We start from the raw sequence: 118555 nt of genomic DNA, 5'->3' as shown, positions 1-118555 counted from the left end.
AATATCGAAAATTCTTATTAAGAAAAGTTGTTTAGAATTAAAAACTAAGATCAAATAAGCAATTATATGCTTCTAATTGAAAAAAAAATAGTTTCCAAACTTCTCTCATGGATACTTCGTTTTTATTTATTCCTACACATAAGATAACTCTTTTATTATTACTTTTACGAAAAAACTTTATTAAAATCTTTGTATGTCCTAAGCCGTAAGATGCAACCATCAGATATCACATTTTATTAATTTTATACGAGGTATGTCAAAAAAAATGAATTTCACTCAGGAGTAAAGTACCTTTATTTTTCGCAATATTGAAAATTCTTATTACTAAAAGTTGTTTAGAACTAAAAACAATGTTTCATTATGCAATTAAATCCTTCTAATTGAAATATTGCGAAATTCATATTTTTTTACTCACCTCGTATAAAATTACAAAAAGTTGATATATCATGGCTGTATCTTTGTTTTTAGACCATACAGAGCTTTTTATGAGGAATAATTTTTTTTCGCAAAATGAACAATAAAAGAGTTACCATATTTGTAATAAATAAAAACGATGTTGAGTGTTCATAAATTTGAGAAAAATTTGTAAAATATTTTTTTTTCAATTAGAAGCATGTAATTGCATATTTGATCTTAGTTTTTAATTCCAAACAACTTTCCATAATAAGAATTTTCGATATTCAGAGAAATAAAGGTACTTTACCCTTGAAAGAAATCCATATTTTTTGACATACCTCGTATAATATTGATAAAATTTGATATCTAATGATTGAATCTTAGGTTTTAGAGCATGCAGAACTTTTTATGAAGAATAACTTTTTTCCTTAAAATTAACAATAAAAAAGTTTCTCATATGTTTCCAACTTAAGTAGACACGCTGTACATATATGATAGGATAGACTGTAAGACAGATATAAAGACTTTGCTTGAAGGTGTTCAGTGTAAGTGCATTCTTTGATCAGAATAAATTAATGAAGAATTTAGTATGCTTGTAACGTAAAATCTGCATGGGTAAAGGGAAGAAAACCAATCCCCACGTTGGACGCCAAATATAGTCTAAAGTAAATTAAACAGGATGGGTAAAGAGGATGCCCAGAATTTGGGTATTATTTTGAGTGATATAAAAATTAGGCCAAGGTAAAGGTTTGTCTGGAAATATAAGTTAAACGAAGAATTCCAGATTAAAAGACGTTCACAGCGCGAACCGATTCTCCGGTGTTTTGAAGTGAGTCTACAGATCTCAATGTGGATTACTGAAGTCGGAAATAGGGTAAAAAAGGGAATCATACTAACTAGGTGGGAAGTAGATAAAAAATTTAATAAGCAAATGGAAAAAAGGACGCCAACTTATCTGTTCTCTAGTGACAAGGAAAACTCAAGGAAAACAATGTTGGAGGATTCGTACACAAATACAATTCGTACAAAATATACAAAACAGTAAAACAAATTAGGGGAGTGCATATAGATTTTCACTTCGGAAAAAATCAAACAAGATAGAACTTTTTGTAATTTCATTAAAAAATGTTTAATAAACAACATATCAAAAAGTTCTGCTCGAGAAGTGGGTGCTTCATGTTTTATTAAACAAATGAACTGCGAAATTCGATGTTTTTTTAAATAACTCCGAAAATATAAATTTTAGAAAAAACTGACTTGACCATTAAAAAATTCAAAAAACTTTACAAAAAAAACCTTTTATAAAGAATTTTCTAAAATTAAATCTGTATCTTCTATAATTTTTTATTTATAACGCTAAAGTTACCCTTCTCACAAACATTGGCGCACTGTAAACTGGAGTAGAGCGAAGTGCACGGTTGAGTTATTTTAATGTGATTCTTTAACTAATGGATCAAAAGAAATTTTACAAATTGAACATGAAAGAAGAGTAATTAAGCTATCTTATGATTATAATAGAATGAAATAAAATATATGGTTATAAGTGCGGTGTGAGCGGAAAATGAGCCTTACATGAATTTTGTTTAAAAATGATTTAAAAATGTGTAACTAATACAATTTTTCTTATCAAACTCTAATTTTTGCACAACTTACCTTTTAAGCACCGTACTAAATGATGCTTCATTCAAAAAAAAAACTCAAAAATTTAATGCAATTGATATGACGTTTCAAAAAAAGTAATTTTTGAAATATTCGTAGTTTTATAGAATTACCACCACTTTAAGACGGTATTACTCAAGTTTAAACAGATTGCAGTTTTATAAGCGATTTTTTAAAGCTTAAGATGTAATCTTTAAAATGAGAGATATTTCTTTTTGAGAAAATTAAGAAAGATAACAAAAATGTAATACAAAAACTGAAAATTACCAGCTAAAAAAATGTTTATACAAAGTGATCAAAACTTTTATCTGCAAAACTTACCTAAAATACATTTAATACTAAGCTTCAACAATAATGAATGTTCAGCAAAAAAAAATTTTAACTTTATACAGTATGTCTGCGTAACTTGGAACCTACTGATAACTTTTTTATTATCAGTTTTACGAAAAAAAGTTATTCTTAATAAAATACTCTGCATCGTACATAATCTAAAAGGCAATCATCAAGTATCAAATTTAATTAATTTTATACGAGGTATATCAAAAAATATAAATTTCACTCAAGAGTAGAGCGGACTGGGACGTTTCGCCGTCGCCGTTTCGCCGTCGCCATTTCGCCGTCGCCGTTTCGCCGTCGAGCCACTTCGCCGTCGGCCGTTTCGCCGTCGAGCCAGTTCGCCGTCGGCCGTCGGCCGTTTCGCCGTCGCCATCCCGGCATTGGTTAAGTTTACAAGATCGTGATAACATACTAACTTTTTTTATACTAATTGTCGCAAGAACGTGATAACATACTAACTTTTTTTTATACTAAATGTCAGTGTAAATAAAATGCTGATGTTGCTAGTAAAAACAAGTTATATTTTCGTATTCAACTATACATTGTTTTCGTCTGAAAAATAAAATATTTACAGTATTAAAAATATTTAAAAAGTTACATTTCATAATTATGGGCATGTCCTCTAAGATATTCTAAAATATCTCCATCGGCATTGAAGTTTCATCGGCAAGAGTATAATTAGATCATTAAATAGATAAATATGACTATTATCAGATTCCCGGAAATAAACAATATTGAGAAAAGGGATTTCAATTTCAATTGTTTTTACTGTATCAAAAATAAAAAACTTCATTATGCAAAAGTAACTACAATAATCGTTCGAAAACCATTCAAAACTTATATACAAGTAATGATCATCCCGAAATTATAAGTATGAATGCTAACAACGAAATGGCGACGGCGAAATGGCTCGACGGCGAAACGGCGACGGCGAAATGGCGACGGCGAAACGGCGACGGCGAAATGTCCTAGACCCGAGTAGAGTACCTTTAAATTTCACAATATCGAAAATTGTTATTAAGAAAAGTTGTTTGGAATTAAAAAATTTGTTTTAGTGTTCAATTACATCCTTCTAATTAAAATATTGTGAATAATAAAGGCACTTAACTCTTAAGAAAGATTAATATTTTTTACATACCTCGTATAAAATTAAAAAAGTTTGATATCTGATGGTTGTATCTTAGATTTTAGACCAGGGAGAGCATTTTATGAAGAATAACTTTTTTTCGTAAAAGTGATAATAAAATAGTTATCATAATATTGTAATAAAATGATGATGAGTATCCGTAATTTAAGAAAAAATTGATTTTTTTTTTTCGATTAGAATTATGTAATTATATATTTAAACATAGATTTTAATTTCAAGCAACTTTTCATAATATCATTTTTTTAAATACTGGAATATAAAGGTACTTTACTCTTTAACGAAATTCATATTTTTGACATAACTCGTATAAAATTGATAAAATTTGATATCTGATGGTTGAGTTTTAGATTTTTGACTATCCAGAGCATTTTATGAAGAAAAACATTTTTTCATAAAATTTATAATAAAAAAGTTTTCCATGTGGTTCCTAGCTAGGCAGACATACTGTATAAGAGCTTCTGTATAAGAATTTTCAAATTGCAATGCCATATTCGGATTCAGCATAATCAAAAACAAAATAGAAACATATTTGATCAAAGTAAAATGATGAATTTAACGATATTTTTAAAATTATTTATACAAAACAATTGTTATTGTTTAAACAATTAACAAACAATTAGCGGCCAAATCTGCGAGCAGAACTTTTTACTTTAGCATGTATATAAACTAACAAAAAAAGTTTGAGAAAAATATAAGCTTGTTTGAATTTTTCCGAAACAATGCATGTTTTCGTTCTAATTGCACTCCCCTAAATAGGTTAAATATTTTCCTAAGGTGTCCAAATCAAAAAAGAAACATCGCACTTACCGTCTGTGGTCTTAAAAGTAATTAGAACTTATTTGTTCTCTAAGAGAAGGTAAATTTAGTTGAGAGATAAAAAATAATACAAACTGGATATCTCTCTATGACCTGGTAAAATAATTGTTAAAATAATAATAAAAAGATAAAATGAATTACAAAAATTCGAAATTTACCTTGGTCGTACAAGACACATTGATTACATGCATTTATTTTTACATTACTAGACAAAATATTTAAAAAAATATTCAGAAAATTTCAGCTATTGCAATTTTTTATAATTTTATTTAGCAGAAATACCAGAAATAAAATAAAAGCTTACGGTAAATTTTGAGTTTTTCTATTAACTAAACTCTTTTAACTGCAATGTGACTGTAGTCTCTCTAACACAGCGATCATGGATAAAAGTATCTGAGATCTTCAATTCCTTATAGATCGAGTCACTAGAGAATGCTCCAATAACGGACTAAGCATAAATACAACAAAAACAAAGTTACTTCTTCTTTTGTTTTTTCAATGTGCCTCTAGTAAGTTGTCGTTCCATCGTTTTCATGGTCTTCCCACTGATCGTCTTCCTATTGGGGAACCGTCTTTCGCTGTCCCGACTACCCTATTTGTTGTCATTCAGCTTATGTGGTCATTCCATTCTATTCTTATGTTTCTTACCCAGTTATTAATGTCCCATCGAGTCTTACCATCGATTTTTAGAAGGGTTTTCATCTCCGCTGTTTCGAGCAATCTTTTTGTCCTCTATATGTCGGGTCGTGTTTCTGCCGCGTACGTCATTATTGGTCTGATGACTGTTTTGTAAATTCTGGCTTTCATTTCTTTTCCGATATTTTTATTTCTCCATATTGCGTCATTCAGGCAACCTGCGGCTCTGTTTGCTCTATTCACTAGATCTTCCACTTCTGTTTCGAGCCTTCCTTAGCTAGATAGTGTGATGCCTAGGTATTTAAACTCCATCACTTGTTCTATTATCTGACTTTCCAGCTCAAATTTACATCTCATTGGATCTGCTATTATAACCATGCATTTTGTCTTTTGTGAGGAAATTAACATGTTAAATTTTCTGGCGATTATGTTAAATTGGTGCAGCATACGTTGTAAATCATCTTCATTTTGAGAGATTAGTATTGCACCGTCCGCATCGCAGATTATTTTAAGTTGTTTTTCTCCCATTTGGTATCCTTTTTTAGTTCTTACTTTTTTATTATTTCGTCCATGAGCAGGTTGAACAATAAAGGACTCAAGTAATCCCATGTCTTATCCCTTTGCCGGCTTCAATTGGGTAAGTTAGTTCATCTTCCACTTTTACTTTTATTGTGTTATTCTGGTAGATGTTTTCGATTTTTTTAATTATTCCTAGAGGTACCTCTCTCGAGTATAACAAATGGATAACGTTCTTTAATGTGACCCTGTCAAATGCTTTCTTAAGGTCCACGAAACCTAAATATGCCGGTTTGTTGTATTCCAACGATTTCTCTTGAACTTGCCTCATTATAAATATAGCGTCAGTGCATGACCTTCCCGACCTAAAACCTTGTTGTTCTTCGGCTAATGTTATAATTTCATTAAATTTGTTTGTTATCATTGTGGTTGTTAATTTTAATGTTGTGTTTAGTAAGTTAAATCCTCTGTAATTCTCCGGGTCCGGTTTGTCTCCTTTTTTGAAGAGAGGTATTAGGATGCTTTATCTCCATTCTTGTGGTATTCTGTTTTGTTCTATAATTTTTTTATTAGTTTTAATAGTTGTTGTACAAAGTTACTTGTGGTTAGTAAACAAGACGTCGGCCCTATGCAACTAATTGTCAGGAAGGAACCGATAACAAAAGTTAATCATTTTATATACCTATAGAAATCGTATAGAAATTGCAATAGAAGCATTTATGAAACTTAAGTATATTTTATGCTAAACAATTATTATCAGCGAACTTATAACTAACAATCAAGTTCCTAAAATGTTATGTGTATCCTGTATTACTATATGAATGTGAAACTTCATTATCATGAAGGTTATTAATATGATGAACAAATTGGAAGCCTTGGACAAATAGCATGGGTTCAACGCATTTCAAATAGAGAAGTCTTAAACAGAGTAGGTCAAGGCAAAGATGACGTGATGAACTTGATAAAAAAGAGAAAACTTGAATGTCTGGGGCTTATAATGAGATGTAGTAGATACTGGATACTGCAGTTAATACTCAACGGAAAGATTGACGGAAAAAGAGGAATTGGTGGAAAGAAATATTCATGGCTCCGAAACCTTCGTCAATGGACTGGCTTATCAGCAGATGAATTGTTACATGCCGTACAAGATAGGGGGTATTCCCATCTCCGCTCACTATAATCCTTTATTACTTATGATACCCCAGGTACATTTAAAAAAAACCCAGGTCGGCTCGAAGATTAACAGGTAGGTATTAGTATCCCCAATAGTAGGTACAATTATAATTTTATCTTGGAATTATAGATTTATTAGGGAAAATTCCTTATTAACATAGAAAAACATCCTACCCTCAATACCCCTAACCCAACCTATTAGGCCTCTTAGCGCTGCAATCCCGAACGTACCCAGAGGGAGAACGCCTGCGCGTTACAAAATTGGACGTTCAATAAGGTCGAATTTTTCCCTCCGAAAACCTAATGCGCAGGCGATCTCCCTCTGGGTAAGTTCAGGATACGTTCAGGGAATGCAGCGCGAATAGGCCTAATATTGTACAGAAATTTTGGGTTCTTTGCGAATGGAAGAAACAGTTTTTCTTGGTTGGAGATGTTGGTCGTGGAATCGATTTTGCTACTGATACATAGGATAAATTTTGGTTAGATGTTTGAGACATATTGACTGTTTGGGTATCTGCTACGCCACTGCTCCTGTAGTCAAAAACAATTATCTCTAGTTGAAAGTACACTAATACTATTTTTGCACTATGGTTAACAAAGCACAACAAAATATAGAACCCCAAAAACGAAAACTAGCTTTAGGTGAAACAAAGTGGAAATGTGTAAAGGATAATTGCAAAGCTTTCATCAAAACAATTGGAGAAAATAAGAATCGAATTACAACTAGTATAAACAATAATTATAATCATGATCCAGAATCAGAAAACCTATTAGAAAGACAAGTCTTCAGTCACGGGATAAAACGAAAGGCTGAAGATGACTTATTTGAAAAACCTTCCAAATTAATTAGAAAAGAACTAAATAATAATTTTTATGGGAATCGAAAATTATTTATATGGATGGTACATTTTCGTACTGTACAAAATTTTTTAAACAAATGTTTACAGTTCACGGCTATTTGTTATTAACAATATCCCATGAGCCGAGCTGGTATATTTTATATCGGGCAGTTTTAATCTTTGCGCCGACATGGGACATTTTTAAAAGATCTACCTTTTTCTTGGGCCGAGATAGGCACTGTCCCAAGATAGAGAATGATATCGGAAAATTAGCTTGGGAGCTATCCAGGCCTAAAATTTGGGCACGGTACTCAAAGAAGAAGAACTGTAATCTATGCGGATCCCTCATCTACGAAGAAGAAACATGAACGTTAAAAGCGCAAATCAAATGGAGGCCAACAAATTCGTCGTCAACAACAACGTCATTTAAACCCATAATAGACTTTTTTTAGAAAGGCTGGGCTGAAGGAACAACTTTAACCTAGGGGTGAGCCATAATAGACCTCTCAGGTCGAGTGGAAGATATAGAACCTAACCCTAACCTATCACCTCCCCTCTCGAAATCCCTAATTCAAACAATTTAAACCATATGTTTACAACCAACTTTTTGGCCAACAGCTAGAAATAAAGAACCTGATCTGTTATACTTCAGCATTACAAAGGAAATTGGTAATAAAAATGCACAGCAGAATCATGTTTCGATCTATCCTCAGATCATTCGCAAGTAATAATTACCATAAACACTAAGATCATACAAAAATGATACTAATCTTCACTATTCAATATGAAAACTGACTGAAATATATTGAAAAAAAATACATGAATTATGAATTAATAACATTAAACTGTTTAACAACAGATAAGGACGTAGAAAAAGCATCAGATAACTAAAAAGCTGACTAGGTAGGTATATGCAAGACGCTGCATGCTTCTCAATCAGAGAAAAGATTTTCCATCTTACACAACAAACAAGATCCCATCATATTCTGTTCACAGCAGCTCGAAATAGATCAGTTGACGTTAGTACGTTAGACCAGTCCATTTAGTAAGATTGACCACCCAGGATATACATATGTCTACGTCCAGGGCCTCTCTTGCCCTCAATTTTGTCTTGTAGAATCAACTGTAAAAGTCGGTAGTGATTTTTACGCATAATGTGGCCGAAATAAGCCAATTTTCTGTTCTTTATGGTGTTAATAATTGCTTTGTCTGTTCTTGGCCTCTGAAGAATAGTTAGGTATGTTAGTTGTGTGAACATACGTAGGTAGCATCACATTTCAAATGCCTCTAATCTAATCTAGTTATCTACTAGCAAAATAAATAACCAATATGGAAAACTCTTTATGGTCAAATATTTAGGTAAGTAATACTTTTTTGGGGTGTAAATCTAAATTGTAAATATCTTACCGTATCATCCCTTTTCAATAATTCGCAGATACAATGTAGAGAATGTAAAGATGATACAAATTGCATCTACCTACATATTTTACAAACTATCCCTAGGACTATCCTCATTTGAAAAAACTTTGTTCAAGTAAGCAATACCGAAAGAAATGATGCGAGATTATTTCATTCTTCAGGAATGCATTTCAGACCAGATTAATTAATCTCAATGGATTTTGAAACTATACAATCCTTATTTGCTCTACTTTTTGACAATTTTATCGGCAGCTAGATCTAAACATAATTTTATTGATCACAGCATCTACAAAATAAATATAGGCTAATAAGCTAATAAAATCGTTTATGTTATAATTTATAATAATATATTAAACCAAATATTCCTCGACTTTTTATCGTGACCATAAAAGTAATACGCAACCCACGTATAGATGTTACCGCATGTTACAATTTTAGTCATAGAGATGATAAAAAAATACCTGTTATTTTTCCTTCTGGTAAATTTTTCTTTGTGAAAATGGTTGTTTGCTTCTTCTTTTTCTTATACTTGTTGTAGATCTGTCGATCTGTTAATCACGACGTTGAAGTATTTCTTGAGATATAGACAGCCAGCTATCTCTCCATCTTTTTGGTGGTCTCCCCGGTGAACGCTTGCCTGCTGGTTTTCCTTCTAGCGCAATTCTTGGTAGTCTGTGATCCCGCATTCTTTTTACATGACTGAACCATTCTCTCCGTCTTTGCCTACCCCATCTTACTACATCTTGAACGCCACATTGTTCCCCGATGATGTTGTTTCTTATTTTATCCCTTCTTGTCTTCCCTGCAATTGCTCTTAGTGTTTTCATTTCGGCTGTTCGTAGCATGCTTTTGGTTTTATTGGTTTCTTCTCTTGATTCAATAACATAGGTCATAGATAGATAGATACGTTTATTGACAATTTTTACATAGTAAACACTAGATGTCATGTCACAATATAAATAAGTCACTTTTGTATACATAGGAAATAACTAAGAAATAATACAAGAACACATAATATAACGTGAAAAATAGAAATATAAAAATATAAAAAAAAAGAATTCAATTAGGTGTAATATAGTTTTCATAAAAACAACCACACTAGGAGATCAAACAAACAAATTCCTGTATACTATAGAAACAGTGTTCCAGTAGGAAGTGTTTTGCTAATTTATAAAATTGTTTAGAATTCATTGCCTTAATATCAATATTTTTGTTTAGGTTTAAAAAACAATTATACAGATTATAATCTATTGTATTAAGTTGTGTAACACACAATCTGGAATATGGTATAATGATATGACTTTTGTTTCTTGTATTAGGTATACTGATATTGATGAGCATTTGTTTTTACATCTGATATGGTCTATCACCAGTTAACAGTTTATCATAACAGGTCTGATGCAAGTTTTATAAATTCTAACTTTGCTGTCCAGTCTCATATATGGCTTATTCCAGACCACATCGCTCAAACATCCGAACATGACTGCGGCCTTGTTTATTTGTCCTCTTAGGTATCTTGCTGGGTCATGATAACTTGATAAGTCTACACCTAGATATTTTAATTGGTTTAGCTGTTCTATGGGTTAATGGGTTTGCCATCTACCACGACCTTGCATCTAATTGGATCTTTCGCAATGGTAATGCATTTTGTTTTCTGCGTGGATATGTTCATGTTTAGTCATCGATATGCTTGGTAGAATCGATAAAGTTGTCTTTTTAGGTCATCCTCATCTTCTACAATCAGGGCTGCATCATCCGCATTGCACACTACACTGATTCTACTGTGACCGAGTCTATATCCTAGTTGTAGCGATTCCACATGTTCTATTATTAATTTCATCCATTAGCATATTGAATAGAAATATGCTGAGGATGTCTCCTTGCCTGATTCCTCCTGGTGTTGGTATGTTGGTCGTAGTGGTGTCGTTTGTTTTAATTTTTGTCGTGTTGTTATTGTTCATTTGGTTTATCACTTCAACAATGTTTGCCGATATCCTTTTTTGTTCCATTTTCTGTAATATATCGCTAAGTCTGAGTCTGTCAAATACTTTTGTTAGGTCTACGAAGCAAATATATGCGGGATTGTTATATTCTATCTACTTCTCTTTGGCTTGTTCCATGACAAATATTGCGTCAGTCGTCGACCTGTCTTTTCTGAAAGCTTGCTGTGCTTCTCTGTTCTTTATTCGTGATTCCAATTTATCCTTGAGTATGCCTGTGAATAATGTCATTGTCGTATTTAACAGAGTTATTCCTCTGTAGTTGTCCGGGCTACCACAAACGACTTGACCGTCTCTTGAGAGAGTTATTCCTCTGTGGTTGTTTGTGATTGTGAGAATTATTGTCTTGTACAACGAGAGCACAAGCTAAAAAACAGAAAGATATACACAATTCGAAAAACGAAGGGACTGATTAACCTAATGTTGTCGAACTGTTGAAATTCCCTAAAAATGCAATAGAAGCGAGACTAGTAATAAATATTAATGAATACGAAGATTATCGTAAGATACTGCTACTGCTAATAATTAGTGTTGCCAAATGCAAGACCAAGACGAGACTTAGTGAAGCGTCTAATGTCTTCTGATTGATGAGTAATGTCGCTGGGTTTAATTAGTTAGATAGTAGAGACAATGGACTGTTTAGATTTGTAGAGGTAAAATATATATGTGCGTTTAGTATAGCAAAAATGAATAAATGTGTGTGTTTGTACGCAAATGTGAAAAAGTTGACCTGGCTATATGTTCATATTCAGATTCAGGGACTCAACTGTACATAATATTCTTCTGTAAGTGTCTTTATTTCTATTAATAATATCACTAAAAAAAAGAATTATTATATAAAAGTAACGAAGTAGCGTATAATGGAGTGAAGTGTTAAGTGTAACGTAGCAATCAAAACTGCACTATTAGAAGATACCCAACTCTACCAGGTACATATCTATAACCAATAAATTGGGAGTAATTATTATTGTGTATGTGCGCACACCCAATTAATAGAAATAGATGTATATAAAATTTACGCGATAGTTGCGTATAAACGTCCGAGTGCGGTCCTAATTAGATTCTCATAAAAGTTTTATGTAACTGCAGGGAATTGCTTAACTCATGTATACACTTACAGTACCGTATTATCCATTTAATTCCAATATAAGTATAAGATTATAGATTAGATCTTAATTAAAAGATTGGCGGAATGATTATTTTTACCGTACCACTTTGTAAATTATGGCAAGTCCTGGAAAAATCCATTATTAATATAACTTGAATAAAAGCAGTGCAAAAATTCTATAACAACATCCAAGCCAACAAAAAAATCAACAACAGATTATCCGATAGCTTCATGGTGAATAAAGGGACTACGACAGGGATGCAGCTTATCGCCAACACTGTTAAAATCTATATAAACGAGGTCTTAAATAAGTGACGGAAATCATGTTCTGGAATGGGGATACAGCTAAACGACGACTCAACACTATACACACAGCATTTTGCTGACGATCAGGTGGTGATTGCCCAGGATAAATATGATCTAATATTTATGACATACCGGCTGTTTCGAGAATACAAAAAATGGGGCCTATACGTTAATATAGAGAAAACCAAATATATGTGTTTAGGAGGACAGAAAAATTAATTGCAACTAGATATGGTTATCGAGCCAAGTTCTGATTATATAATATATACGTTTGAACGAGAATCCAACAAATTGGAAGGACAGAATTCGAAATAGAGGAAATAATTATGAAAAGAAAGAACGTAATAGAAGCTTTGAATTCACTTCTTCTTCTTTTACGGCACTACATGCCAGATTGAGTCTTGGCCTCCTTTATTTTTTGCCTCCACCCTTGTTGGTCTGTGGCTGCTCTTCTCCATACACGGACTCCTAAAAGGGTTTGTCCGTCGCTGTTTACTGTATCTTCTTAGCGCTTTCTTGGCTTTCCAACTTGATTTTCCGTTTGATGTTCATTGTTAGACTGTATTCTTGATCATATACCGCTATTCTGTTCACCAGTCTCTGAAGATCTTCAATATTTTCAGCTAAGATGACAGTGTAATCTGCATATCTAATGTTGTTAATGGGAACTCAATTTACCCTTATTCCAGGTATGTCACCCTCAAGAGCTTTTATTAGGGTCTCTTCTGAAGAGACATGAAAAGGAATTGGCGACGATACGCATCCCTGTCTCAAACTCGTCTAATTTTAATTTCCTCATCTGACAGCTGTTTGTTTAACACGTACTTTTGCTCGCTGCTGAGGTCATTGTATTCTATTTTCTTTGATTTCAGGACATTCATTAATAGTTTATCCCATACTTTGTCGAATGCTTTATTATAGTCAATAAAACACACATACCTATATATTTTGATTTATGTTCAGGCATCTTGTATTAGTATATTAAGCAAAAAAGGAGCTTCACGAATTTCTAGGCCTTATGGCGACGAATCTTGGAGCAGGCCCGAATCCACAAAGGATTGTCGAGCCAAAGATGATGATTAACTATTTAGATGGGAAATAAGCCACAAAACACCTTACGTCTTTAGTAACACGTTTTTGTTGCGAAAGTAATGACATTTTTTTCATCTTCAGTAAGAATCCTCCACAAAACTGAGTTACAATATTATACTGTCGTATATTATGATACATCATCATATCATCATCTTTGTTCTGAAGCTATTTCCTTGTGGCATTTTTATGATTAACTATTTATATGGGAAATAAGCCACAATTAAATTGAAAAAAAATACTTTTATTAACGTTTCGACGCCCAAATCGGGTGTCGTTGTCAAAATACAAAATACTACTAAATTAAACAAAAATGTTGTTGCTAAGTAAAAAAATCCTTCTAATAATTTATTTAATCTGACTCATTTATATTGGCAATTCAGACGTACATTATACATTTTGAAATAGAAGACTTTAAAATGATATCGCCAATATTTATGAGTTGCGTTCCTGGGACGACTTTACTAAAAGATAGTTCATTCGATTACATGAAATCAATCCCAACTCAAGAATATCCATCACAAAAAAAATCATAGCATGTGATCTGTATTTAAAAAGACAACCAAATGCAACGATGGCAGTAAAATTCTCACGTTAGAGATTCCATAGTAAATCACGAGGGAAAATCAGGAAAAAACCTCGTGATACTATCCTGACATCGTAAGTATTTGGTCTTACATTTAATTTACTCTCAAAACCTAATACCAAATTTTGACTTTAATATAATTAAATTATAAATAATATTAATAGTACATAGATATACAATAAGTAATACTAAAATATAAAATATGTACTAACTCGATATGTTATTGACTTACTAATCGTGGTATTTTCTTTCTATTGACTTTCTCTTTCAGTATGGGTAACTACCTATTATTAATAGATATTAACAGTATCTATTATTATTTATAATTTAAACATAATAAAGTCAGAATTTGGTATTAGTTTTTGAGAGTAAATTAAATGTAAGGCCAAATACTTACGATGTCGGGATAGTATCACGAGGTTTTTTTTCCTGGTTTTCCCTCGTGATTGACTATGGAATCTTTAACGCGAGAATTTTACTGTCATCGTTGCATTTGGTTGTCTTTTTAAAGACAGATCACATGCTATGATTTTTTGTGACGGATATTCTTGAGTTGGGATTGATTTCATGTAATCGAATGAACTATCTTTTAGTAAAGTCGTCCCAGGAACGCAACTCATAAATATTGGAGATATCATTTTAAAGTCTTCTACTTTAAAATGTATAATATACGTCTGAATTGCCAATATAAATGAGTCAGATTAAATAAATTAATAGAAGAATTTTTTTACTTAGCAACAACATTTTTGTTTAATTTAGTAGTATTTTGTATTTTGACAACGACACCCGATTTGGGCGTCGAAACGTTAATAAAATTATTTTTTCAATTTAATTGTGGCTTATTTCCCATCTAAATAGTTAATCATAAAAATGCCACAAGGAAATGGCTTCAGAACAACATAAAGATGATGATATGATGATGTATCATAATATACGACAGTATAATATTGTAACTAAGTTTTGTGGAGGATTCTTACTGAAGATGAAAAAAATGTCATTACTTTCGCAACAAAAACATGTTACTAAAGACGTAAGGTGTTTTTACTAATTGAAATTTCCGGAAACGTTAAATTATAGTTAAAAATCTAGATCCATTCCTGCACTATGTATACGAATACAAATCGTAACTTTAACTCCGATCTGCGAAATGTTCGGAGTCTCAGCAAACCCCAAACTATCATTAAAAAAATACCCAAGGTACTCGAAATCTAGTTTATTGCTTATAGTACGTTACAGATCGAAAAGCGATTAGTACTTTCTCTTTTTATTTTTCTGTCTCCCAAATCGGGATAGACTGATAGTCCGATGCAAGTCGTCAGTTGTGGTCAGAAGTAAGTTGAAGTGAGGTGCGATTTTTATTGTAGAAAAAGTAACGACTACGTAAGTGATCTACTTTCAATAAGGCAATACTTAAATAATTTAGGGATTTATTTGTTTTTAATATTATTAATGTTTTAAAAAATTGATATATCATTAAAGCTTAGTTGAAAGCTCTTTCTACCTTGTAATCACCCCAATCTAAATAATCCTTCATGATTTATTATGTATTTTCTATAATTTTTTCCAGTCCCTTTATTCCGCATTTTTTTCTAGCTTTTGTTTTCTACTCAATATATCTTGTAATTAACATCTTATATTATCCTATGTACTTTTATTACCCTGAATATTTTAAACGACCGGTCGGCAAGCTTTTTCTATAAGGGCCACAAATATTATGAGGATGTTGGTGCCGGCGACATTTTACCTAAATTTACTACATTTTAAAGATAAAACTATTTTTTGGCCTTTTAGTAAATTAATTTGGGTGGGTATAAAATTAAGTGAGGCTTATAAACCTAATGCGATTTTTAAGGTTGTACTTAACTTGAATGATTTTTAATGCCTGCTTCAATTTTGCAAAGATTGAAAAAATCCACTCACACAGATATGTACTTATGTTTCTTATCTTTTTCTGTATATTTGTTTGTCCCTTTAATATTTATGGTCAATAAACTACATTTTAAGTTCTATTATTGCGCACAGTTACCCGACATATGCGCACCATTAGCCGAATAGTTCGTGTAATTGTGCGCGTTACACTAATTGGAAATATCGCCCCTCACTGTTCTACTGTTCAACCATTCATTGAATAAGGTCCGACCAATATACCAATTTGAAGTATATCTTCAAAAAAGTTGGAAACTGAAATTTGCAAAATATCCTGACTTAGCCTTAGCTGCGCACCAATAACCGAATCTCCCCTACATCATTTCTATAAACTACAAATGGGTTTTTGGAAAATCTCCTTGTTAAGTAAAATATTTTTAAAATTAGCAAAGGTTTTTAAACTGAGTTTGGAGTTGTATGAACACATTTTTCATTTTAGTATTTTGCCATACAAAATTCCCCTTGCTCCTTCAACGACTTTCTTGCAGTTCGGGAAATGGTCGAGCTTTCTTTTACCAATATGTTTGATAAATTGTTTCAGTTTTTTATACAATGAATTCTTCTTCTTCTGAATACATCTCATATCTCATCTTTGATTTACTTTAGTTTGTCGGTTAAATCAGTCAGAAAGATCTATCTACTGGTTATTGAATAGATCTTCCAGAGGATTTTATTTAATCTCCTTTAAAACCTATTTAGAATGTCACCCCAACTCACAACTGAGCCACCTCACTTCACTGTAATAAATGACGTCACCATAGTCAAATTCCAGATCTTCCAGGAACTTTTCGAAGGTCTATGATGTGATTTTTTCTTATAGAATTGACAGTAGATACAACCTTGGCCATTTTTTATTTCTAAAATAATAAGTTGTCCCACAGCGTCTATTGATGACTATTACAATTAAATATCAAGGGAGCAGCTGAAGCTAAATCTTTCTGTTTGGTAATGACTCTTCCTATACCTACACCTGTGTTTTGACAGCTCATTTTCTTGCCTTCGTCAGTAGTAACACTTATTTGTTAACTTAATCGTAATAACTCTAAGGCTTGTTTCAAATAACGGAATAACCCGTCCCCTAGAGACGTACTCTTCTGGTCAGAAGTGCACATTTTTATAGGCTCTTTCAAACAGCTCTTACTTGCGAGGGCCGCACCGTAGTGGTTTACCGGTCGCATGCGGCCCGCAGGCCGGTGGTTGCGGATCCCTGTTTTAAATTAATTTTTTTCATGTGTTCTGTAATTAATCAATGTTATTTCCTCCAAATATTACCGATAACCTTATCATTGTCTTGTAAGTTGTTTCTGTCATTTTATTTTCGTTTGTTCTCTTATTATTTTATTACTATATTGAGATAGTCTTCTCTTTTCTGTCAATTTTATTTATTTTTATTTGGCGTTAATTTGTCCTGTGAATAACGGCAGAACACCTAGTAGAACGATTAGCGGAACTAAGGTGGGACTTCGGCCAGTAGTAAGACTAAAGAAGAGCTGGATAGACGAAGTGAGAACTGATGCAAAAGAGATATTGAAGATGGACAACTGGAGGAGAGCAGCCACAGACAGAGATATTTGGAGACGGATGCTGGAGGAGGCCAGGGCCCTACTTGCGCTGTAGCGCCACAGGAGAGAGAAAACATGTCGTGCGTTTCTGTTACTTCTTTTTTAAAATTACTTTGATTCCTAGTAATTTCCCCTCTCTCTTCTTATGTTATAAACCTACCTTCTTTCAGGTCACATTTAATTAAATTATTTGTTCATATATTTGTTTGGTGCTTCAGTTTTCAAGTTGAAAGCCGAATTTAAATACTATCTATTACAGTTCCATATCGTACTTATTTTGGACATAAGCCTCATCTTATCTATTTAAGTATATATACTCTCGGTCTACAACTTTCTCCGTCTTCCGATACCCATTCGCCACTCCTCTCTGTCCGCATATTGACCTACTTGCAGACCTCTTTCATCCATGGCTTTATTTATTCTTGCCTGCCACCTTTTCCTCAGTCTACCTCTTCTTCTTCTACCTTGCAGTTTCCCATTGTCTATTTTCCTGGTTTATATACAGTTTTGTTAGTATCCATCTTATTCCAGCATCTCTCTTAATAACATGTTTTAGCTCATCTTTGAGATGAGCCTCTTTTTGGTGCTTCTAAGCTATTTATGTGCTACATTTGTTACCTACAATTTCTAAAAATAACTGTTCCAGATATTTATGGCATTGGCGAAGAATTGCTGTGCAATTGCAGACAATGATGTTTAACTATTTTTTTTTTTCATTTCTGCGAGACCAATGTGTTGCTTTGTCTACTTTGTCAAGTTTATAGAAATAATATCTGAGTGAGCGATGTCCAATGAGAACACCTGTAGTACCTCCAATTCAGTTTTCTAAGGTCCTAAAAATATTTTTAAGTAGTTAACAAAACAATATGTAGCATTAAGCTATTTTTTCCCATTTTCGGACATCTTCCATGGTGCGGATTTTTGAGGTATCCCAGAGAGGCTCTGGTCCTATAAAAGGTGTACTATCTACTTCTTTAGCCAGTCTGGCAGCAATCTCGTTATCAGCAATCCATTATATTGTTATAATATTATATAATATAATCTTATAATATTATATAATATAATGTTATAATATTATATAAGTTACTTTGTTGTGCCTCGACTGTTACTTAAGGATTCTATTTGTAGTTTCAAACTGTTACAAACTCAACAAGTTGTGGATATTAGAGTCTTAAGTTCAACTTGGCTATCATTAATAAACATTTTGGCAGAATTAAGGCTTATGTTAGGTTAGGTTCATCTCTAGGTTAAATTTGTCGGTAGGTGACACTTCTACGAAGTCGTAGAACTCGAATTGATAATGGTCAAATGTATTGAGCTTTATCCTATCGATCCCTGGCAGTTGCTTAAAACGAGTTCCGCCATCTCGTTATCAGTCTGGCAGAATCTGCAATTCACACTTTCTGTCAGTTCGATTTTCTGTGTTTCCTATTCATATCTAGTAGATCTTATGATCTCTTCTTCGAAGGCTTATATATAAAAGCCTTCGAATGTGTTGGACCCATTTGTTCATACCTACGTTTACATTTCATCCTTTCCACACAGTCCGATATTCTTCTTTTGACTGTACTCTTTGCTATGCCAACAACAGATTCTAACCCTATGGATGTTTCTTTTGCCCCTCCCCTGACACGTAGGTTCGCTTTTTCGTTCTCTTCAATACCAGTATGTCCTCGCACCCAGAGTAAACTTACTTTGTTACTTTTCCGATCCTAATTAGATTCTGAAGACAGTTCCAAACTAACTTGGAATCAATCCGATTCGATTACAGAGCCTTGAATGCCACCTGGCTAACAGATATAATCCTTATAGATCTGTCCCAGTAGTTCCTTTTTATTATTTCTTGTAGGCACATCTCTATAGCAGTAATGCTCACCTGGAAAATGGTAGAGTGATTACATAGGTTTTCACTCAGGCTTAGCCTTGGTTTCGCTCCGTTTAGCCCAGCTCCAACTTCTTCATCGGCTTTTAAGCCATCTGTAGCAGACCCAGCATTAATCTGCCATTATGAGATTCATTTTATTAGATTCCCATTCGTCCCGTAGGACGAGTTTTAAAACTTGGAACGTATTATACGGTAGGTATGTATTTTAGAGAAACCCTCACGTACAAGTCTTAACTTCTGTACATTATTTTTAAATGTTGTATGGCATTTCTTATAAACAATTGGAATTTATGATTTTACCAAAAATTTAAGTTCGATAAGCTGCAATAAATTAATTTGTTATTGCAATGAGTTTAACAACCAGACTACTTTGGTATTAGAACGTTTGAGATCAAATAGGAAAAATATTCCGATTCGGATTTTTTGCACATTCTTACTAAAAAAGGACCCCTTTTAACAAATTTGCAGGTTGCCAGGACCAAAAGTGGGTCAAAAATATTTTAAACGTTTTTTTTTTGTTTTTTTCCTAAAATTATTTTTTTTTTGCATGGAACAAAGTTTTTTTAGGTATCTTGGATCATTCCAAACAGAAAAGGTCTGTAGTGACTTTTCTCTAAATTTGATAGTTTTTGACATATAAGTGAATAAAAATTGAAAAATTGCGAGATCGGCCATTTTTAACCTTCAAAAAGTATGTGAAAAACTTAAAATTTGAATGTTGCCAAGGTAGGTACATATTCTTTAATAGTGTAGGAAACAGAGGTTGAACCTTGCAAAATGGACACAAGTCCGGTTTTATTTTTTTTCTGGCATATCAAGGGGTGCTTATTATAAGACTAACTTTTTCTGAAAAAATTTCGCCCCGGAACCCCCCTTTTCACCCCTTTAAAGGGGGTAATTTATGGTTTTTGCAGAACGTAGCCCTTCCTGTACCTTTTACAAAGAATTTCTTTTATAGAAATATGAAGAGGACTATATTTTCTACGATTTATTTGCGACAGCATCTCTCTATCATCCACCGTTTAGCAAGGGTGGCGCCCCAAAGTTGACAAATTTTTAAAAAAGATGTTTTTAGAAAAATATATTTTTCGCTAACTGTAACGGAAATTAAAAAGAAATGCTACGGAGATTATTCACAAATATATGATTGATTTTTTCGTATAGGTTTCACTTAAGGGTAATTGTCCTTTTTTTAATGACAGGGTGTTACATTTTAAAAAACCCCTTTTTATACCATCTGAACCGTTTATGCTAGAGTAAAAAGACTTTCAGCGATTACCCATGTACTGGTGTCATTTACAAATTTGTATAATGCACCCCCATTTTTTCCCCGGAACCACCCAAAAAAGAAGAAGAATTAATAAATAAAGTGATTTTCTTGGAATCCTTCACACACAATGCCCTTTATTAATATGCTTCATATATCATTTTGTGCAAGTTATTATTACCCATGCATGGACACTAAACGCGATTTCCTAGTGTAACCCTTGTAGCCAAAAACAATAAATAAAATGGGGGGTTAAAATTTTTTTTGTTTTTTGCTTTTTGATCCATATGGGCATATGCTTCATCAATAGTGCTTTTCAAAAATATATATGGTTATTGCAACATCCCTGCGCAAACAAACCCTATCCTTGAAAATATACTGCAGAAACTACCCCTATACCTTATCCAGCATGTTTTTACGATTTTCTCATTACCTATTCATTTTTTTAAACAAAACTTATACAAGGTTAAAGACCACTATTTACTCTAAAAATTAGGTCCTATTCATTTTTTTCGTTTAAGCAACCGTTACGGCACAGTGGCGCCGTAAACCTCATATATGCTTTGACGGGCTCCAGTTTTTGTTTATTTTTTCGTCATCTGTTTGTTTTATTGATAAAGTACTTATGTAAAATAAAACAACACAGTGTAACCTACAAATCATGACCTATGCATATTTTACATTCTTTGCTCCCCAAAGCTACAGTGGTGGCCCAAAATAAATTTTTTCATATTTTCGCCACCTACACGCATTTTATTGCGTTAATGCTACCTTAATAGCACAATATTCACCCCTAAGTGGTCGCTAAGCAGTGGCGGATCCAGGGAGGGGTGATGGGGGCGATCACCCCCACCCCTCTCAAACCAAGTGATATTATATTTAAAGATTATAAAAATATTCATTTATTTTTATAGAAATACTTATATAATATTAATATTATTTTTATAAGAATGACTTTTTATGCTTTAGCGACAGTGGCGGATCCAGCATCGTTAAGAGGGGGTGCCAATTGGTTAAATTTCTATAAAAATAAATGAATATTTTTATAATCTTTGAATATAATATGACTTGGTTTGAGAGGGGGGGAGGTGTTCACCCCCATCACCCCTCCCTGGATCCGCCACTGCGTAGCGACCACCTAAGGGTAAATATTGTGCTGTTAAGGTAGCATTAATGCAATAAAATGCATGTAGGTGGCGAAAATATGCAAAAATTTATTTTGGGCCACCACTGTGGCTTTGGGGAGCAAAGAATGTAAAATGTGCATAAGTCATAATTTGTAGGTTACACTGTGTTGTTTTATTTTGCACAAGTACTTTATCAATAAAACGAACAGATGACGAAAAAAAAAACAAAAACTGGAGCCCGCCAAAGCATATATGAGGTTTACGGCGCCATTGTGCCGTAACCGTTGCTTATACGAAAAAATGAATAGGACATAATTTTTAGAGTAAGTAGTGGTCTTTAACCTTGTATAAGTTTTGTTTAAAAATAATACATAGGTAATGAGAAAATCGTAAAAACATGCTCGCCAAGGGATAGGGGTAGTTTCTGCAGTACATTTTCAAGGATAGGGGTGGTTTTCGCAGAGATGTTGCAATAACCATATATATTTTTGAAAAGCACTATTGATGAAGCATATGCCCATATGGATCAAAAAGCAAAAAACAAAAAAAAATTTTCAACCCCCCATTTTATTTATTTTTTTTTTGCTTAAGGGGTTGCACTAGGAAATTGCTTTTGGTGTCCATGCATGGGTAATAATAACGTCCACAAAATAATGTATGAAGCATATTAATAAAGGGCATTGTGTGTGAAGGATTCCAAGAAAATCAATTTATTTATTAATTCTTCTTTTTTTTTGGGTGGTTCCGGGGAAAAAATGGGGATGCATTATACAAATTTGTAAATAGCACCAGTACATGGGTAATCGCTGAAAGTCTTTTTACTCTAGCATAAACGGTTCAGATGGTATAAAAAGAGGTTTTTTAAAATGTAACACCCTGTAATTAAAAAAAGGGCAATTATCCTTAAGTAAAACCTATACAAAAAAATCAGTCAATTATTTGTGAATAATTGCCGCAGGATTTCTTCTTAATTTCCGTTACAGTTAGGGAAAAATATATTTTTTTTAAAACATCTTTTTTAAAAACTTGTCAACTTTAGGGCGCCACCCCCGCTAAACGGTGGATGATAGAGAGATGGTGTTGGAAATAAATCGTAGAAAATATAGTCCTCTTCATATTTCTATAAAAGAATTTTTTTGTAAAAGTTACAGGAAGGGCTACGTTCCGCAAAAACCACAAATTACCCCCTTTAAAGGGGTGAAAAGGGAGGTTCCGGGGCGAAATTTTTTCAGAAAAAGTTAGTCTTATAATAAGCACCCCTTGATATACCAGAAAAAAAATAAAACCGGACTTGTGTCCATTTTGCAAGGTTCAACCTTTGTTTCCTACACTATAAACATCGATTGATGAAATCCCGAAGAGTTTTTTGCAATACAGTATTCAAAACTCCTTTTTTTCTAATTTCTAATCACGCGTGCGCGACACTATTTTCCACCGTTGCATGTGTATAGAGTACCTATGGTGCAAATGAAAGGAATAAAGTTGTTATTTCGTAAACCTGCGACTTTAAGGAAAAACCCCGAAACAGGTCGATTTTTATTTTTAAGTTATGGTATTGTGGCATATACGGTATACTCGTGACGTCATCCGTCTGGGTGTGATGACGTAATCGATGATTTTTTAAATGAGAATAGGGGTCGTGTGGTAGCTCAATTGAAAGGTTCTTCAATTCTCTATTCAGTAATGTAAACATTTACATAATTATTTATACAGGGTGTCCAAAAAATTGTTATTAAATTAAATTATTTGACAAAAAAGAAGTGGAAGGACACCCTACATAAATAATTATATAAATGTTTATATTACTGAATAGAGAATTGAAGAGCCTTTCAAATGAGCTAGTACACGACACATATTCTCATTTAAAAAAATCATCGATTACGTCATCACGCCCAGATGGATGACGTCACTAGTATACCATATATGCCACAATATCATAACTTAAAAATAAAAATCGACCTGTTTCGGGATTTTTCCTTAAAGTTGCCGGTTTACGAAATAACGAATTTATTCCTTTCATTTGCACCATACTGTCGGTGGAAAATAGTGTCGCGCACGCTTGGTTAGCAATTAAAAAACAAAGGAGTTTTGAATATTGTACTGCAAAAACTCTTCGGGATTTCATCAATGGATGTTTAAAGAATATCTATCTACCTTGGCAACATTCAAATTTTCGGTTTTTCACATAGTTTTTGAGGGTTAAAAATGGCCAATTTCGCAATTTTTCAGTTTTTAATCGCTTATATATCAAAAACTATCAACTTTAGAGAAATGTCACTACAGATCTTTTCTGTTTGGAATGATCCAAAAAAATCTAAAAAAAACTTTGTTCCATGAAAAAAAATTATTTTAGGAAAAAACAAAAAAAACGTTTAAAAAATTTTTGACCCACTTTAAAAGTAAGATCTGACCTTTCTGAGTAAGATTGTGCAAAAAATCCGAATCGGAATATTTTTCCTAGCGGATGCGCAGTGGCTTTCTGGACTAAAAAGGATATTATAGCTCTTGGACCCACACTTAAAAAGATCATTATTACCTACCTCCCTCATGAGACTTCGTTTATTCAGTTATTCATGTTGAGTCGGACAACTTTTCTAATACGGAAAATGTGTCGTTTCGTAAATATAGAGGTTTCTAAAATTTGGTGCGTCCGACAACAACTGGAGTAACCTTAAAAATCTGTCGGACTATGTTACCAAGTAATTGTAAATATTGTTATCAAACAATCCTGAAAAAATCAGCCGTGAGGGTATCATTTTTATTAAAGTTATGGACTCATAAAATGAGTACCCCCACAGCTAATTTTTGCAGTATTGTTTGATAGAAATACTTACAATTTACCATTACTACCGCCCCATAGCTCTACTCAGCATGGTATATAAACTATTAGAAAAGCTTCTCCTCAACAGAATTAGTCACAGGATACTAGAAAACGTTCCCATTGAACAAGCTGGCTTCCGCCCTTATCCAAGCTGTACTGACCAAGTGCTGTCATTAACAACTTTTATAGAAGCTAGTTTTCCAAAGAAACAAAAGACATAAATAGATCTAACAGTAGCATATGATACTGTTTGGAGACAGGGATTAATATATAAACGGGCCCGTATTATCCCCTGCAGAAATATAATTAACCTCATTGACAACATGCTGACCCACAGAGCCTTCCAGGTTATAATGGGAAAGGAGACGAGTAGACAGATGAAACTTAACAATGGCCTTCCACAGGGTTCTGTCCTTGCCCCCTTACTTTTCAGCCTCTATATTGCTGACATGCCTGAAACCGAATCTCGGAAGTTTGGATATGCTGACGACTGGACCCTTGCAACAAGCCACCGATCTTTAGAAACTACAGAAATCACTCTTACGAATGACCTATCCATCCTCAGCGAATACCTTAAGAAATGGAGACTACAACCAAGTAGTACAAAAACTGAAGTATCAGCTTTTCATCTCAACTGGCAAACAAGAAGCTGGCAAACAAGAAGCTGGCAAACAGAGAATTGCGAGTGTATTTTAATAACAAGCTGTTGAAACACAATAAATACCCGAAATACCTTGGGGTTACTCTAGATAGAACGCTCACATTCAGAGAACATCTGACGAAAACAGCAGCAAAATTGAAAACACGCAACAATATAATACAGAAATTCTGCGGCACTACATGGGGGTCCACAGCATCAACTTTAAGATCCTCTGCTCTTGGCCTGATATATCCGGTGGCAAAATACTGTGCACCAGTGTGACTAAATAGCAGGCATACCTACCTGGTCGACACTCAACTAAACCGTGCTATGCGTATGATAACAAGCGCAATTAAGCCCACCCCTACGATGTGGCTATCCACCCTTAGTAATATAGCACAACAAAACCTACGCCGCGAACATGCATTGGTTAAAGAATACAACAAAATAATGGAAAGTCGCCAGCTTCTAGTCCACAACGACATCCCCGATATTCTTGGAAACCGTGTCCGATCCAGCCCAAGTAGCACAATCAAAACATTTTAGTTTCATTTAAGGTTTATAAAGGTTTTATTGTGGTAAATAAGAAGATAATGGTTTTAAGGTTACCTTGTAGATATACTGCCAGAACTTTAAAACTGTTAAGCATTTGTCACTAATTTTAAAGTATCTAGTAAGTGTACCAAATAAGACTAATTAATCTTAATAGATAATTTGTCTTATTGTAGTTTTAAAATGGTTTATTCTTAGTTCACTTTAAAACTAAACAGTTTTATGAAGAACTTCCGGACTGTTTGGTTTTATTAGATTCTCGTTTGTGACCTTTTAGTTTTATTGCAGTTTTGAAGATTCTCCTAATATGATTAATAAAACCTATTATTAAAACTACTTGATCTCAAGACTATTATGTCAGTAAAACATATGCATTCAAACTATTTTTTAGTTTTCTTTAAAGTTGCTTTCTTAAATGCAATTAGTAGGCTATATTAAAACAAAACGCTCTTAACTTAATCAATTTGATTATCGTAAAGACCAAACTATGCTTCTTGTTAGAAACTCTTCTTTCATGTCCAAAATGGTCGGCCCTTTATTTTAGAGCGAAACAGTGGTGTAGTGTGTTGTAAAAAGTGAAAGTACAGTTAGTATGGAAGAAATAAGTAGCGAGTACTTAGAATATAAACGAACTGGTCATTTTAAAAGAAAAATACAACACACACAGCACTACGACGTCTCGATTTTAGGTTAGATTCACATTAAAACCGAGTGGCATTATTGACAGCTTGATAGCTTTTATGTAGGATATATGCTCTTGGAAAGGTATAAAATAAAACCATTTGATCTTAACAATTCTCTGTCGATAGACCAAATAGTATTATTTGGATTTCGGCCATATTGCTTTCTGGAGATGCTGAAAACCATGATAGATTACAATATAAGGCTTACATAAAACTTATAAATAAGCGCCTTAAAGTCATAAATTCTATTTATTTTAACATTAAAACATTAAAATTGTAGATAAAATATTATTTTTCTTTTAAATTAATATTTTTCCGATTTAAATTTTTTTATTATTTTTATTTTTTAATCGTCAAAATTCAGAAATTTTAGGGCGCGTGAATTATTTAGACCTATTTTTGTTAACATTATCAATAAAGTTGGATGTGCAAGTGTTTTTCTACCTTGACAGTCCGAAATAACCAAGTACTTTTTATTATTTTATGGTTACAAATACGTATTTATATACCTATCAAAACACATGGGAAAATATGTTGGCTTATATGGAGTATATGGGTTTTAAAAATCATTTAATATGGTAAATTGTCTTAAAAAGTCTTCATTTAAAAAACCTTTTTACGTTGGCTATAAAACTGCCTGCACTTAACGTGTCTTTTAACATGGTTTTAAAAGTACCTTCACAGCAGCTTTAAAACCAGTTGCTTAAGAAAACAAAGTTTTAAGAAGGTTTTTATTTTTGGTTTTATTGACCTCTTTCAGAGTGGGCCCTTTTATGCTGAAAGCGGTTTTATTACAACCTTAAGGTTTACTTAAAAACCAAATGGTTTTAATTTTAGTTTTATGCTACAGTTTTAAAGCATCCTTAAAATACTTAATAAACCCGTTCGGTGCTACTTGGGAGGTTACCCCCTCTATAAGCTGCTCAAGCGCTGCAGCAATCCAACTTTGACTTAAATACCCGATGGAGAGAAGATTGGGAAAGTAAGACAAATCCGCATTACCATAGTCTACCAGACATCATAAAAAAACCTGGCGAATTGGAACGTCCCCGTAAGATTTGGTCAGCCCTTAATCGAATTCGAACAAACTGTGGAAGATGCGCCGACTCCCTCTACAGATGGGGTAAACCTCCCTCGCCTTCTTGTGACTGCGGCGCTGCAAGACAGACGATCAGACACATTGTTCAGGACTGCCCACGCAGAGCATACACAGGCGACCCTATAGACTTTTTTATGGCAACCGAAGGGTCAATCGAATATATAAAAAAACTGAACATCTGTTTGTGATGCATTGTATAATGCATAAATCTGAATATATTCTGTGATGTACTTAAGCCATACGCTAAATAAAAATAAAATAAACTTACAATTTACTGGTAATATTGTCAGACAAGTCTTTAAGGGTACTCTAGTTGTCGGACGCACCAGAGTTTAGAAACCTCTATAAGAGGCCTCCAGAAAAGTTTATAAGATGCCTCCCTCCCGAAAAGTTTCCGTATCAGAAAAGTTATCCAACTCGCAACTCAACATAAATAACTGAATAAACTAAGTCTCATGAGGGAGGTTGGGAGGTAAGCATGATTTTTTTAAGTGTGGGTAAAAGGTTTATTAACACCAACGGATAATGCAAAAGCCGTAGATTTAGTGTAAGATGGTCGTAGCCAACATTAGGAGGTCCAGATACTAGATGTAAACCGTTGTGCTGTTCAAAGAGCCATTTAGCGGTTCAACTAAAACGGCAACTGCACTAGGTCAGGGTCAGGCTGCAGATTTGATCATCTGCACGTGATGATCAAAATTTTTGGTTTCTTCATGTTTAAGAAATAGTCATCTAACTTCAATTGAACTCGCAAATCGCCTGAACGAATTCCGTTAATGGACTGGCTTATCATCAGATGAATTATTGTTGCATATTCCGCGCAAGTTCGAGAACGATATCGCCAAATTATCATGGAAGCTACCATCCACGCCTAATATTTGGGCACGGTACTCAAAGAAGAAGAAGAAGTCCTAAATGTGAATGTAAGTAGGTAAACAGTTCATCGACAACTTTAGGAAGCAAATTTATTATCCAGAAAACCAGCATTATGAAAATTAGAATTATGCAAATTGAAATAATGTCTCGAATGAGTCCAGGTTTGGCTTGAGATTACCAGTAAGTCAGTAAAAAATCTGGAGAAAACAATAACAATTTGGCCAATATAACATTGCTGACAGAATAACCTATCGAGCAGGCGATATCAGCTTCAATGACTTAGTCCTTGTGGATGGAGGTTCATGAAAGGAACAAGGTATATAGAATTATCTTGCTAGAATCCTTGCTAGAATCGTCAATGAATACTTAGAAGACATCGGTATTATCCGTATGAATTGGCCAGCTTCTAACTCCGACCTCAATCCAATCGAACATCTATAGCACACATCGGGAAGACGAATGCAAGTTCAGCTATCCCGTTAAAATAGCCCAGTTGGGATAACATTTAACCTTGCATTAGGAGCTGCCCCAAATTTTATTTTTCTAATCTTTAGGGGGGATCAATAGTAGTGTAAATTTAAAATTTCGACTGAATTTCACCGTTGCGTTAGCCGCCATCTTGATTTTAAACGAAAACCGTTTTTGCTCAATATCTCCGCCATTTTCAACTTTTCGACAAAAAATGCAGAAACTAAAATTGTTGAAAATGCGTTTTCTATAATTTCGTTTATCATAATTTGTTTCATGCGGTCGATATTTTCCGAGTTATGGGAGAAAAATAGTGACAGTTAGAACATAATTATTGATTTATTGAATTATATCGTTTATTATTAGTTTTATAACAAATTTGAACCTGTACAAAAATGAAGAGAATTAAATTTTGTACATTTTTGATCTCTTTAAATTTTTTGATAAAATCAATGTTTAAGGTAGTACGTATGCGGTAAAGATGCGAGCGTAAGAGATGATTGATTTTATAGCAATGGTTTTTGTTTAATATCTCCGCCATTTTCAACTTTTCGACAAAAAGTGTAAGGACTGAAATTGTTGCAATTACGATTTACTACAATTTTCTAGAGAACCAGTGGCGGGTCTACGAGGGGGGAATAAGGAAATTCCCCCCAACAGGGTCCAAAATTTCAAAAAATGTTGAAATATTAAAATATGTTAGCTGACATGGAACTTAATTATCGACAAAAAAATTCAACCAATAAAATCCTCTAGTTAATAAAATTAAGTGAATTTAATGCATATTAGTTATTATTTATGTCTTTTATGTACTTAGTTTGGTTAGTGTTTCATTGGAAGTTTCAAAAATTGTATAAAATATAATTTTCTTTATTTTTGTTTATGTACAATTATGTCGTGAAGTTAATAATAAATGAGACAATTTAATAATTATGCTTCCCCTCCGCTTCCAATATTTTTCCCCTTAACTCAGAGAATATTGATCGCACAAAAAAATTGTGGAAAATAAATTGTAGGAAATTGCGTTTCCAACAATTTTAGTTCCTACCGTTTTTGTCGAAAAGTTGAAAATGGCGGAGATATTAAGCAACAACGGTTCTCCTTTAAAATCAATTTGGCGGCTAATGCAACAGCAGAATTCAGTCGAGATTTTAAATTTACACTACTATTGATCTCCCCTAAAGGATAGAATTATAAAATTTGGGGCAGCTAGGAACCCAGATTAAATTCAGTAATTATGCTGCCCCCACCACTTTTTACTATTTTCCCACTTAACTCGGAAAATATCAACCGCATGAAAAAAATTGTTAAAAAGAAATTGTATGAAATCATATTTGGAACAATTTTAGTTGAAAACGGCGTAGATATAGAGCAAAAACAATTGTTACAAAAATCAATCGGGTATTACGCTCGCGCCATTACCGCATACGTACTACCTTAAAAATTAACATTGGCAAAAAATGAAAGAAATTAAAATTGCGTATAATTTAATTCTCTCTATTTTTGTATAGGAACATTTTTGTCGTAAAACTATTAATAAACGAGATAATTCAATAATTATGCTCTAACTGTCACTATTTTCCGCCATAATTCGGAAAATATCGACGGCAGGAAAAAATTGTAACAATAGAAATGATATAAAATCATATTTTCAACAATTTTGGTTGTTATACTATTTGTCGAAAAGTTGAAAATGGCGGAGATATTGAGCACAAACGGTTCTCGTTTAAAATCAAGATGGCGGCAGTCGAGATTTTAAATTTACACTACTATTGACCCCCCCTAAAGATTAGAAAAATAAAATTTGGGGCAGCTCCTAATGCAAGGTTAGGCCTGTTATTCGTCTAACCCGACTGTACTAAAAAAACTTGCTTGAGTTTAGTGCGGCTCCTCAGACAATATAGGGCGAATTGAAGCAACTTTATGTTCCAAGTTTAATTACAACAATGCCAATACGGATGCAGGCTATTATAATGGCCCGAGGAGAAAATACTAGGCATTAATGATAAATGACATAAATATATTTTTTCAAAAAAGCTACCTTTCGTTTTTTTCAATTTTCGAATAATGTCATATGTTTTTAAATAATTTTTTTCGCATAAATTGTGTTTCTTATTTACATTTAATGTTGCTCCTCAAATCTATTCCCGATCTATAAGTGGCATCTATCTCCAAAAATATGTCTTCTTCTCTATAAAATAATTTTTTGTACCTGAGTGTATAATGGACCTTCTAATCATTTATCTGGTATTAGTACATAATATAAATTAAATTCATAACAACTACAGGTTATTATTAATATTAATATATTAATATTTAAAACACAACCACTTTCTCATAAAGTAAATACACCAATATTTGTTAACACTATGTTTATGTAATAGTACCTTTAATTATAGCTTGTTTTGTCAGTTAAATGTTTCTGTACTAATTAGGAAACTCTCACCAAAAATCAACTTGCCTTAAATGTTTAATATTCATAATGTGGTGTGTTCACCTACACAAATTTTAGTTCGTTTTCTATAATGTAACGATCATGTTAATTTCCTGCTCTGCTTATTATATAGAACAAAAATTTAAACAAAAAAATAAATAAAACAATGATATACCTACGAAGATATAAGAAATAAAAACTTTAGATTTTAAAAATTGTAAAAAAAAATAAAATAAAAGTGGGCATTTTTACAGAATAGAAATTAAAACTGTGATCTTCTGACGGACTTCTACAGCACAAATGAAGTGCATACATATTAATAATACTTTCTCCCTCACAAAGAACAACACAAGTATACCTTTGAAAACAGCAGACGACAAAAATATCTATGATCGACTGCATTCTTTCAAATACATTATCTCAAATAGATAGCCCAAATCTTGGATGTAATGATACCAACATCGGCAGAGATAAAAGACTGTCTTCTTCTTCTCGAGCCGTCTCCGCTTTGGAAGTTTGGCAATCATCAGAGCGATTTTTACTTTTGAGACCGCGGCTCTAAATAATTCTACAAACTTTAAGAAGGCAGATCTGAACGAATATGGTATCAATATAAATGGAGAGAAGCTCAGTCATTTGAGATTCGTAGATGACATCGTCCTTATAGCCGATCGTATGGATGATGCAATAATAATGTTGAACAAGTTATATCAGGCTTCCTTAGAGGTCGGACTAAAGATTAATATCAACAAGACGCAAATAATGACTAATCTGATGCTAAATCGTAATATTGTTGTCGATGGAATGGATATTGAGCAGACTGTATCTTATAAGTACTTGGGACATGAAATTCGGTTGGGAAGAGATAACCAGACGTACGAGCTCCCACGTCGCATAGGATTAGCCTGGGCAGCGTTTGGTAAACTGAGCTATGTATTTAAATCGGACTTACCCATATGCCTGCAAAGGAAAATCTTTGACCAGTGTGTATTGCCTGTACTCACTTATGGAGCGGAAACATTAACACTCACAAAAAAGGTAGTGAACAAGATTCGCATAACTCAGAGGGCTATGGAGCGCCAGATGTTGGGTGTCTCACTGAGGGACCGAATCCCAAACGAAGAAATACGTCGTAGAACAAAAACAACGGACGCCGTCGAAAGAATCGCGTCGCTCAAGTGGAATTGGGCAGGACACGCCGCCAGATTGTCAGACAACCGATGGACAAAACGTATTGTCGAGTGAAGACCACGAGAAGAAGCACTACGGAGCAGAGGACGACCACTAATCAGATGCGCTGACGATCTGAAGCGTATTGTAGGCAACTGGATGCAAGCCGCACAAAACAGAGAAAGATGTAAAGAGCTGAGGGAGACCTATGTCGCAGTGGACGAGTACGGGTTGATAATGATGATGACATACAAACCATTTCCTAAGGTTCTTCAGTCATGAGTTACGTCTCCTTCCTATGGATCTTCTTCCCTGGATTTTTCCTTGCATAATGACCTGGAGTATTAGGTATTTATCTCCCCTCATCACATGTCCCATATATCACAGTTTTCTTCTCTTAATTGTTAGAAGTACTTCTCTTTCCTTATCATATGTCTAATTACCTCTACGTTGGTAATTCTATCTACCCATGAGATCTTCAGTATTCTTTGGTACATCCACATGTTGAATGCCTCCAATCTCCTCATGTCAATTTTCTTGAGTATCCATGCTTCTATCCCGGAGTATAATACGGATAGCACATAGCACCTTAACAGTTGTATTTTTAGCTCAAGGTTTAAGTCCCGACAGCAGAGGAGCTGTCATAAGTTAGTATTATGCAAAATTCGAATGAAAATACAGTAGAACGTCGATAATCCGAACCCCGGTAATCCGAAAGTTCGCTAATCCGAGCGCAAAAAAAATTATAAAATTAAAAAAATATGATCGCGGACCGAATTTTTGGATTTAATATAACAATATGGGCAAAATATGACCGCGGATTTTTGTTTTGTTTATGCAGAATACATACAATATACAGGGTGTCCAGAAACTCTACTGACAAACGAAGGCAGGAGATTCCTCAGATAATTTTAAGATAATTTAACCCAATTTACCTAGTCCGAAAATGCTTCCTAAGGGAACTAGAGCTCTTTGAAGATGGCGTCTTGTAATTAGTTTTTTCTTAAATACCTCCAGAACGCTTCTAGTTAGAAAAACGAAAATTGGTACACATATTTATTTTCCAGAGATAAATCGATTCCATCCTAGCACCAGTCATAGGCGTACGTTTTGGGTGGGGCAACGGTTTCTTTGTCGCATAACTTTTTTGTCATTAACTTTTAAGCATTTTTGATACTAGATTATTCAATTGTGAGGTATTCTAGTACTAAAAGGTACTCTTGCTTTAAGTCGGTAGGACACACTGTTTTCTAGAAAAATCGATTTGAAAATTTTTCGTTTCCTGAATTAGAAAAAAAAATTGAAAAAAATTTTCAAAAAAAAACTGTCTATTTTGCCAACTTAAAGCAAGAGTAACTTTGGTTACTAGAATACCTCATGATTTAATAATCTAGTGTCAAAAATTCTTAAAAATTAAAGACAAAAAAGTTATGCGATAAAATAACCGTTGACCTACCCAAAACGGACGCATATGACCGGTATTAGAAATTCGCAATTAATGAAATCGATTCGTCTCTGGAATATAAATAATCGTACCAGTTTTCGTTTTTCTAAATAGTTTTTTTTTTTGAATTTTTTTTTATATTCAAAAAACGAAAAATTTTAAAATCGATTTTTCCGGAAAACAGTGTATCCTATCGTCTTAAAATAAGAGTATCTTTAAGTATTGTGATACCTTACATTTTAATAATACAGACTCAATAATGCTTAAAAATTAAAAGCAAAAAGTTATGCGATAATATAACTGTTGCCCTACCCAAAACGGACGCCTATGACCGGTACTAGAAATTTGCAATAGATGGAATCGATTTATCTCTGGAAGATAAATATGTGTACCAATTTTCGTTTTTCTAAATAGAAGCGTTCTGGAGATATTTAAGAAAAACTAATTACCAGACGCCATCTTCAAATAGCTCTAGCTCCTTTAGGAAGCATTTTCGGACTAGATGAATTGAGTTAAATTGTCTTAAAATTATCTGAGGAATCTCCTGTCTTCGTTTGTCGGTAGAGTTTCTGGACACCCTGTATTTGTTTATTATGCAGGTGTTTTATTCCTTGTAACTAAAACGTATGTACATGTACTTATGTAGTATGTTTATATGTATTTGATAATTCGAACTACCCCTGTACCAATTAGTTCGGATTATCGACGCTCTACTGTACATACATATTATGATATGTAACATATCATAATAATAAAATTGCAGAAAACACCTCAAAGATGAAAGTTTAAAAACTTGCAGGACGACACAACCAGGTATTTATACCAAAAAAGAATAACAGAGAAATGCAGAAATACATAATATTATATCATTCAAAGTCATGAAGCCGAGAAAAGGTGGGCAAAAATTAAGGCAAACATCTTAGACTTGCTAAAGAATCTCAAGTCGAAAGAAAGATAAATAAAGGCAAGTCTCTCTCAAAGCGAACAACTCCGTGGTTCTGTACAGATGTGAAAGAAAAATCCAAGGGAAATAAAATAGCTTACCTGAAGTACATGTCAAACAAGACACAACAAACGTATGAAGAATTTAATGCGACCGCTGGGAACGCTTCTCAAAAATAACTGTAGCACGATTTTTATGGTTCACAAAAAGAAATACTAGTAGGTAGGTATGGCGCTTTATAATAGGTCAAACAGCGAACGTAAAGGAGTTAATAGAATCAAAACAAATCGAAAAGGATGCATGGATTGGCCAACTTATAAAATTATGTACAGAAGAACAACAAATAACGTTGGAACCATAAACACCGAAAATTACCATAAACAAAGGGGTTCGCATAGCAAGCATGAGGAACAAAACACTTTAAAACCTAAAAATAGAGAAGAGCTGCAGGTAAAAATGGGATACCAAATGAATCGTTGAAATGTGGGGGAGCTGCAATGACGGATCAACTGAGAACATGATTATAAGACACAATAAAATACAAGAAGAATGTAGAAGAAACGAGATAACCGGATTATTCAAAAAGGGTGGTATGAAACAACCAGAAAACTATAAAGTATTTACAATTTGCTAAATACTATCCTGAATCTTACCACTAAAATTTTACAAGAACGAATAAATCAGCTCATAAACTAAGCAGATGAGCAAAAAGGTTTTCCTACAGGAAGATCGTGTAAAGATGCAATATTCGTAGACCAGGGCATTTAGCACTAAAAACAACCGAATAAATCGATTTTTAAATACAGCACCTATATTTATATGTAGATATGTACAACTTCTTTAATAATTGCGTTCAGGATAATGTCTGGAAAAATTTCTACGACAGAAAAATGGGTGAAAATGTATAATTGCATTTTAAAGTGCATAAAATGCTTGCGAAAGTTCATAAACAAGGGCGTAACAGAGGCCCCCGCAGCATGAAGCTTGCGGAGCGCCCAATATGTCAGGGGCCCCATCTTGTCATCTTATATAATAATATGTAAAAATGTGTTACTGTCATATTATTTTAAACATACATACGCAACGTTTTTTAAGCAATGCTATATTGAAATTGAAGTTGACCATCAGATAGACATGTATTAAGAAAATTGTACATATAGTCGCTAATAGTTAGTAGTGCACGAAAAAAGTTGTTCATATTTATTCATACTGTGGGTATTTCTGACCACTCACTTATTACTGCTCACATTCAATTTAATCTAACACCACTTTGCAAAAATAATCTCGTAACGTATGCCACTACTGATTTCTTTACTGTTAATTTTGTTTTGTCACAGATAGACTGGCAATCTATTTTTCTTAATCACCCAGATCCATCGTCAATGTGGGACTCTTTTCTTCATACTGCTACTAAAACAATTTCTGATAATACAACTGAACGACAAATATACAAAAATCGATTAAAACCTTGGATTAACCTCTCAGCTATCCGCTTAATTCGACATAAACGAAAGCTTTGGCGAACGTATAAACTTACTGGTTCCCTGTATGATTTTCTCGCTCACCGTAATTTTTCTAACAGAGTCAAACAATCGTTGCTAAAACTAAGAACAGAATATGAAGAATCTATCATATCTAGTGGTAACAGTAAAAAAATTTATCGGTACATTCGCACATCTTTATCTTCTAAAGTCTCCATACCATTACTTCAAAAAGATGATGGGTCCATATGTTCTTCTAATAATGAATCTTCGGAATGTTTATCCTTATTTTTTTTTCAGGTTTTTACAGACGAACCAAATGACACCATTCCTCAAATAATGAGTCCACGTCTCCTTACAACTCTTGATAATATCTCTTTCACTCCAGATGTTATTAAACAACATTTGTCGAAACTACGCAATAATTCATCACCTGGATTAGATGGACTAACTTCTTTTTTCCTTAAACAGTGTGCAGAGTCTGTAGCCATACCTATATCCTTTATAATGAATACTTCTTTTAATCAGGGTTCTCTTCCCTCGTCATGGAAATTGGCTTCGGTTACTCCTATATTCAAGAAAGGAAATAAACTTGACTGCAATAATTATCGTCCAATCAGCCTAGTTCCTATTGTCGGCAAGGTCATGGAATCCATTATTTCTGAAGCTATGTCTGAATTCCTACTTCAAGAAAATGTCATCCCTCACCAGCAGCATGGTTTTATCAAGGGTCGTTCAACGATCACAAACTTACTTCATTGTATAAGTGACTGGTCTTCATCTTTAAACAATCGACATCCTGTTGATGTAGTCTATTTAGATTTCTCCAAAGCTTTCGATCGTGTTCCCAAACGTCGATTACTAGCTAAATTGGATCACTATGGTATCCGCGGAAAGTTAAACTTTTGGATTCAAAATTTTCTATCAGACAGGTACTTCCGAGTTCGTGTTGGGGAAGCTTATTCACTGGACAAACCAGTCTCAAGAGTGGAGTTCCACAAGGATCAGTACTTGGACCACTACTATTTTGTATATACACTAGTGATCTTCCTCTTGTTGTATCCAGTAAGGTTTCCATTTACGCAGATGATACTAAATTATATGTGAATCCAGTTATTGACCAACATGTTCTTCAAACCGACCTTGACGCAATATTCAAATGGTCCTCAGAGTGGTTACTTCCACTGAATATTGAAAAATGCGTCATACTACATATTGGCAAAAATAACCCATTACTACCGTACTTTATTAATGGGCATCCCATAGAGTCAGTAACCTCCCACAAAGATCTTGGAGTGATAGTTAACAGTAACTTAAATTGGTCTGACCATATAGTGTCCGTGTGTAAACGTGCAAATTCTAAACTGTTTCTAATCCGCAAATGTTTTACACGAATATCTCTAACCTCAATGAGTAAACTTTACTCTATATACGTCAGACCTATTCTTGAGTTTGCAGGACCAGTGTGGAGTCCAGATCTTAACCGTGATAAAGTCTTACTTGAAAATGTTCAACGTAAAGCCACAAGACTGGCATTTGGCCGTGTAAGACCTAATTATGAAGACAGACTATCCTTGGCTCATCTAACAACATTTGAACATCGACGTCTTCGAGGTGACCTAATTATATCCTTCCGTATTTTAAAATATAATTTTGGAAACCTTAACACAATATTTACGCTAAATCTAGACGAACGATTAAGAGGTCATCGATATAAATTAAAGAGGGAACAGACGACAACAAGATCCAGAATGAACTTTTTACCAAACAGAATATTTAACATCTGGAATAACTTAGATGAAGACACCATATCGGCAACTAGTGTTAACATTTTTAAAAATAGACTTGATAATTCTTTATTTTCTTTCCAAGACTAAATAATTTTAGGACGGCATTATTTATTGTTTCAAAATTTTGTTTGAAATTGTAATCTTTAAAATTTTTATTAGTTTTATAACGATATTTTTCTTTGTTTTGAACATTATGGGAGCTTTACAGGATTGAATTGTTTTAGGGCGACATTGTTTTATTGTTTCAATATTTTTATTTGATGTTTGTTAATTTTTAACTTTATTCTTAATTTGTATTAGTTGTAAAATGATATTTCTCTTTGTTTTTGGGCATAATAGGAGCTCGCTCCTCTGCCCTTATTTGATTTATAATAATAATAATAATAATAATAATAATATCATACTATGTAATAATGTAATCGTTTATTGATTTTCTTTCTATTTTATTCTATTCCACTAAAGATGAAAACTGTAAGTTATCATAAACCATCATAAACACAGTTCATGAATAATAGCCCAATAAATGACCGTTTTGGAGTTTGATCAGCGTTACGACGTATTTGCTTGACAATTTGCGAAAATTCAAGACCCGAAGGGAAGTAAAATAATGTCAAAGTGTCACGAGGGCCAAACAAATCGGTAATTTTTAAATACTTCAGTGTAATTCGGTAAGATTATTTCATGAATAAAACTGTTTTTTTAAATCATTTTAACTAATATGTTCTTGATATATTCGCCTGAATATTTGCTAAACTTGTTCATGGTGTTCTATTTGACAAGTTGTAAAACATTAATTGTCATTAATGTCACTGAATGTTCATTTTAGCGTAGCAACGAAGGACATCTGACGTAATACTTGACGACGGGAAATTATCGAAAAAAATTTTCGCTGTAATTTTTATTCTTGTAGGTTTCTATTGGTCAGAATCCCTATGAATGAAATAATCGAAAAAATATTTTAGCAAAAATGTAGCTTATAAAAGAAATCGACACAGTAAAAGCAACGTTGTATTCGTAAAAATAGTTTTTATTCGTCCAACTTCAAATCGAATACTTCAACGTGAAATACCCAAAAAAAATGAAGCACTTTTCGAGGAAAACTCATTAAAACTTTTTTGAAATGTTTAAAAACAAGCTTTATTTTTATTTTTTATAGAATCTTTTTGTATAACGTTTCATCGCAAGCTTCTAGCATCAAAACTAAGCGAGCGAGTTCAAAATAAAGTTGGCCCCTTTTTTGCTAAAAAAAAAACCGTGAGAATATCTTCCTATTTCGCACCCCAAATAAAATTAATCGTTAGCGCTTTACTATTTTCACGGTTATTTCACGTTGAAATATTCGATTTGGAATTTGGCTAATAATAACAACTTTTCATGAGCTACAATTTTGCTTTTACTGGTTCAATAGACTTAATTTTTATAATTTTTTATAAGCTACATTTTTCTTAAGAACATTTTTTTTCGATCAAATACATACTTACTTTTTGAGTTATTTACAACCATCTGAAAACATGTTTTTTTTTGTTAAACAATAAACATTTTCACTAGTAGATAACTTAAAAAGTACTGACTTGACTACTTCGGTGGTGACACTGAAAATTACACATATAATCGGTTCGCTAAACTCAGACACAACTGACTAGAGATTTTAGTAGGTAATTTTTTTGTTTTTGGCCAATTTTGCCAAAATTGGCAAAATTACTAACTATTTAGTAATTATTGATTATTTTTTGCCAATTTTTTAAAATTGGCAAAATGACTTACTAAAATCACTAGCCAGTTGTGTCTGAATTTAGCGAACCGACTATATAAGTTTTTGTTACACATGTCGTATTTAGTCATTTTTTAAGGGGGGCCCCATTTCTAATTATGCGGGGGGCCCTAACGGATTTTGTTACGCCACTGTTCCTAAACATGTCAAAGGAAGCATATTAAGGGCCAGATTTTGTTACTCGGGGAGTATTTGGGACCGCTGAACGTATTTTGGGACGACTATGGTATCAGAACCTTCGGAGCACCTGGTACCCAGGGTCACTACTAAGGTACGTCATCTGGAGGTCCGAGGATTGTCGACATTAAATTGATGTAAACAGATTACTTGGAGGTTTTTGGAGTCACTGAATACGAATACGCCATCAAAACCGACCCTCGGAGCACCTGATGCCCAGTGTCACTGTTAAGTCACATCATCTTCTGGAGTTTCGAGGGTTTTCTGCATTAAATTGATGCAAACATATTACTCGCAAGATTTTTGGAGTTGCTGAAAACGAATACGGCATCAGAACCGACACCCGGATCACCTGGTGTCTAGGGTCACGTCATCTTCTAAAGTTTCGAGGGATTTCGACACTAAATGAATGCAAACATATTACACGAGAGGTTTTTGGGGTTACTGAACACAAATACTCCATCAGAATGGACCCCCGGAGCACCTGGTGCCCACGGTCACTAGCTAAAGTTATCTTCTGGGGTGTCGAAGGTTTTCGGCTTGAATGCATGCAAATAGATTACTAGGCGGTGGTTTTTGAGGTCGCTGAATACGAATACCCCATCGAAATCGACCTTCAGACCATCTAGTGCCCAAGGTCACTGCTAAGCCATGTTATCTTCTGGAATTTGGACGGTTTTTGAGCACTAGGTGCACAGGGAGATTGGTTATGGTGGCGTATTCTTGTACAGAGACCCCAAAATAATACAGCGAGTAATCTGTTTTCATCAATTTAGTGCCAAAAACACTCGAAACTTCAGATGACGTTCGTTAGCAGTGAACCTGGCTACCAAGTGCACTTATGGTCGGTTCTGATGGCTTATTCGTCTTCAGCGACTCAAAAAACTCGAGTAATAAAATGTAATAACAAAATACATTTATTTTGACATGTTTATGCAATTTTGGACGCATTTTATGCACTTTAAAATGCAACTATGCATTTTCACCCATTTTTCTATAGTAGACTTTTTTCCTGACATAATCCTGACACAATGCAAAAATTTGGAAGTTTCTAGGTGATGTATTTAAAAATCGATTTATTTTGTGCTAAGTGGCCTGCAGTGGAATTACGAACACTCGATACGAATAATATTCGCCATGTTTTACCATAGGGCCTTACGGTAAAACATGGCGGATACGATTCGTATCGAGTGTTCGTAAAGTGAGTAAAGTAAAAATTCCTTAAAGTTATTGGGTATTATTTTATCAGTGTTGATGGCATGGATGATTCTATTATAACTATTTTAATAATATAAGTAAAAAATACGTTATCTTATAGGTATCTATGTATATTATAATGTAACTGTTTCATAAATACTTAGTTATTATTTTATAATAATAACCTATTTTACAGGTAAATACCTAAAATATATACTTAATTAAAGAATATTTTTTTTAGGTCGAAATGGAGAAAAGGTTATTGCTCCTGTTGGTCAACGTACTGTTTGTAGCAACAGCCCAAGACGGTTTTTTCAAAAACTCGATCTATGAAGATTTGTTCGGTTTCGTTAAGTACCCTGTACTAGCAGGAAATGGGTAAGTTTCTTTATAATTTCTAAAAAATTAAAATGTACATAATAGTACGGGAGCATTGGATGCTAAATTTACAGTTACTAAAGCGTCATGGCGACATATTGGTTTGTAAAGATTATCTCCTAAAGCCATTAGGACATTAGGTCCTAAAACCGAAAAAAGGTAACTTTTCGTAATTCGAAAAAAATCTCTCGAATAAAAGTTACTTATTTTTATGTAAGGAATCCCTATATCCAATAAAAAATGGGGGTCGCCATTTAAGACGTACCCCCACCTCCGTGGGAGTACGTCTTTGGTGTCATTCCATATATTTTTAAAAAATATTAAACACCTATTTTTCAGTTCTTCGAGCTGATGAAATTTCCTGACGCCCCGCTCCAGGGCCGTCTTAACCATACACGGCACTGGGGTGCAAGACTCATCTTTGCGCCCCCTTATGTCAGAAGATTATATCGATGGCCTAGCGTGCAAATGTGCTAAGTGCTAATTTGTTGGTTTTCCAATAATTGAAAATTAAGCTTTTAAATCTTATTAAAATTATAGTTTTTATCATGTACCTATTAATAATTGCTCACATATTTTGTAACATCTGAAGACCTTTTGTAAGTTCTAAATAGCCTTAAAATGTTAGCGGGTCCCGAAATAATAATAATAATAATAATAATAATTGTTGCTGTTACTTAACACCTTTGTAGTACCAAAATTTTTTTTAAGGAAGTTAATACCACATTGAAAAAAAAAATAATTATTTTTATTGACACAAATACAAAAAATAATACTCTATCAAAGGCAAAGTAAAAAATCCTAAACTAATATTTTTACCGGATATTTATAGAGAATTGTCTAATCTGAAATATCAGACTCTTCATTTCGACTTGGAATATTGTTAGTTGACACTGGAATGTCTTTTATAAACTGGGAGTATTCATCGGGAATAACTTTAGAATTTAAACGATATTCCAAATCTTTTTTCTTTTTATGTGAAACTGGTAGTCTTGTCAAATACTTTTGGTTTAGTTCAAGGTTTGTGCTTGTTCTTTTTCTTCCAGCATTTCCCTTACAATTTACTTCTATTTCTTCAAAATTTTCTTGAAATAAACAGTATTTATATTGTATTATATATGCTTTCTCTTTGTCAAATCTCAACCATTTAATATTTAGCCAATTCACTTTTTCTTTTTTTTTTGTGTTCATGGTTGTGTTAAAAACATAATTATTTACCAGGTTTTGTAAATCAAAAAAATCATTAAATTTCATGTTTTCCACAATGTATTGTCTTGGTCTTATTCTAGAGGCCGGAACTAGCAGACACCACTGGCGAGTTGAGTAAATTTTTCTATGGCGCTTAGCTCGTTCAATTGTGGCATGCATTGAGTCGGCCTCCAGATAGGAATGTCCCGACTCCATGAACATCAGGTCAAAAATTTTTAGGTGGTTGATGTGACTTACTGAATATAACATTGCGGCCGCAACATTTTTATTTCTGTTTTGGCCGCTACAGGTATCTGAAAATGATGCAACGTGGCAAACTGTATCAGGTAAGCTTTTGATGTATTTCAAAAGGCAAGTACCTATCTCTGCACTACCTTTATTTCCATGGTTCTCATCCCAGATGAAACAATACCCATCCAACGTAGCGGCATCGTAGATTGTGAAGTTATATACATTAAGTTTATGTTTATAATAAATTTGACTGTCTCCTGCATGTGGTATAGGTAAGATCGCCTGAAGGTCAAAATTAATGGAGCGAAAAGTTTTGCCATGTTCGTTTGCAGCCCTCTTTTTATCTTCGGATTTCATAGTCATCGATTCTTGTTCTCTTTTTTGTGTTTGTTATACTCTTCTGTTAGCGGTTCTTTGTTTGTGGCCTGATGGTATGCATTGCATTGTGAGCACTGATCCTTTTTTGGAACATGAAAAGTTAATGCTGGCTCAAACTCATGAAATATTTTTCTAGGGTTCCACATTGATTTTCAAGAGCATTTTTTAATATGCGAATGGTTCTGGAACTCATTATCACTAATTAAACTGCTAACAATCAAGACCACTATTTTTCTTAACGTTTACCGACAAATTTCACGTAATCTAACCTCACTTTTAATTGTGTTAGGTGTAGCACAAATGTGTTAAGTAATTAACTCTGAAGGTTTCACGAATCTCGATTAGTAGTACAAATGTTCTAAGTGCACTTGACACATAAGTTGTAGAAACCTGCAGGTGCGTAGTACTTATTCCTTTTGAAAGATGGCGCTAGAAAAAAATATGGACATATTTTACTTACCACATGTGTTTGCAAGATAATAATGTCTTAGGCGGTTTAGGTGTGCCAAATAACACGTTTTGACCAAAATTGGTACTTAGCACCTTTGTACACTAGACCATCGATATAGGTTATAGGTACGATAAAATTAAAACTAATTATGTTGGCTTTCTTTATTTATACAGGGTGGGCCAAAGAAAACAGCCCACCTCGATATTTGGCAGTAGCTATTAGATTTTAAGGAAATGCCGGAACAGGTCGATTTTTATTTTTAAATTACAATTTTTTGATATATATTTCATACTAGTGACGTCATCCATCTGGGCGTGATGATGTAATCGATGATTTTTTTAAATGAGAATAGAGGTCGTGTGTGGTAGCTCATATGAAAGGATGTTCAATGCTCTATTCAGAAATATAAACATTAATATCATTATTTATACAGGGTGGACAAAAAAATAATTTTTGAATTAAATTAATTGACAGAAAAAGAAGAATCTATGTAATTTATTTAACTCAAAATACATTTTATTGCTGCAGAAAATAGAAAAACATGTTTATTTGGCAAATAAACATTGCTTTTCGCTTAAATTAAATGTTCAAACTGCTAAGAGGTAGGTGGGAGGCTGTTTGTGATTTCATTTTGTTTTGTCAAAGCGAAATTTGTTTCGCTTCAGAGGAAACAGTAGCGATCAACAGGTAGCAATAAACGCGTTCCAAGATTGCGGCTCTAATTTTGAATATTTTGTCGAGATATTTGGCACACATATTCGTAATATAATAAAGAATGGCGGTACAGAGCCCAATTTCAGAAATATGTTAGTATGTGGAAATTACTCTACAACTAAATAAAATATTGAAAAAAGGAGCCTGTACCGCCATTAAGAAAGACAAAAAAATACACTTTCTTCAAATAAACTTTTTTACCCCATGCCTAGATTTTGTGTAATCTTGGAACTACTAAAAATCGATTTTTTTATAACAAGAAATCGAACGTCACTGACTTGGCAACATTTCGCGTCTATGTGTATAAAAATTATTGTTTTTGATAGTATAAACGTCACTGTCAGTGTCGAATTACCGACGCAGTGTTGCCTCACTTTTGAAAGTTCGCAGAACTTTCGCAATATTGGACCGCGTTTGTTGCCACCTGTTGATCGCTACTGTATCACCTTCATAACAAAAAATGATTATTTATTATTGTTTTTTATTAGATATTTCATGCAAATACCTTTCTAAATACCTATCTTAACATAAAATTTTCACCCATTTTGGTTTATTTTTATAAATATCTATTTATTAATAATAAAATCGTTTTCTATTACTTCCATTTAGCGCGACTATGATATTGTCAAAATATTAATCTTAGATAATGTCAAAGATTACCACTGTTGCCAAAGTTTATGATACTATCTCCCGAAGTTATATTTTGTTGCTACCTGTTGATCGCTAGATACTGTTTACTCTAAAATCAATTAATTTAATTAATATGAAAATACATACACAAATTAATTCTTTGACAAGGTTGTCAAAACCAAACTTTCAATATAATTAGTTAGCATGACGACGATCTTGATTTCCATGACGATGATTCAAAACGACTGTTATTGTCTGCCGATTTGACTTTCGAATATTATGTCAAAATAATTTTATTTCATCGAATTGTCGCGTTAATTTCATTAAAACAGGAACACAATAAGATACATTTGAAATAAAATAGTAAATAATATCTAAATATTAGTTTATTGCATGTATTATAATTATTTTAAGGCCATATTAAAATATCTACACGCGTGCGGAAAAGTAAAACGCGTGCGGAAAAATAAAACGCTTGCTGAAAAGTGAAACTTTCTAAACTAAAACGCGTGCGCGAAAGTAGACATTTTTGCACGCTCGTAGAAAAAAATTATTATGTTCATGTTAAATCAAAACGAAACAAAACAAAATTACACTGTAGGTACCTACCTACAAATAATATACATTAGATCAGTGGTTCTCAATCTGTGGTACATGTACCACTGGTGGTACATTTCATTTTTTGAGGTGGTACACAAAACGTAAAAACAGCCAAAATCAGCACCACTATTATAGTTAATTAGATCACCTAGTTAGATATGTATTTCAGTTAGGTGGTACCAAAAAAAAAATAAAAAGTATTTGGTGGTACATGACACAAAAAGATTGAGAACCGCTGCATTAGATGTTCAACATGCATGTAGGTAAGTATATAGTTTAAATACTTTTGGTAAAAGGTGGTACTTTTCTTTGAAATATCATTAAATCATAGAAATTGTAATAATGGTTGTTAATAGTTTCCTAACTAATATGTCTTATATAAATTGTACACGAGTCTTCGATTTGTTTTTAAGTAGATTTTGCCTTTTTCGGACAATACTTTCACTAGAGTAAACATTAAACACATATCTGTATATTTTCAAATTAAAATAATTAAAAAACATTATGCAAGACCGTGTACTTTTTTCACTTAGTGCTGTTTTATATAATCGTCACAACAGCTTACTATGCTAAGTATCAAAGATAAGTTGGAAAGCAAGAAAACTTAATTAGAAATAAAATCGCCATAATGACGACAAAACTAGCAATCCTTAAAACATACATTAGAGATGATGAAATCAGAATCTTACTAAACTTGCGTTTAAAATACAGGATATTGTTTTGTAGGTGCTACAGTCTTTAGGTAATTACTTACCGTGTAATCCAGTGCCGGTTTATCCACTGGGCGCTTGGGGCGGGCGCCCAGGGGCCCGTTTCTTTTAATTAAAAAAAAGTAAAGTCGCTAAATAATTTACATATTCTCCGAAAAAAGTCTCATACGCAGAGACGCCAATACGCTGCAAACGCCTTTTTGTAGCCTAGCCCCAGAGAGGCCCCGTGTCAGTGTTTGTGGCGGGGCCCTTTTCCAAAAATTACAGAAAGTTGTCAGATTTCGCCATGTCATTGATTAAAAATTACCCAGGTAGTGGGTAAAAAGTGTGTAAGTTATTAATCAATGGCCATGTCTCGAATTGTATCCAAAATAATCGCACAAACGGAGTTTTTTTAGTTTCTAATAATTTCATTTTGAATTTTGGGGCTTAAATAATAATTTATCTCACTTTTCGGCTTTAAAATAAGTTGTTTAAAATAGGAATAAAATAATTCCTTTTAAAATAGTTAAACGAAAGACAAAAATGGATATACATAAATCTAATTTATAGATAAAGAATAGATTATTCTCGAAAATGCCAATACTCAAACAATAGGTACACACTTTTTCAAACATTCAAAAGTAAAGCGATTACAAAAATTGCAATTTGGCATTATACAGCGGCCTCTAAGGATAGCACTTCACTTGCGATTTGTAGTCGCAGCGACAAAAAAATCGCTGTCGCAGAAAATCTAGAGTCTAGAAAATTAGTCGCTGTTTTCAGAATCGCGAATTGAATGTTACAAGGATGTAACATCAGCTTTTAGATGTTTTTTTAATCTAGAGATAAAGGAGAAGTCAAGACGTCAATTAATACTTTATGCGAGAAACATAAAAACGATGTTGATCAAACCAAAGAGAACTTGCATAATGAAATTACCCATTTTGTAACGTTATGCTAAAATTTGAATAAACATCATACAATTTATTTGATTCTTCCAGGATGTAAAAGCAACATTTCCCAATATTTTAACTTTACTGCAAATTTATTTGACGATACTAATTTCTAATGCGTCAGGCGAGCGGCCTTTTTCGGCTTTAAAAAGAATAAAAACCTATTTAAGGTCAAATTTGTGTCAAGAAAACTTAGACGCATTATCACTATTGTAATATAGACAATGAAGAACTCGAGAAACTGAATTGTGATAATATTATATGGCAGTTTGCGAATGCCAAGTCAAGAAAAAAAGTTATCTAATTTTTGTCTTTGTTTTTTTTTATAATGTTTTTTTGCTTGTCATGTGTTGTTTTGTGGAACTTTCTGTTTTTTATTTATGATTTTAAATGTATTTTTGAAGTTATACTTCTTTAGACGCGATTGAGAGTAAAATTTCATAATCTGCGCGCATGCGCACACAGACAGTATGTCGTTTAGTTGCTAAAATCTTTCTAGTTATGTATTAATATATCAGTGCAAGAACAGGTGTGAAAAGAATATATTAGTTTTTTTTTTAGTAAATATATTTATTATAATTTTTGTGTCTTTGGATTTGTCTTCCTCAGGAGTATGATGAGTACCTATTATTAAAACATTTTATTGTATATGTATAATAAATATTTATTCACCTTGTCTGTTTGTTACCGTGAATTGTCATTAGGTATTTACGTCCGAACCGATACAGACACAGTCCTCGTAGCGTATTTGGTATAGCATTTAGTCGATTCATTGAAGGATTGAAGTGTCGATTTTTCGAATGTTTTGTATAAATGTACCTATTTACGAATGTTTCTTCTAAAATTTAGAATATATTAATTTTATAATACATTTAAGTATGTAGTAATTTTCTTTACAATTTTTACTTACCTATTTGTTTTGGCTAGCTATAAGTGTCTGCGTAGGCTAGCGGTATGTGGATCTAGTTACGGACGTGTTAGTACTTGGTTCGATTCCCCATAAGGAAAAATTTTTTGTTTATTATTAATGGTTATTGACATCTTAGACTATTATTATATGGACTTAAAAATGATTAAAATTAATTAAAATAATTAATCGGGATGTTGCCCAACTATTTACCGAGTTGCAAATTTATAATAATTGCCTATTTCAAAATGCACTTTTGAAATGCATTTTTCTTATGCACAAATGCAATTTCAAATTTCTTATTCATTATATTAGTTCACAAAATTTCCTGACATTCTCACGAATCCAACGCATCAAACTGCATTAAAATCCGTCTTACTGCGCCAAAAATCGACAGTAAGGCCTTTTTTTGTGCTTCAATGCCTCGACTAATTCGGCCAGAGATCGAGAGGTCTTGAGTTCGAATCCAGTGCAATCCTATATTTTTTTTATTTTTTTGAAAGCGTTAAGCACAAAATTAGTTTGATGTTTAAAAAAAATTAAAACAAACTGTTTAAAGTATATTTATTTTTAAGAAATCATATAATAGAAGTATAACTTCTTACGTGCGTACAAAGTACACATGCATTCTTTTTTATTTGGATTATTTTTACGTTTGCTATTATTCTTGCTTGTTTAAAAAATATATTTTATGGATTTTACAATAAACCTTTACAGTTAATGCATGTGTTTTCTTGTTAAAAAACTGACAACGAATAGCAATGAAGGGGGCCCCTAAACCTCCAGCGCCCAGGGCCCGAAGTTAGGTTAAACCGGCACTGGTGTAATCCATTCTCTAGCATCATGTTGCTGCCATATTACCTACATGGATTGTGTCCATATCAATAATTTCCGCACACAATTTTTCACTCCGCTCATAGAATTGAAGGTTCGATCTATATTTGGATTGTTGTTTTCCACTTGTAAAAAGTTGAAGCGAAAAAGCTACCGCTGCTCTAAAGATTTCTATTGAACTGCATTTATATGACACAGCACTGAACAATAATCTTCACACTGCCACCGTTTTTTGTGACTACGCCAAAGCTTTTTATTGTGTAAATCACAACATTTTGACAAATAAACTAAATTTCTACGGAATTCGAGGTATTTCTTTAAATTGGTTCCAATCTTACTTGGATGATAGGAATCAATTGGTTAAAGCGAATGATACAGACTCTAGTCTCAAAAACATTGTATGTGGGGTACCTCAAGGTTCAGTATTGGGTTCTCTACTTTTCCTTATCTTTATTAATGACATCACTAGTTTAAAAATCGATAGAAAAGTATTTCTTTTTGCTGATGATAGCAGGAGCAACTCAAATATTGCAACTATTCATGCTACTATAACTTCCGATCTACTTACAATAAAAACCTGGTCTGACTCTAATTTACTCTCGTTTAACGTAGATAAAACAGTAGCATTATCTTATAAAGGAGCTCTTCAACTCTTACCTCTTAATAATAGCCAGATCAGTACCGATGATTCTGTAAAATTTCTTGGTATTCTTTTAGACAGCAACTTTAAATGGTCCCTCCATGTCGATTTAGAGATGATGAAATCAGAATCTTACTAAACTTGCGTTCAAAATACGGGCTATTGTTTTGTAGGTGCTACGGTCTTTAGGTAACTACTTCCTGTGTAATCCATTCTCTAGCATCATGTTGCCATAGTACATGGATTGTGTCGATATCAATAATTTCCGCAAACAAATTTTCACTCTGCTCATAGAATTGAAAGTTCGATCTATATCTGACTAGAATCTGGATTGTTGTTTTTCCACTTGTAAAAAGTTGAAGCTAAAAAGCTACCGCTGCTCTAAAGATTTCTATTAAACTGCATTTGCATTTACATGACACAGCACTGAACAATAATCTTCACAGTGCTACCGTTTTTTGTGACTACGCCAAAGCTTTTGATTGTGTAAATCACAACATTTTGATAGAAAATCTAAATTTCTACGGAATTCGAGGTATTTTTTTAAATTGGTTCCTTACTTGGATGATAGGAAATAACTGGTTAGAGCGAATGATGCAGATTCTAGTCTCAAAAACATTGTATGTGGCCGTGTCTACTTTTCCTTATCTTTATTAATGACATCACTAGTTTAAAAATCGATGGAAAAGTCTTTCTTTTTGCTTATGATACCAGGAGCAACTTAAGTATTGCAACTTTGCATGCTACTATAACTTCCGATCTACTTACAATAAAAACCTGGTCTGACTCTAATCTACTCTCGTTTAACGTAGATAAAACAGTAGCATTATCTTACAAAGGAGCTCTTCAACTCTTACCTCTTAATAATAGCCAGATCAGTACCGTTGATTCTGTAAAACTTCTTGGTATTTTTTAGACAGCAATTTTAAATGGTCTCTCCATATCAATTTGTTAAGGAAGAAACTATCTTCAGCTTGCTATGCTATAAGATCTGTTTCGAATGAACTCAATTTAGCATCTTCCAAATTAACATATTTTTCTTTGTTCGAGTCGCATCTTCGTTATGGTCTTCCTTTTTGGGGTTATGGTACAGCTGCCCAATTCGATGCTATTTTCAAATTACAAAAAAGAGCAATAAGATATCTGTTTGGCCTCAGAAGAACAACACATTGCAGAAGTTACTTCAAAGATCACGGAATTTTAACCCTTCCATCTTTGTATATTTTAGAAACTGTTTGCTTAATTCGTAAACATCTACATGTCTTTCCACCAAAACCTAATCATGACTACTTCACGATAAATTCTGCCTTTGACGTCTATTTACCGACCCCGTCATTTTTAAAGAAACTGGTTGTAAAATACTTTACAACCATCTCCCTCTACAACTTAAATCTCCAGCATCTTTTCCCAAATTCCGTAAACTGACAAAAGCCTACCTATCTGAAAGACCATATTATTCACTAGAGGATTTTCCTAATCAGTAACAAGAAATTACAGTACCCTTTGCACAAGTAGTGTTTTTATTATTTTTTTTTTATCTATATTTGGGTGTCATATGCAGCAACTTAACTTTTTAAACTTATTAATTACTAATATAAGTAGACTATGCAATTTGCAATTTATTTAAATTTTTCAATTGATTCTTTCTGTTTAACTTCATTATTATTAGTTTTTTAATTTATATTGACGATTTATGTAATTTTAGTAAATTGAATTGTTATTGTTTTATTTTCTTGCCTTTTTATAAGCTTTGTCGATAAAATTGTACAATTTTTCATGAGAATAAAGCATATTTCTATTCTATTCTATGACATCTCCATCTTCTTATATTCCTTATCTCTCCATCTTCTTATATTCCTTCCTCCTCTTATCGTTGACTATATTATCAATTTTATCATTTCATATCGCTGTTTACAGGGCCGCCGCTACCATGTGTGCAATGTGTGCATCGCACACGGGCGGCCGATTATAAGGGCGGCCAAAAGCAGGCCACTCTGATGATAAAAATTTTTTTTAAACGAAAATAAATTCAAAAAATTAAATATGTAGTAATGATTCAGATATTTCTATAAACTCTAATATTCCAAACAATCTAAACACAAATGCCAGAAAATGTTATTTATTATATGAACTGCCCTTTTGCAGCTGTAGCCATAAAGTAGTTACGGGAATGCTTTTGAATTCAAAGTGGCTAGCAGCTTTCAGACTTTAAGATATTTTTATCTACTTGGTCCATATGCGATTTTTTCAAATTCTGAACATTTATGATTTGTTAAGAGAGTAGGATACGACAATAGGATACTGTCCAAAAATTTAGATAAGTGCTTGTTAAGTTGCTCTCATTGAGTAATAAAAAAGTCTTTTTTATTACTCGGTGGTTTAAAAAAATCTTTTTTATTACTCGAGTTTGTCCTTTATGCTTATGTATGGTTATAGATGAATTATAGTTCACTCTAAGTTGAGAATTATTTGATGATTTTAGATACGCTTTTGATAAACGATTTTGTTTGTAATATAGTAGTGTGACCGTTTCTTTTGCACACTACTGTATTTCAAATAGGCCTGGATCCCGCGTATCAAAAAAGTTGATAAATAGCAAGCTGAAAATTTGTTAATAGCTTAACAGTGTCTAGTCGGGCAAACTTTAATTTACGGAAACACTGGAACAGGGAATGTTTTAATTCTGGAACAGTTTAAAAATTTGGAAAGTCAGATTACCAAAACGTCCCATGTATTTTGTCGGACAGAACATCCAATTGATTTGTTACCCTTTCATTAAACTCTCATGCAAAAATCAGACTGCTATTACCAACCAACATGATTCCTGTCATTTAACATGTTCTTCGTGTTCCACTCATTAAAATGCTCAGTTGGTGATAAACACCAGTCTGATGAGAGTTTAAGGAAATGGTAACAAATCATTGGAAGTTCCAAATGACGTTCCATTCCATTGACGTTCCAAATTTTTAACCTGTTCCACAAAGTCACAATTAAAACTTCCCCTGTTCCAGTCTTCCCATACATCGAAGTTTGTCCGAATAGACACCGTTATGCTATTAACAAATTTTTAGCTTGCTATTAATCAACTTTTTTGGCACGCGGGATCCAAACCTATATATTTAAATAGATTAGTAAAAAATTAAGCAAGCCGAATGTTGTAAGTACCTAGTCTTGTAAACAAAACTTACACATGTAGGTATTAGTACAAGATTGCATTTCTGTATATTATTATTGACGTAATAATAATAACTTTTTTTAGGGAAGCGGGATCCAGGTTTAGGCTCAAGATCAGAGCAATTATTATTCATATTCGCGTAACGGTCTCCTGTACATTTCTTTAAATACTAGTTCTTATGTTGAAACGACTAAAGTGTTGGAAGGGGGGCGGCAAATATTAAGTTGCACACGGGCGGCCAACATTTTAGCGGCGGCCCTGGCTGTTTACATGGTGGCCACAATGCGTGTAATATACATAATAGCACCAGAGAAATTCTTATCAAGCGAGGTGTGAGACAGGGCGACACTCTCTCACCTAAATTATTTATAACGGTCCTCGAATACGCCTTTAAAAGGCTAAAGTGGGAAAACAGAGGAATAAAAATAGAGGGGGAAATGCTCAATAGTCTGCGTTTTGCCGACGATATAGTACTTATTACCGAAGATCTGGGTGAAGCACAACAAATCTTACAAGAATTAGAAAACATATCCTCAACAATAGGTCTAACAATGAACCTCAGTAAGATCAAATTTATGACAAATTTAGTTCCCGGCGAACACCTAACCATCCAAAATCAAGTGATTGAATTGACAGAAAAGTACATATATATCTCGGTCATGAAATCAGAATAAGCAAGGATAATCAGACCTGTGAATTTTAACGACGAATAACATCCCGATAGCTATTATTAAGAGCAACATCCCGACAGCTATGAAACGGAAGACATTTGACCAATGCGTTCTTCCTATTATGACATACGGAGCAGAAACTCTCACGCTCACAAAAACAACAGCACTAAAAATGAGAGTGACACAAAGGCGCATGGAAAGATTGATTCTTGGCGTGATAAAAATAGACAAAATGAGGACACAAGACCTAAGAAAAGGAACAGTTATAACTGATTTCGTCGAACGTATAGCCAAGCTGAAATGGAATTGTCCAGGTCACGTAGGGAGACTAAAAAACTTAAGATGGGCCAGAAAACTAATTGACTGGCGCCCAAGAGGAGACAAACGCAGCAGAGGAAGACCACCAATATGCTGGATTGACGATATTAAACGAATGTTCAAGAAATGGCAACAAGACGGACAGAACCGTGAAGAGTGGCGAAAAATGGGAGAGACCTACGTCCAGCAGTTGACGGAAGAGGTTGCATGATGACGATGATATAGCTGTCCCCTCAAACTTATCACAACCCCACAACACTAGTAGGTCTGGATCCCGCGTATGAAAAAAAAGTTGATTAATAGCAAGCTGAAAATTTGTTAATAGCTTAAGGGTGTCTAGTCGGATAAACTTTGATACATGGGAACACGGGAACAGGGGCAGTTTTAATTTTGGAACAGGTTAAAAATTTGGAACGGTCAGACCACGAAAACGGCACATTTATTTTGTCCGACAGAATAGACTTAAACTCTCCGAACAGAGATTAAACTCTCATGCAAAAATCAGACTGCTATTTATCAGCTGTCATAATTCCTGTCATTTGCAATATTCTACATGTTCGACTCATTAAAACGCCCATTTGGTGATAAATAGCAGTCTGATTTTTGCATGAGAGTTTAATCTCTGTTCGGTGAGTTTAAGTCTATTCTGTCGGACAAAATAAATGTGCCGTTTTCGTGGTCTGACCGTTCCAAATTTTTAACCTGTTCCACAATTAAAACTGCCCCTGTTCCAGTGTTCCCATATATCAAAGCTTATCCAACTAGACACCGTTAAGCTATTAACAATTTTCAGCTTACTATTAATCAACTTTTTTTTCATACGCTGGATCCAGATCTATAGAATGTTATCGCTGTACAATTTCATGAAAAGCATCACAGTGACCAGCAGTTCTCGCTAGTGGCGCGCAGCACCCCCCTCCCTCACATGCATTTTTGCGTGTGTGCAACACGATATTTTATACAGTATGTCCCTGTAAGTTGTATCCATATGGAAAACTTTTTTATTATTAATTTCTCCTTCAATATAATTGATTCCATGACGTTTCCATGACGACGATTCAAAATCATTGATATTTTCTACTGATTTGACCATGCCCCGCGCACTCTAGTAAAAAAAATGTAATGGTATTTAGTTTCCTTCCAATTTTATAGAGGCGCTGATATCAGCATCGTGATTGGTGGAACATGACTTTGACAAATCTGGCACTGACTAGATTTTGTATTGTACGGGATTTTCGAGAGGACGCGTGTGTTTTGTAGTTTGTCTGTGTCACCATAAAAAGATATTCACTGGTTTTTTTTGATATTTTTGTTATTTTATAATCGAGAACCTTTTTAAAGGTAAGTTTTTATGATTGTAAGGTAGAGATTTTCTGATTGTAGGTCCCTACTGTTTATCCAACAGTTTTAAAATACACATTTTATTTCGCGTTTTGTTGTTGGGTCTAATGGCCGATCAGCTGTTGTGTGCAGACGGTGGAAAAATTCAACAAGTAAGCATATATTTAATCCAAATTAAATACTCATATTTCTATGTAAAATGTCACATTATTGTATAAATAAATAATTAAGAAACAAAAGTTGTTTGTGTTTTACCTTTATTGTCCACTTGTGATGATATGCCGATATGCTGAACACGTCTCGACACTGGGAACCGAGCGATTCTCTCAATTCGCGCAGATGCACCCACTGAGTTCCACCTCTCCGAGACAACACCGGCACACGGATATTTAAGAAGGTCGCAAGCAGAAATCAGTCCTCTGCATTACTGGAATCGACGTTGATTACTCCGAGCAGGAGGTCACCGACTTGCTCACAGAACAGCAATTCCCGGTCGAAAGACTGTGGAGAGTCAAAGCTTATAAAACAGGCAAGGACTCCAAAGTGATCAAGGTGGTGACCAAATCCTTGGAGAGATTCACGTCAGCTTTGAGCCGAGGCATAACTCTAGATGGCGAAATCTACAATGCCGAACTTCCTCATGGCTCCGACCCTACAATCCCCACTCCAAAATATTGCAGCAAATGCTGCATAAACGGACACTCCATCGACGAGTGCCCTCAAAAAGCATTCGTCTGCCCCCACTGCGGCGGTAACCACAAGTCCAGCGCCTGCACCAAACAGCAGGAACCCAAATGCCCGAATTGCGGCGGTGACCACCCCGCATATTCCAACAAGTGTCCACAAAGACACACCATCCCCTCCGCCCAACACGAAATACAGCCACTTACGATCGAAAGATCATTCCCCCCTTTCGAACTCCCTACAGAAACAAAGAACATCTTGTCTATTCAGACTGCTCTGTTGCTCAACTTGTTGCCCGAACTTCGTGAACATATCGCTGCAATCACGGCTAATCTGATTAGCCAAGTCTACGACCACTCCACAGTGGTCCACGGGTACGGGAGCAATGTCACAGTGACATTCCGCCCCAACCACTAAACACCCTCCCTGTATGGATTTCACCCTAGGCACAGTCAACTGTCAGGGTCTCTCCAAAAAGAGACCCCTCATCAAGAATATCCTGTCGAAGCATAACATCCAGATCCTCGCACTCACAGATACTCTGTCGAAAAACGATCCACACTTCGCAGGATATTCGATCATCCATCGAAGCCGCTGTCAGGTTTCACGTGGGAATGGTATTCTCGTGAAACACGGAATACCGCACAACACACACACATTCCCACAAAATTTTCGTCCACCTGATGTGGACTTCCTGGCAATTGACGTGCATATCCCCAATAACGAAACCCTCACGATAGTCTCTTACTACAAACACCCGGATCAACCACTCAACAGGCATTTGCTAGAGTACTTTTCGAGGCTCGGCAAGGCTGTGTTGATGGGCGATCTAAATTGTAGACACACACAGTTTGGTGATCACCGTCAAAACCCAGAAGGCATCCGCCTCACGGATTACCTACTAGACCTTCCTATTTCAAGAATCACCAACACTGAATTCACGTTTTTGAACGCAAATGGGGCCTCTATTGTCGACCACATCCTAGTTACTAGTAACATTCTGGATCGGTTCGGGGATAGATGCCACATAGGCGATTCAATAACGTCAGACCACGTACCTCTTCTTGTCGACACCGACATACTCATTCCAAAACAACCTAGCCCTCCAAGATCTATAAGAGACTATCGTCACGCTAACTGGACTGAATTCCAAAACTTCATCACACAAAATCTCCCTATGTTAGGCGAACTCGATACTAACGATAGTATCGACACCAGTGCAACCGATATCGAGAACCTCATCACTGAGGCGATCACGCACGCAATTCCACTCAAACAAATAACCTATACATCACCGGCACTTCCACAATACATCATTGCCAAAATTCAACAAAAACGACGTCTTCTACGTCAATACAAGGCCAACAGAAACCCACTAATCAAAACAGAGTGCAACCGGATCTGTGCCAGGATAAAGAGGGAGATATCTGTCCTAACGGCTCGCCGATGGGAAGATGCTACCTCAAAACTGGACTACAGAGACGGAGGTAAATTCTGGCAAAAATTCAAAGTCCTAACAAAACAAAAATTATCTCAACCATCTCATCTGTTGGTCAACAATCACATAGTCAATTCCCCAGAAGGGAAAGCCGAAGCATTCAGAAATTCGCTTCAAAACAATTTTCAAACGCCAGATAACCCGAACTTTGATCGCATATTTAAATTCAACACAGAATACATAGTAAATGTTACTCTCAACCACTACATTCCAGTCTATGATCCTATCATGGACCCCCTCACCGACAGGGAAACGGAGAGCTTTTGCCAAATCGGCAAAAACAGCGCTCCCGGACCTGATGGCATCAACCGAAGGTGCCTCAAAAAACTTCCAGAGAGTATCATTCCTCTTCTAACTAAAATATTCAATGCATGTCTCAAAAACAGCCACTTTCCTACTCCTTGGAAAGTGGCCAACACCATCATGCTTTTGAAAAAAGGCAAACCCCCAACCGACGTGGAATCCTATAGACCAATTTCATTAATCAATACTCTGGGTAAGGTTCTTGAGCTAATCCTAAAAGAGAGGCTCAATAACTTTCTCGAAAACCACAATATCATACCAAAATTCCAATACGGATTCCAGTCAGGTAAATCTACTAAACATGCATTAATAGATTTCACTACCAAAGTTACTCAAACCATCAACGATGGTTCAATCGCCATAGCCACATTTCTGGATGTGCAGAAGGCTTTCGACCAGGTCTGGCACGACGGGCTTGTTCGGAAACTTCTGTACATCGGGCTACCATTGCAATTCACCAAAATTGTACACTCCTACCTCCACAACCGTACTGTCAGAGTTAAAATAGGCGATCAAAAGTCCACCCCCTTCACTCCACAAGCTGGAGTTCCCCAGGGTTCAGTCCTAGCGCCGCTGTTGTACATCATCTACAACAGCGACATCACTAACCAAAATATCCCAGGTACTCGGCTGTTTCTCTATGCGGACGACACGACTCTGCTCTCAACTACCTCTCGATACAACCCAAGACTCCTCTTCAGAAGAGCCCAGGCTCTGTTGGACGGCGTCGGCGAATGGTGTTGTAAGTGAAGAGTCACGCTGAATGCGAACAAAACAACAACAATTGTGTTTCGCGCCCCTTCTGTGTCAAATAGAATCATTTGCAATGATGACGACCAACATCCTCTGAGTCTGTTGGGAGAAAGGCTTGTTGTTAGCCCGACTGTGAACTATTTGGGAGTACTGTTTACCAGGACTCTCAATTGGGACGCAGATCTAAAGGCAACTTTAGATAGGGTAAGGAACAGGGCCAGACTTCTCAACGCTCTCTCGGGAAAAATTGGCAAGACACACAAGAAGACTCTCATTCACACTTACAAGACCTTTATTCGACCCGTCATGGAGTACAAATCATGTATCTACTCTCTTTGCTCTAGACAAAAACAAGAGAGGTTGTTGAGGACGGAGCGTAGAGTCTTGCGTAGATGTAACTATGAGCACTGGCGATATCCCTCAAACGAAATCCATAACATCTCGAACACCCCCAAAATCACCGAGAGAATAAACTCTCTGAACAGGAACTTCACAATCAAAGTAATCAACGGCCCCCCTTCCGACACACAAGAATCTCTCAAATGTTCCTGTTCATCTTCCGGCCACGTACTCCACCGAAAGCCCAAACGCAAAAAGATTCATGTTCCGTCCGCTCTAATGCAAACATGCATTGACGAACTCCCGGTGGAGTACGAAAACATCCTTGAGGCTACCCCGTTAGCCTACCGTACCCACCTCTAACATTTCCTCTTCCCTACCCCGAACAAGGAGAAGTTGGTTTTTTGCGGTTTCCCAACTTCATTGCACAATTATACCTGTTCGTCCCAAGAAAATAGCCGCAACTATTTTCTCCACTCGAACGCTCACTGTCCACGCTACGCTCAAAGCCACCTCCTGACCGCCGACGAGGGACGCAGGTTCGCCTGTCGTTGTACAATGGTTTCTAGGGAGACTGGTCGAGAGCAAAGCACGGACAGTACACGTAAATGTCTATGGAACCAACAACAATCCATCAAACTTTCTTCTCTGTTGACTTCTTAGCCTTCTGAACACCACCGTCCGGCATAACCAAGGATCCAAGAACACCAGGACACGGCGCATGCCCCAGTGTGTTTTTCGGACTGTTTGCTTTTGCTGCCAACACTAAACATTCACCTCAAACCCTGAAGAGGACAAAATCCTAAACAGGGAAACACATTGTACGCATTTCTTCTAAAGCATTATTCTAGACAAGCAAATCAAACAATGTAGTAGTAGTAGAAATCAGTCAGTCCTGAACGACCGTTCTGGGCTCCATAACCAGCCAAGCGAAGTGAGCGAGGCAGGCGGACCTGAGTCGCGACGTGCACTGTATTGAGTGATTCGTAAACTTAGGCAGGCCAACTCGAGACGAGACGCAAGGTGTACCGAAGTGAGGTAATTTGCGACTCGTAATTCAACGGAGGCAAGCGTAGTGAGCGAGCCCCGATAAATATATATTTGAATATCGCCGTTAATTTTGTTCTTCTGTTACAGACGCCCATCCGGAGGAGGACTTCGCTGGGACGAAATAGAATATTGAATTATTATTTTGTACATAATTTAGAATTAATAGATTTGCTTTGTTTTCAACCTGTGTTTTACTGAGTCTGTCGTCCTAAAAGAACTACCCGTTACACACTTGAATAAAATAATATTAAATATTGGAAGTACCGTATGGAGGCTAGATTACGCTACCCTTCCTATCCAATCAACAACAAGAACGTTTAAAATTTCACACCTATCATGTCGAAGCTACAGACCACTTATGTGGAGGTCAGATTTGTAGTATCCTTCCAATTAACCAGGTGCTGAAGGCTGAAATACGTGACATATTTTTTGAAGGGTAAGATCGCATTCTACCCAATCACACAACACTTTTTTCTATGGATTTAACCTTTGAATATTATGTCAAAATAATTCTATTTCAACGAACTATCGCGTTAATTTCATTAAAACATAAACAAAATAATCTATTCTAGCGGTGAAAAATCACGCCGTGAGGAAAAGTGCAACTTTCGGAAACGAAATGCGTGCGGGAAAGTGGCTGTTTTAGCACGGCCGTAGGAAAATGTATTATTTTGATAAGAAATAAAATTCTAGCTTTATTTTGAATGATTTTTCCATAATATTTACTAAATTTTAAGTAAAACGCGCCTTAAAAGAGTACTTTTGATAAAGTTTGAGTCTCTTTCAAAGTGAAGACCGAATTTTATTTTCCATCAAAATGAAAATACATTTTTGCGCCACGTAATATTAATATCAAGTCTTTTGTAGCTGGAATATTGTGTGCGCCACTTATTTTTACCGCGTTCAGCGGTTTTTTATTCTTATGTTTCTACTAAAAGTTTTTACAATAAAATTTACCAAAAAAAATTTTATACTTTTGCAGAATTGGTATATCTTCGTCATTTTCGAAAATAAGTAATGGCAAAGCTCCACCTAGAGAAGAAATCATCCAGCCAGGATGTGGAACCGCTCCCGACCATTGTCCTAACACAATTTATCGTTCCTACGATGGTTCATGCAATAATTTGAAAAATCCGACTTGGGGAATACCCAATACCCCATATAATAGATTATTACCAGCGAAATATGCAGATGGTAAGTACTTACAGGTAAACCAGAATAGGAATAGACGTGAACATGCAGTGCGCGCTAGCAAATCTCAAATTACGGCAGAGACCGCTCATTGATCGACAACCGCTTGGCTGTTTATGTGGATAGTTTTACTATAGGTCCTAGGTCCGTATCGCGACGTTGACAAGTTTTGCGTAAAATCTCAATTTTTATTATAATTTTTAATAATAGTGGTTTTGAATTTTATAATTGTTTTAATTTTTTTTACTTAACTTAATGCCTCGACAAAAAATGGCCATTTGCATGGTACAGTTAATTTTGCAATCAGACACCTAGTGTATTGTGTAGTGTGTGTGTGTTGAGTAAATGTATTGTTACTTTGAAAAGTTGACTACATTGTCTTTAGAAAGAGACGCTAATTGTATCAGAACGTCTGAGGTCCCTTGAAAATTGAAAAAAAAAATAAGCGAAATCTAATCGTGAGTTTTAGTAAATACAATAGAATTGTTATAAAATTTCACAGAGTGGTTACCAAGTAAGAATTATTCAAATTGAAATAATTTTATTGCTTTTTGCATTAATTGGCAAATAGTAAAAACATGTCGAGACAGCATAGGTGCCCCACTATATTGTTGTAAGATTTATATTTATTACCTGAAAATTTAAAAAACATTTTAGGACATAAATATTTTAATATTATTCAAATTAGACGAAAATTATCTTGTCAAAGCGTATTGTTGCGATTATTTCTATTAGTGTAGGAAACAAAGGTTGAACCTTGCAAAATGGACACAAGTCCGGTTTTATTTTTTTTCTGGTATATCAAGGGGTGCTTATTATAAGACTAACTTTTTCTGAAAAAATTTCGCCCCGGAACCTCCCTTTTCACCCCTTTAAAAGGGGTAATTTGTGGTTTTTGCGAAACGTAGCCCTTCCTGTAAGTTTTACAAAAAATTTCTTTTATAGAAATATGAAGAGGACTATATTTTCTACGATTAATTTCCAACACCATCTCTCTATCATCCACCGTTTAGCAGGGGTGGCGCCCTAAATTTGACAAGTTTTTAAAAAAGATGTTTTTAAAAAAAATATATTTTTCCCTAACTGTAACGGAAATTAAGAAGAAATCCTGCCGCGATTATTCACAAATAATTGACTGATTTTTTGGTATAGGTTTTACTTAAGGGTAATTGCCCTTTTTTTAATTACAGGGTGTTACATTTTAAAAAACCTCTTTTTATACCATCTGAACCGTTTATGCTAGAGTAAAAAGACTTTCAGCCATTACCCATATACTGGTGCTATTTACAAATTTGTATAATGCACCCCCATTTTTTCCCTGGAACCACCCCAAAAAAAAGAAGAATTAATAAATAAATTGATTTTCTTGGAATCCTTCACACACAATGCCCTCTATTAATATGCTTCATATATCATTTTGTGGACGTTATTATTACCCATGCAAGGACACCAAAAGCAATTTCCTAGTGCAACCCCTGTAGCAAAAAAAAAATAAATAAAATGGGGGGTTGAAAATTTTTTTTTGTTTTTTGCTTTTTGATCCATATGGGCACATGCTTCATCAATAGTGCTTTTCAAAAATATATATGGTTATTGCAACATCTCTGCGAAAACCACCCCTATCCTTGAAAATATAATGCAGAAACTACCCCTATCCCTTGGCGAGCATATTTTTACGATTTTCTCATTACCTATGTGTTCTTTTTAAACAAAACTTATACAGGGTTAAATACCACTATTTACTCTAAAAATTATGTCCTATTCATTTTTTCGTATAAGCAACCGTTACGGCACAGTGGCGCCGTAAACCTCATATATGCTTTGGCGGGCTCCAGTTTTTGTTTCTTCTTTCGTCATCTGTTCGTTTTATTGATAAAGTACTTATGCAAAATAAAACAACACAATGTAACCTACCAATTATGACTTATGCACATTTTACATTATTTGCTCCCCAAAGCCACAGTGGTGGCCCAAAATAAATTTTTGCATATTTTCGCCACCTACATGCATTTTATTGCATTAATGCTACCTTAACAGCACAATATTTACCCTTAGGTGGTCGCTACGCAGTGACGGATCCAGGGAGGGGTGATGGGGTGATCACCTCCCCCCCTCTCAAACCAACTGATATTATATTCAAAAATTATAAAAATATTCATTTATTTTTATAGAAATTTAACCAATTGGCACCCCCCTCTTAACGATGCTGGATCCGCCACTGTCGCTAAAGCATAAAAAGTCATTCTTATAAAAATAATATTAATATAATATAAGTATTTCTATAAAAATAAATGAATATTTTTATAATCTTCAAATATAATATCACTTGGTTTGAGAGCGGTGGGGGTGATCGCCCCCATCACCCCTCCCTGGATCCGCCACTGCTTAGTGACCACTTAGGGGTGAATATTGTGCTATTAAGGTAGCATTAACGCAATAAAATGCGTGTAGGTGGCGAAAATATGAAAAAATTTATTTTGGGCCACCACTGTAGCTTTGGGGAGCAAAGAATGTAAAATGTGCATAGGTCATGATTTGTAGGTTACACTGTGTTGTTTTATTTTACATAAGTACTTTATCAATAAAACAAACAGATGACGAAAAAATAAACAAAAACTGGAGCCCGTCAAAGCATATATGAGGTTTACGGCGCCACTGTGCCGTAACGGTTGCTTAAACGAAAAAAATTGATAGGACCTAATTTTTAGAGTAAATAGTGGTCTTTAACCTTGTATAAGTTTTGTTTAAAAAAAATGAATAGGTAATGAGAAAATCGTAAAAACATGCTGGATAAGGTATAGGGGTAGGTTCTGCAGTATATTTTCAAGGATAGGGGTGGTTTGCGCAGGGATGTTGCAATAACCATATATATTTTTGAAAAGCACTATTTATGAAGCATATGCCCATATGGATCAAAAAGCAAAAAACAAAAAAAAATTTTCAACCCCCCATTTTATTTATTGTTTTTGGCTACAGGGGTTGCACTAGGAAATCGCTTTTAGTGTCCATGCATGGGTAATAATAACTTGCACAAAATGATATATGAAGCATATTAATGAAGGGCATTGTGTGTGAAGGATTCCAAGAAAATTACTTTATTTATTAATTCTTCTTTTTGTTTGGGTGGTTCCGGGGAAAAAATGGGGGTGCATTATACAAATTTGTAAATAACACCAGTACATGGGTAATCTCTGAAAGTCTTTTTACTCTAGCATAAACGGTTCAGATGGTATAAAAAGGGGTTTTTTAAAATGTAACACCCTGTAATTAAAAAAAGGGCAATTACCCTTAAGTGAAACCTATACCAAAAAATCAATCATCTATTTGTGAATAATCTCCGCAGCATTTCTTTTTAATTTCCGTTACAGTTAGGGAAAAATATATTTTTTTTAAAAACATCTTTTTTAAAAACTTGTCAACTTTGGGGCGCCACCCTTGCTAAACGTCGGATGATAGAGAGATGCTGTCGAAAATAAATCGTAGAAAATATAGTCCTCTTCATATTTCTATAAAAGAAATTTTTTGTAAAAGGTACAGGAAGGGCTACGTTCTGCAAAAACCATAAATTACCCCCTTTAAAGGGGTGAAAGGGGGGGTTCCGGGGCGAAATTTTTTCAGAAAAAGTTAGTCTTATAATAAGCACCCCTTGATATGCCAGAAAAAAAATAAAACCGGACTTGTGTCCATTTTGCAAGGTTCAACCTCTGTTTCCTACACTATATAGTATAATATTCTTTTTCTCATGATCATCTTTCAGTGCGTCACAGTTTTTCGATTTCTTTCTAACGCATTAAATTGTATGTAACAGAAAAAAAGGCACGTCGGTGATTACTTCTAGTTCTGTGATTATTCTAGTTGTCGATAGATGGCGCCATAATTAAAAAAAAATAATTTTTTTTAATTAGATAATAATATTACAAATATAATCTTTATAATTTATAAGACTATACAAATCAAAGAAAATACCATTTTATAAATGCAAGAAACACATTTGATTTGTTTTTATTCTAAATTGAAAATAAAATGTGACAACTGTCAGATTTAATTAAAATGTCATGTTAGAATAAATGTCATAAATGTGTATTATCACGGACTTACCCTTTTTCCTATCATTTGTGACGCACTGAAAAATGATCATGAAAAGGACAATAGTTATGTATTATATAAGGGGTAAAAATAGCGGATTTTAGCAGATACATGAAAGTTACGTCCCGACGCGTAGCGGAGGGCGCTAAATCATGAGCGCGCTAAAATCTACATGTTGCCTCGTGTATAATACAATATTTTTTTCTAGGTTGTCCGCGAACAGGATAGAAAGAGATTTTACCCCATGGGATACAATGTGACATTTCAGCAACTGACAAGAGGTGGCAAATTATGACATTTCATATCAGTTATAGAAAAAAAAATTATATTACTTGAACATTTGAAAAACATTTTACGATATAAATATTTTAAGAATATTCAAAGAAGACGAGAATTACAGACTAGTCAAAACAGCTTGTTTAGATTATTTTTATAGTATAAAAACTTTATAGTAACAGAACATTGTTAAATAACCATTTAAAATTTACAAATTGCATGCAACTCCTTATAAACAATGATTCATGTAAACATTTTAAAAGAAATCAGTCAATATTTGTAAGAACCGTGGCAACTCCGTATTAATTTAAGTCCCAAATGAATTCTGCATTCCTGCTCCGCTTGGCGCGCAGCTTACGTCGATTCCTATTCCGGTGGGTGTGTACTCTGTGCTCTTCATAGCTTTGTACTCAGTGGCGTATTTAGATTTATTATTAAAATATTATTAAATTATTCCTAGACATTTGCATTGGCAGGGGAAATTTGTATTAGTGGGGAACTTCTAATAAAACACCAACCAAAAGACATAAAAGGATATACCCAACCTACATAATAAAAGACACAAATAATAACTTATATGCATTAACTCCCTTAATTTTCCTGACTTGTCTGTTTATTGGGTTGAATTTGTCTGTGGTTTAAGTTTCATGTCAGGTAGATAATATATTTTTATATTTCAACAATTTTTTTTCTTTAATTTTGGACCTTGTTAGGGGGGAAATTTTCCCATTTTCCCTCTCCATAGATCCGTCACTGGGTACTACTCTGTATTATTATGCAGTGGCGAAGCGTAGTGGGGGCGGCAGGGGCAGCCCTAACCATTTTATATTTTTATCGCAACTACAAATTCGGACCGATTGAAAGGAACACGGAATTTTTCATTACTTATTTTGTGACGAATTCGGGGAATTCCTTTGCTTTGAATGATATTTTGTAGCGACTGGCAACAACGTCTATATGACTTGTGGGAATTCCCCGTTTATGACTAACAATCAGCACAACTTTTTTCGGCAATTTAGAACGTTGCTATTCTTTTTTTTTTCCTCATCGACACATCGTTGGCAAGTTCTGATAGCAGCTACAGGCAAAAAGGGTTCAAGACACGAGGTGGAGTGCAAGAGGCGATGCCGTAAATGTGGCATGGTATCATTACAAAGACATTCTCGTCACTTTGAAAAAACTAAAGGCCGCGTCTCACCATCAAATAATTTGATCAAACAGTTTGAGCAAACTCCGGAAGTACGTCAAAGTGACGTCACAATTGCAGTTTTTTTGAAATTCTAAAAATCTGTACTCTCACTATCAGTCTTGTTTGATTAAATTTTTTGTATTGAGTTGTCTAACTTGTTTGTACTTTATTTAAAATTAAAATTTTTCATTATTATCCACAATGAACACTCAGGATGTGACGTCACTAACTGTCACTTTCAGTTTGCTCAAACCAGTTTGATCAAATTATTTGATGGTGTCACGCGGCCTTGACAGAGGCAGGTGAAAGCTTAAATACTAGGACAGATGCAGGTGCTTTACTAGTTTCGATGCAGTCATTTTCCTTTCTTTCTTTTTTGGGCATGTGGCAACTGGTGCTACATGAAGTGAATGATGCACAAAAATATTTACAAACAAGGGGACTTGACATATAAGATTGTGCGCTCATATGATATTGACAGAGAAAAGAGAGGAATGGGCAAATGGCGCTGTAGGTTATGCAAAAATATGTGTGAAGAACTTAGAATTTCCACAAAACCTCGGAGGCGCATAACAAGAAAGCATATTTTTGATGACGGAACTAGAGGTGCTAACTTGTCTTGTGAAAATGAGTTGAGACGAAAGCTGTTTTCTTCGTTAGATAGTTATTGTAGAAATTCGTGAGCGTTTTCAACAGCTACAGAATTTAACGGATAAGTTTGTTTATCTAACGTCGGCTATATTATTAGATCCAGACAACAGTGAATGTAGAAATGTAGAATGTAGACTACGCATCTGACGAAATTGACGAGCAGGGTTTCAAGCTATAAAAACTTCGACTGAGGACTTTCGTTGCTGCTACAGGCAACGAAATTGATTAATGCAGACTCACTTGAATTATTTAAATTTATTGTTAAATCCAAGCTGGAAGATACTCTGCCCAATATTTTAATAATATTCCGAATATTTCTCACAGTTGCTATAAGAAATGTCAGCTGTAAGAGCAGGTTTTCAAAATTGAAATTGATTAAAAAATATTTAACATCGACAATGAGTACTCTAAGACTAACTAATTTGGCTATTTTGTCTATTGAGCAAGAGGTGTGTGATGCGATAGACATTGACGGTGCAATAAAAGACTTTGCTCTTAAAAAAAGTAGACGTATAAATTTTTAATTGAAGACGAAAGTTTTTTTTTAATTCTAACAAATACTCATATGACTTTTCAATAAAGATAGAAATATAACATTATAGTATCGTTCTAGTTCTAATTAAAAATTGATTTTGCTTAATTTTGTCCATCGTCAAGGTGTACCTAATCTTAAGTGATAGGTACCTAAGCTATATCAATGTATCTAATTGGTTAAAGTAAAAGAATTTTTGTATTAATAAACGTGATTGTAAAACTTAGATAAACTTTTTTTATTTTAAATCCAACCTGTACCTATAATGCAAAATAATGATGACTTTTCTCGCCGAAATTAATTTCTATATTTAAATTTCTCTATAATTAATGTGTGTAATTTATAGTATACAATAAATTAAAATACCTAAATAAGAGGGCGGCAAAATTGTCTTCCGCCTCGGGCGGCCGACACTCACGCTACGCCACTGGTATTATGTTTAGGCAGATCCGTGTGATACTTTTATTAAAGTGATCCTCATTTCAGTTGTTAATTTTATAGTACCTTTAATATTATTGTTTTTGTTTAGGTATTCAAGAACCTTTACTATCAAAGAGTGGAAGACAATTACCCTTAGCCAGATCGGTGAGTCTACTGCTTTATCCAGATGTTCCGATAGAAGATCCAATCTTCACTTTGAATGCTATGCAATATGGTCAAATTATAACGCACGATCTAAGTATGACAGCAGGAAGTACCCAAACACGTAAGTGGCAAACATTGTATGAAATACTCCTAAACTTATTGTGGCATAATAAATTACCAAAATACTATATCATTAATTATTTAGGAAATGCAGTAGAATCTCATTAATTCGCTACTTTAATGAACGGACAAGTCCAAAAATCCCTCACACTTCTCGCACGTCTCTCATCTCTTTCTACACCTAACACCGCCTATGCATTCCGTCGCGTCAAAGAGTTCTAAGAATTCACCTGCTGTTATAAGTATGTGTTTTAGTTAAAAACGTCAAGTAAACTGAAACAGAAGACTAGCTGTGAAAGAGAAAATGCTCATTTTAAGAAGTGGAGAAAGCCTGTGCAAATTGGCAAAAGAATATGGAGTTGAGCGTGCTACACGATCTTAAGAAAAAAAAACAAAAAATGGTGGATCACGTGAAGATGATGGAATCTGGACCAGGAAAGCGAACTCATACCTGCGTTAATCTATAGTTCAAAGTAGAACCACTCTCCGAAAAATTGGAAGTAAAATCTTTAGTCGCGCATGGCGACCGCGCAATGTTCCCAGTCGCTTTTGTCCCACTCGCGCATTGCTAGTCGCATAGAAACGTACGGGTTTTAACAGGGAAAACCCGCATCCACCACTGGTGAATTACCAATTGCGTACTGCCGGTATTACTTCTTGAGATCAAAGTGCCGACATGGAAGAGGTTTTACTGTCTCTCTTTATACTGTGGTTCAGTTGACTACGGTTCATCCTTGAACGTCGGTTTGTTTGGAAATGCAATTCTCATTGTCAGTTCAAGTTCTACCCAAGTAGCAATTTTTCGACGCATTGGTTGTCAGTAAAAAACAAATGGACTGTATATAACGTTGCCACAGTGGACTTTCAGTTGTTTCGGCCAACGACCCCTACCCCGACTGACATTACGATGTTACAACGTTAAATAATACCTTTAGTTATATGGGCAACTAAGTTATTACTATTGTGACAACTACATATCACAGTTAAGTTTTTTCAACAATCGCAACGACTTAAAAACGTTATAATGCTAAACTAATTTACGCCCATGGGTTTTCTGGCCGACTAGGTAGTTGTCTCTCACGACCCTAGGTATAGTTCTAGACGTGTGACACGTTTGCGGCAACTTCAGGAGCAGAAAAAGAATTTACTTTATAACCTTACTTTTTTCTTATTATTTTATATTTTATTTTGCTGGAAATTTTCGATTAATTTAACAACCTGTTTATTTGTTTTTTATTAGCTGGTTTCTCCATTGTCCATTGTTTTATCAGTAGATTTGATAAGCTTAAATCTTTTTTTCAGCTTTGGTAGACAGGGTTGCCAGGCCAGTTCTTACTCTTTCAGTACTATCCGTTGCAAGATAATTCGACTGGAATTCCGACAAAATATGTAGGTACTTTTTGTACATATTTTGTCTGAATTCCATCCGAATTATCTTGCAATGGATAGTAGTTTTGCTTTCAAAAAATCAATAGAAATTAGTAGATTCTTTTTAGGCCCTGTAATTACAGTAAAACCTGTGTTAACGGTTACCTGTCAAAATCGGCCACTTGTCGGCCGGTTTCATTATCAACTTAAAGTGAACATTAACTAAAGTTCACTTTAAAGTTGACATTTACCCATATATGAATTTTGATAAAGGTAGGTACCAACTTACTTAAAATTTAAAATCCATTTTAACTGATTATGAAACCGAGCGTTACAAGCATTTTGAAAATTCTCCAAACCAATTATATGAAGATTTCCTTATTTAGATCTAGTATTCACCAGTTTTATTTCTCTGTCCATCTACTATCATCATCTACGTCCTGAATCTTATTTTCGGTAATGACATTGGGAAATTGTAACAAAATGTCTGAAAATTAATTTAGAAATTGGGTAAATACTATTAAAAAGCAAATTTTATTTTAGTGATAACAAAATGTTGAAATATACCAAACATCTAATAAAAAACATTGTCTACTAGAATTTTTTAAATAATATCAAAAATATACCAAAACATTAGATATCTACTAAATGTGGCAACGCTGTTAAGGAGAATGATGTACTTCATTGCACTGGTCACATGACCTCTGTCACCCAATAACAGGGTGCGTTCTAAAGTGGTTGGGATAGTCGGTCAGGCCGTGTTTGGTCGGCGATGGGACTTCTCGGTTTTCTCATCCGTCTAGGGTTGGTAATAAGGTATATTTTAAGTAATATTGGTAATATTGTTTAATACACCATTTTGATTTTTTTTAGAATGTAAAGAAAATAAAAACACAAAATATAAAAAATGCAGGCATTTTCTAATACCTTTAAAAGCACCATCAATACATTAAATTTATACAAAACATCTTTAATATAAATTCTGGCTTTTATATTAAAATTAGATTTTCTTAAATTTGAGATGCGTTTATAAATTTCACATCAGGTAATTTTGTTTAAGTCCTTATTTATGTATTTATATAAATTTAAATACCTAATATGATGTCAAAATAGTTTACTTTTTATATAGGTAAAAAAACATAACCAGTCCGACTCTTTGAGCAACCATTGCACGCAGCGCTTCAGTTGTCTTATGCAACGCTTAAGGTTGCCTAGACAACGTCAAGACAACTCAAAAATCGTCCACCAAATTAGTGCAGAATTGGGTCGTCTTCTAGGCAATAACAACGTTGTAACAAAACGTTGCCACGCGGTAGACAACGTTTTCACGTCGACAAATTGCTACTTGGGTACAGCTTTCGAGAAATGCCAATAGATGGAAAACGGTAAAACCATCGCCATTTTGTATGACTTTTTTTATGCTGTTTCTGAATAAAGTTAAATTTAAGTAGGTATGTATTAATAGTATAGTCAAACAGTCATTTTAATAATTATAAATAAATCTAATAAACATAAAAATAATGTTATCGTTATGCTTAATATGCGTCTCATGATAAGTTGCAATAATACAACGCATGCCTAATCAGTGAAATCATCTGAACTGGGTTCTGATTGTTCTGAACGGCCGAATTTCAGCGTTCAAGAAAGGTTCAAGCTGAACGTAGTTAAACTGCCATCGGTTGAAGGTGAATTGAGAAAGGCGATTTTGACTTTAAACTGACGTTCACTAGGAGTTCAGGTTAAACTGGAGTTGAACTCGATATGAGAAATCGGCCCTTAGAGTTGGTAAATTTCTAAAAATGGAAAACGCTCTCTGTATGTGGTTCATGTAAGAGCGTTCTAAACACACTCCTTTACCTGGAGAAATTCTAAAAGTTAAAGCGCTCGAATTTTAGAAAAAAAATACAAAGATAGATGATTTTCATGCCAGTGTTGGGTAGCTGAATAAATTTAAAGGGCGATTTGGTATCCGTCTGTCGTCTGTTAACTGCAGAGGCGTGCGGTCCATGGAAGCGGGAGAAGCACCGCTTCCCTATACTTCCATATAAGAAAATACGTATATTATTAATATTAGTATTTAATTATCAACAATGTTTCCCTAATCTAAGTAATCTACATATTATGTAGGCAATAGGCATTGAAACATTATTAAAAATTGATCGCATACGAACGGACTCAAATATTCACACAATTCAACGATTCAGTCCGCCCCTGACGGAAGCGCATCTCAAAATCGCTGCTTATCATGCATTTGTCCCGTTCAAAAATTGGTCAGGGTTTAATACCCTCACCAGCTAATCATGTTCCTTTCACGCGAATTTTGATACCCCTGGAAGCGATCGTCCGAGCGCCTTACGATTCCGAAAACGAGATGCGGAGACTGTTACTGCTGCTATAAGGGGTAGGTATTTAGGTACAATGGCTTAAAGACAATTTCGATTTCAATTTTTTGCTTAATATTTTTACTAATATTTTATTTGACATTTTGAGATTTTTCCTTTTACTGATATTTTATAATACCTCCGACATTTTACAGACGAAGTCAAGTGACATTGCATTTTGTATAAGACAATTTGATGACTTATGATGATTAAAAAATTGGGTTGTTTAAAAATATTTCGGATAAAGCTGAAAATATGGGCTTCGAACCTTAAAGAAAAATAATGATGACTGATAATGTCGGCGAAAGAGAGACATATCGATGATTATACATCGAATTTTTTGATAATATTCTACAACAAATGAATTATCGCTTTTAAAATTTTCAAAGAAATAAAATATGTAGAATTATGTAATTTTAATATGTCTAATTATAATTAATCAAAATCTCCCACACAGGTATTTAATTCAGTACGATTAAATTTTTTTTGATATCCTAGCTTTGCATTCTCAGTTAAATGTCATTTATAAAACACCTGAAATTAGTGATAAAGAAATACTTAGAAATCGGTTGAATTTTTTGAATACTACTGGTTTAAATAAGTCTCTGTGTGAAGTGGTCAAGCTGTGTGAATTAGTAGGTACTAACTATCCCAGCTACAAGTGCATCAGTTGAACGAAGTTTTTCAGTATTAAAACGCATTAAAAGTTTTACAATAAATTTCACAAGCGAAGACAGACTTTCCAAGTTAGCCCTATTATCCATTGAAAAAGAGTGCATTAAACAATTATCAGAAAATCCAAAATTTTACAACGATGTTATCGACAAAGAATTTGCATTGGTTGATAGGAGGATAGGACTCAAGTATAAGTAAATAAGTGTCATGTTGTTGAAAGTTGTGTGTTGTGGAAGGTGATTCGAAATCGGAATATAAAAACAATTTTCAATAGAACTCTTCTTTTTAAGTTTAAAGAAACCAAGCCTGGAGCAGGGACTCGAGCCTGAGCAAGCAGTACAAATCGATGATAAGTCACTAGATATACGATATAGTAAGTCACTAGAGTCACTAACCTGCATTGATCGGAGTAGGATTTCGTTTGTGAGTCCTTGTATCCAGGACTCCTACATATAATAAGCACTTTGCTGATAGAGAGCCCCTATAGCGCATCAGAGTGCTATCGGAGAGGAAGTGGATAGTATGGAGCATTGGGGCGGGATGGAGTGACGCCCGCTTATGAGAGTAAATTCTCCTTGCCCCAATGAATTTGTATCACCCGAATCTCATTCTCAAGGCGTGTGCATGTCTCTCAGACTGGTTTAAACACTATACTTAATTTTTTGTAGTTTTTTTTAGTCGATATAAGTTAACAGGTAATACATTAGGTATACACCTATTAAGTATAGGTCTGGATCCCGCGTATGAAAAAAAAGTTGATTAATAGCAAGCTGAAAATTGTTAATAGATTAAGGGTGTCTAGTCGGATAAACTTTGATAAATGGGAACACTGGAACAGGGGCAGTTTTAATTGTGGAACAGGTTAAAAATTTGGAACGGTCATACCACGAAAACGGCACATTTATTTTGTCCGACAGAACAGACTTAAACTCTCCGAACAGAGATTAAACTCTCATGCAAAAATTAGACTGCTATTTATCACCTGTCATAATTTCTGTCATTTGACATATTCTACATGTTCCACTCATTAAAACGCCCATTTGGTGATAAATAGCAGTCTGATTTTTGCATGAAAGTTTAATCTCCCTTCGGAAAGTTTAAGTCTGTTCTGTCGGACAAAATACATGTGCCGTTTTCGTGGTCTGACCGTTCCAAATTTTTAACCTGTTCCACAATTAAAACTTCCCCTGTTCCAGTGTTCCCATATATCAAAGTTTTTCCGACTAGACACCCTTAAGCTATTAACAAATTTTCAGCTTGCTATTAATCAACTTTTTTTTCATACGCGGGATCCAGACCTAGTAGGTATATATTTTGATCTCGACCCTCGTAAGAAAATATTTGTTAAACCCTTATTGAATCGCTTCCTCTTCCGAAGATGTCACCGCACGCCACTGGTTAACTGAATCGGGTGAAGAATCTCAAGCAATGAATCTGTAGTGCAGCGATTTATCCAGCATTTTAAAAAAAAAAAGTAGAAAGAAGAACTACGTAAAGCAGACGAGACTGTTGCCCAACAAAGCGTTCTTCTTCTCGTAGCACTACAATTCGGGGTGGGTCTTGGCTGACTGCACAACTTGTTTTCATCTCACATGGTCATTCATAGTTGGGTTGTTATTAAATCTGACCATATTATGTTAAATACCTCTCCAGCCCATTCGTGGAAATTATAGGTTATTTTACATCCATATCCACTACTAAAGAAACGAGCTCACCAGTTAAAAAGATAGAATCACATTTATGTCGTGTTTATGTAACTCACCAATTGGATTTGTTAGTGATTTGTGAAATATAAAAATCCCAGAGCTTTTCAAAACATTTGTCTGTCAGGCTTCTATAGGCATCAATTTAAAAGTTGGTTCACGAGAGAGGTATACAGTGAATGGTTCTATAAAGACTGTCTCATAAGTTAAAAAGTTTATTAAAAGATCTAACTTGTCAATAAAATCTTTACTCGTACTTGGCAATGCAGAATGCTTTAGACTTTAGACAAACCAAATCAATAAAAACTTATATTAAGCGATGGGAACTGTATACCTTTATTGCAGCCGATGGATCAACAGTAGAAGACAGAATCTCAAAGAATATAATTTGGAGGATGTTGTATTCTCTCCCGCTCATGAATGGAGGTATGTTTCACCTTACTTAATCCAATCATGGAAATAGCTTTGGACTACAATCTGTATCAAAAGAAAAATAGAAAAGTGTCATCCTGAAGATAATCTACCTATTGCCGATTGGTTTAAAAAATTATCAGAAAGAAGATTCAAGAACGTTTAAAAGAATTAAATTCTTGGATTGAAGGAACCGAAGAATCAAAGAAAATTGAAACAGATAAAGATATATGTGAAGCAGTAGTAAAAGAAGAATGCCTAGTAGAAATCTTGGAACCACCAATTACTACAACTGTAAAAGTAAAATCAGACACAGCATTCAATTGTTTCAATACAAGCTTAATATGGGCTGAAGAAAATGAAGTATCTGTTAAAAATATTATAATTATTCGAAACCTACGAGAATATTTTTAAACTAGGATTATGGCAGGTTAGGGAGTAGAAGGATGTTTCCGATTGAGTCGCCGAGGAGGAGCGCGTACTGTTGCATGGTCCGGTAGGCGTATTTCCGTTTGCGTGTTCATTTCAAGACATTGCGGTTTTGAAACGGACACCGAAACGGTGATACATATCTAGTTCCAAAAAGGTGTTGATTTGAAAGCGCCAACAACCGAAATGTGCACGGGTTTGTACCGAAACATGTGGCGTTGGAATTCTACAAACAAGTGCATAGAATAGGTCTATTATTCGTTGCACGTGCTGTTTATCAACTTAGCTTTGAGGGTCGTGTTGTGTATTTAAGTTCAAGTCAATTATTTAAGGTGCATTCGTAACTCGTTGGATCCATGGTATTTTCAAAATCCTTCTATTGCACCATATCTCAAATGCTTCCAACTTCTTTATGTTGTCTACTTTCAGTGTCCATCTTTCCATTCCATACAAAAAAGTCGAGAACAGGTAGCATGTTAAGGCTCTTATTCTCATCTCCAGAGAAAGGTCTCGATTAACAAACATTTTTTTCATTTTTATAAATGCTTTTCTTGCAATTTCGATCCGTGTCCTGATTTTTCTACCTTGGTCGTTGTTTTCTGTTACCAAGGTTCCCAGATATTTGTAGTTATTCACTCTTTCTACTTGTTTTCCCTCGATATCTAGCCTTCCTATTGTATGTTGCTTAGAATTAATCATGAACTTGGTTTTCTTAACGTTCATTCGTAGTCCATATTTTATACTGACTTGATGTAATCTATTTAGGTACTACTCGTTGCAGTGCTTCTAAACTGTCTTCAAAAATAGCGGTGTAGTCTGCGAATCTTATGTTTTTCAAGAATTTTTCGTTTATTGATATACCCTGTTCTTCCTCTGATATTGCTTCCTTAAAAATAGCTTTAAAAATAGCTAAAAATATGTTTGCTAAATAATAATTGTTTAGCTGAAACTAAAATATGTTTTTAATATGCATAACACTTTTAGTAGAGGAAAGGATGCAAATATGGGCTACCCATTTTATTTTTCTTTGTAAAAAAAGAATAAAAATTCTATTTTATTTCCAAAGGTATGCAAGAATACCTACATTTAGTTACTTATAACCTGCCCAAAGTGCAAATTGATTAAAAAATATACAACTGTTTGAAATGTATAAATAATGAAAAATTGTACTTTTGCGCCGTTTGAATAATGATCCTAAATATGGGCTACCCCGAAAAATGTGTCTTAAATTTGTGTGAAATGAGATAAATGCGTGACAAATATATTTTAATATCTAAAATACAAAAAATACATTAAATAACTCATAGGCTAAAACTATTTGCAAAAGTCACACACATATTCTTCTTTTTCGGCCCCAGCGCACTCGTTATGTGCCCACAAATGGAACAGAAGCACTTGACCCATATTTCACCAAGATTATCCTCTGAAAAAAGTACTTCGCAAAACATACACGTTACGTCAGCTGCGTCTTGTGGAGGCTGCGTGGAAGGAAACTCATTGTAATCGCTTTCATCATCTGCAGGCACATATTCCTCCTCATCCTCGCTACTAGAAACCGATTTATTTTTTTGGTTCTTTGTGACTTTGGTAAGCTGCTTACGTTTTTCTTTTTTTATTTCTTTTCCTTTTCTTTTTTCTTTGCCTTTTCCTACTTCGTTTTGCCTACATTGCTACATTGTTCTAAATATGGGCCACTAGCCCATAATGAAAACAGAGGCATAGCCCATATTGTAAACACGCTTGCTTTGCACAACAAAAGAAGTTATGTCTAAAAGCAGACAATTTGAAGAAAACTCCTTAGCATATATCGAATACTAATAATAGAGCTTCAACGTGACACAGACTTTTTTTTGAAATTCGTGTTTATTTTTAAATAATGGAATTTATCAACTTACCCGAAAAAGTTTTGACACTCGCACCAACCGACAAACAATTATTATAAACTGGGAAATATCTACCACAGTGGTGCTATCGCTACGGTGATAGTTTAACTTCGTCAAATACCATTTGAAATAGTCAAAATGTAGAGATCTGCAACGAATAGCTGTGAAACCCACCTAGCCCATATTACAAGACCAGCCCATATTTACAGCCTTTCCTCTACCTATATTTTTGTGCATTAGTACAAAATGTATACGTATCGTAATAGCATTTAGTTTATTTTGACAGGATATTTTGGCACTACTTTGAGTATTTTGAAAAATTATAAAGAAAAAAAGAAGGTAACAAAATTGTTCTATTTCCACAGATCCAATGAATGATAATTTGTTATTCTGCAGATAGGAGCTATTTGTGATAAACAGTTCAAATGAAATAAAATAATGTTACAACTTAACACGTATTTGTGATAATTTTAGGAGCGAAGTTCTTGTACAAACCAGTGCGCATTTCAAAATTAAACGTCTTGAAATGCACACGTGTTTGGAAGCTGATATGCTCCGCCGTTTACGTGCCGATTTCAAAACTACCCGGTCTTGAAATGAACACGGAAACGTAAATACGCGTCCGGTAGCGCCAACGTATCCACTATGTAGAGCAGTTGGAGGAGAGTAGTGATGTTGATTATAGTTACTTTCGAGTATTCGTTACAAATCGTTACTTTTGTATAAAGTAATCATTTACAGTATTCGTTACTTTGATAATGATTACTTTTGTTACTTTTGTATTTGAGTACCGGTAATCATATTGAGAATCGTATTTCTCAGTAGGTAGGTCTGTATAGGTATTCCGATATAACAGCGACCTTCACCAATCTGTTTAAGAGATAAAAATAATTTGATTACTATGACTACTTTTGTATTTGAGTACCGGTAATCATATCGAGAATCGTATTTCTCATTAGGTAGGTATTTTGTATAGGTATTCCGATATAATAACGACCTTCACGAAGTACAAAGTAATCAGAGTAATCAAAGTAATCAAAGTAGATACAATAGTCGTTACTCGCACTGATACGATTGGTACGAAGTAATCAGAGTAATCAAAGTAATCAAAATAGATACATAACAATAGTCGTTACTCACTCTAATACGATTGGTATGAAGTAACGAAGTAATCAGAGTAATCAAAGTGATCAAAGTAGATACAATAGTCGTTACTCGCTCTGATACGATTGGTACGAAGTAACGAAGTAATCAGAGTAATCAAAGTAACGATTTGCCTCTCTGTAGAGTAATCGTTACTTTCGGTATTCGTAAGTAACGAGTATTTTGTAACGAATAGTTACTTTTTCAACATTACTACAGGAGAGAGGAGCGCCAACATAGTGAATATGTGCCTTGATAGAGAAAAGTAAGAGAATAGTTCGCTATACAGTGTTTCGAGCAACACCGTCGAGAGTTGAAATTGCCGTGATGATATATAGATAAGTGAATAAGAAGAAGATATTCAATGTCTTACTATACCTAGTTCTTTTCCTGAACCATTTCCAATCGAAGATTTTCATTGCAAATGAATTTTGAAGATTATTCCTTTGTTTTAATCGTCATTAGAATTTGTTCATTGCTAATTAATTATTTTTAGAGCACTATAAGACCAGATGCTGCTCGGAGGATGGTCAACTATTAGAGCTAGCCAATGTACCAGAACACTGTTTCCCGATGATTCTTCCAGATAACGATCCAGCTCACTCCAATGACAACGTTAAATGCATGAGCTTTGATAGAACCATCACGGATAGAGATCGGAGGTGTGTAAAAGGAAATTCCCCTGCCGAACAGGTGTGTACATCTACAGAATATTCTACAATATAAGGTGTTGTTATTCTGCAACTATATAGTTTTTCTTCTCCTTTTTAATATCTTTTGTCTATGTCCCGTGTTTACTGGGTAATATTTAGTCTTATTTATGATTTCTCTTTGGTGGTCTTCTGGGACCTTATTGCGTTTGGTTTCTCATCCCTTCCAATGTTTGCTACCTTCTTCCCTTCTTGTTACATGTTGATTCCATTTTTCCTTAGCTCTCTTTCCCATCTAGCTACATCTTAGTTATCACATTTTCGACTGATATCTTCGTTTCGTGTTTGATATCATTATTATGATCTATAGATTCCCTACTATAGATCTAAATGTCAGCTAAGCTACTCCGAATCAAGGCATATAGGGCAGTGAATGAGGGTATTTGGCTCCGAATTCCATCCTACTACATCGATTTACTTGATATTTTCACAGTAAATAGGGAATAGCTCAAGAAACAAAGTGTACTCTATGCCGATGTGCGCTTTTATCCTGGGGGTGGTTCCCACCCCTTCACGGGGGTAAAAAATGTTTTGGTTAAAATAGCCACGGAAAAGGCTAGGGAACCTAATTTTAAGCAAAAACTATTCTATGATTATTTTTTTAAAACTCGATACTTTTTAAGTTATTCGTCGTTGAAACTTGGCCATTTTCATTGAAAAATGACACCTTTTCGGACAGATTTTTGCGAATATCTTAAAAACTATGCATCTAACAAAAAAACTATATAAAATATTTCTGTAGGTTATAAAAAAACAAAGAGATTCGTTCCTTTATAAATCTTCTAGAGAAAAAACAAAGAGGGATATGGTAGGTAAGAAGAGTTTGTTTTTTTGGTGCATGCTCAAATCGGTGTATTCAACTTGAAATAACAGAGAAACTTTTGTAGTGATTGAAAAGACCTTTAAAATGAGCAATACTAATTGTTATGAATGGTTACATGCAAACTAAGCGAGATATTCTGCAGAAAAGTTAATGACTAATGTATTTTAAGAAGAAATGAGAAGTATATTTAACCCCTCATCCATCAGAATTTAAATACATACATCGTTTTCCTTCTACAATACTTTTTATTATAGTGTTATGCCTATGTTTAAAAAGATGGGCTGGAATCAAATGAATGGTTTTTGAAAAAAATAAGATTAAATTATAGAGCGCATTTTTAAATTTTCTTAAAAATCTTCCTTTTCCTCCATGTAACTCGAAAAAGATAAGAGATACGAAAAAAAGATACCACACAAAAATGTAGGACTTTTTCAGATAAAAATTTCTTTTTTATTTTTCATTACTGTGTCTCTTTCATTTTCAAGTTACATGGCGAAAAAGGAAGATTTTTAAGAAAATTTAAAAATGCGCTCTATAATTTGATATTTTTTTCAAAAACCATTCATTTTAAAGCCGACCAACTTTTTGAACATAGAAATAACACTATAATAAAAGGTATTGTAGAAGGAAAACCATGCATTTAATTTTGGTGGATGGGGCTTAAAATTACTTCTCATTTTTTCTTAAAATAGGTACATTAGTTATTATTTTTGTTTGCAGCATATCTCGCTTAGTTTTAATGTAATGGACCTTTAATATAACTCATTTTAAAGGTCTTTTTAAGCACTACAAAATGTATTAGTAGCATTATACACCTAAAATCGACCGTTTCTCTGTTATTTCAAGTTGAATACACCAATTTGAGAATGTACCAAAAAACAAACTATTTTCACCTACCATATCTCGTTTTGTATTATAACTAGAAGATTTATGAAGGCAAATGTTTTTTGTTTTTTTATAACCTACAAAAATGTTTAATATAGTTTTTTTAGTTAGATGCATAGTTTTTAAGGTATTCGCAAAAAACCGTTCGAAAAGGTATTATGTTTCAATGAAAACGGTCAATTTTCAACCACGAATATCCCAAAAAGTATCGACTTTTCAAAAAAAATTATAATACGGTTTTTGCTTAGAATTAGATTCTCTAGCGAATTCCGTGGTAATTTTAACCAAGAAATTTTCCACCCCTAAGAAGTGGTGGGAACCAACCCCAAGATAAAAGCACACATCGTCATAGGGTAGACTTTGAATTAGGAATTAAGTATATGCTATTCCCAAAATTTCATTAAAATCCATGCAGTAGGATAGAATTCGGAGGTAATATCCTATTCTTGCTCCCATTGACTGGCGTAATAACTTGGTTTATTATTTTCTCTTATATCTATAATTTGCATCTGATTGGTTCTTTGGATACAGTTATACATTCCCTTTTACCTGTTGATACTGTCATCTGGTATTCTTTTTCCGATTTATTAAATGTGTATAGTATCCTCAATCATCTTCGCTATTGGCCAGCGATATTGCATCTGCGTACTGCATAACATATATGATGTTGATAGATCACCCACTTTGTAATCAGTCAGTGGTGTGACACTCTCTAATTATTTGTCCATTACCAAGTTGAACAAGAATGTATATATGTACATATTTACCTACATAAATCGTTGTAGTAATAATATACAGGGTAGCGAAAAAGTATGGCAACAAGGTAATTTCTCGGAAATCGCTAGAACAATTTTTATAGATTTTGGTGGGTAAGGGTATTCTAATGCGGCCGATATTATAATGGTAATTACATTATTGTAAAATCTTCCAATTTTCTAGAAATCTAATTAATTTTCTTAATTTAAATGGAATACCCTGTATATTTTTTGCGTTTTAAAATCCTTAAGAAATACTGATTATTTTTCGTGTTATATTCCCTATACCTAAATGCCATAATTTCGGAGTTATTATTACATTTATTTAAAAAAATTTAAACAAATTATAAAAATCAATTTTTTCGCTCCGCGTAGACATTATTTTAGGTTCTTTGGATCATTGGAAATAAAAAAGGTCTCTTGTAGTTTCCTCTAAAGTTAATCATTTCAGAGTTATAAACAATTTAAAACTGAAAAAAATCGAAAAATGACGATTTGCAAGGTTAAAAAACACAAGTAACAGAAATAATCTTTAAAATTACGAAGTGCCTAAATTCAACCTCAAACCTTCTTCCATGAGCTCCCTATAAGAATTTTTAGCACGTTTTATTCTAAAACATTGTTTTTTAACTGTTAATGAAGCGCATATCACTGGCGATCGGGCTGCATTAACAACTAAAAAACAATGTGTTAGGATGAAATAAGCCTTAATGACTTATCGGTATCTGATACAACAACTTTTGAACTTCAATTTAGGTGAAAAATCGTCATTTTTCGTTTTTTTTTCAGTTTTGAATTGGTTATAACTCGGAAATAATTAACTTTTTGTTCCCAGTAATCCAAAGAACTTAAAATAATGTCTACCCGGGCCGAAAAAAATTGATTTTTATAATTTGTTTAAAAAAATTGATTTTTATAATTATTTGTTTAAAAAAAAATTTTTAGAAATGTAGCAATAACTTCGAAATTATGGCATGTAGGTATAGGGAATATAACATGAAAAGTAATCAGTATTTCTTATAAATTTCAAAACGCAAAAAATATACAGAATGTTCTTATTTAAAATAAAAAAGTTCATTAGATTTCCAGAAAAACGGAAGATTTGACAACAATATAATTACCGCTGTAATATCGGCCGCATTAGAAGACCCTTACCCACGAAAATCTATAAAAATCTTTCTAGCGGTTTCCGAGAAATTACCGTGTTGTCATACTTTTTCGCTACCCTGTACAATTTTTATGCTGTTTTAGCTCACTTCGGTGAACCATTTCATAGATTTATCACTCGTTTATGGTAATGATGATGAAACCAACCATCAACTGAGGGAATTTAAAGGTGGTAGACTACGTTTTGATGCCAGAAATGGCCACCAATGGCCGCCAAGGGCTACCAATGCCTCAGGAACTTGTCGATTGTCAAAGCCAAAAGATGCCTGCTACTTCGCAGGTGATACCAGAATCAACCAAAATCCACAACTAGCCCTTCTACATGTGATACTTCTACGAGAACACAACAGAATCGCTGACATACTTTCTGGGCTTAATCCTCACTGGGATGATGAAAAGTTGTTCCAGGAAGCCAGAAAGATTTGCGTGGCTGAGCACCAGTATATTACTTACTACGAATGGCTACCTTATTTTGTTGGTGTGGACAGAGCGCTGGAGAGTAGGTTGATTTGGAAGGCTGACGGTTTTGTTGATGATTACGATGAGCATGTTAATCCAACTGTCTTAAATGAGCACTCAACAGCTGCCTTGAGAAATTTCCATACATTAATCGCTGGAAAGATTGAGTAAGTATACTACTCTGCTTCTCATAAATAGAGATATTTTACACTGAAATATACTATATCAAAACCGCGTTCATAATGTTCTATGATTACTTCTCTTCCACCTTTTCTCCTTCGTAAGGAAGTAGTGGCGTCATATAATTTATTTAACTAAAGGGCGATTCATTTAGAGGTATTTTTTATAAAAGAAAAACAATGAAAAAAATTTATTTGATTCGAAAATCTTGATTATCATACAAAAGAACTATTCTTTAGAATTACTTTTTAAAGATTATTATTTATTAATTCTTTCAAATGTTCACCGTGACTACAGATAAGATGGTCCATTCTGAAGTTCCATTTCTCCATGACGCGTTCGGGCATTTCGATTGGTATTTGACCAATGTCTCGAGTAATATTGGCCTCCAATGTCTCAGTCGTAGCCGGTTTATTCATGTAGTCTTTAGACTTTAGGTAGCCCCCAAGGAAAAAGTCTACCAGGTGGCGTATTTCCGTTTGCGTGTTCATTTCAAGACATTGCGGTTTTGAAACGGACACCGAAACGGTGATACATATCTAGTTCCAAAAAGGTGTTGATTTGAAAGCGCCAACCCCCGAAATGTACACGGGTTTGTACCGAAACATGTGGCGTTGGAATTCTACAAACAAGTGCATAGAACTAATAGGTCTATTATTCGTTGCACGTGCTGTTTATCAACTTAGCTTTGAGGGTCGTGCTGTGTATTTAAGTTTAAGTCAATTATTTAAGGTGCATTCGTCACTCGTTGGATCCATGGTATTTTCAAAATCCTTCTATTACACCATATCTCAAATGCTTCCAACTTCTTTATGTTGTCTACTTTCAGTGTCCATCTTTCCATTCCATACAACAAAGTCGAGAACACGTATCGTCTTAGGGCTCGTATTTTCAGCTCCAGAGGAAGGTCTCGATTAACAAACATTTTTTTAATTTTTATAAATGCTTTTCTTGCAATTTCGATTCGTGTCCTGATTTTTCTACCTTGGTCGTTGTTTTCTGTTACCCAGGTTCCCAGATATTTGTAGTTATTCACTCTTTCTACTTGTTTTCCCTCGATATCTAGCCTTCCTATTGTATGTTGCTTAGAATTAATCATGAACTTGGTTTTCTTAACGTTCATTCGTAGTCTATATTTTATACTGACTTGATGTAATCTATTTAGGTACTATACTACTACTACTATATACTACTACTCGTTGCAGTGCTTCTAAACTGTCTTCAAAAATAGCGGTGTACTCTGCGAATCTTATGTTTTTTAAGAATTTTCCGTTTATTGATATAAGTACCCTGTTCTTCCTCTGATATTGCTTCCTTAAAAATAGCTTTAAAAATAGCTAAACATATGTTTGCTAAACAATAATTGTTTAGCTGAAAGAAACTAAAATATGTTTTTAATATGCATAACACTTTTAGTACCTATACTGTTGTGCATTACTACAAAATGTATACGTATCGTAATAGTTTATTTTGACAGGATATTTTGGCACTACTTTGAGTTTTTTTGAAAAATTATAAAGAAAAAAAGAAGGTAACAAAATTGTTCTATTTCCACAGATCCAATGAATGATAATTTGTTATTCTGCAGATAGGAGCTATTTGTGATAAACAGTTCAAATGAAATAAAATAATGTTACAACTTAACACGTATTTGTGATAATTTTAGGCGCGAAGTTCTTTTACAAACCAGTGCGAATTTCAAAATTAAACGTCTTGAAATGCACACGTGTTTGGAAGCAGATATGCTCCGCCGTTTACGTGTTGATTTCAAAACTACCCGGTCTTGAAATGAACACGGAAACGTAAATACGCTACCAGGTGTGATGTCACAGGGTATCGGCGGCTAATTCACTGGTCCGAAACGTGAAATAAATTGCTCACCGAATCGTTCTCGTAGTAAAGCTGAAACGGTGATGACTCGGAAGGTAGATCGGTTTCAACTCTTGCACTAATCTAATTTTTAGTAGTAACTCTTCTTCTAGTTATATGTCCAAAATAGCACAGTATATTTTGGTTGCTAGTTGTGGTGAGTCTAGTTTTTACGTTAAGTTCTGCTATAATTGAGTTATTTGTGCGGTGTGCGGTCCATGGTATAGGCAACATCATAATCGTCAACCCGTACGCGTCCACTGCTGGACATAGGTCTCCCTCAGCTCTTTTCATCTATCTCTGTTTTGTGCGGCTTGAATCCAGTTACCGATAACATGCTTCAAAGTATCGGCCCATCTGGTTAGTGGACGTCCTCTGCTCCGTAGTGCTTCTTCTCGCGGCTTCCACCTCCACTCGACAATACGTTTTGTCCATCGGTCGTCTGACAATCTGGCGATGTGTCCTGCCCAATTCCACTTAAGCGACGCTGATTTTTTCGACAGCGTCTGTTGTTTTTGTTCTACGGCATATTTCTTCGTTTGGGACTCGGTCTCTCAGGGAGACACCCAACATCTGGCGCTCCACAGCCCTCTGAGTTACGCGAATCTTGTTCACTACCTTTTTTGTTAGTGTTAATGTTTCGGCTCCATAAGTGAGTAGAGGCAACACACACTGGTCAAAGATTTTCCTTTTGAGGCACATGTGCAAGTCCGATTTAAATACGTAGTTCAGTTTATCAAACGCTGCCCATGCTAATCCTATGCGACGTGGAAGCTCGCACGTCGGGCAGATTTCAATTGCGCGCAGCGGTCAGGGTTCTCAACAGGGTGTCTAAGTTTTATTTACTTCTTATTCGTTTTGAACGGAAAGTTTGTTAATTTTAAAAAATTAATTAATTAAAAAATTAATATATTATATATATTATATATTATACAGTACAATTTTCAAAGGAGGAAGACCTAACCCTTCGGTCCAAACCTAACTTTCGGGTATTAGAGTGTAGAGTACCCCAGGAGGTATTTGACTGATGCGCGCAATTACAATATACCGCGCACGTCTGGTTATCTCTTCCCAACCGAATTTCATACCCCAAGTACTTTTAGATGCAGTCTGCTCAATACCCATTCCATCAACAACAATATTACGATTTAGCACCAGATTAGTCATTATTTGCGTCTTGTTGATGTTAATCTTTAGTCCGACCTCAAAGAAAGCGTGATATAATTTGTTCAACATTATTATTGCATCATCCATACGATCGGCTATAAGGACGATGTCAAATGACTGAGCTTCTCTCCATTTATTTTGATACCATATTCGTTTAGATCTGCCTTCTTAAAAGTGTGTTCTAAAAGGGTTGTGAATAGCTTGGGTGAGATGGTGTCTCCCTGCCGTACTCCTCGCTGTTACAGAATGTATTTGTTTGTTGTTCAGACAGTCTTACATTTTAACGCAACATTTTACGGTTAACCCACATTTCAAATACGCTACGAAGCATTATACGCTTCGAATCGGCTTTTTTGATTGTCCCAGTTTCTGAAGCATCTTAGATAGATAGAATTTTATTGTTTATAAAAACTTTACAGTTTCATAACAAGAAATTTAGTTCGCTACATGTACATAAATAACTTAGATATAAATAGCATTAAAAAAGTATAAAAATGCAAGTAAGTTCTAGAATACAACCTTATAAATATATAGACATACCTATATTACATATTATATAAACATACACACCTATACCCACCTACCCGCATACACATACATATACATAATTACATATCTAGTAAGAACAAGATAAATATATAATGAGATTAAGGGAACACGTAACTGCAATATTACTTACATTATAAATTTTAAAATAAATAAATAAATAAAAAAGAAACAAACTTGTGAACTTATTCGGATACTTTTTTTGTAAGTGCTACTAATAATTTTTTAAGGTACGCTAATAATACATTGAGAAATTAGAGTTTGCGTTATTAATTTTTTTTTATTCGTTAATTACGAAAGCTCGTAGCTTCAGAATATTCCATATATGATTTGAAATTGTTTTCGCGGTAGAGGGTGTAATATTATTCAGGGTGTTTGCTAAATGTTCTGGATTTAACAGATTGGTAATATTCTGTGGTCTCATTGCTGTGTAAATAGGACAGTGCCGGTTTAACCTAACTTCGGGCCCTGGGCGCTGAATATTTGGGGGCCCCTTAATTGCTATTCGTTGTCAGATTTTTTTACAAGAAAACACATTCATGTATTTATACCCATAAAATCCATACACAATTTTTAGCAAACGTAAAGATATTCCAGAAAATACATTTAAAAATGTATAAAAAAAATAGAAAGTTACACAAAACAACACATGGCAAACAAAAAAATATTTTCTAAAAAATACATATGACAAAAATTAGATCACTTTTTTGCTTAATTAGGCATTAGCAATCTGTCAGATGATACTATCACAATTCAGTTGCTCTAGGTCTTCATTTACTATAATACAATAGTGATATGCGTCTAGATTTTCTTGACCCAAATTTGGCGTTAAATATATTTTTATTCTTTTTAAAGCCGAAAAAGACCGCTCGCCTGATGCATTAGAAGTTGGTATCGTGAAATAAACTCGCAGTAAAGGTAAAATATTGGGAAATGTTACCTTTAGGTACAATATTTACATCCTGGATGATACCAAATTTTATAAATATTTATTTAACTTTTGGCATAATGTTATAGAATGGGTAATTCCATTATGCAAGTTCTCTTTCACATATAAAGTATTAATTCACGTCTTGACTGCTTCTTTATCTACCGTAGAAAATCATCTAACAGCTGATGTAACATCTTTGTAGCATATATCCCCGACTTCGAAAAAAAAATATTTTTGGCTTCTAGTTCAATTTCGCTTGACATATTTCTTACGTCTCCAACAAATTTAAAAATAAATTGTCATTAGCCATTATTTCTACTCCAATTAACACGTTTAAGTCCACAGTTTCTTCACGTTCACGTATTGCTTTTGCATTAACTCGTTCCAAAGTTTTTGTCAAAATCAGTGTCAATAGAGCTGTCTCAAATATTTTATTCTGCAGTGTCTTGGCTTCATTTTAATTGCTAATTTTTCGTCTCTGTTATTGCTTAACTGGAAAAATATGTTTGATGGATCCCTAGTTTTTAACTAAAGCATTTACAGCGTCAAAAGTTTCTACAAGCTTTGATTTCATTACTTCCAAAAATTCATTGCAAATTTGGTGAGACAGATAGCTAACTGAACCTTTTCATTTATTCGCATTCCGTTGTAAATGCTCAGCTAAGAAGTAGTCAAATGTAGCCAAGTATACAAGACAACTGTAATTTCCTTTATGACTCGTTAAATCCTCATTGCATCAACGGAAAGCTAGTCCTTGAGAAGCAAGTCATTTAGTAGTGACAACAACTCTTCTTAGGACGTTTATCCAATAGTTAGCTTCGCATTTTACTTGCTCTTTCAAGACAGCGTCCATAACTCCAATCAATGATTAATGTAACCATAGAGTTTAGATGAAATTTACTTTCTTCGTGAGATTTGAGCAAAATATTCAAATGTTTCCAGTGGGTCCATCCAAACTCAGTTAAACTATTTTTTCAATTGAAAATAATTTGCATGGGTTACAATAAACAGCTTTAACACTTGCGCCGTATATTAGCCAATCTCTCTTTTCTTTGCCTCCATTGGGTTTTCCTCTATAAAAGTTGCTTTTATTTAATCTTCTGTAATAAGCTTTTTCTACATCTTCAAACATGTTTTTATAACGTTCTAAGAAATCACTTTTTGGTTTAAAAGTTCGCAGTTTTTATAAAGTCATCAGTCTTAAAATCAGACCATTTCGAAATCGTAGGTATTTCGTCGTTTTTTTTCTGTTTTGGAAAGTAAGTAGATTATTTAGCGGACTTTACTTTTTTTATTAGTAAAAGGAAGGGGTACATACGGGCCCCTCCGGGGCCCGGGCCCCTGGGCGCCCGCCCCAAGCGCCCAGTGCATAAACCGGCACTGAAATAGGACATTCGAACAGAAGGTGACGCAGAGTTTCCAGCTCACGTTTATTGCATATTGTACATAACTGCTTTGGATCAATCTTATATGTTAGTCCTTGAAAAGTGAACCGAATACAAAACTCATTCGACAGTCTAAGTTGTGCTATTGTTCTGGTGAATTGTAGAGGCATTCGAATATGAAGATACTGTTGTGGTTGATCGCTCAGGTCTAAAGCCCTATAAAAAGTGAGAAATGATGAGTCATTCAGTTGTCGCATATCAGTTTGGTTTACCTTTTGTTTAAATGTGTCTATTAAGTCATTTTTGTTTGCTTTTAGGAACGCTACATTGATATCTCTCCATGATCTTTGACAGTTTGCAAATTCTAACAGATTTTTAACTTGCGATGCCCAATTATATTTATTCTCTATCCTTGTGATTTCCAGTTGACGTAGAAAGCACATTTTAGGTAGTCGATTTTCTTCCATCTCATAAAGTTTAATGAGCCAGTTTAGCATGTGTTTAAATATCACAAGCGAAAATTTAGCTGTACTTGTTTCAAGTCGAACAGCAAAATCTGGCGTATTGATAGGAACCAAAAGGATACATTTTAAAAATGTTAATTGCACCCGTTCTAGTATGTCGGCGTATCGTAACCCCCAAATGGCAATGCAGTTAGTTACTATGCTAAGAATTAAGGAATTTAGCAGATGTATTCGGGATGTCCAACTATCCATCTTGGTTTTTGTCATGAGCGGTATTGTTGCTCCGATGGCATGTTTGGCCTTTTGAACGGTATCATATGCCATTTCTCTAAAAAGCGAAGAAGACGAAAAAGTAATGCCCAAATATGTAAATTTAGAGACAATATCGATAGGTTTGTTCTTATAACTGAAAGTACAGGCTTTTGGGATACTGCCTCCTCTAGAAAAAACAACTATTTTGGTTTTGCTAGTGTTAACTTCAAGATAATTTTGGTCACTATATATTTCCAATGCTCTTAGACTCTTACCTAATTCCACTTCAGACTCTGCTACGATGACTAAATCGTCAGCATAAAGTAATAATACGATGTCTCACGTTTATTTCCGATGTTTATGCCAGTAACCCCGCTATCGAGAAAAAATGTTTCTATGTCTGCGAGAAATAATGAGAATAGAATCGGGCTTAATGATTCACCCTGTAGAACTCCGGCACTTATATCAAGTTGAGAGGTGAATCCATCTGAGGCAGCTACTTGCATTGATGCTTCATTGTATATATTTCTTAAAAGTAAAATTATGCGACCACTAACCCCTATATTGTACAGTTTTTGCCATAACAAGTTGTGGCTAACAGAATCGAAAGCCCTCTTGTAGTCCACAAATGCAACGAATACTTTGCGTTTTTTTAACCTTAATCGTGACTGTATGATTGAGTTAAGAACAAATACATTGTCAATGCAGCTTCGATGTTTTCGAAATCCAGATTGAATTTCAGGAATAATGTTGTTGTTATCTGTCCACTCATTAAGTCTGTTGAGTAATACTTGTGTGAATATTTTTTCTAAGCAAGACATTAGAGCAATTCCTCTGTAGTTAGAAGGATTGTCGATAGGCCCCTTTTTGTGTATCATTTTTAATATTACTTCAGTCCAAGTTCTAGGTATTGTAGCTGTATTAAATATGTTATTGAACAAACAAGTCATGTACAATATCCAATTATTTGGTAAATATTTATAAAACTCATAGGATATTTTATCATTTCCTGGACTTTTGTTGTTTTTGCAATTGTTTAAAACTAAATAAATCTCATCAGGTGTTATGGATTTGTCCAGAAATTGATGTCTAACATCGTAATATGTAATAAACGAAATTATTTTAGGAGGGTATATATCTCTGTAAAAAGTTTGCCATACATTCATGGGTAAATTTGATGAAGGCGAATAACTACGAAATTTTTTTAAGGTTGACCAAAAAGTTTTAGGGTTTCGGCTGTTACTTAAATCAGTTATTATGTTATTAAAATAGATTTGTTTTTTGGATTTTAGTGTTGTCTTGTATTCTTTTTTTATCTGTACATATTTTAGTTTGGTGCTTTCTGAGAAATTATTTACTTTACATATTTTTAATTCATGTTTAACCTGCTTTTTTAAACAAAGACATTCATAATGGAAGGTGATGAGAATATTTTGGTATGAAATGATCCTGTTTTTTTGATCATATTTAACTTTGTGGCTGTTTCTGTTATTGCAGTATATAGATTATTGTATGAATTGTGCAACTGAGAATTATATTGAATTCGGGGAGAGTTTGCCATTAATATCTTGTAGGTTAATGTTAGTTCTTCATTCCATTTATATATAGTGTGTGAAGTATTACTGGAGGAACCATTAGTACAGTTATTTCCGTTAAATGTATTTAAGTTTAAAGAAAGAGCTATGGCAAAGTGATCAGATGAGCTATATTCATTTAAAACATAAAAGTCCTGAACAAGTGATAGCGATGAGTTGGATATCCAAGCAAAGTCAATTACACTTTCTGAAGCATCTTCTTCTTTAAGTGCCATCTCCGCGACGGAGTTTGGCAATCATCATAGCTATTCTGGTTTTAGAGACTGCTGCTCCGAAAAGTTCATTTGATGTACATCCGTACCATTCTCTCAGGATGAGCAGCCACGATATTCTGCGTCTCCCTATGTTTTTTTTCCTTGAATATTTCCCTGCATAATCAATTGAAGCAAGTTATATCTCTCTCCACGTGTAATATGTCGATATTCCAATTGTCTTTTTCTGATGATGTTCTAGATTTCCATTTCTTTATTCATCTTTCTCAGAACCTCTTTGTGACGTGTTCTGTTCACGATATTTTCAGAATTCTTCTGTACACCCACAGCTCGAATGATTCTAGTTTTTTCATTGGTGCTCGAACGACTCCAAGCTTCCATTCCATAAAACAAAGTCCAGAAAACGTAGCACCTAGCCAACCTAACTCTTAGCCCCAACTTTTGATCTCTTGTGCAGAGCACTTTCCTCATTTTGTTAAAATTTGCTCTAGCCTTTTCTATTCTGATTTTGATTTCCTGTAAGTAATCTCCTGTGGAGTTGATCATTGTTCCAAAGTATGCATATTGGTGGACTCGTTCGATATTGGATCCGTTTATGAAGAGATTTTCGTTATTTCTTTGAGTTTTCGTTATTCTCATAAACTACTATTCTGGTTACCAGCAGGGGCGTCATTTGGGCATCCAGGGGGGGGCATTTGCCCCCCCCCCCGGCCCTAAAAAATGACTGAAATTTACAAAAAATACATCAATAGTCATCATAACATCATATATAATGTATAATATATATAGTGCTTGCCCCCCCCCCCAAACAAAATTTCAAATGACGCTCCTGGTTACCAGCCTCTAAAGATCCCCAATATTTTCAGCTAAGATGACAGTATCATCCGCATATCTAATGTTGTTAATGGAACATTGACCTTTATTCCAGATGTTTCGCCCTCAAGAGCTTTTTTCAAAATCTCTTCCCAGTAGGCATTAAAAAGAATTGGCGACAACACGCATCCCTGTCTCATCCAGGTCTGATTTCAATTTCCTCTGACAGCTGATCGTTAACACGTACTTTTGCTCGTTGCTAATAGTATAAATTCGATATAATCCTGAGGTCATTGTAGTCTATCTTCTTTGATTCCAAGACGTGCATTAATTGTTCATGTCGTACTTTGTTTAATGCTTTATTATAGTCAATAAAACACGCATATACATCTTGATTGACGTCCAGGCACCTTTATATAAGTATGTTAAGTGAAAAAAGAGCTTCAGTAGTTCCTAGGCCTTTGCGAAACCCTTCTGAAGCATAGTTGAATGCAAAGTCGCTTTCAATTATTTTTAGTGAGAATTATCTTTTTTTATTGCTGGTAATTTTAATTTAGATTTGAATGAAGAAAACAGCAATAGAACTAATATTTAATCTTCTGTTTCTTAATATTTTATGTATTATTTTTAGTTTAGTTACCGAAAACGGATATCATCAACAGTCTCTAAGGTTCACAGATGTACTGAGACGACCACAAGTTATCGAAACCAAAAATTTATTTGACGATCTCATCAGAGGACTCACCACCCAACCCCAGTCTGCTTCAGATCAATTCCACGATAGTGAGGTATGTGTATTTTACAGAGAAGAGCAAAATAATGGAATATATTCATTTTCTCTAAAATGGACGATTTTGGAGGAAAATCACGAAACAGTTAGGTTTTTATTTTTTAATTACAATTTTTTGGTAGGTATATATTTTATACTAATGATGTCATCCATCTGGGCGTGATGACGTAATCAATGATTTATTTAAATGGGAATAAGGGTCGTGTGGTATCTCATTTGAAAGGGTGTTCAATTCTCTATTCAGTAATATAAACGTTAACATCACTATTTATACAGGGTGGCCAAAAAATAATTTTTGAATTAAATTAATTGACGCAAAAAGAAAATATCTGTAATTTATTTAACTCGAAATACATTCTATTGCTATCAGAAAATAGAAAATAGTATATTGTATAACAAGTGAGAGAAAAGACATATTTCTCACGAGCGCAGAAGTTAGTTGGCACGAGGCGAGTGCCGCAAATCAAGCGATGGAGAAATATATCATTTTCTCATGTGTTGACACTGTACTTTTTCTCTGGATGCGGTTTTGTCATGAGTTCAAACTTCAAAATTAAATAATTTAGGTGCTTTTAGGTATATTATATGCATAAATTGAAATAAAATACATATGCTTTTTCTCATGAGGATCTTTCAGTGCGTCACAGTTTTTCGATTGTTCCTTCTTTCTAACGCATTAAATTGTATATGACAGAAAAAAAACGCACGTCGGTGATTACATTTCGTCGGTGACATTTATAACATTTATTCTAGTTGTCAATAGATGGCGCCATAATCGAAAATAAAATAATTTGCGAATTATATAATATATCTACGAATATAATCTGAACAATTTATAAGACCATACAAATCAAAGAAAATACCATTTTATAAATGCAATAAACACAATTGATTTGATTTTATGCCAAATTGCAAATAAAATGTGACAACTGTCAGATTTAACTAAAATGTCATGTCACTAAAATGTATATTATCACGGACTTACCTTTTTTTCTATCATTTGTGACGCACTGAAAAATGCTCATGAAAAGAAGCATATACACATAATATGTAGGTATTTAATATTCTTAATATTTATATACTTTATTTATTTAAACTTATAATTCACTGTTATATTTGAACAGTTTTAAAAGGTAATTCTTGGTAAGTTTTGCTTCAACACATTTTGTTTGACAAAAATAACTGTGTTTGTATTGTGCATGTTACCATGGAAACGGCGATCTTGTGTATAGAAAACCGGCAATGGCCGACTTTTCCCACTGCAACGACAGACTTTTCTCACTGCGTGAGAAATGTTTCGTTTTAAATGTAGGTATGTATGTAGTGAGAAGAGTAGCACATTGTATAGCACCATATAAAAATAGCTATTTGTATAACAATGGAGCAAAGTGCTACTTTTCCTCCCGAGAATGACGTTTCCTCCGCTACGCGTCGGGCAGTAATCATTCAAGGGAGGAAATTCATATGTTATACATATAATTTTTCTACCTCCCTCAAATAAAATGTAATTTTTTCATTTTTAAATAATTTATCTATGTAACTAACTAACAAAATTTATTAGAGAACTAACACCAAATACTATTGACTGTCAATAGTATTTGCTAACACTAACAAGTAGATACAGTATAACTGTCAACTGTCAAATACAATTCAATTTAATAATGTAAACATTGTTAACTAAAAATAACAATTTACTTTTTTATCATTCTGCAAAATACAGGGTATTTTATAAATAAACGTTGAAATGTATCTATAGATACTTAAGTAGTAGAAAATATAATATAATATAAGGCGTCAATAAGTTATCTCCCTAGGGAGTAAAAGTACTTTGTCTCCCTAGGGAGGAAAAGTACGACTTTGCTCCCTACAATGAGGCCAGGAAAAGTATACTTTGGGTAGAGGTAGGTGGGAAAATATTTATTTGGTTAATAAACATTGCTTTTCGCTTAAATTAAATGTTAACACTGCCAAGAGGCAGGTGGAAGGCTGTTTGAGATTTAATTGAAGCAAAAAAAAATGTTCATTTGTGAAATAAATATTTTTTCTATTTTTAGACAGCAGTACAATGTATTTTGAGTTAAATAAATTATATACATTCTTCTTTTTGCGTCAATTAATTTAATTCAAAAATTATCTTTTTGGCCACCTTGTATAAATAATGACGTCACTAGTATGAAACATATACCAATAAATTGTAATTTAAAAATAAAAATCGACCTGTTTCGGGATTTTTCTCCATCGTCCAATTTAGAGAAAATGAATTTATTCCATAATTTTGTAATTCTCTCTGTATATTTATAATAATATAATATACATATTATGTATATTTTTTATGTCATCAAATATTGTATTATCCTCAGGTAACTCAGTTCATGTTTAGAGAAGATAACGAGAAATTCGGAGTGGACCTTAGAGCAATAGATGTACAAAGAAACCGAGACCATGGCTTAGCATCGTACAACGACTACAGAGAGCTATGGAAGAGACCAAGGGCTCAAAAGTTTGAAGATCTGTTAGACTCTATGACTCTAGAAGTAAGTACTGAACAAAATAGTTACTGTTATTCCAGCAGCACAGAAAATGATCTCAAAATTTTGAGACTATTAGCTTTGCTCTTTTTATATTTTATACCTACACTTATCGTGTAATTCATGCTTAGTATTTCTCAATCCAAATAATATACAAATCCACAAGGAAAAAGATCTTCCCGTAGCTGGCTGTAAACCATATATCACAAAAACTTTTAAGTAAAATCCTTTATAAAAGGTATATTAATTAAAGTTAAACCTTAATAAAAGGTATATTTATTAAAGTTGACTAAGGGTCAGTTGCCTACGACCGTTCAATATGTGAAGAACGAATCCAACTCAAGTAAGGGTCAGATGGTACCCGGGGCCTTTATCATGTGATATTTTATACACTCATGTTTATTACAATATTTTAAAGTCAATGTTTCCATGACTATTCAGGTTTAAAGGGTTTTTACCCAAATATTTTTCAATTTTGGTGGCTTATCATGTCAGCATCTTGTCAGATGATGAACTGTTATCAGATCGAAAACTAGTTCTGCTTTTGTGATATAACTCTTTTTAGGGAATTTTAATAAAAATGTATATCTTTTATAAACGATTTTACTTAAAAGTTTTTTTATTACTTAATATAGGTACAGTTTGGCCAACATCTGTCATGTTTCTAGCTATTTTGTGTTAAATGCGTTTCATTTCCTTTTGTTTCAATAATTTCTTTTATCTTTTAACTAATTTTAAATTTTATTCTTTTTAATACAACTTTCGCCAACGAAGGCCAGAATCAAAACAAAAAAACAACTTTCGCCAACTGTCACTTATCACCTGCTGTGTGCCATACAAGTCATACCTACAACGACTTTGAGGTTTTTTTTTGCTATTTTCAACGAACATTTTGTTTTCGTTTACAAATTCGCAAAGTCTGTTCGTTCGTTCGTTCGTTTATGCGTCGCCGCCCCTGCAAGACTTGGATCCAATCTACTGATGGATTCTTATGTAGTTTTGTATAATCTGAAAACGGCATTTCCATATTTCATACCATCTTCGAGATAACCGAAACCGCTCTCAAAATCGAATTTTCGACTTAGGCATATGCATCGAGTTAGAATCCCTATTCTTATCATATAATATGATATATCATGTAAATTCAGGTTATATATTACATACAAATTTTTAATACCCATTTATAGGACGCTAAATAGTGACCATTATACAATATAGACCAGTAAGGATCTGTTTTTAGGTGGATGTGAGAGGTGGCATTCAGACTTTTGCGGATAAAGTTAGGTGATAACTTCGTTAATAATAATTGATTTATGCTCCTTCTCAAATATGCCCGGAACATTAATAAAAAAATAAAATATTTAAAAATTTCAAAAAATTTCGTTTTTTTTTTCTACTTTTTTTGCTTATAACTTTAAAACGATTCATTTTGAAACAAAGTCGTATAGGAATAAAACAAAGATAATTAAATTTTCTATCAGATGCGATTGGTTAAAAATGTCTTAATTCATCACCCTTGCTGCAATATAGCAATAAATATAAAATAAGGGGGCAAAACAAGCCTGTTCTTATTCAATGATTTTCCATCACTTAGGTTACACTTGGAACCTTCCTAATTCGCTTAGAAAATTGTTGTTATGTGCTAAAACCGTATACAAAATTTCATTAAAATTGACTTACTAGATTTTGAATAATAATTTTGCAATCTAAACTTTTTTTAAAAAATTAAAATTTTTTAAAATCTTGCACAACAAAAACTAGAACATACAAAGATTTGTCAATTTTTTTACATATAAAGAAGCACTCCACCTATCTAATGCACTTTACAGAATTGAAATCGGATTGTTTAAGCAGCCTCAGCAATGTTTTAAATTTATAAACAATTTTTTTGGCTTATAAACAAATTAGTCCTGTGGCCAGGAGGGGGTGCTACGGGCTCCTTTATTTAGATGGACTTACCCAAGATTTTTATGTGTTTTTTGACCCGTAGAACACGACTTTTTTGGGTAACAGTTGATCCGGATGTCGATAAGATTGTTATAAACAAAGAACTTGAGGAATTACAAAACATCGATTTTTCGCAATATAAAACATTTTTTTGTATTTCTTGTGTAATTCTAAGCAAAAAATGTTCTTACAAGTTTTTTCGTAGGATGCATAGTTTTCGAGATAAACGCAGTGAAACTTTCAAAAATTCGAAAAATTGCAATTTTTGAACGCGAATAACTTTTGATTAAAAAATAAAATAGCAATTCTGCTGACAGCATTTGAAAGTTTAAGTCAAATTATACCGGTTTTAATTATTTGCATTGCTAAAAATTTTTTTATTATTAAACAAAGCTATTTGTTTATAAGCCAAAAAATTGTTTATAAGTTTAAAACATTGCTGATGCCCCTTAAATAATCCGATTTTAATTCTGTAAATTGTATTAGATAGGTAGACACCTTTTTATATGTAAAAAAATTAGAGAACTTCTAAATGGTCTACTTTTTGTTCAGAAAGATTTTAAAAAATTTGAACTTTTTTAAAAACATTTAGATTGCAAATTTATTATGCAAAATCTATTAGGTTGATTTTAATGAAATTTGGTACACGGTTTAAGTATGTTACACAGAATTTCCTAAGCAAACTACTAAGGTTCTAAGTGCCACAAAAGTGGTTAAGAACATTGAATACCAACAGGCGTATTTTGCCCCCTTATTTTGTATTTATTGCTATATTGCAGAAAAGGTAATACGTTAAGACATTTTTGACCGGTCGTATATCATACAATATTCAATTATCTTTATTTTATTTCTCTACGACTTTGTTCCAAAACGAATCGTTTTAAAGTTAAGCAAAGAAAGCAGAAAAAAATCGACGTTTTTCTAAATTTTTAAATATTTTAATTTTTTTATTAATGTTCCGGGCATATTTGAGAAGAAGCATAAGTCAATTATTATTACTGAAGATGTCACCTAACTTTATCTGCAAAAATCCGAATGCCACCTCTCACATCCAAAAATAGACGTTTTTTCACAGATCCTTACTGGTCTAAGTCTAAATAATGATATATAGAAATGATGCTTACTGTAAACAAAGTTTTCGTTATGATAATGAACATTTTCGTTATGAACATTTTCAGCTTGTTTTTAATATATGTTTATCTCTAATTTATTTTTAGTCATCCAGTCCATTGAAGCCCATAAAATGTTTGTCGTGTCTTTTCTCAGTAGGTGCGCTTATGGTCTTATCTTCTGTGCTTTTATTATTTTTCATCTATGATTGTATTCCATGGTTCAACTTCAACATCAAGTATTTGCTTTGAAGGTACCCATAGTAAATACTGTAAATTAGAAACCTTAATCAAGACATTCGTTTTTTTCTGACCCCTATCTTCGTGGAAAAAGGTCTAAAGCCTAAACTGTCTTCAAAGAGATGTTGGAGTCGGTTTTGTTCCTATATGCAGTGATTCCCTAAGTGGTCCAGGTGGACCCCCAGGGGTCCACGATTGACTCAACGGGGGTCTACGTTGGCTTGAAATAAAAATGGGGGTTCACAAGTTTTAAGTCCACGAAAATTTTATAGTGATTTGGTATTTATTTAAACAAATTTGCATTTTTTTATCGTAAAATATCAATGGAAAAAATAATTTTTTAATAGTAAGGACTCAAAAATGTCATTATAACAAGTTATTTTGATTAAAAACAAGTTTTTGATAAAATTTTAGTGTAGAAAACGTTAAAATACTTTTTACATTTTCCTCCATTCCCAAAATAGGTGTCCTTTGATTCGACTTAAAATTTGCCCACAGATAGCCAAAACACAGGACTTTAAGTATTTAAAATAATTTGTATAGTTTTACACTACAAAAAAAATACGTGGAATAATCAAAGTAAAAAATATAGGCGTCTACTGTAAGTATAACAATTAACTCAGAAAATATAAAAATAGCAAAAACGGTTCTCCTTTAAAAGCAAGATGGCGGCTAACGCAACGGCGGAATTCATTCGCGCTTTTAAATTTACACTACTTTTGACCTCTTAAAGATTGGAAAAATAGAATCTTACTTGGATAGCTCGGCATGCAAGATCAAATGCTAACCCGACTGGACTATATAATTTTGACTCTGATATTATTGCATGTAACTTTTCTTGTATTGTAAAACTTTACAAATTCTTTTAACCACTTAAAGAGCTGTGTTTTGGCTATGTATGGGCAAGCTTTCAGCCAAATAGAAGAACATGTATTTTGGGAATGGAGGAAAATGTAAAAACAGTATTTTAACGTTTTCTACACTAAAATGCCTAATAATCAGATTTTTGAGTCCCTTCTATTAAAACATTATTTTTTCCATTGATACATTGATAAAAAATGCAAATTTGTTTAAATAAATTCCAAATCACTATAAAATCGCTTAAAATATATATATTTTGAGAAAAAAAGAAGAAGAGAAAGACGGTCCGATCTTCAATGTCTTATTTTTACCCCTCCCGGGGGGGGGGGGGGTTAACCAGGGGTCCACCAAAACCAGTAAATTTTTTAAAGTGGTCTACGAGAAAAAATAGTTTGGGGACCTCTGCTATATGTTTTTCTTGAGCCTGGGAAAAATATTCCAAGTAATTTAATGTTTGTTCATTTGATTTATGTTGACACAGATTTCTCCTTTGTCATTTTTTATTCTTGCTCGTCTTTAAATTCTTATGTATTTACATTTTTGGTTTAGTTTACCTTACTGAGCTTTTGCTTCAATGTATTGGTTTTTCCTCTGTTGCTACTTTGATAGATCGTCCTCAAATCCTATTAAGTATTTGAATGTAATTATTTATGATTCAGTGAATTTGTACTCTACGAGCTTCCTAGTGGGAAAGTTTTGGGGTAGTTCTGATTTCTTTCATTGTATATGGATTTTGGGCTGCTGAATCCGAATATGAGGTTTGCGGACAAAATTTCTTGCCGGAAAATTGAAAAAATCGCAAAAAAATCGAAAAATTTCAGCTTTTTCCGCTTTTTTGCTCAAATCTCGAAAACCATTAACTTTTAGTAAATGGCCTGTTAACAGAAATTAAAGTACTTAAAATTATCTATAAATCTCACTATTTACTTTTTTTTCAGACGAACAGTTCGGTCTAAAGTGCAAGTTGAAAATTGCCAATTTTTAACGGTCTTGGCAAAACCCACTTTTTAATTCCAAAACTTTATTTTTTATTAGAATGCTGGAATTTGATCAATTTCTCCTAGTTTTCTGTACAAATAATAAATGTTAGTTCATAATATGAATATGGTATGTCTCTTCTCACAGCTTCCACGAATCCATTCCATCCTAAAATACCGAGAATGACTCTGCTTTTCCGTTAGAGCCACAGAAGATCAGGAACAAATGGAGTCACAGTTTCAGTTGGTGTGAACATTCCCTTCGGATCTTGATTTCTGATTAACCTTGAGGTTTTGTCGTTTCAAAATGTATTAGTTGAACAGCTCTCTGACTTCCATAAACCTCAGGTGCGGGTTTAGTTTTTAGCCGAGGAATGGATTGGTTAGGAGCTATTGCATGTTTTGGTGCAATACAATAAATGCCATCCATGACGTAAAAAGTGTGGTATCCGTCGATTGTATGTACGTTAACCCTTTCTGTCCCAACGCTGCATATATATGTTTTTGAAAAAGTGGGTCTGTATTCCCAGCCGCCGTATATATACGTTCAAGGTGTTATGGTATAAATTTACCAAAGCCGAAAATATGCGTTGCTTATAAAATTTTAGACTCATTGGTGTCCCAATGCCGTAGAAATATATCCAAAAATGTTAGATTATTGTTCCCAAACCCTCACAATGTTGGCACCTAAGACAGGTCATGCGGACCCATTGCCGTATATATTTGTTCACATATTTTAGATATATGCTATATTGTAGCACTGGTGGCAATGCTTATAGGTAGCTGCTAGAAGGTGAAGCGTTTGTAGCCACAGAAAAGACCAGAAAAAAAAAGAAGCGAATCGAGATACATGTGTGCAAGATGGGGAGTCGGCCTTTGCGTAGTGTCACGTTTTGAGGAGTACCACACAAGAAAAATTTTAATGTTAATTTACATTAAATTATCTTTTTTAAGTTAGTTACATTTTTTCAAGTTGGTTTGCTCTCTGATGAGTATACTTTTGAAAAGAAAACGTTTAAGTTGGTTAAAAAAACTCATTAAAAAACATGTTTTGGTCATTTATTTGTTTATTTATATTCAACGTATATACAGTGTGTCCACGGATTGGGTGCCCAAGAGGAAAAACTTCTTTATTTTCAATTTTAGCGAAAAATGTTATTCTTGATAAAAAGTTTTGCTTGTTTTAAAACTCCATAAAACGAAATAAAATTCAAGCTTTTCAAAACCTGCTTAATTTTGTAGCGAATTTTATGTAAATCCCTATACATTTTTGCGCTAAGTTATAACAATAATCTAGTGTTGCTAAGCTACAATGTAGCTTAGTAACTGTCAACTCCGATAAATAATTTGCGAATTGTCATTTTTTTCGACAAAAATTTTAAATTTTTATTTGAAAAATGACAGATAAATTCTTTGTTGAACGTTTAACATTGTCGAAAAAAATGGCAATTGGCAAATTATTTATCGGAGTTGACATTTACTAAGCTACATTGTAGCTTAGCAACACTATGGTTTGTTTTTAAACCAAGAGAAGTGATTCAAATTTACCGCGCTGTAATGCTTGTTTGTAATTGGTCCAACCGCAGGCAAGTTTACTCAATTGTTATAAAATTGTGACACTAATGAAATTTATCAAATTTTGACACAATTGGCATTTCATAGGTTAATTAAGTTATATCGGCGATTTTTTGTATTTTCTGCGTTATTCCTTTAATTTGTAGATTTTTAGTCTGCTATAAAAAGCAGTTGTTTTTAGAACTCTTAACGACGTATTAATATAATATTTATGGATTACAGTCGAGGGCCGACATGATCAACCAAAAAAGAAGATCTATTTGGTGATTATTCTAGTGACTTTCTTGGGTGTGAATCTGTCTTTTTAGTTTACTCCTCCTGGTTAAAAAATAAACCATAGATTATTGTTACGAATTTACATAAAATTGGCTACAAAATTAAGCAGGTTTTGAAAAACTTGAATTTTATTTCCTTTTATGGAGTTTTAAAGCAAGCAAAACTTTTTATCAAGAATGACATTTTTCGCTAAAATTGAAAATAAAAAAGTTTTTCCTCTTGGGCACCCCATACGTGGACACACTGTATAAGGCAATGGGACTCTAAGCATGAAAAAACCTTTGGGATTGAGAGACCAACATGCAAATTAAGGCCCTGGCATAGAGAGGGTTAAAATCAGCGTTTTCGTACACCTGTTGTGTAAAGCGCGGCTGGTCAATTTTCTGCGGATCACCTGCGATTGCTGACACTTCCAGATAAGCAACACGGTTGCTCAAAGTCTTGTAGCGGCAGTAAGGTCCGGGTAGTTGGTCTCACCATTCCTTGCAGGGTTGGCCGTTTTCTCTAGAAAAAGTACGGCTCAAGAAAATAGGTTGATGTAGTTTCCTCTTTGGGGTTTTGTTCATCCTATACAGAAGCTGTTCGCCTGGAAGTGTCAGCATTCGCAGGCGATCCGCAAAAAGATGACCTGCCGTGCTTTACACAGCAGGTGTACGATAACGCTGATTTTAACGTACATGCCAAAACATGCAGTAGCTCCTAAGCAATCCATTCATCGAATAAAAAAGAAACCCGAGCCTGAGGTTTATGGAAGTCAGGGAGCTGTTCAACTAATTCATTTTAAAAGGACGAAACCTCAAGGTTTATCAGAAATCAAGATCCGAAGGGAATGTTCACACCAACTGAAACTGTGACTCCATCTGTGCCTGATCCTTTGTGGCTCTAAGGGAAAGCAGAGACATTCCCGGTCTCTTAGGACGTAATGGACTCATGAAAGCTGTCACAAGAGACATACCATACCTATGAACTAACATTTATTATTTGTACAGAATACTAGGAGAAATTTATTAAATGACAGCATTCTAATAAAAAATAAAGTTTTGGAATGTAAAAAGTGGGTTTTGCTGAGACCGTTAAAAATTGGCAATTTTCAACTTGTACTTTAGCCCGAACGGTTCGTCTTAAAAAAAAGTAAATAGTGAGATTTGTAGATAATTTTAAGTACTTTAATTTCTGTTAACAGACCATTTACTAAAAGTTAATAGTTTTCGAGATTAAAGCAAAAAATCGGAAAAAAGCTAAAATTTTTCGCTTTTTCGCGATTTTTTCAATGTTCCGGCAAGAAATTTTGTCCACAAACCTCATATTCGGATTCAGCAGCCCAAAATCCATATATAATGAAAGAAATCAAAACTACCCCAAAACTTTCCTAGTCAAAACACAATTTTATTGAATCATTAGCATATTAGAAATATTTTATTGTCTCTTACGTGGAGTTTTTTTTTAGCTTTTTTCAAATCGTTTAAACGTAAATATTCGCTATAATTCAACTTATATTTTCCAGAACGTTATGGCTCTATCTCAACTCTATGAGCACCCTGACGACATTGACCTAATTGTAGCAGGATCTATTGAGAAAAACGTAAAAGGAGCTTTAGTGGGCCCAACGTTTTTGGGTATAATCATCGAGCAGTTTTACCGGACAAGAGTGGGGGATAGATTCTTCTTCGAGAACAGTGGCCCTCTGGGATTCAAACTTGACCAACTGCAGGAAATTCGCAAAGCCAGTGTATCAAAACTGTTGTGCGACAACGGACACCACGTTCTTAACATACAGCCTAGAGGATTCGAAAAGATATCTCAAGGGTATATATATAAATTTTGCAATAATTTTCATTTTACTTACATATAATTTTATCTGCTATATTTTATACCACAAAGACCGATGTTTTTTCATTTGGTAACATTGTAAGTAAATTAGCAATTTTGCATAACCCTAAAGAAACTATTCCCGACATAGCCCAGTCGGGATAGTATTTGACCATTAGGAGCTGCCCCAAATTTTATTTTGTCAATCTTTAGCGGGGGTCAATAGTAGTGTAAATTTAAAATCTCGACAGAATTTCACCGTTGCGTTAGCCGCCATCTTGATTTTAAACGATAACCGTTTTTGCTCAATATCTCCGCAATTTTCGACTTTTCGATAAAAAGTGTAGATAATGAAATTGTTGAGAATACGATTTTCTATAATTTCGTTTATTATAATTTTTTTCGTGCGGTCGATATTTTCCGAGCTATGGTGAAAAAATAGTGACAGTTATAGAGCATAATTATTGAATTATTTCGTTTATTATTAGTTTTACAACAAACATGTACGTGTACAAAAACAAAGACAATAAAATTTTGTACAATTTTGATCTCTTTAATTTTTTTTGATAAAATCAATATTTAAGGTAGTACGTGCGCGGTAAATGTGCGAGGGTAAGACCCGATTGATTTTATAGCAATTGTTTTTGTTCAATATCTCCGCCATTTTCAACTGTTCGACAAAAAGTGTAAGGACTGAAATAGTTGCAATTACGATTTACTACAATTTTTTTAGAAAACCAGTGGCGGGTCTAAGAGGGAGGGAATAGGAAAATTCTCCCCAAGAGGGGTCCAAAATTAAAAAAAAAATTGTTGGAATATAAAAATATACAGGGTGAGGCAGATAAAAGTCCTATTAGAAATATCTCGAGAACTAAAGGAAACAGAATCATGAAAATTGGAATGAAGGGGTTTTGAAGAGTGATCTCTTTAATGAAAATATTTTCATCGATTTGCTACTTCCGGTTATACCGGAAGTGGCTTATAACTTCGTTTTTTTAAATGGAACATCCTGTATATTTTTGCATTTTTGGATTCTCCTGGATGTCTTCTTTCTTAAAATATGAGGTTTTGTAATGTTGTACAGGGTAGTTTAAATTTAATTACGTTTTTTTTCTTAATTTCCTAGCAACATTCACACCCTGTAGAATTGTAGTAGTTTGACATCAAAAACTCTATTTATGGTCAAATGATTTTTAATATAGTCTACTATTGTTAAAAATTGTTAGTATAACTAAATGTTGAATTGCACTATACAGGGTTGGTCGAAACTCGGAAAGAGTATTTTCTGAGTTTCTTAAATGGAACACCCTATACTTTATTATTGTAATGAAATGATATTTTATGCTACTTTTTTATTTCTTAAGCATTCCCTATACCTAACTGCTTTAATTTGTGAGTTATTGGTGATTCAAGCAAAACATTAATTTCAACAAAAAATACGTGAAATTTTATTAGGTTGGCCGTGAAAATATTTAATCACAAATAATTTTTCGGAAATAAATACATATTAATCTAGACTGATCTTTAAAATTGCCAATAATGGTTGAGCTATCAAAATACCTACGTAGTTAACATTCTTGGCGCGATTAACAATTAAGCACAAATGAAAGCATTTAGGTATAGGGAATGCTTAAGAAATAAAAAAGTACCATAAAATGTCTTTTCATTGCAATACTAAAATACAGGGTGTTCCATTTAAGAAAATTCAGAAAATCCTCATTCCGAGTTTCGACCAACCCTGTATACTAAAATTTAACATTTAGCTATACTAATAATTTTTAATAATAGTAGACTATATTAAAAATAATTTTAACATAAACAGAGTTTTTGATATCCAACTACTACAATTCTACAGTGTGTGAAAATTGCTACGAAATTAATAAAAAAAAACGTAATTAGCTTTTAAACTACCCTGTATAACATTACAAAACCGCATATTTTAAGAAAGAAGACATCGAGTAGAATCTAAAAATGTAAAAATATACAGGGTGTTCCATTTAAAAAAACGAAGTTTTAAGCAACTTCCGGTATAACCGGAAGTGGCAAATTGATGAAAATATTTTCATTAAATAGATCACCCTTCAAAACCCCTTCATTCCAATTTTCATGATTCTGTTGCCTTTAGTTCTCTAAATATTTCTAATAGGCCACTTATCTGCCTCACCCTATACAGGGTGTTTCATTAATAATTGTCCATATAGTAACTGGAGAAACCTTAGCACAAAATACGAAGATTTAACCTAAAACACTTAAATAAAATGTGGTTCATTACTGAGTTACAGGGTGTTTTATCTAAAAATTTAAAAACTATTTTTGCTCAGCATTTTAGAACTAGTCGACGTATCCTTTTCATACTTAAAAAAAGTGCGACTACTAGACACCCTACTAAATTATGTTAAACAAACGTTTCTAGCTACTACCAGAGGCGTACGACAGGGGATGGTGGATGGTTGACCCTTCTCAAATTCTACGCCACTGGAGGAATTACTATTTTAGTGCCATTTTTAGATTCCCCAATACTTTCTATGTAAATAATATACTCTTCATTGGTAACGATAAAGTCATTAGTTTTCGAGATATTTGAAGTTAAATATGAAACGGCACAGTTATTTTGATTAATTTATGATATGATTCATATGATTAAAATTTAAAAATTATTTGTACCCAGTACTTTAAAACTATTTGGCGTATCCTTATCATACTTAGCATAAAGTGTTGGTACTGTACATACTACTAAATTAAAATAAATAAACGTTTCTAGCTACTACCAGAGGCGTACGACAGGGGATAGTGGCTGGTTGACCCTTCCCAAATTCTACGCTACTGACGAAATTGCTATTTTAGTGTAATTTTTTGATTTTGCAATACTTTTTATGTAGATAATATACTCTTCATTCCTAACGATAAAATGATTAGTTTTCGAGATATTTGAAATTAAAAATGAAGCGACACAATACACTGATCAAAATAACCATGTCTTTTTATTTTTAACTTCAAAGATCTCGAAAAATAATGACTTTATCGTTACGAATGAAGAGTATATTATTTTCATAGAAAGTATTGGAGAATCCAAAAATGGAACTAAAATAGCAATTTCGCCAGTGGCGTAGAATTTGGAAAGGGTCAACCATTCACTTTCCCCCGTTGTACGCCTCTGGTAATAGCGAGAAACGTTTGTTTTACATAATTTAGTAGTTTGTACAGTACCTATACTTCCTACCAAGTATGAAAATGATACGTCGAATAGTTTTGAAATCCTGAGCAAAAATAATTTTTAAATTTTTAGATAAAACACCCTGTAACTCAGTAAGGAACCACATTTTATTTAAGTGTTTTAGGTTAAATCTTCGTATTTTGTGCTAAGGTTTCTCCAGTTACTATATGGACAATTATTAATGAAACACCCTGTATATTAGCTGACATGAAACTTAAAATATCGACAGACATTTTAATTCAACCAATAAAACCCGCTAGTTAATAAAATGAAGTGAACTTAATGCATAATATAAGATATTATTTATGTCTTTTATGTACTTAGTTTGGTGGTGTTTCATTGGAAGTTTCAAAAATTGTATAAAATATTGTTCTCTTTATTTTTGTTTATACACAATTATGTCAGTAAAGTTAATAATAAATGAGGCAATTCAATAATTATGCTTCCCCTCCGCTTCCACTATTTTCCCCCTTAACTCGGAAAATATTGATCGGATAAAAAATTGTGCAATAGAATATGTAGAACATTGCATTTCCAAAAAAATTATTTCTTACCATTTTTGTCAAAAAGTTGAAAATGGCGGAGATATTAAGCAATAACGGTTCTCCTTCAAAATCAATATGGCGGCTAATGCAACCGCGGAATTCAGTCGCCATTTTAAATTTACATTACTATTGATCTCTCCTAACGGATAGAATTATAAAATTTGGGGCAGCTCGGAAACAAGATTCAATTCAATAATTATGCTCCCCCCACCACTTTTTATTATTTTCCCACTTATCTCGGAAAATAGCAACCGCATGAAAAAAATTGTTAAAAAGAAATTGTAGGAAATCATATTTGAAACAATTTTAGTTGTAAATGGCGTAGATATTGAACAAAAACATTTGCTATAAAATCAATCAGGTCTTACACTCGCGCAATTGCCGCATACGTACTACCTTAAATATTAATTTTAACAAAAAAAATCAAAGAAACCAAAATTATGTAGAATTTAATTCTCCCTATTTTTGTATAGGTACATTTTTGTCGTAAAACTTATAATAAACGAGATAATTTAATAATTATGCTCCAACTGTCACTATTTTCCGCCATAATTCGGAAAATATCGACCGCACGAAAAAATTATAATAATATAAATTATAGAAAATAATATTTTCAACAATTTTGGTTGGAATAATTTTTGTTGAAAACGTGAAAATGGCGGAGATGTTGAGCAAAAGCGGTTCTCGTTTAAAATCAAGATGGCGGCTAACGCAACGGCGGAATTTAGTCGAGATTTTAAATTTACACTACTATTGGCCCCCTCTACAGATCAGAAAAATAAAATTTGGGACAGCTCCTAATGCAAGGTTAGGCCTGTTATTCGTCTAACCCGACTGGACTAACAGTGTTCTCACGATTTGGATGACTAATAACAAATAAATTCAAAACAAGAATAATTTATGTACAGTATTTCTCATGATCATCTTTCAGTGCGTCACAGTTTTTCGATTTCTTTCTAACGCATTAAATTGTATGTGACAGAAAAAAAGGCACGTCGGTGATTACATTTCGTCGGTGACATTTTTATAACATTTATTCTAGTTATTCTAGTTGTCGATAGATGGCGCCATAATAAAAAAATATTTTTTTTAATTAGATAATAATATTACAAATATAATCTGTATAATTTTTAAGACTATACAAATCAAAGAAAATACCATTTTATAAATGCAAGAAACACTTTTGATTTGTTTTTATTCCAAATTGAAAATAAAATGTGACAACTGTCAGATTGAACTAAAATGTCATGTTAGAATAAATGTCATAAATGTGTATTATCACGGACTTACCCTTTTTCCTATCATTTGTTACGCACTGAAAAATGATCATGAGAAATACTGTACTACATTTTTTTTATTTTGCTTCACATAAAGGCGATTCAATCTAAAACCAAAAATCGTTGAATAGGGCTATATAGAACGGACCGTTGTTGTTGGGTTCGCAACATCGTGTTTAAAGTAAGAGCCAAGATGACACAGAAATTCTATCAAATCCGCAAAAGACGTATCAAAGTAATTGAGTAGCTTCTGATCACAATTAATTTTTAAAACTTTTTTGCCTCTTTGTATTTTTTTGAGAAGGCACCTTTTATCGAGATGTGGCTTCTTTTTTAATATGGTTCAAAATATACCTAAAATGTAAATCATAAATAAATTTTCATATTACCAAGTGTCCATAATCGTACTTAACCATATACAAATATGTAGTGGATTTGACAAATATTCAAAATATCTCGATAAAAACTGACTTTTCGAAAAAGTACTAAGAAGCAAAAAAGTCTTAAAAATATTGTGTTTAACTAAAGTTTGGGGGGGGGGGCGTTTAAAGGAACAAAACCACCATAAAATTTTTATGGGGTGTCCAAATTTCAATTTTTTCTTAAGATGCTACTGCCATAAGAATGCCACATGTCCACTTTCAATAAAAAACCTCTAATAATTTTCGATATACAGTCGAACCCGCTTATTGGAATAGCTTTCTTGTCAACCAAAAGTATTCTTATAACCGGGATATTCTAATAACCGATCACTGATTGCTATTAGAAACGTTTCGGGACCTTAAATTTTTATTCCTTAAACCGGGATATTCCTTTAAGAGGTATTCTAATAAGCGGGTTTGACTGTATTGGAAAAAATCGATTTTCATTTTGTAACTTCAAAGGGCTGTAACTTTTTTTATGTGCACATTTGTACTAAGGTAAGTTAGATTCAATCGAACTATTTTTGGTCCCAGAATATGTGATTAAAATGACCTGTATTTTTGTTACACCCTGTATAACGCCTCAGTGGATGTTTGTTAATATTTAGAATTTTAGAGTAAATGTGTGAAAACGTTGATTCGTTAGTAGAATTAATTGTTTTGGAGGATGATTATGTCTACAATAAAACTAGAAACATCTATTTTACATGACGAATTGTTAAACTAATTTACCTATTATAAATTATTAGGTACTCTTTCGGAGTTTACGATTGTTGATTTACGACACAGTTTCGTCTTTGATGACGTAAAATTAAAATTGTAATAAATAATTTAAGATATCAACAATGATATTATACTTTATTTTTTAGCAATCCTCTAGTTTCTTGCGAATCATTACCTACCCTGGATCTCTCCAAATGGAAAGAGCACCCGAATATACAGCTATTTGGAGACTTGCCGCTGAAACAAGGAACGTATGTCTTCGCATAATTTACCAAACTGAAACTATTCTTCACTGAACTTTTAAAGGATTTGAAAAGACTGTCATCTATCTGTTTAAACGAATACTCTAGTTTGTCATAGACTCATACTCTATCGTGCCAGGAAGTTATCAACATCACATTTTGTTTGATTTATCATGTAATTTTAAGTTTTGTTACTTTTGTATTATTTTGTTATTATTTATTAATTTAATATAGCAGAGATCTATTTACTTGTTTGTATTATTTATTAACGTAAGTAAAGAGTTATTAATAGATACAGTAACTAAGTTCATAATAAGACGAAAGAAATGGATGCACTCGAATAGAACAGATTTTGTGAAAGAGGAAACAATACAATAATTGTATTGCACAGTGAATAGGTAAATAGTGCAATAGTTCTGTTGCACATCAATCAAATGAACATGGTATATAGGTATATTATTTGGAGGTATTCTAAGAATAGCAGGCTGGTTTCAGACAGGGAGAAACAACAACCGATCAAATGTTTATGCTAAAATTATTACAAAACAACAGTTATGATCAAAATCTAGGTTTTCATATGCTCTTTATTGATTTTTAACAGGCTTAAGCTGACTAGACGAAGCAATGAAATCACTGAATATCAGCGAAACTGTTACGATTGGAAAAAAGTGCCTTTTTAATGAATTTAACGTCAATAGGTGATTAAAACAGTAGGCGAGCGGCAGCAATCCCGAAAATTACGTTATACCGACCACGAAAATCAACTTCAAGGCGAATGACCAATTTTGGCCAGTCTTTATGTTTTCGAGGTCGCTGAATCCGAATATTAAGTTTATTTTTATCTAGAGTTGGTGGAACATGTCCAAAAATCAATTTTTTTGCAAAAATGCGAAAAATAAATTTTGATGATTTTTCAACTTTACCTCGCTGTATCTTTGCATTTAGATAACAATGAGATTTGTCCAAAATGTTGAGATCCATTAGATGATGAGTTGTTAAATTTTAAACATTTTGCCATAAGATTTCGTTAGTAGTTTCATGTTTAATTAAAAAAGTTGAGTGACAAACTTTTAGTTTTAGTGCAGTCACTGAGATGCCACCCCTTCTCGGGGGTGGAAATTAGTTTATTAAAAATAATACCATACGTCGATAGAGCAACAAATTATAAAGTTATTAATATGAATCAATACTTTTTGAGTTATTAAAGATCAGAGATTTTATTTTTTCATAAAAAAATGATTGTTTTAAAGCTGTTTTTCACGTGTAACTCAAAAACTATAAGCTTTTTCAAAAAAGTTATTATTCCCAAAATTGAAGATAATAAAAAGTTGAATACACTTCTCACTTAAAGAACTAAACTAATGTTAATTCAAAGTGAGTTATGGGTAATTGAATGTATATTTTTTTCGATGAGTAGGGGAGAAGGGGGCTAGTTGTAACAATTTTGATAAAATCAAATATATCTTGACACCTATTTTCCCAATTATCACTAATTCAACACTAAACGCTAGTTTAACTCCTTCTGAATCAAATTGAACTGAAGAAAAGTTAAGAAAACTGTTATTTTTTAATCAACTAGCATTTTACCAAAAAAAAGTGCATTGTTACAACTTACCCCGCGCTTGGGGCTAGTTGTAACATCTATTGGGGCAGGTTGTAACATTACCAAAATTCGAATTTTTTGGAATATTTCGAAAAAAATACCAACGTTGGTCTTGTTGAAAGATGTTGCTCGACTTAATAAGGTGGTTTCTGGTGTTCTTAAATATAAATGTAGATTTCTACGCATAAAATTTTGGACCCAATCTGGACCAACTGTATAATTTTGATACCAAGAAGAAGGAAGTTGCTTAGCACTGAGTTTCACAGCATATTGGTAAGGCAGTTTTGGCATCTTCATGTGAATTATTCCAAAATATACTTCGGTGCACTTCCGAATATACGAAGCCATTTTACTTTCTTCTTCGGCTGTAAAAACTATCCCTGGTTTAGTACAGCCCACTTGTAGACTTTTAATGTTTTTCTTGTTTTCTATATCGTTATAAAGATACATGACACAGTCCGTGCTGTTTTACTTGCTTGCTTTATGCTACATTGATTATCTAAAATTTCCGCTGAACCTAACTCATAGACTTCACTTCCTGGCTTTGAGTTGCCCTTTCTGATTTTCTTTTATGTTGTCTCGTTCTGGACTATTACTAAACTAAATAATACGTTTTTATATTGTAGATCATAAATTTAGTAAGATTCAGCGCCAGGGCCGGATTTAAGGGAGGGCAGGCTGGGCAGCTGCCCGGGGCCCCCACATTTCGGGGGCCCCCACAAAGTCCCAAACATAAGAGATTCATTTAAACAGATATTGGCAGGAGATACAGGAACAATGTATGACAAGTATAAAATGAAGGAGCGAAGGAGTGATAATATTGCATTGTTCATGGTTATGTTTTTGACCTTCCACCGGGTGGGTGTATTGCTTCGTTTGTAAATTCTTATGAAGTGATGAGAAGAGAATTTTGTGATAGGAAACATGTAGATGCAGATAGTAGGCTTATGGATCACGAAATGTCTAAAGCACACGAAAGAATTGGGCGTATTGATACTGAAGTAGCAAAACAGACCGAAGAAATAAAGAATTATTGGAAAATGTTAACTCAAAGACTAATTTTAGAGTTATAAAGTTTATTTGTGAACGAGATTTAGCATTTCGCAGCGAAAAGGAGTTGTCGAGTGCATCACAAAATGAAAATTATTTGAAAATACTCCAGTTATTAGCTGAATATGATCAATTTCTGAAGCACCATATTTTAATAAATATTCAAATCCTGGAAGCGGACATGTCAACTATCTTTCATCAACCATATGTGAGGAAATTGTACATCTGATGGGTCAAAACGTATTAAATGAAGTAGTTTCAAGGATTAAGAAGTCAAAATATTATTCAGTTCATACAAATCAATTAACTGTGACATTTCGTTACATAGAAAGTTTCACTCCTGTTGAAAGGTTTACCATATTTTTGCCAAATCGCCATCATAAAGCAGAAGATATATTTAATTATCTAATGACATTTTTGCAAGAACATGATATCGATCTGAAAAACTGCAGGAGACCGTTCTACGTTAATGCGTCAGATATCAATGGAAAATACAATGGTGTTCAGGCTGAAATTATAGAACAAAAAGGTACATATCCATACGTGGATGCTCCGTGCTCGGTGTAGCTGCTTAAATGGATACGGCATGCGCTCCCCTACATATAAACAGCAAACCGGTTAAATCACTGGTTGGCGATCACCAACGTATCTACTATGTGGAGCTGCTACACCGAGCACGGAGCACCCACGTATGGATACGTACCTTAACATCTTGGAGTTGTGGATTCCTTGTGTAGCCCACTCTCTAAATTTAATTTCAAAAGCTGCAACTGAGTATTATCATGCATTAGCATAGCACCGCATTCTTTAATTTCTTAGAAGAACTAGCTTATATATATTTTTCACTTCCTCTACATATAGATACAACTTAACAGAATGTTTTAAAGCTGCGTCTTAAAGCGACAGCAATACAGACCGTGCCAAAAATATTATTGTTCCTAAAAGAGCAAATACTACTAGATGGTCATCGAGGTAATGCCGCAAAAGAACTAGTTAAAGATTATATTCAGATTAAAGGAGCAATATCCAAAATTTCGGAAGACTATGAGCAACAATCTAAAACTCATTGCAAATGGTTTGTTGTACCTATAATCGAATGTGTTTACTGGAAACAGAGAGGATATCAGGGAGGACAAACAGCACAAGTCGTATTCTTCAAGATCCAAATATTGACCTTAATTCAGGAGTGGCAGCATTTAGATCACTTATACAAATTTTACAGTCAAGACGTGACAATTTCGAAAGATATGAGAACATCGGGGAAGTTTAGAACTCAAAATTGTATCTGTATTATAGATTACGTCTAAGTCAGGGGCTTTCTGCATAGGATTCCATCCATTCCAATTTTGGATTTTTACATCATTTTGGAAAATTGAAAAATTTAACTCTGAATGAAATTGAAGCTCACTCACTAAAGCTTACCAACATTTATAGCAATGATTTAGACGAAAACTTATGTGTCCATCTGGTACAGTTTGTAAGATTCTTTAATTCATTTAAAGAGGAAATCAGCTCATCAAATATAAGCAAAGAATTTCAAATGTACCAGCTGCTAAAAAAAAAGAATATGAATGATGCTTTTCCAAATGTTGAGGTGACACTTTGTTAATATTTAGGTCTGATGATAACTAACTGCAGTGGTTAGAGATCATTCTTAAAATTTAAGTTAATTAAAAATCGACTTCGGTTTATGATGGGCCAAGAGTGTTAGACTCATCTCTCTACAATGAGCATTGGCCACGATGTCTAAATGCAACTTATGTCCCACATAATCAAGAAATTTTTAATTAAAATATCTCGAAAAGTTCCCGGACGTTAACCATACATCTTACTATTATTTTTAGTATTTTACTGTAACAAGTTACAGCTCTTGTACTTTTTATTATTTAAAATTATATTTATAAAAGTAGATCAATATTTTTTTAATGGTAGGAGGTAGGGCCCCCACAGGCTTAAATCCGGCTCTGTTCAGCGCAATTTGTAACATGTTACAAAAAGCCCCAACGTTTTGTTACAACATACCCCGTAGCACACTTTTGTATATTTATTAAAATAACTGTAAAAATATCTTGCTAATCCTAAAATCGTTAAGCAACATCAAAGTATAATTAAATTTAGAAAAGAAATGAACACCGAAAGATTCATTTCCGTTTATAGCGATAGCCAAAATTTTATGAGAGTCAAATTTTAAATTACCTCATCCAAATGAAGCACGTGCACAAAACTATTATTTGCAACTATCGGAGGTTGGCTGGCTAGACGGTGTTATCTGCAGGGCGATAAGAGAATAAGATTGAGTCAGCTAAATTAGTTAAAAACGGTTAAATAACCTATGAAAAAGCCGTGTTACTACTTACCCCTGTTACAACAAGCCCCTTGTTCCCCTACTTAAATCTAATTATTCAAACTTAAATAGCGGGAAAACGATGCATTTTATAAAAGTTATCTGTTAAATACTTGTCAAAGTACTTCGGAATACCTATCAAATGAGCTCCAGAAGAAGTTAATAGCATCAAAATTAAGCAAGTGATAGTGAAAATAAGAGAACCCTTTCGAATTTTTTAGGAAAAAGTGAAAAATAAAACATATGCCATTTCCACAAAAATTAAAATTTGTGGTAATCCTTCCAAAAAATTTTTTATATTGGCATAAGTAATTATTTGAACAGTTTTGACCGGTTTAGAATGCATATGTAAAAAAAAAGATATAATTTAAAAAATAAGAATTTTTAAAATTATCGTAATATTCATTTTCTTTTGATAATAACTCCAAAAATACTCAATATACGCAAAAACTGATATTAGGTCAAATTTTAGTTTTTTCTGTATCAAATATTTTTCTTTTCATTACTATTTCTGTAGGGTAAAAAATAACCGAGATAGAAACGTTAAAAGCTTAAATTTTGCTGCGAGAATCATGTAACCGGGGCCATTTAACCTTTTTATTTTTAAAAAACTAAGGGGTTTAAAAGATCCAGTTTAACGTGGTTTAATAGCCCTTGGAATTAACTTTCAAGTGGTTGTTAGGTGAATCTGACATCTTAAAAATTAACGGAGTTATTAAAAAAAAACAATAACATCTTCTGGAAAAATTTTTAAAAGATAAATTTTGAAAAATTTTTGAAACATAAATTTTAAAGCTATCAACTCGTTCTGGGGCTCATTTGATAGATATTTCTAAGTACTTTGACAAATGTTTAATAAGTTTATGTTATAAAGTTCATCATTTTCCCGTTATTTAAGCTTTAATACTTAAATTTGGGTAATCGCCGAAAAAAATATACATTTAATTACCTATAGCACACTTTTAGTTAACATTAAAAAGTTTTTCTAGTAAGGAGTATATTTTGTTTTTTATTAGCTTCAATTTTGGTAATAATAACTTTTTTGTAAAATCTTATAGTTTTTGAGTTATTTGTGAAAAATCGGTTAAAACCATGCATTTTCTCTCGAAAAATTAAATTCTTTGATATTTAATAACTCAAAAAGTTTTGAGTTACCTATTTTAATAACTTTATATAACAAATTTTGCTTAGAATTTGTCCCTTTATCGAATTATGGGGTTATTCTTAATAAAATAATTTTCACCCCCGAGAAGGGGTGGCACCCACCCCCAGGGTAAAACTGCAAGTGGACACTATGTCACCTTTATTCCTTGAGATATCCTCTAACCACTCACCAATTTTTATGTAAATCGATGGAGGCTCAACAAAATCGGAGGTAATAGCTCATATCCACCTTCAGTAACTACACTATTTATAATTTTAACCAACACAGCAATAAAATATAATTAATGAAGAAGTTTTCTGGAAAATTTCAAGTGAACATATGCAATAGGAAAAAAGTGATGTAACTTTATAGACGAGCGGTACATCCCAAAATACGCTTATTTCTCGAGATACTGACCACGGTGTCGTGAATGGCTAATTTTGATCATACTTTACGTTCTTAATGATGCTGAAAACGAAAATTAGGTTTATTTTAAATTTTATGTAGGGAAACATGGTCAAAATCGCAATTTTACCCTAAAAAAATAATGTCACGTTTTTTTTGTGTTTAATTCACTACAACTCTGTTCCATTTTAATATTTTTTTCTGAAATTCTTATAGTATATATTTCTTACCTTTCTGAAGACAAGGGGACCTATTTCAATCTTTATGTCATATTATAATAAAATTTATGAATTGTTTAAAGTAAAAGTTGCAGATTCCTGAATTGCAAAGTTTAATCGCAAAACGTGAGCGGAAAAATTTGAAATTTAGCTTTTTAATCAAGTTTATGTTAATATATAGAGTACAAAAAATAAAATGTTTTATAGAAAAAATTGTGCAACTTTTAATTTTAAGAAAAACGTGATTTATTTTTTATTTATTTTTAGGGTAAAATTGCGATTTTGACAATGTTCCCCCATCTAATATTCAAAATAAACCTCATTTTCGTTTT

At 33.8% G+C, this 118555-nt stretch overlaps 1 protein-coding gene across 1 annotated transcript; it reads left to right on the top strand.

Moving 5' to 3' along the window:
* The first annotated feature begins 15266 nt into the window (after nt 1-15266).
* On the top strand, nt 15267-111707 carry LOC114329096 (peroxidase-like). Its single transcript, XM_028278109.2, has 10 exons — nt 15267-15406; nt 41581-41717; nt 61071-61282; nt 68543-68719; nt 79208-79404; nt 83136-83677; nt 93556-93712; nt 96075-96248; nt 104732-105033; nt 111364-111707. The coding sequence occupies exons 2-10, from the start codon at nt 41587-41589 to the stop codon at nt 111482-111484; spliced, it is 2013 nt and encodes a 670-aa protein (XP_028133910.2). The 5' UTR covers nt 15267-15406; nt 41581-41586; the 3' UTR covers nt 111485-111707.
* The last annotated feature ends 6848 nt before the right edge of the window (nt 111708-118555 follow it).

This window comes from Diabrotica virgifera, chromosome 1 (genome assembly GCF_917563875.1).
Source record: "Diabrotica virgifera virgifera chromosome 1, PGI_DIABVI_V3a".
NCBI lineage: Eukaryota > Metazoa > Arthropoda > Insecta > Coleoptera > Chrysomelidae > Diabrotica > Diabrotica virgifera.
This window is presented reverse-complemented; position numbering and strand designations above follow the sequence as displayed.

Bases quoted from the DNA above. Each gene is read 5' to 3' on its own strand.
- LOC114329096 (XM_028278109.2), top strand. From the start codon at position 41,587: ATGGAGAAAAGGTTATTGCTCCTGTTGGTCAACGTACTGTTTGTAGCA. The intron at 79,405-83,135 runs GTGTGTACATCT...ATGCTGTTTTAG, and splicing joins GAAATTCCCCTGCCGAACAG to CTCACTTCGGTGAACCATTT. The intron at 96,249-104,731 runs GTAAGTACTGAA...TATATTTTCCAG, and splicing joins TAGACTCTATGACTCTAGAA to AACGTTATGGCTCTATCTCA.